Here is a 144179-nt window from a genome sequence, read left to right as displayed (position 1 = left end):
CCAGGGCTCAGGATGACGGCCCCACGAGCAGCTCCTTAACCCCAATCCCAGCCCTTCTCCGAGAAGCATTTACCGCGTGCACGGGCTGCTCGTCCATTCCCCAGACGAAAGCGATGTGCTCGTCTCAGAGCTTAATTTTATTGTCAGTATACCCTTAAAATCATACAGGATCCATGTCCCAGAATTTCGTATCAGTTCTTAACATCTCCAAGAGGAAGGCTGGCTTGTAATGATGGAGTCTGGACTCTGAACTCACTTCCAGGAAACTCTGCGCTGAGTGGATCTGGTCACATAAATCCCCAGCCTGCCAGGTTTTATTTATACAAACCCTGAAGCAAGAACCACACGGTCAAGTACCCTACAGATTTGCTTGTTCCTCTTAGGACCCATTGCCTGTCACTGAGCGGGGACTTTGAATTGGATTTCTTAAGAGGCATAGGCCAGGTCTATGCAGCAGGGTGTGTCGATCAAGTAATTTAGGGCCGACCGTGTAGTAGGTGATGCGACTGGAGGTTGGTGAGAGGCTGTCTTGCCCAGGGGCACCTCTGTCACCTGGTCTGATGCATCATTTCTGGTCTCGAGTAGGTAGTGGGGCACCCTTGGGAAGAGGTTATGTGTCCAGGAAGGCTGGAATATCACAGATGTACCCTTCAGAGCCCCAAGGAAAGATTTGTTGTGATGTTGGCAGAGAACACAGAAGATCACGAACACGGGCTACTGTTGCTAGTGTCACGGCATGCAAAACCACTGGCTCCCTGACCCCAGCCCCCCTCTTCTCTGTCTTGTCCGGAGTGATGGTCTGGCCACTCACCAAGTCAAGGTTTTGTGGTTTATCCAACTTCCTGGTGCTCTCAGTCTTACAAAGTGCTGGTGTATCTGCTCCTAAAATGTACCTTCAGTTTGTATTCTTCCCTGTGTCACCACTGCCTTAACCCAGATCCCTCTCATTTTGGGGGGACCGTTGCCCCCCCTACTAACTGGTCTCCCTGCTTCTAGTTTAGCCCCATTCCATCCAATCCTCCCCTGACTCCTTGTAAAGCACAGATCTCTTTCCAACCATCACCACCAGCAGTGGTCCTTGACCATTTGTTACTCTGCAGCCTGGGGAGGGTCCCAGTCAGGGGGAGCACCTTCCCGTGGGTGCTCCTGGACCCTGGACCCCTCCTTCTCCTCTCTCTCCTCCCTCCCTTCAGAAAACACAACAGCCTGCACGCGAGGGACAGAGTCATTGCAGGGATCACCTTGACCGAGTCCTAATTAGTAACATATTATTTGTGCCACGCTGCCTAGCTGTGCCCACAGTAAGATTGAGCCCAGAGGTAGAGGTCAGCATCCTTTGCAGGGAACAGGAGGCCTTTCCCGAACTCTCCAGACCTACCTTTCTTTTGTGTGTGTGTGCGTCTGGTTTCTTTCTTTCTTCATTATTTTTTAAATTAAAGTATAGTTGATTTACAATGTTGTGTTAGTTTTTGGTGTACACAAAGTGATTCAGTTATATACACATACACATATATATATACACATTCTTTTTCATGTTCTTTTCCATTATGGTTTATTACAGGACATTGACTATAGTTCCCTGTGCTGTACAGTAGGACCTTGTTGTTAATCTATTCTTTATATGGTAGTATGCATCTACTAATCCCAAACTCCTGATTTATCCCTCCCCCACCTTCCCCTTGGTAACCATACGTTTGTTTTCAATGTCTGTGAGTCTGTTTCTGTTTCGTGAATAAGTTCGTTTTTCAGAACTAACTTTCAATTCTCACTTTTCTTATGGTGACCTCCACCCGCCCCTCTTCTCGCGCCCTGGCTGTAGCCCACCATCCGTCGCTTCCCGCGCATCTTGACACATGGTGGTCTCTGCCGAAGGTCCACCTCTTCCTTTCTTCCATCGGGTGCAGTTCCTTCTGACTTTTCAGCCCTAACCCAGCAGTAAAGGCTCCCTTATCCCCTCGGCCCTTTGTGTGCAAGTTTGTTACGGTGCTTATCGTATTATATTTTCTTGTTCTGATTTTTAAACATCAACTTCTTTGGGTGTAATTTACAAACGAGAAAATGCACCCATTTTAAGTGTGCAGTTTGATGAGCTTTGACAAATACATCAAACCATGCAACAACCAAACAACCACCGCAGGCAAGATACAGGATATTTCCTACATCTCCAAAAGGTCCCGTGCGCCCCTGCCTGGCCACCCCCCTCACCCCGGCCTATGAAACCCCTGATCTGATTTCTATCGTAATAGATCAGCTTTGTCTTTCCCGGCGTTTCATATAAACGGTGCACAGAATGTGTGCTTTTGTGTCCAGCTTCTCTCACTCAGCATAAGGTTTCGGGGATTCATCTATGTGTGTGCACAAGGTCGTTCCTTTTTCCAGTGAGCGCTATTCCCTTGTATACATATGCCATGATTTATTTACCAGTTTCCCTGCATCTGGGCTTTTCCCAATTTTTGGCTGTTATGACTAAGGCTGCTATGAAGTACAGGTCTTTAGTGGACATATGTTTTTATTTCTCTTGAGAAAATATTTAGAATTGGAATTGCTGGGTCAAAGGGTAGGTGTCTATTTAAGTTTCATAAGAAAATATCAGCATTTCCCCCAATGTGAGTGCACCATTTTACATTCCCACCAGCTGTGTCTGAGAGTTTCAGTTGCTCCAATTGTTAACATTGTTATTTTCAGTCTTTTAGATTTTAGCCATTCTGGTAGATGTGCATTGCTATCTTGTTGCATTAATTTACCTTTCCCCGTATCACACTGTATTTTAAAAAAATTTTATTGGCGTATAGTTGATTTACAATGTTGTGTTAGTTTCAGGTGTACAGCAAAGTGATTCAGTTATACATACATTAATACATACAGTCATTCTTTCTCAGATTCTTTTCCCATATAGTTTATTACAGAATGTTGAGTTGAGTTCCCTGTGCTGTACAGTAGGTCACTGTTGGTTATCTGTTTTATATATTGTAGTGTTTGTATGTTAATCCCAAGTTCCTAATTTATCCCTCCCCCCAACGTTTCCCCTTTGGTAACCCTAAGTCTGTTTTTGAAATCTGTGAGTCTGTTTCTGTTTCGTAAATAAGTTCATTTATATCATTTTAGAAAATTAGATTCCACATGAGTGATATCATGTGATATTTGTCTTTTTCTCTGTCTGACTTACTTCACTTAGTATTTTAATTATTCCTTTAAGAGTAGTTCTCCCCCATCAGACTTCAGTGCAAAGACAGCTATATTCACCTTTGCTGGGTGAATGAACACAGTCTGAATAGAATCAGAGTCTCTGCCCTCACTCACTTTAAGTCAAACCGGCCCATCCTGGGAAGGTGCTGCTTAGTACCAGGCAGGGCCACCAACTGTCCCGGTTTGTCCAGGAATGAGGAAGTCCTTGGGCCAAGGGACTTTAGGAGTTACACCCAGGACAGTCCTGGACAAACGGGGATGGTTGGTCACCCAGGGGATGTGGGTAGCTGACAGAGAGCAGGTGTGACATTTAGTCACAATTACACCCAAATGGGACTTTCTTTCTGTATAACTGATCTTTTCTTTTTTCTGCAAAGTGTTTGGTTTATTAGCAACATTTGCTAAGAACTAGAGCATAGGATATTAGAAACTAGGAATTATCCTTACATTTAGTGGAGAGCTATGTTTGCTCTCCATGTTTTCCCTTTTCCTGTAGCTCCACTGGGACACTGGGACCCAAGCCAGGAAGAGCAGCTACCTCTTGCTCCCCAGTGCCCTTCTCAGTTACCAGGACCCTCGGATGACCAGGAAGGAAGGAGAAGGTTAGGCCCCCAAAGGCTGTGAGTTGTCCTGTGTCACACAGCTAATCATCGTCAAACCCAGGGTTAGAATCTACACGTGCTAACTCTGGTGCTGTTTCCATTTTATCATGCTGCCCTCCTTTGTACCAGGGCTTTTCAAACTCTGTATAACTGATCTTAACTTCGTTCATGAATCCTTACTTCTGCTGATGGTGGAAAACATCAGTCTTTCCAGTTCAAGGTAAGTCAGGTCCTTTCAGTATGACGTGTGTTTACTCAAGGGTTTAAACTAGTTCAGGATTCTCCATCTGCCCCTCCTCCCCTCTTCTCTGCCGGTGCCGGGAGCTGCCTGGGGATACCTGTTGACCTGGTCACTGGGCTGCTGATTTGCGAGTGTCCTGCCTTGCCCTTGGTCTCATGTTCTTTGCGGAGGTAGCCCAGGAACTTTCCAGGGCCATTCTGTAGCTCGCTGGGGCTACTGGAACTCTGAGGCTTCCCCCCCCCCACTTCATCCCAGTTTCCTTGCTGCCCATTTACAGGCGCCATGTTGGAGGTGGGACTTCGATATAAGGTTTGCCTGGAAATCGAGACACTGATGGCCCCTGGTCTCGGCTCCCTCCCACCTCCACCTTCACTGCAGGCCCAAACCCAATCATATTCCCTCAGTACTTCTTGTATTATGTGCTGGTTCGAATAGGTACTTTTCTTGAGCAGTTGCTCTCTGGTTTATGGCATAAACTCTATGCCCCAGGCTTCTAAGCTTTTGGCTCTTGGTATATAAGGATGTATTTCTTGAATTCCACCAAAGGAAAACAAACATAAAAACAAAACCTTCTTCTGGCTCAAGGGCCAGACTTAAAAATCAAGGCTTTTAAGAAGAGCCTTTTGAAAATCAACTGGCTTCTTGATTCAATCCCTCACCTGCCCTCTCTGTTAGGGGACATCCAGTGGGAGCTGCCTGCTGCCTTAGAGGGAGGACGGTGGGCTTGGTGGGGAGGGGGGTGACAGGAGAGAGAGGCAGCTCTGGAGGGTGGTTTGAAGGCTTCTTGGAGACATGAGCCTAGAGATTGGACTTTACAAAGAGGGTAAGGGGTGGAGGGCCTGGACACTTGTTCCACAGGGGTCTGGCATCAACCAAAGTGCAGAGCTGGCTGAGCCTGGGGTGTGGAAACGCTGATAAGGCAGCCTGATTGAAGGGGAGGATGTGGGTTCCCGGGGAGATAAGAGCGGAGGGTGATTGTGCAGTTCCCTGGAACGTTTGCCTCAGGTCACCCGTTGGTTTCTGAGAGGCCCAGATGGATGCCAAGGGTATATGCCTCCATCCCTAGCGTCTCACCTTCACAGCATGCCTCTCCTGGACAAAGCATATCGCCTCAGCCTTCACCCCAGCTGCGGAGTAGGGGTGATTATCTCCATTTGCAGAGAGGAAACCCCGGGCCCAACAAAGGCAAGTCACTAGTGTCAGGTCCCAAAGCAAAGTCCTTCGACCATCCCACAATTACTTGTTGAGCACCCCCTGTGGGTCACATGGGAGGTCCATGAATCCCTGTCTCTTTTGTACTTTATGACATTTTCAAATAACACCATAGGACATGGCCTCCTTCAGTGAAAATCTGCAAGGAAGTTTGATATCTTTCCTAAGTCTCTGTTGCACACACAATACGCATAAGAATCTTTCGCAGATTACAGGTACATACACAGATACACATACACCGGGGCGGGGTAGCTTCAAAGCCCAGCCCTGTTCAACATTTTAGTTACAAGAATTGCTAGCCTGATAACTGACAACAATAATTGACAACAATTTAAAACTTTATTGAAGGCTCTTAAAAAACATCATAGTGTGTGGTGCGTGTGTGTGTGTGTAATATTCCTCATTGCAGAGCTGGGGGCTGGGATGGCAGGAGGCCCCAAAGCAGGGCTCAGAGCCCTGAGCTGCAGGCATGGGGGAGACTGCAGCCCTGGCTGGCCCTGTTTCTCTCTCCCCCCCAAAGAAAGGAACTTAGCCCAGAGCTTCCCGGGGAATGTGGCCCAAGACCTCACTCACTGGCAACTCTTAACTTGAATCTTTTCATGTTGAAGATGGGAGGTGACGTCCAGTTTAAGGAAAATTCCAAGAGATTTGTCTTCACTAATCATCTGAAAAATGAGTAGGGCAGCCGGATTGTTTTTCCAAGGCTTCTTATCAGCTGTCTGGGTAATGAGGCCCTTAAAGGGCCTTCCTGGTTTCCTTGGGGCGTTCACGGCCATGTCATTTCCAGGACCAGGAGGCCCAGCATGGCCCCTGAGCTGGACTCAGGGAATGGCTGTTGCTTACAGGGTGTTTGAAGAAACGTAATGTCAGAAGAGGGTTCACTGACCTCTAAGCAAAAATAGATTTCAGGAAGGGCTCCCTTCCTTCTGAGAAAATTAAATAACAGTAAGAACTACCATTGATCAGTCATTTCGTGCCAGACCCTGTGAGATGGTTTTTATTTTTATTACTTTTAGCGATCAAGACACACATTCTGTTTCAAGACAGACAAGAAACTGGAGGAAGTGATCAAAGGCTAAATAAGCATCAGGTTATGCAAATTGATCTTATGTAGAAAACAGAGATATTTGGAGACTATGCCATTAAAATCTGCTTTTTAAATATCTGTTTAAAGATCTGTTTTTAGTATCGTAATTTAAAAATGATGTTACCTAGAGCACTTCAGAGTTCCAAAACTGAAATATATATTTATGCGTATACATATATATTAAAAGTAACACATACTTATTGCTAAACCTTAAAAACTCAGAAGTGTACACAGGTAGAAATAAAAGCTTCCTCTTCCTCTATGATTCTAATTTCTATCTCTATCTAGAACTCAATTTACTTTTTTAACTGAACGGTTGATACCATGTATATGAGTCCCCACCATTTTCCTGATTAACAATACCTAATGGAAATCTGTGCCTGACACTGCTTATGCAGCAACTTTTACTTTTTATCGCATTCACAGTATTTTACTATATGGCTGTGTCATAATTTATTTAACCAGTTCTCTACTGATGGCTATATCACGAGGCATTTGGCTGCAAGTATCCAAAAGTGACTCAGCTGGGCTTCATAAAGAAAATTATTGGCCTTTGTGGGATTTCCCTGGTGGTCCAGTGGTTAAGACTCTGTGCTTCCAATGCAGGGGGCACGGGTTTGATCCCTGGTCAGGGAACTAGGATCCCACATGCTGCGTGGTGCAGCCAAAAACTTTAAAAAAAAAAAAAAGAAAATAAAGAGTAAAAAATAAAGTATTGGCCTTTGTAACTGAAGTCGTAGAAATGGCGGCTTCAGGGTGGGCTTAATCCAGTGGTTCTAGCTCCATTGGTTGTTATTTTATCATTGGTTTTTCCCTCTGCTGTGCCCTCCTCTGCATGTTGGCTTTTTTTTTTAGAAGGTTCTTCCCTTGTTGGTGGCAAAATAGTTATTACAGCAACACCAGGCTTTACAATTTCATATCAGTGTTACAGAGGAGGAGAGGAAAACGCTACCCCTTACATGGTGAGCAAGAGTTGTGCAATTCACCCTGGTTGGACCCCTTGGTGCACATGTCCCCTTCTTTTTCTGTTTTTAGTTTTTTAAATATTTATTTATTGATTTGGTTGCGCCGGGTCTTAGTTGTGGCAGGCGGGCAGGCGGGCCCCTTAGTTGCAGCTTGTGGGCTCCTTAGTTGTGGCTCACCAGCTCCTTTGTTGCGGCATGTGGGCAAGTTGTGGCATGCAATATCTTAGTTACAGTATGCATGTGGGATCCAGTTCCCTGCCCAGGGATCACACCCGGGCCCCCTGCGTTGGGAGCGTGGAGTCTTATCCACTGCACCACCAGGGAAGTCTCCCATGTCCCCTTCTTGACCCATGACTGGTCAAGGGTCATCTTCCATGGAAGCGTCTGGGCCATACATCCTCCACAATGGGCCCCTAGACTCAGTCCAAATCCTTCAAAATTGCAGATGCTGTTTAAAAAACCAGCCTTATACTGTACACATAGAGCTGTTTATTTGTGCAATGACCAGTTTGGGATAAACTCCTAGATATAAAATTGCTGGGACAAATGGAGGGCAAGTTTTAAATTTTGCTTGATGCTGACACTTTGTCCTCCAAAAAAGATGTCAGCAATGTACTCTTATAATAGCTATGCCTGATTCCTTCTACCTCACTTACTTGGATATTAGGAATCTTTTAGTCTCTGCCAAAACACATTATTTTCCTATTATGCTGAGTTATATTTCTTTGGTTATTAGTAATCTTGAACATATTTTTCATGTTCATTGGCTGTCTTTCTTCCTCTTCTGTGGACTGTTTATTCATATCCTTTGCCCAGTTTTGGGTTGGATTTGTGGTACTTGTTAATTTAGTATGAGCATTAACCCTTTGTTGGTAGTATATGTTGCAAATCTTTTCCCTAAGTTTTCATTTGTTTGTTAAACTTTATTTTTTTCCCTACGTCCCCAGGTTTTGACTTTCATGTAGCTGACATTTTAAGTTATTTTCCTTTACAGCCTCTGAGTTTTATATCACGCCGAGAAGTTCTTCCATTGAGGGTTATGAAAATGTCCTTCTAGATTTTCTCTTTTTTTTTTTTTTTTCATTTCAATCTCTGATTTATCTAAAATGCGTTTGTTGTTAAGGGTGAGATTAGAAGTTGGGTTTGCATCCTGGTCTGTATGACTCTCCAGCTACACTCTCCTCCCTGTCCTGGCTCCTCAGACGTATGGTTCTCCTGTTTCCTGCCTTTGCAGGCCTGGCCTTCACACAGGAGTATAACCCCAGGCACACACACACACAAACACACACACACACACTCCCTCACCCCAGGGCTTCACATGTCAGGACAAGACCAGGGCTTGTCCTCCAGCCCCCGACGTGCCCAGAAACAGTGTCAAAGAGCTGCTGGGAGGCTGTTTTCCCAGCCCAGGGGCTGGGCAGCTCCCTTCCTGGCCAGACCCCAGCTTGAGCCAAAAGGGCTGATTGGTCTGTTTGGAAACAGCTCCTGGGACGGTGGGTCTAAAACTCCCTTTCTCCTTGGGTCTGGAATATCATGATACCTTTTCCCTCTTGTTGTTTATTCTAAATGTTCCTGTTTGATCCAGGCAAGCTCTGATGGGTCTCAATCTTAAGAGTGCATGAAAATCAAGCACTTGGAAAACTTAGTAAGAGGCAGATTCCCAAGGCCCCTTTCCTGGCGCAGTGGGTCTGGGTCCAAAGTGTAGAGACTCTGCATTCATTCAGTGCTGTGGTTCCCTGCCCCCCCTCCCCCCCCCACGCCCCATCCCCACCAATTCACCAATTCACATGCTGAAATCCTAACTCCCAGAGATGCTGGTATTGGTAGGTGGGGACATAGGGAAACAATTAGGTCATGAGGTGCAGCCTTCATGAATAGGATTAGTGCTCATATAAAAGAGGCTTCACAGAGCCCCCTAGCCTCTTCCGCAGAACCTTGGGGAAATGGCTTAAAATACTGCGCACACGAAACAACCTTTGGGGCCCTTTCTTGGATGTCAGGTGGATAAAATATTACCTCTTCAACAACCAAGGTCTGGAATCCTCTTGTCTTTCCAAGATAGGAGACAGCAGTGTTCTCTTTTAAAAGCCACTGTTTGTGATCAGCAAATCTCTAAGCTCAAAGAAAAGAGGCAAAAAGCAACCCTACTTACCAGTAAAAAACATCTTCCCGTACAGGGTTTCATCTGCCCTTTCTCAGAAGCCCCGGAAATTGACATCAGCGGTGCCCCTATTTTACGATGAGAGGATGGAGAAGCAAACAGGTCGAGTGACTTATTCTTGAGGTTACACAGCTCCTAAGTAGCTCAGTCAGTTCTTGTACCTGGTTGTACCACTTCAAACCCACATTCTTTTCACTTCATCAGTGATGACCAGCATGTGGTCTGCAGCTTTGCAGCTTAACTTCAGATTTAATTCTTGGATTTAGTTTTGATGCTTCCCGAAGAAGTTCACATCTGAAGACTTTTGCTAGCTGTCTTAGTTATCTATTGCTTTGTCGTCACACCTACCCACTCGCCCCTTGGCCCTGAAATCCATAAAACAAAAACCGTGTTCTCTTCTGTCGTGATTTTGTGGGTTGGCTGGGATCAGGTGGGCATTTCTCTTGCTCCACGTGACATCAGCTGGGGCCATGGTCATGTGAGGGCTTCACTGGGCTGGCTGGGTTCGATATGGTCCCCTCCCACGGCTGGCATCTCGGCGAGGGCAGCTTGAAGGCGAGGGCTCACGTGGCACACTGTGATGACAAAGTCTACCTCTGTCACCATCATCTCAGAGTCTCTCCATGTGGTCTTTTCTCGCACATTCTCTCCAGCGGGGTGGCCTATTTCTTACACAGTAATGCAGAACTCTCCTAAGTACAGAAGTGGAAGCTGCTGGATGTTTGTGAGGCACTGGCCCAGAGCTGGCACGGCATCACTTCCTGCCTCCTGGGAGTAAAGCACTCCTGCCAGATGCAAGGGGAAGGAAAACAGACCACCTTCTCGAAGGGGACAGTGGCAGAGAATTTGCAGCCTTGTTTAATCCATGGCAGTGTCTAACAAGGAGGGACCAATTTTTCCTAGCCATTCTGCCAAGTGAAAAGGTGGGACTGGTTTTCACCATGGCTCTCGATCAAGTAAAGCCACAAAGGAAGAGATTTGTCATGTAAAACATGGCCTGCTCCAGATGGTGGAATGTTTGATGGTTTTTATTTTCTTCTTTCTAAACATTTCTGCATCTCATGAATTTTTTCAATGCGTCATTTTTATAATCAGAAAAAAATGCCATTTGCTATTGTATGTATGTATCTATGAATATATTACACGATGTGTATATCCTTCATACATTTCTTTTACTTCTTTTCTGATTTGGACCTTGGCAAAGTCGGTAGTCAACATGGATTACCTTGCATAGTCCTTAACCATGTCATGTGACCTTGCACAAGCCCCCAGCCTCCCCAAGACTTGCAAATAAAACACGGCGGTGATGGTGGGAGTTGGACTAGATGACCTCTAACGACCCTTCCAGCTGACATAGCTTCAACTCTTTGACTTCATCCAATCCAGACAGAAACTTCTTCACTAAATCTTCTCTGTTAATCAGTTACACAAGCAAATATGTGTTCATTCAAGAAAGATGTATGATGACCATGTCATGACACCGGCTTTGTCCTAGACATGGTCGGTGCTGAGAGGGTCTTGGTACAGGGATCCTACACTTAGGAGCCTGTGAGTTGGTAAGGGAGAGGCAGTGACACACAAAATTGTAACAGATTTTGAAAAGCACACTGATAAAGAGAGATGCAGGTTTAAACGCTGCCAAAAAGCAGAGGTGAGCACCATCTACTTGAAAAGAAAAGATAAATTTTACCTCATTCCAAGGAGACTAGATTTCTTTTTTTTGAATTTATTTTATTGAAACACAACATTGTAAATCAACTATACTCCAATAGAATTTAAAAATTGTATTTTATTGATGTAGAGTTGATTTACAATGTTGTGTTAATTTCTGCTGCACAGCAAAGTGATTCAGTTATACATATATATACATTCTTGTTCATATTCTTTTCCATTATGGTTTATCACAGGATATTGAATATTGTTCCCTGTGCTCTACAGTAGGACCTTGTTGTTTATCCATTCTATATATAATAGTTTGCATCTGTTAATCCCAAATTCCCACTCCATCCCTCTCCCACCTCCCCTCCCCCTTGGCAACCACAAGTCTGTCAAGGAGACTAGATTTCTACCTGTAGGTAGCTTGTCATCTAATATATTTATGTGTGTGTATGTGTGTGTGTATATTTATATATATACGATCTCTGAGCCCTTGATTTCAGGACACCACTAAAACACAAACATACAAATATTACATGCCACTGGTTTGCGGAAATCACAGAACTATAGGGTCAGAGCTGTCTGTAAAAAGAAAGATTTAATACGTACATCAGCAAAGGATTACTCACTGTTGAACAGTTTAACTTGGATCCCTTTCCTTCTTAGCAACGTTTTCAGGGAACGCACTGACAGCGTATTCCCTGAAGAGGTCGCTAGGAAGGAAAAGGCAGTTTGTTGTCATTGTTTTTAAACTTGGTTCTTGTCACCTCTCCCACTTTCATATCTCCTCTGGTTTTCCCCTCGCCCTGAGGCTGTGCTGCCGCTCGCTTCTGTGAGGTCGGTAGCTCAGCGTGATTCGAGCACCTGCTGCCCCGCTGTGCCTCCGGACCCACAGGCACCCCGAACTTTGCAGTCCCCCGGCGTCTGCCTGGGCGCTGCTGACGGCCAGTGTGACGGGGGGCTCTGGCGGTGCTTTGGGCCGGTCACTGTCACCAACCTTGTACCCTCAGTGTGCTCCTTCCAGGCATTCGATTCCAGTCTCATCCTCAGCTTCCCTTTTTGGCTGGACTTCGGTTCAGGTTGTGGGAAGCCTTAGGTCTCTCTTCTGCTTTGGCTACAGCCTGTAGGAACAGCCAGGGAACTGTCATTTAGCTATTTGGGTTTGTAGCTTCTTTTCCAAGCAGTGTGCCCAACTGCATTCTCTAGTGAAGCAGTTCTTTCCCTGTTACAAACCTTTGTGTTTCTATACCAAGGCGGGCTCAGCTGTCATCCAGACATTTGGGCATAAACCCCCATTACCTGCAGCTTTCCTCTGTCTTTCCCAAATGAACGTAGCCAATAGGGCCTGGGGCTTTTGACTGAATCCCTCTTAGGACTCAGTACGTGTGGTTGTCATAACTGTAGAAAAGATACCAATAGACTCTATTCATTCTATGAAGCCAATATTACCCTGACACTAAAACTAGACAAAGGCATGATAAGAAAAGTAAAATAAAAATCAATATCCCTTATATGTATAGTTACAAAAATCCTCAGCAAAATACCAGAAAACCAATAGAGCAACATATAAAAGGATTATATACCATGACCAAGTGGGATTTATCCTAAGAATGCAAGATTGTGTCAGCATCCAAAAATCAGTCAATGTAATATAACATATTAATGGAATAAAGGACAAAACCACATGGTCATCTCTATAGATGCAGACAAAGCATTTGACAAAATCCAACACCCTTTCATGATAAAATGAAAATCAACAGACTAGGAATAGAAGGGAATATCTTTAACGTGAAAATGTGCATCCATGAAAAAAATCACAGCTAATATTATACTTGATGGTAAACGATGAATAGTTTTCCCCTAAGATAAGGAACGAGAGAAGGATATCTGTTCTTACCACTTCTATTCAACATTGTACTGGAGGTGATAGCCAGAGCAATAAGATCAGAAAAAGAAATAAAAGCCATCCATATTGGAAAGGAAAAGTAAAGCTATCTATTAACAGATAACATGATTTTGTATATAAAAATTTTTAGAGAATCCATAAAAATATTAAAACTAATAAGCAAGTTCAGCAAGGTTGCAAGAAACAGGATCATTATACAAAATTAATTGTATTTTTATACATTAGCCATGAGAAATCTGAAGATGAAATTAAGAAACAATTCCATTTACAATAGTATCAGAAAAGAATACAATACTTAGTAACATTTAAAAGAAGTGCAAGATTGTACACTAAAATATAAAACATTGTTAAAAGAAATGTATGAAAACCTCAATAAATTGAAAGACATTTCATATTCATGGATCAGAAGAGTTAATATTTTTAAGAAGGCAATAGTTGCCAAAGCAATCTACAGATTTATCACAATCCCTATGAAAATCCAAGTTGCCTTTGGTGCAGAAATTGAGAAGTTGATCATAAAATCCATATGGAAATGCAAGATATCCAGAGTATCCAAAACAATCTTGGAACAAAAATACAAAGTTTAATGACTTACACTTCCCAATTTCAAAGGTTAGTACAAAGCTACAGTATTTGAGACAGTGTGGTGGTATCATAAGTCTAAACATAAAAATCAATGAAATAGAATTGAATCCAGAAATAAGCACTTAAATTCATGGTCAATCAATTTCTACAAGAGTGCCAAGACAATCCAACAGGAAAAGAACAGTCTTCTCAACAGATGGTGCTGGGACATCTGGATATCCACAAGCAAAGAAAAAATTTGCACATCTACCTCACACCATATCCAAAAATCAACTCAAAAGGGATCATAGACCTAAATGTACGGGCTAGAACTATCAAACTCCTGGAAAAAAGCATAGGTGTAAATATTTGTGGTCTTGGATTGGGCAATAGTTTCTTAGATATGGCACCTAAAGCACAAGCAACAAGAGGAAAATTGCACTTCATCAGTTGTTTTGATGCATACTCTTTTTTTTTTTTTCCAGTGCCTGTGGACTTTTTCTAAAAATTTAATTAATTTATTTTTTATATAGTAGGTTCTTATTAGTTATCTATTTTATACATATTAGTGTATATATGTCAATCCTAATCTCCCAATTCATCACACCACCACCACACCACTCCCCGATGCACACTCTTAATAAAGTGAAAATATAACTTATGGAATGGGATAAAATATTTGCAAATTATATATCTGATAAGAAACTTGTATTCATAATATATTTTTAAATTCTTATAAGTTACCATTATAACCCAGTTAAACAATGAGCACAGGATTTGAACAGCCATTTCTCCAAAGAAGATCTACAAATGGCCAATAAGCACAGGAAAAGATGCTCAACATTATTAGTCATTAGGGAATGTAAATCAAAATATAATAAGATACCACCTCACATCCTCTGGGATAGACAAAATAAAAAAGACAGGTAATAACAAATGTTAATGAGGATGTGGAGAAATTGGAACAGTCATTCATTGCTGGCAGAAATATAAAATGGTGCAGCCACTTTGCAAAATAGTTTGGCAGTTCTTCAAAATGTTCCACATACGGTTACCATATGACTCAGCAGCTCTACTCCCAGGTACATACTGAACAAAATTAACAACACAAAAACCTGTACACCAATATTCATAGCAATGGTATTCATGATAGCTAAGAAGTGGAAACAACCCAAATATCCATGAACTGATGAATGGACAAACAAAATATGGTATATCCACACAGTGGAATACTATTGGGCCACTAAAAGAAATGTACTGTCAACACATATTACAGCATGGATGAACTTTGAAATCATTATGCTAAGTACAAGAAGTTGGCCACAAAAGGCTGTGTATTGCATGGAATTTATATGGGATGTCTACAAAAACAAATCCACAGAAACAGAAAGTAGTTTAGTGGTTGCCAGTGTCTGGGGAAAAGAGGGATGGAGCGTGACAGTTAATGCACATGAGGTTTCTTTCTGGGGTGATGAAAATGATATGAAACTAGACAGCAGTGATGGACGCCCACCTCTATGCATATACTAAAACCCACTGAGTTGTACACTTTTAAAAGGAAGAATTTTATGGTGCATGAATTATATCTCACTAAAGCTTTCTTAAAAATAAGACTGTATGAGAGTACCTGTTTCTAAATGCAGAGGCTTAAAAAACTCCTATAGAAATATGCTGAATTAGTTGAAACTGGCTGAGGTTGGGAGAGTTGGAACCACACCCAGTGGCCTACCTGGCAATCTCCCAAGAACCAAAGATAAAGTCTTCAAACCTGCAACACACCAGAGCATCTATCCATCTGGCTCCACAATGGTTTCAGCCATTTCCCTAGAGATGATCAAGTGTTCATAATAGGATAAGGTTGAGGACTGAGTTAGACTCATTGTACCCAAGGACAGGAAATAACAGCTCCTGCCCATTCTCGGGTCAGGGGTGTGGGAAGCACCTCAGCTCCCAGTGTGTAACCCAGCTTCCTGCCAAGGAAGAAGCCAGAGATCCTGCCACCCCTGATTAGAAGCTCAGGGCTAATTAGACGTGGGTGGCAGCTCGGTGCTTGTGGGAAAATCACGGTGAGCATGCAGGGGACTGCTACCCCGATGTTGCAATGGCCTCAGGTGCTCGTGGAACTGGGCTCACTGGCCGGGGTGGCCCAGGGGCTCCTCTCTTGGTTATCTCAGTGGCTGTAACACGACTGCCCTGCCAGTCACTCATCATTATTAACGGCCAATTTGCCTGCAACACTGGGAGTCTTCAAAACAGAGAAAGTGTAGTACCATCTTTTTTTCTTTCTTTCTTTCTTTCTTTTTGGCCGTGCTTCGCAGCACGCGGGAGCTTATTTCCCCGACCAGGGATAGAACCTAAGCCCCCTGCATAGGGAGCGCGGAGTCTTAACCACTGGACCACCATCTTTAAAGAAGCTGAGATGTGGGTCACAGATTGCTCCAATCAGTGATTCTAAACGCGAACCTGCCTCAGAGTCACCGGCGGGCACAGAATGCTGGGGCCCGCCTCCGGGGTTTCTGCATCAGTGGATGTGGGACACACACCCCACCACTTTGCCAGCCACTCACACACTTTTTTCTTTCCCTTCCTCCTTCTTTTTCTTTTTTTTTTTTAATTAATTTAATTTATTTATTTATGGCTGTGTTGGGTCTTCGTTTCTGTGCGAGGGCTTTCTCTAGTTGTGGCAAGTGGGGGCCACTCTTCATCGCGGTGCACGGGCCTCTCACCACCGCGGCTTCACTTGTTGTGGACCACAGGCTCCAGACACGCAGGCTCAGCAATTGTGGCTCATGGGCCCAGCTGCTCCACGGCATGGGGGATCCTCCCAGACCAGGGCTCGAACCCGTGTCCCCTGCATTGGCAGGCAGACTCTCAACCACTGCGCCACCAGGGAAGCCCCTCCTTCTTTTTCTTCTTTAAATTTCCTTCCATTTCTTTTTGGCTTTATAACTGGTCTTTGTCTCCGTTTCCCCATCGTGCACGTTGCCTTCACGACATTTTAAATCTAATCCTTTCATTTAAATGTCACTTCTGGAAGATGTCTTTTTATGTGGCCCATTTTGCACACAGAGAGGAAAATGTTAATCGTATCTTCTCAAAAATGATCGTCTTGTTTGTCCTGAAGCCAAGGACATGTAGTGCATCTCGGGGTGCTCGCGATCAAAGGATGCTCTTTTCCCGGACATCGTTTATTTACCTGATATAAAAACTTTGGAATCAGAGTAAAGTAAAAGCAGTTTCTTGGAAATGATGCCACGATTATTCCGCACACTCAGCTAAACTTAAGTGATAACAGGGGTGTTGGTTTTCCTGCTTTTTCCTGTTCAGACTGCTAGGACAAAAAGGACCTCTGGGAGATTGGGGGGAGAATGGATACATGCGTATGTACAGCTGAGTCGCTTTGCCTTGCACCTGAAACGGTCACAACATTGTTAGTCGGCTATACTCCAATATAAAATAAAAAGTGTTTTTTAAAAAAAGATGTATATTACGATAGGAAACATGAGGGCTAAGGGCCCTATCGCAGTAACCCTTTGGCCTGAATGAAATAGAGTTTGCTAATAATACCTGTACTGTGGGAATCCTGAGAAAAATCTTTTCATAAATTCAATGATCTCCCCCGATATATCTTTTTTTTAAACAAACTTTTCATACACTAAATTAGTAAATGTACATGTATGTTAAGATCCACTTAAAAAACATTCAAAAGTAATTTGACTTTTCCCACCCAACTTAGAAATTTTTATCTTAAGAACTTGTAAAACGTCAGCTTTTTATGAAATCAACACTTTAGCTATTCTACATGTGTATCTCTAGTACACTATAGGGGAAAAATAATTATCTGACAATATTGTTGAAATCTATGAACACTTGTGCTTTGTTATAATACAGGTAATGGAGTCAAGTAGCATTTAAAGAGATTAAATATTGCTGTTTCTCTAAAAAAAAAAAAAAAAAAGAGCCTCTGGGGACAGAGTCCTAGACTTCCTTGTAAAGTTGTGGCATGGTTTTTCTCTTTCTTTCTCTTTAAGTGCTTCAAGTGACCGTGCCATCAATGCGGCCTACTTCAGAGAAAGATTTAGTGCTGGGAGCTGTTGCATATAGCTGCCCGGTCAGTGCAAGTGAGAGCTAAGAGTCTGGGCTGTACGATTGACTGGGTACCTTCAGAGATGGTTAGAGTTTCTCAGTGTTTTCTAACAACTCACCACGTGATAAAAGTGGGGCTTTGCTCGTGAAGAGCCACTTCCTCCCAGGAACTGCAGTTGAGGTTGGGGTTTGGACCTGTGCCAGTTTTGTGAGAGCACAGGAATGATGTCAGAGCACAGGAGCCCTGGGGGGGCCCTCCCCTGGGACTATCAACTTCTGCAAGGGCCGGCACATGTCGGCTCAGGGTGGCAATTGCTGACTGTGTCTGAGGACATCTCGTCCTGCTCTGGACTCCACGACTTGTGGCTACTGCATCAGGGGAGTAAGCTTCATACACTGACTCATTTCCACACTTTTGAGAACACTTTCTTTGAGTGGGTGTTTGGAAAGAAAATGCAAATAGATGTAAGTTTCCTACCCGTCAGCTGCTGACTTGGACTGACAGTACCTAGAATAGAATCTTTTCTTTTCTTTTGGGGAGTCACCTTCTCCCCAAATGCATGCTTTGTTCCCCAAAGTGCTGGGTGTATGCATACCTGGACGGAGTGACATCACCTTGTGTATAATCCTACTAGTTCCTTTTTTATAAAATAGCTGGAAGGTCTGAGTGGTCAAGGGTAACCCCTGAGTGAATCTTGACACCAGTAGGTATGGACTCTTCCATCCCAGGCTGCTGTGGTTCAGTGTCTGAGGCAAGTATCAGAACAGTTCAAAAGATCTGAGCACTGCTGGTGATTCATTTAAGGCCTTTCCTCAAGCACCTAAAGCTATAGTTACCAGTTATCTAAAAAATCTGCAATATAGGCTAGTGCTTTGTAGAAATGGAAATATGAATAGGTACTTTAGCCAAATATGAATATATTAAATTAATATAATGTTAATTACATATAATTATATATATAATATATATGTTATATATAATATATATAATTATATAAATTATATATATATGTATATATATATAAATATTTTGTTTTGACCTTACTACTTAGCTCTGTGGCCTTGGCCAAAGCCTCCTTGAGACTCTAAATCTCAGTTTCCTTGTTGGCAAAACTAAGATTTAGTAGCTGTAACGTGAGGCTCAAATGAGAAGGGCCATGTAAAAACCTGAGCTGCAAAGCCCATTTAAATGAAGCCCAATTAAATTAAACACAGTCTATCGATGTTACAGAAAAGTGAACTTATCACAGACAACTCAATGAGTTTTTACAAAATCTGGTTTTGGGAATATGCTGAGATTTATTTGTCCAGTGTACTGCTGATGGGCACAGGTAATTTCTAGTTTTGGGCTACTATGTATAGAGCTGCTATGCATATCTTGTCTTGTAATGAACATTTCTACACTCTTCCATTGGTCATAAGCCCAGGAGTGAAATTCCTGGGTCAGAGGATATGCATGTGTTTCTGGGTGGCAACTAGTAGTAGATACTGCCTCACTGTTTCTCAAAGTGGTTTTACTCCTTTGTACTCCCAGCAGGAATGTTGGAGAGCTCCATTGCTTGAGATCTTTACAGTATTTGGTATTTTCTCTCTTTTTCAGTATTCCGGTAGGTGTGTCCTTGTATCTCATTCTGGCTTAAATTGCATTTCCCTGATGGCTAAGGAAGTCGAACATTTAAAAAACATATTTATGGCCATTTAAATATTCTCTTTGGTTGAGTATCTGTTCAATCTTTTGTTTGTATTTCTATTGTCATTTGTATTTTTCTTATTGACTTGCAGGAGTTTTTGATATGTTCCAGATAAGAATGCTTTGTCAGATATGTTGATTGCAAATCCATTCTTCAGCTCTGTGGATTGGCTTTTCACTCTCCTAATGGAATAGATGAACTGATCTTGATTTATGAATATCGTTTATCAATATTGTTTCTTTTTTGGTTCAAGTATTTTCTGTCTTGTTTAATGAATCTTTGTCTACTCCTAAGTCATGAAGATTTTCTTCTATGTTTTCCTTAAAAGGCTTTCTTGTTTTACCTTTCACATTTAGATCAGCAGTCCATCTATAAATGATTTTTGCTACGGTGTTAGGTGGTGGTTTGAGGTCTGATTTTAATTTTTCCATTTGATTTGTTGAAATGATTCATTTGTGGAAAAGAACGCCCTTTTCCCACTTGATTCAGTGTCATGTTTGGCATAATTTAGTAACTGTGTGTGAAGGAGTCTCTTTCTGGACTATTCATTCTGTTACCTTGGTCAGCTTATCTATCCTTGCACTGATACGATACTGTCTAATTACTCTAGCATTAAAATAAGATGATACCTGGTAGGGTAAGTCCTCCAGATTTATTCTTCTTTAAGATTGTCATGGTGACCCTTTATACTTCATATTTTCATATGAATTTTAGAATAACCTATCAATTCTTACAAAAACCCTACAGACAGTTTGACTGGGATTGCATTGAATTTATAAATACATTTGGGAAGAACTGACATATTTACAATACTGGCATACCTCATTTTATTGTACTTTGCTTTACCATGCTTCACAGATTCTGTGTTTTTTTTTTTTTTTTTTTAATTGATTGTTTGTGGCAATTCTGCAATGAGCTAGTCTATTGGCACCATTTTTCTAACAGCGTTTGCTCACTTTGCATCTCTGGGTCACATTTTGGTAATTATGACATTTCGAAATTTGTCCTTATTATTATATTTGTCCTGGTGATTTGTGATCAGCGATCTTTGATGTTACTATTGTACTTGTTTTCGGGTGCCAGTAACCGTGACCAGTTAAGCCAGTGAGCTTAATTGATAAATGTTGTGTGTGTTCTGATTGCTCCACCGACTGGCTATTCCCCCATCTCTCTCCCTCTACTCAGGCCTCCCTGTCCCCTGAGACACAGCAATATTGAAATTAGGCCAATTAATAACCCTGTGTTGGCCTCTAAGTGTTCAAGAGAAAGGAAGACTTGCACATTTCTCACTTTAAATCATAAGCTAAAAATGATTAAGCTTAACAAGGAAGGCATGTCTGAAATCTAGGCTTCTTGCACCAAACAGCCAAGCTGTGAATGCAAAGGAAAAGTTCTTGAAGGAAATTAGAAGTGCTACTTCAGTGAACACACAAATGATAAGAAAGTGACACAACCTTATTGCTGATATGGAGAAAGTTTTAGTGGTCTGGATAGAAGCCAGCCACAACGTTGCCTTATGCCAAAGCCTAATCCAGAGCAAAGTCCTACCTCTCTTTGATTCTATGAAGGCTGAGAGAGATGAGAAAGCTGCAGAAGAAAAGTCTGAAGCTAGCAGGTATGAATTCATGAGATTTAAGGAAAGAAGCTGTAGTCACAACATCAAAGTGCAAAGTGAAGCAGCAAGTGCTGATGTAGAAGCTGCGGCAAGTTATCGAGAAGATCTAGCTAAGATAATTAATGAAGGTGGCTGCATTAAACAACAGATTTTCAGTGTAGATGAAACAGCTTTATTTTGGAAGAAGATGCCATCTAGAACTTTCTTAGCTAGAGAGAAAGCTGACTTCAAAGCTTCAGAGGACAGGCTGTCTCTCTTGTTAGGGGCTAATATAGCTGGTAAATTTAAATTGAAGCCAGTGGTCATTTGCCATTCTGAAAATCCTAGGACCCTTAAGAATTATGTTAAATTTACTTTGCCCGTGCTCTGTGCTCTGTATATGAAACAACTAAACCTGGATGACAGCACATCTGTTTACAACAAGGCTTACTGAATATTTTAAGCCCACTGTTGAGGCCTACGGCTCAGGAAAAAAGATTTCTTTCAAAATATTACTGCTCATTGATAATGCACCTGGTCACCTAAGAGCTCTGATGGAGATGTACAAAGAGATTAATGTTATTTTCATGCCTGTTAACGCAAAATCCATTCTCTAGCCCATGGATCAAGGAGTAATTTTGACTTTAAATCTTACTATTGAAGAAATACATTTCATAAGGCTATAGCTGCCACAGACAGTGATTTCCCTGATGGATGTGGGCAAAGTCAAATGAAAACTTTCTGGAAAGGATTCACCATTCTAGATGCCACTCAAAACATTCATGATTCATGGGAAGAGGTCAAAATATCAACATTCACAGGAGTTTGGAAGAAGTTGATTCCAACCCTCATGGATGACTTTGAGGGGTTCAAGACTTCATGTCGGAAGTAACTGCAGATGTGGTGGGAATAGCAAGAGAGCTAGAATTAGTAGTAGAGCCTGAAGATGTGACTGAATTGCTGCCACCTCATGATAAAACTTGAATTGGATGAGGAGTAGCTTTTTACGGGTGAGCAAAGTAGGTGGCTTCTTGAGATGGAATTTACTCCTGGTGAAGATGTGGAGAAGATTGTTGACATGACAAAAAGGGATGAGAATAAACTTAGTTAATAAGTAGGCAGGGTTTGAGAGGATTCACTTTAATTTTAAAAGAAGTTCTACAGTGGGTAAAATGCTATCACACAGCATTGCAGGCTACGGAGAAGTCATTTGTGAAAGGAAGTCAAGCTTCAGTGTCGTCTTATTTTAAGAGATTGCCGTGGCCACCTCAACCTTCAGCAACACCCCCCCTGAGCAGTCAGCAGCTACCAACCTCCAGGCCAGACCCTCCACCAGCAAAAAGATTACTGCTCATTGAAGGCTCAGATGACGGTTAGCATTTTTTAGCAATAAAGTTAAGGTATGTATATTGATTTTTAGACATAGTGCTATTGCATAATCACACTTAATAGACTAAAGTATAGTGTAAACATAACTTTAATATGCACTGGGAAACAAAAAAATTCGTGTGACTTGCTTTATTGTAATATTTGTTTTACTGCAATGGTCTGGAACCAAACCAGCGATATCTCTGAGGTATGCCTATCCTGAGTCTATCAAGTTTTGAAGATGAAGAATACATTCTTTAATTTCTCTTGGCAATTTTTGTGATTTTCTTCGCTGTAGAGAACTTACATATTTATTAGATTTGTTTTTAGGTGATTCCTATTTTTAGTGAGATTATGCATGATGTCATTAAAAAATTTCATTTACTACTTATCTGTTGATTGATAATATGTAGATTTTTGAGTATGTCTCACAGGTTTCATATGCTCTTTTTTAAAAATCTTGCATTAGTTTAGATATTTCCTGTTAAAATTGTCTGCCATTTCACTAACCCTTTGCTCTGCTGTGTTTAATCAGTTGTTAACTCATCAATTAGATTTTTTATTTCAACTATTATAGTTTTTAGTTTTACACTGTCTTTTGGATTGCCTTTTATAGATTCCCCTTCTTTGTTGATATGCTTTATCCTTTTACCTACTTAGCCCATATTTTTCTCCATCTTTTGATATTAATCATAGTTATTTTATAGTCCTCATCTGCTAACCATAATTTCTTGACCATCCGTGAGTTGATTCTACTGTCTGGTTTCTTTTCTTGACTCCTGGTCCTCTTGCCTCTTTCGTAACTTTTTATTTTTGCCAGACAATTGTGCATAAGAGGCTCAGATAATGTTATTATTTATCAAGAGTGTTCCCTCTTTTTTTCTGTTAGGCAGATGAAATGTGTAAGCGCAATCCAGTCAGATTCGCAGCTTTAGAGACAGGTTGGACCCTGGTCTAACCCTGTGTCACGGTTGAGGCTTTTCTGGGCTTTTTGTAGAGAGCCTTATGAGTCTCTGTTTCCCTAGTCCTGAAAAATTGTGAGACATCCACATATGTTCCCCAGAGACTCACAGCCCTGCTTGCCAGTGTTCAGTCCCCAGAGGTGAAAGATCTGACAAATGTCTTGAGGGGGAAATGGGTCATGAGCATGAGACAGGCCCTGTCTGTCTGGGAGGTTTTGATTTGTAATTACTTCAAGACTTCAGGAGATTTCTCTCTGCATTTGAAAAGCTTTCAGCCTTCTTTCCCAGCTACCCACCCTACCCAGGCCTCAGCAGATGTTTTATTTTGCAAACTGTCATGTGTTTGAGAGCCCTCGAATTTCTAATCTGGCAGAGTTGTCCCAGGTAACGATGAAAATCTTTGCTGGTTTCTCTTTCCCCAGCAGCATTCTCTGTCTGAGCCAAGCTCAGTTCTCAGCTTGCGGTCAGAATTGGTAGATGTCAGAGAAAAACTGGCTGGCAGTTATAAGTTCATATTGTAAGTGTTCTCTCTTCTCCGAAAAATTTTTTCCTACTCTTTATTGCTTTCACAGCTCTCTGATCCTTTGAAAAATACAGCTTCTTAAATTTATTCATATTTATCCAGTGATTACAGCAAGATCTAGTGTACCTTTTATCTAGTATATCTTCCCCAGAAGTAGAAGGTCTTGAAAATCTTGATATTCATTTCCCAACTGGTTATATAAACCCATGTTTCTCAGGGTTCCTTAAACCAAGTGTTTTTTTTTTTGGTCTTCCTTATTCATTTCTTCATTAATAAGATAAATAACAATTTGGCCTGTGCTAAAAATAACACTGAAAATTCTACTTTGCACACCACATACGAAGTCAGATAACAGAGCATGAGGAAACATGTTTGCATGTTTCTAGTTCCTCTGCAAGTGGAGCTCTTGTTCATTAGATGTGGGGCTTCTCTGCATATCAGGGTGGTTGAGAGGGAAGAATGGGAAGTCCAAGTGAAGGCCTGGGAGAGTAGGGTGGAGAGAGTCGGGGTCCAAGGCTAGATGGTTTTCCACTCAATCATCCCCAGTCCCAGGACTATGATATTTTGCCGACAAAGAGTATCTTGTCCATAGGCTAGTATTTATTTACGATCAGGTGAAATTTTGCTAAGATGCTCTTAGAAAAGGAAACTGAGCCCAGAAAGGGAGATAACTTTATACTTAAAGCAAAGCTCCATAGAGACGTTGCCTAGAATGAGCGCATTTTGGAATGAGAGCAGTTTTGAAATAAGAGACTGAGAGACTGAGTTTTAATTGGTTTCCACCTTTTGTTTACTAAGAGGTTGATGGGGAAATAATATTTGGTGTGATGGACTTATTTGCGATTCAAGTAACTTGAGGTAGAAACTTTGTCTGGATGTAGGGTCCTGTGGTTCAAACTGCCCAGCGTGGGTGGTGGTTAAAGGTGGTGGTGGCGGGTAGTGAGGGGAAGGTCAAGTGAAAAAGAAAAAAGAGCCATCATTTTACGAGACAGAACAGAAAACAGCACCAGTCTAACTTATCTTATTGATGAAGTGAGCACACCCTGTGAAACCCTTGTGCAACAAAACAAAATGAACAAACAACACACATAAAGCCTTGCGCAAGGTAATGCATGCTCTATGTAGGGCAGTGGATCAACTCCAGTTTTGCCACCCGGTTACCTAGAAAAAGGTATTAAGTGATCACTACCAAAATTTTAGAAAGTTCTGATGACCAACAAGGATCTACTGTATGGCACAGAAAACTGTTCTCAATATTTTGTAATAACCTATAATAGAAAAGAATCTGAAAAATAATATATATATATTATATATATATATAACTGAGTAACTTTGCTGTACACTTGAAACCAACACAACATTGTAAATCAACTATCCTTTAGCTGATTTCAAAAAAATATTTTTCAATATTTCAAAAAAATAATTTTTGAAAAAGTTAAAAAAAGAAAGTTCTGTGTTGCTGGATATTGAATTTAGGAAATGACAGTATGCATAAATACATCAGAGATAAGAATATATGAGTTGGCCCCATAAATGTGGATCACTGTGTCTGTGTGTGAGGAGACGCTACATTTATACTGAAGATGATTAAGGTGACACAATTTTTACACTTGATTGATTTCCAAAGAAATCAATCTACAAGCCCAGCAGGGGAGCTATATAGAAGCATATTTCTTAGGATAAATATTTTATTTCATGAAGTGATAGCAGACAGTTCTCTGATACACACACACTCACACACAGATACAAATAGATCAATGGAATAGAATAGAGAGTCAAAAACAGAGGTACACACATATGGACAACTGATATCTGACAAAGTTTAAAAAGGCAATGGAGACAGGATAGTTTTTTCAACAAATTGTGCTGAAACAATTGCACATCCATATGCAAAATAAAAGCACACCCCCCCAAAAAACTTTTGATCCATATTTCACACCATCCACAAAAAGTGTCTCAAAATGGATAATAGAACTAAATGTAAAAGCTAAAATGATAAAATTGTTAGAAGAAAATGTAAGAGAAAACGTTGGTGATCTTGGGTTAGGCAAATATATATGTGACTAAAGCACAATCCATTAAAAAAAAAGTTGATAAATTGGGCTTCATCAAAATTTTAAAAATCTGCTCTTCTGAAGACACTCAAGAGAATGAAAAGACAAGCCACAGGAAACATTTACCAATCTTATACCTGACAAAGGACTAGAATATACAAAGAACCCTCAGGATACAGTAAGAAAACAAACAATCCAATTTAAAAATGGGCAAACGATTTAAACAGATGCTTCATCCAAGAAGATGTATGAACGGAAAATAAGCACATGACAAGATGCTTAACATCATTAGTCCTCAGGGAAAAATCTGTTATAATGGCCAAAATGAAAAAGACTAACCACACCAAGTGTTGGTGAGAATGTGGAGGACAAGGAACTCTCAAACAGTGCTGGTGGGCATGTGAAATGGTACCAACACTTTGGGAAACAATTTGGTAGTTTCCCCCAAAGTTCAAAATATACCTACTATCTGATGCAGACATTTTACTCCAAAGTATTTACCCAAGAGAAATGGAAGCCCACGAAGATTGTATACAAATGTCCAGAGCAGTTTTACTTGTAATAGTCCTAAAATGGAAACTCTCCAAATGTCCAGCAACAAGTGAATGTGTGAACAAACAGTGGTACATCCGTACAATGAAATACCACTCAGCACTAAAAAGGAACCAACTAATCATACATACTACAATATAGATGAATCTTAAAATAATTATGCAGAGTGAAAAAAGACAGACAAAAAGAGCATACATTGTATGATTCCATTCATATAAAATTCTAGAAAATGCAAACTAATCAATACTAACAGAAAGGCAGATCAGTGGTGGTCCGGGAGGGGGAGAAGGGATGAGTTACAAAATGGTATGAGAAAATTTTAGAGGTGATGGGTATATTCATTCTTTTGATTGTGGTGATGATCTCACAGGCTTACACATATGTCAAAACTTATCGAATTTTCCGCTTCACAGCTGTTTCCCAAGAGTTTAACCTTTCACCTTTATCCTCTCCCTCCACCACAGCGTCCTTTCTTATTGCCACCTCATGAATCAGGTATTTCCTCTGAAAGTCACATATGTACAGTTCTTGCACAGTAGTAGTGATGATGCCATTTTTTATAGTAATAATGGGGGAAAAACGCCCAACCCAACTTCTGTTGCGGTAGAAAGAGTTTGCAGTGATGATAAAGAATGAAGGAAAGGAAGCCAACTTCTCCACTAGGGAGAAAAATTCCACTTGTTTATATTGCTAACCCTAACCCAATAAATTCTGTTTTATCTGATGATATTTCACTACAACATAGTTTTCTTTTTTCTTTAAAAACAAGAAGACAAGAGAGAAGCAATGATTATGTTTTCATTTTTAAATTACGAAATATTTGAAGTTTTTAATGGAATAAAAGTAACATATAAAGGAGTTAAGCTAAAAAACCTGCACCCTTAACAGGTCAATTCTGCTCACAGCCACTTGTCCAGAACTAGTTGGCCCCAAGCATACCACAAGGGAGGTGGGGAAATTTGGGGGACACGTACACATTTAATAAGCGTGCATTGCCTCTGCCTTGTCATCTCAGTGTGGGCCTCTTTCTGGGCCCTTTATTCTGTTCCTGGTCTGTTTGTATATCCTCACACCAATTCTTTAATTGCTATAGCTTTATAATAAGTTTTGATATTTGCTTTATGCAAGTGCCCTGATCTGATTTCCTTTCCCAATATTTAAAAAAAGCTATTTTTGGTCCTGTCTCTTCCATTTATTTAAAACCAGCCTATAAATTTCCATAAAAACTCCTGTAGGATTAAATCATTAACTGTATTAATCAGTTTGGAGAGGATTGAAATCTTTGCGATTACTGTTTCTCTATCAATTTACTTCAGTTTTCTTTGAGGTTTTCCATTAAAGTTGTATAATATTTTTCTACAAAGGTATTGCTTGTATTTTTGCCAGATTTATTCCTAGGTCCTTATAATTTTTGTTGCTAATAAAGATTTTACATGTACAGAAATACAACTCAGTTTTGGATAGCAGTCTTATAACCAAGAGAGTAATCTTATTTATTGCTTGAAAAATTGGAGAACTCACCCAGACTATCATTTAGGCAAAGTGTTTTCTTTGTAGAAATAGTTTATTATGTGGATTAATATTGCATGGAACTATTCAGATTTTCTATTTTTTTCTTTAGTCGGTTTTGATAAATCATATTTTTCTTGGAATTTATTCCTTTCATCTAAATTTTCAGGTTTATTGGCTTGAAATGGTTCTTGGTATTCTCTTATTTTTAGTTCTTGCCATATATATGTATCCCTGTTCATTCCTTCATTCCTAATAGTTTATGAAGTTTCTTTTCTTTCAGCAGTATTGCTACAGGCCTGTCAATTTTATTAGTCTTTTTTTTTTTTTGCCTGTGTGAGAGCCTTGCTGATCTGCTGTACTTTATTTTGCTTTCCATGTCATTAATGTCTGTTCTCATATTTAATATTTTCTTCTCTTCCTTTCTTTAAATTTTTCTGTGTTCTTTTCCTAATTTCTTAAGTAGGGTGCTGAGCTCATTAATTTTAACCTTTTTTCTAATATCTGATCTTAAAGCTAAAAATGCTCCCTTATATACTGTTAGCTTTTTTATATACTGTTAGTTTTGATATGTAGTTTTTAAAAAGTATAATTTAATTTTAAGTATATTCTAATTTCTGTTATTACCTTGAGTTAGGTAGAAGTGTATGTTTACATTTCCGAATATGTGCGTGTCTTTGTTATTCTCTCTAATTTAATTGCACTGTAGTAAGAGAATAGGGTCTGTGTCTGATACCAATAATTTGAAATTTGTTCTAAACTTATGGCCTAATTTCAGAGTCAATTTTAATAAATAGTACATGTGTCTTTTTTTAGTCAGCCTGAATATTTTTAATATTCTTTTACTCCTTACTATGTTTTGATTTCCTTTCAATTGTTTAAAACATGTATATATTTGCTTTATAGTCTATATTTGATCATTCAATATTTGAAGGTTTTTTTCTTTTGTCAGCCTGGTTCTCTTGTTTTTTTGGGTTTTTTTTCTGTGAATGCTTAATACCTTATGTACTTGTATGTTTTTAAATTTTTGATTGTGAAGTCATGTTTGTTTGACATCAATCAGTGGAAATTTTTTGAGGTCCATTTCTAGTGTCTTCCTCCAGGGAGTATTTACATTTCCCTCAGCCAGGAGACTTAGGACTACTTTAAATTGCCTTATGGCTTTTCAGAACATATAAAAGTGTGTAAAATCAGGCTCTAACCCCTCACAAAGGTGTGCCAGGAGGCATGTATTTTCATGGGAGATGATAATTCTTTGTTAACCTTCACCTAGAGACAAGACTGAGACAACCAGTTTTCTCTGCTCTTTGTCTCTGGGGTTGTCTTTTATGAGTTCATACTTCTAGAAAGTTTTTATCCTTTCTGTGTTCTATCTTTAAGTGTGAGATGCTTTTAATCTTACTCTTCATCCCATGTGGGATGTGGTTTAAATCCCATGTGGTTTAAATCTTTTTCCTGTCTATTAGCAGAGAGGTTCCTGAGTCCATTTGGTGGAAATCCCTGGTCACTGGCTTTTGATATAAGCCACTAAATACATCAATATTTGCATATAGGCATATAATTTATATTATATATGATTATATATATAATTTCAACCTTCTAGCATATAAAATGTTAATGACTGAACAAATAGTTTCTTTTCTTCCCACCTCTCTAGAAGAAAGATTTTTAAGGCAAAATCAAGCCAATATTCATTGGCTATTTAAAGAATCAAATGTGAAGAAACAATGAGAGTAGAAGAGTTATGATGCCTGTACGGACAGGGCAAGGGGGAGTTAATAATTGTGCCTGGCGATGAGAGTTAGGGGGACATGTGAGTGTGGAGTGAGTCTGTGGGGGGAGCTGGAAGGGGTGCTCAGGTAGCCGAGTTGATTTTGTGCTGATCACCCATACCCTGCTAACATTGGACATACATCTCCCACGTCCTCAGGACAGGATTCTGGCCCACATCCTGCTGTCTTTGACTGCAGGGTTCCTGAAAGCAGGGTTTTCAGAGCTGTATTTTCAGGCCAGTGCAGCACTTGACACCAGTTTGCAATAGAGGAATGTTGAACAACCACAGGGGGAAGTGCCCAGGGGACAGGTAAACTTGTCCTGAGCTGGGACAGGAGCCCGGGCTGGAGATGCAATAGCACCCATCTTCCCGGAGGGGGAGGGTTGAGGCAAAGAGGTGGGAGAAGAGCCTCACTTGACTTGGCAGGTGTGATTCCTGGGGAGTCGTGGTAGCTAGAAGTTAGGAGGAAGATGAGGATTCAGAACACAGAAGAAATGTTCAGAGAGGGAGACATAAAACCAGGGTAGAAGGAGATTGTTCACTGAGTCAAATGTTCCCAAAGGCAAATTTTGTTTTAGTTGTATTTATGCGGCACATTGTTTTTTTAAATAAAAGAACAAAGAAAGTTATAGATAACTAAATAATTGTATACGCCAGGCACTATTCTAAGTGCTTTACATGTATTATCTCACTTAAAATTCTCCATAACACAATGAAGAACATATAAATATTGTTGCTATTTTATAGATGAAAAACCAAGGCACAGAGAGGTTGAGAAACTTGGTCAGAGCCACACAGAGCTGGGCTGTTTGCCTAGAGACAGGCCTCAGAACAGTGACCTCACATCCTAAACATAGGCCTGAGAAGCAAATGAATCACAGTCTCTGAATTTCGCAGAACCTCTTTCGGGTCATTTCACCCCATGCTTGCCTTACAGAACAGGGTGGTGGGCATGGGGAGAGGAGCCCTGTGGATAGCTCATGACCGCTGGTGTCCGGACTGCAGTTAGATCCTGGATTTTTCATTCCAGATAAGGGCCTTTCTTCTCCTGGCGATAGGAAGGGGAGAATATCATGAGAATAGCTTGTACAGAACCATCCCTTTAGACAAGAAGCACTCAGATTTCTTAGGGAGGCAGATGGAGGCATCAGAAAGAATAACTTGAAAAGAAGCATCACTTAGATCAACTTTGGGGAACATGATTAGTGAGGATTTCTCGACAGTGAGGGGTTTGGGGATGAAGTAAGGAGACTGAACTGACTTTGAAGGAGAAATATTTCTTACAAAAGAACAGGGTTTGACATGGAGTAAAAAACTGAGTACAGCCTCACGAGCCCTTTGTTAACCCATAACTACGTTTAGACCTTTTTATTTTTATGATTTCTATAATTGAAACAATATTTGCCGTAAGCTGGAAAATTAATGTGTCTTTTGCTCATGAAATCTTCATCTAGGAGGATATAGGTCTAATAAACATGGGAAATGATGCTTTCTGGCTACGCACACACACACACACACGCACACCTCCCAACGCATTTGATGACAAAGGCTGTTAAATTTAAGTGAATCAACGTGCTCTGTTGATTTCCTTGCACTGGACGCAGTGGTGTTTGTGGGCCATTTGAGCGTCAGCTACAGAAGGGGCAGGAACACCTGCGTGTTCCGTTTGTAGTCACTGAGTCTGTAATGTCATATTCTATAGATTTTTAGAGTTTCTATTAGAAAGAATGCATACCTTTGGTAAAATATCTATAGCATGCAGAAAAATATAACAAAGAAATCAACCCTGTATTATCAACAGTTCCTTCCTTTCCAAACAACCACTGTGAGTGCCATGGATGTGTTGCCCATTCAGACTTTTATGTTTTATTTTTAAATTTTTTCTTTATTTTTTATTTAGTTATAGTTAATTTACAATGTTGTGTTAGTTTCAAAGGTACAGCAAAGTGATTCAGTTATATGTGTGTGTGTGTGTGTATATATATATATATATATATATATATATATATATATATATACACATATATATTATTTTTCAGATTCTTTTCCATTATAGTTTATTATAAAATATTGAGTAGAGTTCCCTGTGCTATACAGTAGGTCCTTTTTGGTTATCTATTTTATATATAGTAGTGTGTATATGTTAATCCCAAACTCATAATTTATCCCTCCCCCCATTTCCTCTCATCCAGACTTTGAAAATATAGTGTGTGGATACAGTCTTTTTTCTTTTTAAATGTAAAATGAAAGCAATAGAGTCAAGACTGTGAAAAAGGGGTAATGTGTCAGAATAGGAGGTGCTATGCAGTACCTGGCTAAAAATGATAGTTATAAAAGCCATGGAATAGCATAAAAAACCACTTGTGATGTAATGTTAAATCAGAAGAGATTACAAAGACATATGTGCCTAGGAAAAAAAGAGTAGATGGAAATATTCCAAAATGCCAACGGTGATGGGAATTCGGCTGCAAGATCATGAAGAATGTTTAAGTCTTTTCTTTTTTCCTTCGTATCTTCTGTATCGTGGTTATATTTTCCGTAACAAAATATTTAAAAAATCTGTACTCATTGGAATGTTTTGAACCTTCCTACAAACTTAGTGACACTAGTTAACTTGTGTCAAAAAACAACCAAAGACAGTGTTTTCATGTAAAATTTAATGGCACAGTAAGTTGGGAACATTTATTGGGCTGTTACTCATATTTAGAACTTGACACATAGTAAATATATCATCTTACCTTATTAAAAAACAGTGACTTCCACATTCACTGAAAGAGCTGAAAACCGCACTCAAAGTTCACAGATATATACAGTGAGGCACTGTGAATAGGGTAACCAAGAAAAGTGTTGAAGTTTGCAGATCTGAATTCTAGTTTTGGATTTGTCCCTACTGGCCCTGGTTTCCTGTTTCAGCATCTCTGGGGTAGAGTCTACGGTAGGGTCCCTCGGCCTGATGGCTTCCAGGTGTACCGATATCAATCCCCTCGACCTATGGGCAGGGTGGAGGGCTTGGCTGGTCTTCTCTGGCCAAGAGCAGCCCTTGTTCTCACTTTCTCTGAGTGCCATGGTGGGAGAACATTTGGAAAACATTGCTCTGGAGGACAATCTCGAGAGTGACCGCCCTCCTTGTATGAGAAGTTATGCTTCCACCAGGGCAGCTGAATTCGCAGTCTACCATCACACTTAGGGTTCACAGAGGACATCTTAGTCAATTGAGACCCTGACATTTGTTTGGTTTTGTCCTCCACCCATGCTTTTGCTTTTTGTGTGCCTTGTCCTGTACTTACAAAATGAGGTTTGGGAAGTAAGAATAGGACTTTAGATTTGTCTCTTGTTACATTTCCTATTGTTAGATTTGGCCATGGCTCCATCCTCATGGGATCTTTTGGGATCCTGATTTGTTCACTCCGTGAATTCAAAGTCCATTTTAAGTGCTGGTCTCCCATCACGTGGTGAGCTGGGCCCTTATGTTGTAGAACTCACTCTGCAGATCCCAATTCCCTTCCCAATCTCCGGCTTGGGTTTGTGGCCCTCTGTTGTCCTGCACTCGTGACCCCTGGGAATATTACCACTTCCACACTCTCTGGGGTTTTTTTGCCCATGCTCACTTGGTAATATTTTTTGGCTTCAGATTTCAGTTTTGCTTTTTAGTCCTGAATTTGCTCTTTTTGGCAGGGGGGAATATATCCCTTCCAACCACCCTTACCTCCTCTACTCTTGACTTGCTGCAGCTGGAGGGTGACCGTGAACTTGTCCACACCCATCCTAGCTGCCTCTTTTCTGGGAGGGACCAAGTATGGCACCCGAGGTTGTCCACTGGTGACCACTCTTCACATTACCCCATTTGTCATGGAGTATGGGCGTTTAGGAGAGTGTCCAACTCTACTAAGTGTATTCTTCATCTTGCTTACAAGAAAGAGGTTTGAAATGCTTTCATGAAATCCTGATTCATTAAATTCACAGTATTCTGCCTAATCTCCACCTCTCTAGCCCCATCGAATACAAGATTAAATGAGCTTCACCAGACTTGGTTCATTCTTAGTCACTTCATGCTTTCTCTTAGTGATCATGGCTTCATTGAGTGCTAAAGACGATCGCTGTAATAATTCATCTAGAATCTTTCCTGTTCACTAATCTGTGCTTGCACAACCCCTCAGACCCAGTGATGGATGTGGGAGCTGTCTGGAGGTAGGCAGTATTAAGGGTTAAGTATTAAGTATTCTCCTAAGAGGCTTGGTAGGAAGCTGGAAGACAGAGTGTGACTTAGTGGTCTGGGAGAGTCATGGAGATGATCTGTTTATGTGTCATTGCCTGGAACAGGAGTGAAATCAGCCAGGTCCTCCCGGGGCATAACCAAAAGGTCACAAGGCAGCCATTGTGTATAGCATGTTAACTCTAGCTGAAAGGGACAAGGGTTAAACTAACAAAATGTGCCCCTGGAAGGCACTTCAGAGAACATTTAGATCAGTGCTCCTCAGACTTTACTGCTCACACGAGTCACGTGGGGAATCTTATTAAAATGCCGATTCTGAGTCAGTCGTTCTGGGGTGGGGCCTGAGAGTCTACATTTCTAGTGCATTCCTTGATGATGTCTCAGGCCTGTGGGCACGCTTTGTGTAGCAAGGATTTAGATTATACTGTATTTTTCTCCAGATGTAGAAACTGAAGTGCAGAGAGGCAAAGTGGTTTCCCCAAAGCCACATCCATGGAGTTAGAGCAGGCTCTTTCATCCAGGTCTCCTGGGGCCCAGGTCTAACTACAGAATTAATTACCAGATTGCTGGACCTAGTAAAGCAGGGTTTACCACCCTTTCTTAAGGACCCGTAGTACGTGGCAGGACAGGCAAGGTCAGATTCCAGGTATGGACATTCTTGCCTGAAGGCACACACGCAAGCACACGCACGCACACACACGTTGTATGTGCTTTGCATTCTCCTTTCTCATCGATTATGATGTGTAGGAAACACATGGATTAAGGAAACACATGGAGCAATGGGTTACAGTCACATTAAAGATATTCTTAAATGCAGATCCATTCTGAATGTGTAAACTTTTCCATAAAAATATTACGGGAAAATATATGAGTTATTTCTGACCTATTAAGTATAAATACAGATCTCTGACCTATTAAGCATAAATACAGATGGAGTTCTGCAAAGACCATGTCGCTGATAAAATCGCATCATAATGACGTCTTCTGAGAGTTTCCATGGTAAAAGCTGCGGGCTTGGCTCAGTGAGTGCTGTGCTCCGGACTTTGTAAAGGACATTGGAGTTTGGAGATTTTCCATGAACTTCTGGTACTGAATTTTTATTGCCAACTGTGACAATTTGTTTTCCCTGAACTCTGCTGGGGAGGACTAAGCAACTGACAAAACCCAGGCAGGAGTGTGTGTGTGTGCATGTGTGTGCGTGTGTGTCTCCTTGTTGAGAAGCGGGAAAGAGGAAGGGAGACGTTGTCTGGAGTGGAAAAGAGGGTCAGAAAAATCCTGGAAACAAAATCTTTCCTCTCCACTAAATGTTCAGTAAAGATAAACTGATTAGGGGAAGCTTGGGAAAACAAACTCCTATTTTGGGGCAAATACCTAGGGTGGGTTAAGCCTGCTAGTGTCTTGCCCATGGCCTCCCTATCAACTGGGTAGTAAGTTTCTTGGGGACAAAAGCTGGGTCTTCCTGATCTTTTGTTCTTCTTCTTCTTCTTCCAAAGAGCATTGAGAGGGTCTTGCCTTCAGTGGAAGCCAGAAGCATCTTCAGTGAAATATCATTCACCTTCCAGCCTTAGTAGCACCTGGCCAGCAACGTGGGAGGTGCTAGTGTGTTTCTAAGGACCTAACGGCTCAGACCAGCAAGGCTGCCCCTGGAGCTGGGGGTGGATTAGGCCCCCGAAAGCCTCTGCTACTCCACATTGGAGGAAGGGTGGAAAGTTCCCCCAGCCCCCGACATTTGAGGGTATCTCAGCTTTTTCAGTGAGGTTATGTCTTTAGCAGTCTGTTGACGCACCAGATGGCCTAGGCCTGAATAGTCACGTGATAGGTAGGCTAAAAATGTCAGCAAAACCTCTACAGGAATGTTACCTTAACCTCAAGACCATTCTGCTTATTCTTAATGTTGAAAGTCCTGTCTACCGCTCAGGTGGAAACATTTATCTCTCAATTAAAGCTCATTAGTCTACCAATTAGTCACAGCTACTTGTAATCATTTAACATGGGAAAACATTCTGGGAGGCCCTCTGGAAAGGATACCGAGAAGGGTGAGGAAATTGCACTCTCCCTGAGTACATACTCTCTGTTCACAAATATTGATAAATAGCACAGGTCCTGGAAAGACTCAAAGAGCAAGGCCAGGTTGGGCTCCACCCTGCCGGCTGAGGGAATCTTGGGGAAAGTACTTACCTTTTCCATGCCTCAGTTGCCTTATCTGTAAAATGGGCTTAAAGAATTTACAGTTCCTAGAAAAACGCCTGATACATAAGAAGTGCCCACCCTGCGTCTCTCTGTTATTATCATGGAGAGAGATTGGATTCAGAGCAGGCAGCGTCGCCCCAGGGTGCAGTAGGGGGCATGCGTGAGTGAACCGTGGTGAAGACCGGAAGTGCGGGGAGGGGGACGAAGAGGAGGGGGAGCGTTGTGCGTGTTGTGACATCACGTTCAAGAGGAGAAGGGGACACGGGGCAGGCTGGTGGCTGCAGAGCACGTGCAAACACAGGTTTGAACGTTGTCTTCTGGAGAGAGTCGTGGCCCATCCAGGTTGGCGCGGGGGGTTCTTTTAAAGGGCGGTGGGGAAAGGCGGACAGGTATGCGGAGGTAGCTGCGGGAGGGCCTTGGATGCCAAGAGAGGAGCTTTGGCCATTTTGGTCCTTGCGCTGCAGACTCTGAGTACGGCTCTGATAGGCGCGGCCCGTGCTGTGTTGAGAACATGAACCTGGATGCCGGGCGCAGGAGGGGCCGTGAGAGAAAACAGAACAGGGATTCGGCTGCCCAGTCCTCTCGGGGATGGGCCAGGCTGCCGCGAATGGAAGCCAGAGGCTCTGGCTACATTTCCCCGAATCCTCCCTGCCCTGATGGATTTTGAGCCCAGGGGTGACCCTTGGGTCTCCTCGCCTCCAGCATGCTGAGAAGAGATCCCTGCAGTGTCCCCAGGGCACATGGCAGGGGCGGTGGGCACGGTAGGAAGAGGCCCTGCGTCTGCAACATGCAAAGGCCTGAATGAAAGGTCCTGCAGCATCGCCAGGAACTCCCATCTGTGGATGTCATTACAAGAGGCTTGGGAGGTTGGCAGAAGAGGGAGGGCATAGGAGAACCCAGGCCTGGCCTGGCCTGGACTGGTCCAGATTCTGATGACAGAACACTGTGACAGATGGGACGTCTGTGGGCCAGCCTTGCCCAGGTTTATGGCTCAGTCATTTGAGAAGAGAGACGCAGCCTGTGGACTGTTAGGAGTGAGTTCTCCGTGGAGAGTGTGGTATTTCGACAGGGCTTGGCACGTTTTCTGAATGCTTCTGACTGCCTGCCGGCCTCAGAGTTTCCTGTTTCTAGTTCCCCACATGTGTCACAGCTGAGGATTAAAGCCCTAAGAGGCATCACCGGAGCCCACTTTCTCCTTTCTCTCAGCCTCTGCGCAGCTGGGTCTCCTGACAAAGCTGTGAGACATCCCTCTCCTACGTACAGACCAGACCCAAAGCTCTTTGAGAAAGAAAAAACGCAATTAGCAACTCCATCCCGGGCTGACTTCTAAATGCACTTTTGTTTTTAATAACCACCGTCAAACTCAGCGGGCTCCAACCAGGGAAAGAAATCCTGCGGGCTGACCCTGAGTTACCACCTCCCTTGGGGCCAGCCGTTCCCAAAGCCTCCAACCATAAGGAAAGGGGACGGTAAGATGATTGATTTGCACTTTGGTTTTCGTTTCTGTATTTTTTTCCCCTCCTTTTCCCTCTGTTTAGTTATACACTGATGAAGTATTTAAGAGGGGCAAATGGAATCTGATAAAACTGACAACGTCATGCTGTTTGTTGAGACAAGATTTGAAGGATTTCTTGGAGTTATGTGGCTCTGTAGGCATAGTTAACCCTAAGTGTGTCTGTGAGCCCTATTAAAAGATCACCTATGATTACATATGTTTTATTCCATGGAAGATTTACTATGAAATATGTGGGAGATATATTTTATGAGTATATACTACCTATAAGTCATCAATAGTTATGTGTCTTTTGGTAAATCACGAGGTTTAACTGAAGGATATTGTAAAGTCCTTTTAAAATGCTGTAGTAGATGTTAGAATTAAGACATTTTATGACTTTCCTTCATGCTTCTAGAGTTCTAGAGGGGCATAACCTGGGCCTGTGTTTGGATGAAGGCATTGCATTGCTATAAACAGACATCACCGATTGCATTTAAAATTATAATATATTGTATTAGCAAGATTTGTGCATGCTTCCTTCCATAAGAGCTTACAATGGAATCTTTTTTTTTTTTTTAACATCTTTATTGGAGTATAATTGCTTTACAGTGGTGTGTTAGTTTCTGCTTTATAACAAAGTGAATCAGCTATAAATATAACATATATCCCCATATCTCCTCCCTCTTGCGTCTCCCTCCCATCCTCCCTATCTCACCCCTCTAGGGTTCACAAAGCACAGAGCTGATCTCCCTGTGCTATGCGGCTGCTTCCCACTAGCTATCTATTTTACATTTGGTAGTGTATATATGTCCATGCCACTTTCTCACTTCGTCCCAGCTTACCCTTCCCCCTCCCTGTGTCCTCAAGCCCATTCTCTATGTCTGTATCTTTATTCCTGTCCTGCCCCTAGGTTCTTCAGAAACTTTTTTTTTTTTAGATTCCATATATATGTGTTAGCATACGGTATTTGTTTTTCTCTTTCTGACTTACTTCACTCTGTATGACAGACTCTAACTCAATCCACCTCACTACAAATAACTCCATTTCGTTTCTTTTTATGGCTGAGTAATATTCCATTGTATATGTGTGCCACATCTTCTTTATCCATTCATGTGTCAATGGACACTTAGGTTGCTTCCATGTCCTGGCTATTGTAAATAGAGCTGCAATGAACATTGTGGTACATGACTCTTTCTGAATTATGGTTTTCCCAGGGTATATGCCCAATATCAGGATTGCTGGGTCATATGGTAGTTCTATTTTTAGTTTTTTAAGGCCCCTCCATGCTGTTCTCCATAGTGGCTGTATCAATTTACATTCCCACCAACAGTGCAAGAGGGTTCCCTTTTCTCCACACCCTCTCCAGCATTTATTGTCTGTAGATTTTTTGATGATGGCCATTCTGACTAGTGTGAGGTGATACCTCATTGTATTTTTGATTTGCATTTCTCTAATGATTAGTGATGTTGAGCATCCTTTCATGTTTTTGTTGGCAATCTGTATATCTTCTTTGGAGAAATGTCTATTTAGGTCTTCTGCCCATTTTTGGATTGGGTTGTTTGTTTTTTTGATATTGAAGCTGCATGAGCTGCTTGTATATTTTGGAGATTAATCCTTTGCCCATTGCTTCATTTGCAAATATTTTCTCCCATTCTGAGGGTTTTCTTTTCATCTTGTTTATGTTTTCCTTTGCTGTGCAAAAGCTTTTAAGTTTCATTAGGTCCCATTTATTTTTGTTTTTATTCCCATTTCTCTAGGAGGTGGATCAAAAAGGATCTTGCTGTGATTTATGTCACAGAGTGTTCTGCCTATGTTTTCCTCTAAGAGTTTTATAGTGCCTGGCCTTACATTTAGGTCTTTAATCTATTTTGAGTTTATTTTTGTGTATGGTGTTAGGGAGTGTTCTAATTTCATTCTTTTACATGTAGCTGTCCAGTTTTCCCAGCACCACTTACTGAAGAGGCTGTCTTTTCTCCATTGTATATTCTTGCCTCCTTTATCAAAAATAAGGTGACCATATGGGCATGGGTTTATCTCTGGGCTTTCGAACCTGTTCCATTGATCTCTATTTCTGTTTTTGTGCCAGTACCATTACTGTCTTGATTACTGTAGCTTTGTAGTATAGTCTGAAGTCCGGGAGCCTGATTCCTCCAGCTCCATTTTTCTTTCTGAAGATTGCTTTGGCTATTTGGGGTCTTTTGTATTTCCATACAAATTGTAAATTTTTTGTTCTAGTTCTGTGAAAAATGCCTTTGGTAGTTTGATGGGTATTGCATTGAATCTGTAGATTGCTTTGGGTAGTAGAGTCATTTTCACAATGTTGATTCTTCCAATCCAAGAACATGGTATATCTCTCCATCTGTTTGTAACGTCTTTAATTTCTTTCATCAGTGTCTTATAGTTTTCTGCATACAGGTCTTTTGTCTCCTTGGGTAGGTTTATTCCTAGGTATTTTATTCTTTTTGTTGCAATGATAAATGGGAGTGTTTCCATAATTTCTCTTTCAGATTTTTCATCATTAGTGTATAGGAATGCAGGAGATTTCTGTGCATTAATTTTGTATCCTGCAACTTTACCAAATTCATTGATTAGCTCTAGTAGTTTTCTGGTAGCATCTTTAGCATTCTCTATGTATAGTATCATGTCATCTGCAAACAGTGACAGCTTTCATTCTTCTTTTCTGATTTGAATTCCTTTTATTTCTTTTTCTTCTCTGATTGCTGTGGCTAAAACTTCCAAAATTATGTTGAATAATAGTGGTGAGAGCGGACAACCTTGTCTTGTTCCTGATCTTAGAGGAAATGGTTTCAGTTTTTCACCACTGAGAACGATGTTGGCTGTGGGTTTGTCATATATGGCCTTTATTATGTTGAGGTAAGTTCCCTGTATGCCTACTTTCTGGAGGGTTTTTATCATAAATGGGTGTTGAATTTTGTCAAAAGCTTAAACCATTAACCAGACTCATCAAGAGAAAAAGGGAGTAGACTCAAATCAATAGAATTAGAAATGAAAAAGGAGAAGTAACAACTGACACTGCAGAAATACAAAGGATCATGAGAGATTACTACAAGCAACTATATGCCAGTAAAATGGACAACCTGGAAGAAATGAACAAATTCTTAGAAAAGCACAACCTTCCAAGACTGAACCAGGAAGAAATAGAAAATATAAAGAGACCAATGACAAGCACTGAAATTGAGACTGTGATTAAAAATCTTCCAACAAACAAAAGCCCAGGACCAGATGGCTTCAGAGGCGAATTCTATCAAACATTTAGACAAGAACTAACACCTATCCTTCTCAAACTCTTCCAAAATATAGCAGAGGGAGGAACACTCCCAAACTCATTCTACGAGGCCACCATCACCCTGATGCCAAAACCGGACAGAGATGTCACAAAGAAAGAAAACTACAGGCCAATATCACTGATGAACATAGATGCAAAAATCCTCAACAAAATATTAGCAAACAGAATCCAACAACATTAAAAGGATCATACACCATGATCAAGTGGCGTTTACCCCAGGAATGCAAGGATTCTTCAATATATGCAAATCAATCAATGTGATAAACCATATTAACAAATTGAAGGAGAAAAACCATATGATCATCTCAATAGATACAATGGAATCTTAAAAGCTTGAGCATGGTTGTTGTTGTTGCTGTTTGTTTTTATTTTTATTGGGCTCTGAAAACTTGGTCCCTTTGCTGGGCCTAGGGAATCACTCAGACACTAGGACTGGCCATCACCCCCAGAGCAGAGGCCTGTATAGCTCAGGGATCCCTGGTCAGCCAGCACTGTTTTGAGCATGCTTTTTCAGAGGCTTTGAAAATGTTACATCTGGAGTTGCATGGAAGACTGTTGGCTCTCAGGGTTTGGTCAACATTGCCTTGTATTTCTTATTGGACACCCTTGACCACCCTGACCTTGTCCTCTTATTGGACGCCCTTGACCTCATTATGTCCTATAATAATGTTGTTGTGTGAAAGAATAAGAAAATGGGACAGAATCTGAGATATTAAAGCAAGGAAGGAAGAAAACAAAAATGAGGTTAAGCATTCAATTCAATTCAACTTAAAACTTCCTCTTGCTCTTATGCCAAATGTGACTTTGCACTGTGGGTGTGAGGGTGTGAAGGGCTGGATGGTGGGAAAGACATTTCAAAAGGTGCAGCGAGTGACTAACTGGTTTGGTGAATCACCATGTCCACCCACAGGCGACTGGAGGCCACCATGTGTGTGCTGGAAGCTGGGGGGAAATCTGTGCTCACGGGAAACGTGTGGATAGTTGGGGAAAGGGAGGAGACATACCATCTGGAAGGAGTAGGGATGCTTCTCGAGATGAATTTGATCTTCCTAATAGTGGTGATGAATTTTCTTTTATTTTTATTTATTTAAAAATGTATTTTTTAGAGTTTCTTCAACATTTATTCCAATTTGCTTTATATTATTATACTTCTAATAGTTTTTCACAGTTATTTAAATTTAAAAGTTAACTTATAAATTAGTGCATTTTATTTTTTTTAAAATTTTTATTGGAGTATAGTTGATTTAATGTTGTGTTAGTTTCAGGTGTATAGCAGAGTGAATCAGTTATACATATATCCACTCTTTTTTAGATTCTTTTCCCATATAGGTCATTACAGAGTGTTGAGTAGAGTTCCCTGTGCTATACGGTAGGTTCTTATTATCTATTTTATATATAGTAGTGTGTATATGTCAATCCCAATCTCCCAACTTATCACTCTCCCCTCCTTCCCCCCAGTAACTATAAGTTTGTTTTCTACATCTGTGGCTCTATTTCTGCTTTGTAAATAAGTTCATTTGTAACTTTTTTTTAGATTACACATATAAGTGATATCATATGATAAAAAGGTAATTTTTATTGAAGTATTGTTGATTTAGAATGTTTCAGGTGCACAGCAAAGTGGTTCAGTTATACACATATATCTATTCTTTTTAAGATTCTTTTCCATTATTGGTTATTACAAGATATCCAGTATAGTTCTCTGTGCTATACAGTAGGACATTGTTGATTATCTATTTTATATATAGTAGTGTATATCTGTTAATCCCAAATTCCCAGTTTATCTCTCCCCCCCGCTTTCCCCTTTGATAACCATAAGTTTTTTTTTCTATGTAAGTCTATTACTGTTTTGTAAAGAAGTTCATTTGTATCATTTTTTTTTAAGATTCCACATATAAGTGATATAATATGATATTTGTCTTTCTCTGTCTGACTTCACATAGTATGATAATCTCTAGGTCCATCCATGTTGCTGCAAATGGCATTATTTCATTCTTTTCTTATGGCTAAGTAATATTCCATTGTATAAATATACCACATCTTCTTTATCCATTCATCTGTCGACGAGTAGTGATGAATTCTAAAAGATGCTTATGGCCTGTCTCTACTCAACATTCAGTTTTTTAAAAAAATTTATTTTATTTATTTATTATTTTTGGCTGCATTGGGTCTTCGTTGCTGTGCACAGGCTTTCTCTAGTTGCGGCGAGCTGGGGCTACTCTTTGGTGCGCTGAGCAGGCTTCTCATTGCGGTGGCTTCTCTTGTTGTGGAGCATGGGCTCTAGGCGCATGGGCTTCAGTAGTTGTGGCGCGTGGGCTTCAGTTGTTGTGGCTTGAGGACTCTAGAGCGCAGGCTCAGTAGTTGTGGCGCACAGGCTTAGTTGCTCCGCGGCATGTGGGATGTTCCCGGACCAGGGCTTGAACCCGTGTCCCCTGCATTGGCAGGCGGACTCCCAACCACTGCGCCACCAGGGAAGTCCCAACATTCAGTTTTTAATCTTTAACCTACAAACCCTTTTGGGCACTGTTAACATGCTGAGGAGAGAAATTCCACAGGCGAGGTCATGGAGTGGCTATGATCCACTTCTAAAATATAACCTTTAAAAACGTACACAGACAGCACATGCTCATGGTCAAAAATAAAATTTAAAAACAATACATAGAGATAAATGAAAAAGGTGAAACGTAAAAACCTAACATTGTGAGATAAATACTGTTAGTATTTTGGTGGGTATGGTTTTCTCTGAACACATTTACATTTTTGAAAAAACATGCTTGTACTGTACGTGATGTTTTATCACCTGCTTTTCCCTTTCAGCAATGTGCTGTGAGCGTTTGGCCATGCTAATGAATTTCTTCCTACAAAAGCTTTTTAATCACATTACACAGATGATTTGTTAAATCATGTTGGTATAGTTGATTTTTTTCTTTTCTATTATTAACATTCCCCAAACTAACGTTCCTATAGGGAAACCTATGCATCTCTTCCTGACTATTTCCTTGGAATAAATTCCCAGAGGTCAAAGGGCACGAGCATATTTGAAGCTCTTGCTTCTGTTACTAAATTTTTCTAGGAAAGCACTAGTCATGCATACTCCCTCCAGCAGTGTATGGACACCCTTTTCTCACACTTTCACCAGCACTGGGTTTTTCACCTTTTTTTTTTTTTCTAAAGTGTACTAATCTGATAACTGGCCAAGAGTGTTTTGTTGTCTTAATTTGCTTCAAGAACACTTTTTGTGAAACCTTCTGGCTTCCCATTCTGCTCCTTTGGGTTCCGCTTCTTGTCTTTTTTTTGGTTACATTATCAAAACAATCCTCTCTCACAGTAACTTTTGCCAACCTAATTTCTGAGGCCTTTGACCTCATTTGATGTGTCTCAGCAAGTCCGCCCAGAGTGTGTGGGAGTCGAATGCTTTTGCTCTGACTTTTTAATTTACCATTTGAGCAACTGAGGGCAAACCTCAGTCTTTATGATTTTATCTCCTTTTATCTCTACAATTTAGAGGTAAGGACTGACTTTCCGCTCCACCACATGATCCGACTGGGAAGATAAAGAGAAAAGCTAGAGGAATGTTCTTTAAATAGAAAGAAAGTAAAAATACCAAATGGTACTATTACTAGTGTTAATATGAAGTTTATTTATAGCCTCACCTTATAGAGTATCTAGTTTTGGGAGAGCTGGGTGCTGGCATTTTGACAATGTCTTCTAATTCTAAACTTGGAAAGTTGTGCGTGTTACAACATGTTTCTTGGTTCCCAGGTTCAGTAGCACATGGACATACTTTAGATTAAAAACAGGTTTTATTTTGTTGCCTATCTATCTCATCTGCACATGGGATAATATGCCATTCTTCTCATATTGCGTTTTCACCATCCACTTGCTTTACTCTGATCCCCAGTGAGAGCTTCTGAAAGGTAGGGACTGATTTTATGTGTTTCTCTCTCTCCTGGGCCTGGTTTGGGGTCTGACACCCTGTGAGGGCTTGATGAACGTTTCTCACATGAGTCAGCGGAAGGGAGCTAGGAACCTTTTTACCCAACTCTGCAGGGAAATGAATATCCCCAAAAGGAATTACAGAGGATTTAAAAATGGAGCTTTATCTGGGGCATATTGATTGTTTCCTTGGTTTAGTTTAGTGTGGGTTGGTTTCTGTTTCTACTGAGTAAGACTTTAACGCTCTTAATGGATGTTAAGCAAATGAATACAAACCCAGGGTAGAATCAGGAAAACGGAGATCGCAGCTTTTGTAAGTGCAAGTCCCATGGACTTGGCATGTATGGAAAGCTTTGCAGGAGGTACAGGGTTTCACTCTGACCCTCAGCTCAGTGGTCGGTTGTTAAAATTGGGATCAAATGAACATTTAGCAATGGTTTGAACCTGGTATTGAATAAGTAACGATGATGGCAAATGACCAATAGAGCGCTTTCTACGTGTGAGACCTGGTTCTAAGTGCCCTGTGTACAAGGTAGTCTTTATTATTATCTTACTTTGCAGACTAAGAAATGTAAGTGCAGGGACGTGATTTGCCTAAAGTCACATCAGTACTTAGTGCACAACTGGGATTCATGACACGGTCTCATTCTAGGGAGAATAAATGAATAAAAACACATAGTTTGTGTGCTTTTGAATAGATAACGCACAGTTTAAAAGGCTTTAAAAAGGTTATTCAGCAAAGTCTTTCCCTCTTTCTCACCAGTAGGTTGATAGTTAATAGTTTCTTCCACCTCTTTGACCCTGTATTAGTCAGGGTTCTCTCTCTGGAGAACCAATAGGAGATTGATATATATGTAGATATGTAGGTATCGATATAGCTATATCAATCTCCTCTTGGTTATATATGTGTCTATCTGTCTCTATGTATCTGTCTAGGAATAGACTTATTATAAGGTGTGGATTGGCTTATGCCATCATGGAGACTTGAGAAGTCCCAGGATCTGCCGTCTACAAGCTGTAGACCAAGGAAAGCAGATGGTGTAGTTAGAAGGTTGAGAGTTAGAGAGCAATGGTGTAGACACCTGTCTAGTCTGAAGGCCTAAGAACCAGGAGTGCCAAGGGCAGGAGAAGATCGACATCCTCACTCAAGTTGTCAGGCAGAGTTAATTCAAACTTCCTCTGCCTTTTTGCTCTATTTAGGCCCCCAAAGGATTGGATGGGGCCCATCCACACTGCGGAGGGCCATTTGCTTTACTCAGTTCACCAATTCAGGTGCTAATCTCTTCCAGAAACACCCTCACAGACACACCAGCTATCTGGGCATCCCATGGTCCAGTCCAGTTGACACATAAAATTAATCATCACACATGCCAATGATGTACACTCATCTGTACCTGGTTCCAAATCTGTATCTAACGAGCTGCTTTTTAACCTTTTGCTGACTAATAAGTTGTTTGCAGTCTTTTGCTATTACAACCAATGTTGCAATGAATAACAAACAGCCGTGCCTGTGTCATTTTGCAGAAGTGCTAGCAAGCGTATTTGTTGGCTAAATTCCTAGAAGTGGCACTGCTGGGTCAGAGGCTTGTGTGCATTTGTGATTTGCCCACCCACCTCCCATCAGGTTATAACAGTTAACACCTCTGCCAGGAATGTTTGAGAAAATGTTTCTCCACACGTCTGCCGACACAGTATGCTAGCAAACTGTGTTTTTTGTTTTTTTGTTTTTTTTAGCTTTGGTGATCTTATAGGGGGAAGAGGTTAACTCAGTGTGTTTTCGAATTTTTCATATCTCATATCATAGCTGAGGGGTTTTTTTAGACTATTTTTTTACTTTTTAAAATTTTTATTGGAATGTAGTTGATTTATGATGTTGTGTTAGTTTCAGGTGTACAGCAAAGTGAATCAGTTATACATATACATATATCCACTCTTTTTTAGATTCTTTGCCCATATAGGTCATTGCAGAGTATTGAGACGAGTTCCCTGTGCTATAAAGTAGGTCCTTATTAGTTATCTATTTTATATATAGTACTATGTATATGTCAAGCCCAATCTCCTAATTTATCCACTCCTCCTTATCTCCTGGTAACCATAAGTTTGTTTTCTACATCCGTGACACTACTTCTGTTCTGTAAATAAGTTCATTTGTACCCTTTTTTTAAGATTCCACATATAAACGATATCATATGTTTGTCTTTCTGTGTCTGACTTACTTCACTCAGTATGACAATCTTTAGGTCCATCCATGTTACTTGCAAATGGCAATATTCCATCTTTTTTACGGCTGAGTAATATTCCATTGTATACATGTATCACATCTTCTTTATCCATTCCTCTGCTGATGGACATTTAGGTTGCTTCCATGTCCTGGCTATTGTAAATAGTGCTTCAATGAACACTGGGGTGCATGTATCTTTTTGAATTATGGTTTTCTCCTGGTATATGCCCAGGAGTGGGATTGCTGGGTCATATGGTAGTTCTATTTAGACTTTATTTTTTAAGAGCAGTTTTAAGTTTACAGCAAAATTGAGAGGAAGGTACGGAGATTTCCCATATACCCCCTGCCCCACACGTGTATAACCTGCTCCATTATCAGTATGCCCCCTCCCCAGAGGGATACATTCGGTACAACTGATGAACCTACACTGACACATCATTATCACCCAAAGTCCATAGTTTACCTTAGGGTTCAGTCTTGGTGTGGTACATTCTGTGTTTAGACAAATATAGAATGACGTGTATGCATCATTATAGTATCATACAGAGTATTTTCACTGCCCTAAAAGTCCTCTGTGCTCTGCCTGTTCATCCCTCCTCCCACCCGCCCCCTGGCAACTACCGATCTTTTTATTGTCACTATAATTTCACCTCTTCAGAATGTCATATAATTGGAATCATACATTATGCAGCCTTTTCAGATTGGCTTCTTTTGCTTAGTATTATGCATTGAAGGTTTCATCATGTCTTATCATGGCTTGATAGCTCATTTCTCTTTAGCACTGAATAATATTCCATTGTCTGGATGGACCACTGGTGATTTATCCATTTCCCCTACTGAATGATATCTTGGTTGCTTCCAAGTTTTGGCAGTTATTAATAAAGCTTCTATAAACATCCATGTGCAGGTTTTTGTGTGGATATAAGTTTTCGACTCCTTTGGGCAAATACCAAGGAGAGTGATTGCAGGATCGTACTGTAAGAGTATGTTTAGTTTGGTGAGAAACTGTCAGACTGTCTTCCAAAGTGGCTGCACTGTTTTGCACCCCGTCCAGCAGTGAATGAGGGTCCCTGGCGCTCCACGTCCTTGACAGCATCTGCCATCAGTGCTGTGGATTTTGGCCGTTCTAATGGGTGTGTAGTGGCATTGAGATTGTTTTAAAACCGGCTGTGATCATAACGATTGTTTTTTGAGCCTCGTGGGTGTCCAGCCATGGGACGCTGCAGTAGGGCAGGGCACACAGAGGGGCCGGGCAGTAGCCCGAGTCGAGTGTGTGACGAGCGTCGTGAAAGACACAGACAGCTGCTGAGACAGTGGCTAAGGGGCTGGGTCTATGTTACCTGGTGATGGGGGGGTCCTTGTGAGGAGGCGTGAGGTCTGAGGCAGAGGGAACAGCGGCATTTGAGCCCTGCAGGGGGGGCAGGAGAAGGTCTGTATGTGGGGGGGCTGAGTGAGTGAGAGGGAGCTTGGAGATGGAGATGGGGCCAGATCACGGTGGTGTAGACAGAGATGGGGCCAGATCACAGTGGTGTAGACAGAGATGGGGCCAGATCACGGTGGTGTAGACAGAGATGGGGCCAGATCACGGTGGTGTAGACAGAGATGGGGCCATGGTAAGGAGCTTGGGTTTTATTCTGAACTTCCCAGTCACAGGCTGGGGAGATGGTGCCAGAGTGTGTACAGTCTTACCTCCCAGACCACGAGTGCTCACCTATGTGATATTAGGGAAGCCCAATCCCTGTGCCCAAGCACTGTGGGACGTCGTTGTATTTACCATGAGAGATGGTGGCAGGGCGGACATTTCCACAGGGCTGGCACGCAGGACACTGTGCTGTCTCGCCCAGCCCTGAATTCCTGGGTGTGTGACAAGCGACAGGTGCTTTGCCTGAACGTGGTTGTGGAGACATTCCACAGGCACGCACTCTGCCTCTCCCAGGCATGAAACTAGGTGTACAAAGGGCATTCTCGCTCATCCCCTCAAGCTTTGCTAAATTAACTGAGGGTTTTGAGAAATGATTCATGAGTGTCCAGTCCGGGCTGAGCTCTGTGCTCGGTGCTTCCAGTATTGAGAGGAGGAGGAGGTGGACGAGGACGGGAAAACACAGAGGAAGAAAGTGAGCAGCGGCTTCTTACTTTCTTACTTACAGTTTCGAGACAGAATTAATGTCAGTGATCAAAAGGTAGGTGGAGGGGGCAGCAAAGAGGCCCAGTCGCTTCTGGTTCCAGATGAGAACTCGGGCCTTGCAGACCACTGCAGGGACCTGTTTGGTGCTGGGGAGTCCCTGGGGCTGGAGCTTCTCTTATATCCTTCTCTGGAGGTGCAGGTAGGGGGTTCCTTCTATCTTTAGAGGTGAAGAATCAAGAGCTTTCCTCAAGGCCACGGGGTGGGCCAAGGATGGAGCTGGGACTAGCCCCTGATTCTGAGCTCTTTGAGGACGCTCTCCAAGCATCCCCAAAAGAGCAAAATTCCTCAGCCTCATCGTTGGGGAAGGCCTGGAGGAGAAGCTCTCTCTCTGCCCCACATCCTCTTTCACTTTGGCCCCTCTGGTTCCATTATTATGGGGCTGCTTGGCTTCCGAGCCTGTAGCATTGGCAGGGCCCTGCAGAAGGGCTGGACCACACCCTCACGTGCCTGATGGTTAAGGCTCTAAACCCAGAGGTGCTTCTATCTTGTGAAGAAACATAGGGGACCGAGGTCAAGTATTGTTGGTTGGGCTCTCAGGCCCCTATCTAGGGCACAACTGGTCATTTGTGGCCAGAGCAGAGTGGGGACTAGCGCGCGTGCGCGTGTGTGTGCAGGTGGTGTGTCTGGATGAAGGCTTCAGGACCTGCCGGCCCAGAAGACGTGTTCAGGGATGCAGGTTTCCATGGAGATAGGACCACCTGGGCAGGAAGTGGGACAGCTGTGAGATCAGTTAACACCTCAGCTAGCTTTGCTTCCTGGTCCAGGGAGAAGAGGGCAGGGTTTGCTCCGGAGGAGAAGGGACTCCACGGATGAGTTCCAGATGCTCAACTCAGACAGAGTGGCCCAATCCAACACAACATGGGGTGGGGTTGGGACTTGTCCAGTGATAGTGATAAGGAGGTAAAAGAGGCAGCCAAAGGAATACTTACAAGGCAGCCAAAGGAATACTTACAAAGGAGAAGTCCAGAAACATATTTATAAAACTTGAACGGCATCTATGCTAATTGCAATTAAAATAAATATTTTAGGATTCATAGATTTTCAGGCTCTTGGTTTTGCAATATCTGTGTTCAATCTGTTCATGACAATGACTAACATTTCAGTGAGAATATTAGCAAGTTGGATGTCTGAAGGCTTCAGACATTCTCCAAATCAATGAACAAATGAACGGTGATGTTGCTATAGAACTAGGCGATGGCGTGATTTTGTCTTTTGTGGAGGTTTGCCTTTTTTATCATTTGAGGGGAAATTATTGGAAGTGGACACACTTATACGTGATCCTCTTTTTTCTGAAGATACTGAACTTCTTGGCTGAGGTAAGCAGTGTTGGTTTTTTTGACTGTATCCACTCAGCCACTTATGCCAACAATATATTCCAACATGGCTGAAAACCCAACACATTCCACAGCCATGACTAAGACCCCAGAGGTTGATGTGGTCTCCCTCATTCAATTCCTGGACTTAGTGAGAGGGCAGAACTTGACTGGAAATCATGGGACAACTTTTCTCAGACCACTTATTACCTGGATTTCAACTGCTGGCTCTTCGACCTCTTCGCTCTGGGCAAATCTGCCGCCGTCCTGAATGAACCAGGCTGAGCTGTCATCTGGCTCCTCCTGGCGACGTCTGGGTGCTTTACAGACATTACCTGTGCTCTGTACACAGGTTTTACTGTTTTCAATTTGTCCCAAAGGAGGATGGGGGGCAGAGCTAGCAGATTTAGGCAGGTACCATCTCCAGATGGTGGCAGATGAATGACAGAGTCAGTATTTGAACCTGGGTCAGTTGGGCTCCCAAACCTCTTCACGTTTCATTGTGCTGATATGATAACGGGACCCAAAGAAGGGAAATGCTAGTCGATGAATAATTCTTCTTGAGATGTATTTGAACTCATATTTGTATGAGTGCTGAAGCTTTCAGAGTTCGTTCACGTGAGGAACATGATTAAGGGTCCCTTCTACCATTTCTTATGGGAACTTATCGTCCAAGCTGGCACATGTTACCTGTAAGCTAGTTTTTAAAGAAGGCATATGTACAAGGGTTATTTTCTAGCCTCTGAAATGGTCTGTAGATAATATTTAAGCTACAACCAATACAATACATATTATAAAGTAAAAATTCAACTATAATAGGAACTCAACAGATATTTCTCTGGAAGGATTAAACATACCCTGCCTGAAATAGGTGGGAGAAACCTAGTTTCACAGATTGTATCATCTATCTGTTAATGAATAATCTGTACATCAATAAAAGAACAGATAACAAATGTTAATGAGTATGTGGAGAAAAGGGAACATTTGTGCACTGTTGGTGGGAAAGTAAATTGGTGTAGCCACTTTGGAAAACAGTATGGAGGTTCCTCAAAAAATTAAAAATAGAACTACCATATGATCCAGCAAAATTCCACTACTAGATATATATCCAAAGGAAATGAAATCAGTATCTTAAAGAGATACCTACACTTCCATGTTCATTGCAGCATTATTCATAACAGCCAAGATATGGAAATAATCTAAGTGTCAACAGATGAGTGGATAAAGAAGATGTGGTACATACTGGACATACAATAGAATACTATTCAGCCATGAGAAAGGAAACCCTGCCTTTTGCAAGAACATGGAAGAAGCTTCAGGGTATTAAGCTAAGTGAGATAAGACAGACAGAGGAAGACAAATACTGTACGATATCACTTATATGTGGAATCAAAAAAAGCTGAACTCAGAGAAACAGAGAGTAGAGTGGCATTTGCAGGGGCTGGGGAGTGAGGGAAATGGGGAGATGTTGGTCAAAAGGTACAAACTTCCAATTATAAGAATAACAAGTTTGGGGATCTAATGTTCAGCATGGTGATTGTAGCTAATATATTGTATTACATACTTGAAAGTCACTAAGAGAGTAGATCTTAAATGTTCTCACCACAAAAAAAGAAGTGGTAATTATGCGATGGGATGGAGGTGTTAGCTAACACTATGGTGGTCATATCTGACAGTATAAAAATGTATCAAATCAACACATTGTACACCTTAAACTTGCACAATGTTATATGTCAATTATATTTCAATTAAGCTGGGAAACAAACAAACAAAATAATAACCTGTTAAACAATATGCAAAAAATCACAGCATTTCTTTCCTGGGGAGAAAATATATGATTCTAGTCAGAGGTGTTAGAATGGGTACTTTGACTTGTTGATTTAAAAAATCTCATGTGATACTTGCCATGACAACCTCTTTTGAACAAATTTCCCTCAAGGTTTAAGCACTTCTCTAGATTGTCGCAGTGGGTTACTGAGCTGACTCATAAGGAGAAGGAGAGGTTACATTTTTGCTATTGTAATAATGTGGGAAATTACACCCCACATCACTCAGCACACTTGAATATTTCTCATCAACCTCGAATTCTGAGATTTATTTAACTGCAAGATCAGAGTTCTAGATTTTCTTTCCCAGTTGAAATGTTTAAGAAATTTAGGTAATGTGACATAGTATATAAAAACTAGGTTCATAGGAAAGTGAAAAATGCTGGGAGGGTGGCGGAGGAGGGGTGGTGGAGACAGACACTTCCTTTAGTCTGGAACTGATGTCTGGGTCATGAATTATGGTTCCAGGGAAACCTGCTGTGTGTGAATAAACCCCTGAAGTTGGACTCTCTTCCTCTGCCTGGCCCCTGTCGGCCCAGTCGGTGTAGAAAATGGTGTTGCTGCATTAGGGGACCCACTCAGCTATGTACAAATAGAACAAACGTCTACTGACTATGATCGCCCTCTGTGATCTAGGCCAGCCTTTGTCCATCTTGATTGCATGTTGGAATCACCTGGGGAGCCGTAAGCACTACCGGTACCTGGGCCCCACCCCCCAGACGTTCTGATGGCATAGGTCTGAGATGCAGCAGACCTGGGCAGAGGGATTTTTAAAAAACTCTCCGGGTGCAGGTGGTGTAATGTGGCTTGAGAATCACTGACCCGGGAAATAGACAGCCGTAGTTTCCGTAATTTACCCAAGTCAACAAGAAGCCAGCTAGAACAAGGCTGTCCTGAGTGATTGCCAAATCCCTCTGCTGGGGGAATTTAGGTACATTTCCCAGAAAACTTTGTTCTTGAACATGATCACAGGTTCTCTGTCCCGTCCGTGTGGTCTGAATTTTCTAAGGGACAGTGAGTGTAAGTAGTGTAAATGGAGCCGCTTTCATTTATTCGGCAAAGATTTAAACATCTGCTCTGCTCAAGCTGTGGTCAGTCAGGGAAAGAGCTTACCTTTCAGCATGTGATGAGTATCAAGGAGAGAAGAGCTCAGCCGTACGGAGTCCGGGGTGCTGGTGCCACCAGGGACGGGGAGGTGAAGCCAAGGGCTCAGAGGAGGTGGAGATAGTCACCCGTCTCCCCTGGTTGGAAGGGTGGGAAAACCCTAGAATGCCCTCTGAAAGGAGCATACAGTATTGAGGATGGGCCTGGAAGGAGGAGGAAGAAGGATAACAGTCTGGGCAGAGGGAATGAGGGAACAATGGAGAAACTGGCAAGGAGACTGGTATGTGATTTGACCTCAGCCGAGAAGCATCAAGGAAAGGAGGGGAACTTGTCAGAAAGATGGGGTCAGGGATGCAAGGCGGGTCTGGAATGAGAGCCAGTGGTCTGGGCTTCATCCAGAGGAGTGGGAGCCCTGCGGGGGTGGGTTCTGACTGCCAAAGCCCAAGCAAAGGGCAAGTGGGGGTTCGCCTAGCACTATTTATCCAGCTAATCTGGATGCTTTAGAAGAAAAGCCTGTGTTGGTCTAACCATCTCATTTGACAAAGTGGGAAAAACACCCACGTAGGTTCCACACGTCAGTTTTGTGTCCACAGGGTGGGTGGGTTGTTGCATTAGGGTGGTTCAGACTTTTCCTGATTGCTGCCTTATTCATCTCTCCTTTTCTCTAGCTTTGAGCACAACTTCCTTTATTCTTCCCCAGGCCCCCTTCTGAGGGGGAAATTGAAGAGCCTCCCACACATATAATCTTGTTGTCTCAAGTAGTGACAGTGAAACTCTGAGTATAAAAAGGGTCTCTGGTCATTAAGAGGCCTGATGGTTCACACGGTATTTACTTCATTCTTGGCCACATTGACTCTTAAGTAAATATGGTAACTGCTTGTTTAAAAATTCTTTTCACAATACAATAATAACATTGAAAGGTCAGCCAGGTTTTGGCACAAATGGCCAACATGCTTCTGCCAATGATGTTTCTGGATTAATTTTATTGCTTCTAAATGTTCTTCAATGCATTTTGAGAATTTTATTTATAAGAAAGTGCTGTTAGTGGTTCTGTCTAAAAGGGGAGAGGAGAGAGAGCGATTTCCCTATAATTGAGATCACTTTGTCTAAGTCTGATTTTGAATTATCTCAGAGATAGAACAGATTGGTGGTTACCAGAGGCAGGGAGTGGGGAGGGGTGAAATGGGTGAAGGGGTCAAAATGTGCAAAGTTCCAGTTATAAAATAAATAAGTCCTAGGAGGTAATATACAGCATGATAACCATAGTTAAGAATATTGCCTTGTATATATGAAAGTTGCTAAGAGGTTAGATCTTGTAAGTTCTTATCACAGGAAAAGACATTTGTAACTGTGGGTGGTGATGGTTGTTCACTAGACTTATTGTGATCATTTCAAAGTATATACAAATGTCCAATCATTATGTTGTACACCTGAAACTAACATGTCAATCATATTTCAGTTTAAGAGGTATTTATTTGCATTGTGTTGGACACATTAGAGGATTCCTCCCCTCCCCTCCAACACACACACACACACACACACACACACACACACACACACACACACACACACACACACAGAAGGAGGATGTTTATGGTCCTGAAAACTCTCGGGTTCACTTTTTCTCCCATTGGCAGAAAAGGGTGAAATCACGTTAGCCGACTTTCTATGCTGGGTCCTAGTGTTTTCTGTATGACAAGGCTAACATTTTTCTAGATAAACTTTGCATGTCTATAGTTTCTCACTTCTGCTTCTTACTGTTCTCACATTAATTCATAACCCCATTGCAATAAGTGTTTGACCTAGTTTGAAAGAATCTGGTCGTAAAGGAAGAAGGAAAAAGCCACTTCTTAAAGGTAAGGCTTATTTATGTGTGAATCTTAGATGTGTGACATAGTCGGGAGATAAAATATTGAAAGGTCTTAGTTTTCAATGTTGGGCAGTGTTGTTTCATATCTGCACCTTTTCTCATCAAACCACAGGTCCAGTTTTGGACTGGGAAGGCATCCTTACTCCAGGCTTGAAACTGTAACACGTCCCCTACCTATCTTGGGGGACCAAAAATAGCAGCACAAAGCACCTACTATGTGCCAACTACAGCAATAAGCACTTTACCTGTATGTTCACCATCCTGGCCAGGTGGGCTCTGGTTTCCCCATGTGACAGATGGGGAACTGAGGCTGACGAAGCACAGTTGGAATGGGTAGAGCTGGAGGCACCTTGAGCCTCTCCTGTCTATGAGTTAATGCTGCTCGTGGCATCCCTGGCACATGCTTTAGTGGCATCCCCGGCACATGCATTAGTGGCATCCCCGGCACATGCATTAGTGGCATCCCCGGCACATGCTTTAGTGGCATCCCCGGCACATGCATTAGTGGCATCCCCGGCACATGCTTTAGTGGCATCCCCGGCACATGCATTAGTGGCATCCCCGGCACATGCTTTAGTGGCATCCCCGGCACATGCTTTAGTGGCATCCCCGGCACATGCTTTAGTGGCATCCCCGGCACATGCTTTAGTGGCATCCCCGGCACATGCTTTAGTGGCATCCCTGGCACATGCATTAGTGGCATCCCCGGCACATGCTTTAGTGGCATCCCTGGAACACACATTTTTTTTTTCACACACACACACTCTATTTTACTTTTACAAGAGATAAATAGACTGACACCAAGCATTGTAAATGGATGACCACAACAAAACAACAATGATTGCAATTACCAAACACGAAACACACTCCTACTATGTCATAATATTGACATTCAGTCCAGTAATCCTCCACTGTAACAGCTCCTTTACTTTGCAGTGAAAATTGATTTGTATATTCTTTGCCTCTGAGTCCTTGTGGGATTTTCTTTTTTTTAATTCAAACAGAAAGTCACAAAAATTATAATCATCCTCATCAGTTCACTCAGTCCCATGTAATTAATTTTTTTTTCATCTTGATCTTTTGTTAGCACTTTTATGAGTTCATCAGTTTTCCATTAGAGTTCTGAAAATGCTTATTCATTCAGTTCAGCAGTATAGTCAGTTACCAGAAACCTGTACTTGTCAGAGACTTTTCCATGAATTCCTTGAAGATAAAACCCTTTTATAGGAAGATTTTTGCAAAAGCATCAGAGTACACCCAGAACTGTCTGTAAATGACAAAAGACTTAAAAATGACCACAGTTAAAGATTTGATGAAAGTTCATAATAGTGCATTGACAAGGAAATTTAGTTATTTCTGAGATATACATTTTAAAGTAATAACTAGAATTATGACTTATAATGTTATACCAGAACATATAAGATTTTTAGAAATTTCATGTAATGTCTGAAACATTTATATTAACATATTTGCATACAAATAACCCAATGAAAGTTTAGTATTAGTTGTTTTGTTTGTTCGTTTTTTTATACTGCAGGTTCTTATTAGTCATCAATTTTATACACATCAGTGTATACATGTCAATCCCAATCGCCCAATTCAGAACACCACCATCCCCACCCCACCGCAGTTTTTCCCCCTTGGTGTCCATATGTCTGTTCTCTACATCTGTGTCTCAACTTCTGCCCTGCAAACCGGCTCATCTGTACCATTTTTCTAGTTTCCACATACATGCATTAATATATGATATTTGTTTTTCTCTTTCTGACTTACCTCACTCTATATGGCAGCCTCTAGATCCATCCAAGTCTCAACAAATGACTCAATTTCGTTCCTTTTTATGGCTGAGTAATATTCCATTGTATATATGTACCACAACTTCTTTATCCATTCATCTGTCGACGGGCATTTAGGTTGCTTCCATGACCTGGCTATTGTAAATAGTGCTGCAATGAACGTTGGGGTGCACGTGTCTTTTTGAATTATGGTTTTCTCTGGGTATACGCCCAGTAGTGGGATGGCTGGATCATATGGGAAATCTATTTTTAGTTTTTTAAGGAACCTCCATACTGTTCTCCATAGTGGCTGTATCAATTTACATTCCCACCAACAGTGCAAGAGGGTTCCCTTTTCTCCACACCCTCTCCAGCATTTGTTGTTGGTAGATTTTCTGATGATGCCCATTCTAACTGGTGTGAGGTGATACCTCATTGTAGTTTTGATTTGCATTTCTCTAATAATTAGTGATGTTGAGCATCTTTTCATGTGCTTCTTGGCCATCTGTATGTCTTCTTTGGAGAAATGTCTATTTAGGTCTTCTGCCCATTTTTGGATTGGGTTGTTTGTTTCTTTAATATTGAGCTGAATGAGCTGTTTATATATTTTGGATATTAGTCCTTTGTCTGTTGATTTGTTTGCAAATATTTTCTCCCATTCCAAGGGTTGTCTTTTCATCTTGTTTATGGTTTCCTTTGCTGTGCAAAAGCTTTGAAGTTTCATTAGGTCCCATTTGTTTATTTTTGTTTTTATTTCCATTACTCTAGGAGGTGGATCAAAAAAGATCTTGCTGTGATTTATGTCAAAGAGTGTTCTTCCTATGTTTTCCTCTAAGAGCTTTATAGTGTCCAGTCTTACATTTAGGTCTCGAATCCATTTTGAGTTTATTTTTGTGTATGGTGTTAGGGAGTGTTCTAATTTCATTCTTTTACATGTAGCTGTCCAGTTTTCCCAGCACCACTTATTGAAGAGACTGTCTTTTCTCCACTGTATATCTTTGCCTCCTTTGTCATAGATTAGTTGACCATAGGTGCGTGGGTTTATCTCTGGGCTTTCTATGTTGTTCCATTGATCTATGTTTCTGTTTTTGTGCCAGTTTATATTGTCTTGATTACTGTAGCTTTGTAGTATAGTCTGAAGTCAGGGAGTCTGATTCCTCCAGCTCTGTTTTTTTCCCTCAAGACTGTTTTGGCTATTCGGGGTCTTTTGTGTCTCCATACAAATTTTAAGATGATTTGTTCTAGTTCCATAAAAAATGCCATTGGTAATTTGATAGGGATTGCATTGAATCTGTAGATTGCTTTGGGTAGTATACTCATTTTCACAATGTTGATTCTTCCAATCCAAAAACATGGTATATCTCTCCACCTGTTGGTATCATCTTTAATTTCTTTCATCAGTGTCTTATAGTTTTCTGCATACAGGTCTTTTGTCTCCCTAGGTAGGTTTATTCCTAGGTATTTTATTCTTTTTGTTGCAATGGTAAATGGGAGTGTTTCCATAATTTCTCTTTCAGATTTTTCATCATTAGTGTATAGGAATGCAAGAGATTTCTGTGCATTAATTTTGTATCCTGCAACTTTACCAAATTCATTGATTAGCTCTAGTGGTTTTCTGGTGGCATCTTTAGGATTCCCTATGTATAATATCATGTCATCTGCAAACAGTGACAGTTTTACTTCTTCTTTTCCAATTTGTATTCCTTTTATTTCTTTTTCTTCTCTGATTGCCATGGCTAGGACTTCCAAAACTATGTTGAATAATAGTGGTGAGAGTGGACATCCTTGTCTTGTTCCTGATCTTAGAGGAAATGATTTCAGTTTTTCACCATTGAGAATGAGGTTTGCTGTGGGTTTGTCATATATGGCCTTTATTATGTTGAGGTAGGTTCCCTCTATGCCCACTTTCTGGAGAGTTTTTTATCATAAATGGGTGTTGAATTTTGTCAAAAGCTTTTTCTGCATCTATTGAGATGATCATATGGTTTTTATTCTTCAATTTGTTAATATGGTGTATCACATTGATTGATTTGCGTATATGGAAGAATCCTTGCATCCCTGGGATAAATCCCACTTAATCATGGTGTATGACCCTTTTAATGTATTGTTGGATTCTGTTTGCTAGTATTTTGTTGAGAATTTTTGCATCTATATTCATCAGTGATATTGGTCTGTAATTTTCTTTTTTTGTAGTATCCTTGTCTGGTTTTGGTATCAGGGTGATGGTGGCCTCATAGAATGAGTTTGGGAGTGTTCCTTCCTCTGCAATTTTTTGGAAGAGTTTGAGAAGGATTGGTGTTAGCTCTTCTCTAAATGTTTGATAGAATTCACCTGTGAAGCCATCTGGTCCTGGACTTTTGTTTGTTGGGAGATTTTTAATCACAGTTTCAATTTCATTACTTGTGATTGGTCTGTTCATATTTTCTGTTTCTTCCTGGTTCAGTCTTGGAAGGTTATACCTTTCTAAGAATTTGTCCATTTCTTCCAGGTTGTCCATTTTATTGGCATAAAGTTGCTTGTAGTAGTCTCTTAGGATGCTTTGTATTTCTGCGGTGTCTGTTGTAACTTCTCCTTTTTCATTTCTGATTTTATTGATTTGAGTCCTCTCCCTCTTTTTCTTGATGAGTCTGGCTAATGGTTTATCAATTTTGTTTATCTTCGCAGAGAACCAGCTTTTAGTTTTATTGATCTTTGCTATTGTTTTCTTTGTTTCTATTTCATTTATTTCCGCTCTGATCTTTATGATTTCTTTCCTTCTCCTAACTTTGGGTTTTTTTGTTCTTCTTTCTCTAGTTCCTTTAGGTGTAAGGTTAGATTGTTTACTTGAGATTTTTCTTGTTTCTTTAGGTAGGCTTGTATAGCTATAAACTTCCCTCTTAGAACTGCTTTTGCTGCATCCCATAGCTTTTGGATCGTCGTGTTTTCATTGTCATTTGTCTCTAGGTATTTTTTGATTTCCTCTTTGATTTTTTCAGTGATCTCTTGGTTATTTAGTAACGTGTTGTTTAGCCTCCATGTGTTTGTGTTTTTCACGTTTTTTTCCCTGTAATTCATTTCTAATCTCATAGCGTTATGGTCAGAAAAGATGCTTGATATGATTTCAATTTTCTTAAATTTACTGAGGCTTGATTTGTGACCCAAGATGTGATCTATCCTGGAGAATGTTCCGTGTGCACTTGAGAAGAAAGTGTAATCTGCTGTTTTTGGATGGAATGTCCTATAAATATCAATTAAATCTATCTGGTCTATTGTGTCATTTAAAGCTTCTGTTTCCTTATTTATTTTCATTTTGGATGATCTGTCCATTGGTGTAAGTGAGGTGTTAAAGTCCCCCACTATTATTGTGTTACTGTCGATTTCCTCTTTTATAGCTGTTAGCAGTTGCCTTATGTATTGAGGTGCTCCTATGTTGGGTGCAGATATATTTATAATTGTTATATCTTCTTCTTGGATTGATCCCTTGATCATTATGTAGTGTCCTTCCTTGTCTCTTGTAACATTCTTTATTTTAAAGTCTATTTTATCAGATATGAATATAGCCTACTCCAGCTTTCTTTTGATTTCCATTTGCATGGAATATCTTTTTCCATCCCCTCACTTTCAGTCTGTATGTGTCCCTAGGTCTGGAGTGGGTCTCTTGTAGACAGCATATATATGGGTCTTGTTTTTGTATCCATTCCGCAAGCCTGTGTCTTTTGGTTGGAGCATTTAATCCATTCACGTTTATGGTAATTATTGATATGTATGTTCCTATGACCATTTTCTTAATTGTTTTGGGTTTGTTTTTGTAGGTCCTTTTCTTCTCTTGTGTTTCCCACTTAGAGAAGTTCCTTTAGCATTTGGTGTAGAGCTGGTTTGGTGGTGCTGAATTCTCTTAGCTTTTGTTTGTCTGTAAAGCTTTTGATTTCTCCATCAAATCTGAATGAGATCCTTGCCAGGTAGAGTAATCTTGGTAGTAGGTTCTTTCCTTTCATCACTTTAAGTATATCATGCCACTCCCTTCTGGCTTGTAGAGTTTCAGCTGAGAAATCAGCTGTTAACATTATGGGAGTTCCCTTGTATGTTACTTGTCATTTTTCCCTTGCTGCTTTCAATAATTTTTCTTTGTCTTTAATTTTTGCCAATTTGATTACTATGTGTCTCAGCGTGTTTCTCCTTGGGTTTATCCTGTATGGGACTCGCTGTGCTTCCTGGACTTGGGTGGCTCTTTCCTTTCCCATGTTAGGGGAGTTTTTGAGTATAATCTCTTCAAATATTTTCTCTGGTCCTTTCTCTCTCTCTTCTCCTTCTGGGACCCCTATAATGCGAATGTTGTTGCGTTTAATGTTGCCCTAAAGGTCTCTTAGGCTGTCTTCATTTCTTTTCATTCTTTTTTCTTTATTCTGTTCTGCATCAGTGAATTCCACCATTCTGTCTTCCAGGTCACTTATCCGTTCTTCTGCCTCAGTTATTCTGCTATTGATTCCTTCTAGTGTAGTTTTCATTTCAGTTATTGTATTGGTCATCTCTGTGTGTTTGTTCTTTAATTCTTCTAGGTCTTTGTTAAACTTTTCTTGCATCTTCTCGAGCTTTGCCTCCATTCTTATTCCGAAGTCCTGTATCATCTTCACCATCATTATTCTGAATTCTTTTTCTGGAAGGTTGCCTATCTCCACTTCATTTAGTTGTTTTTCTGGGGTTTTATCTAGTTCCTTCATCTGGTATATAGCCCTCTGCCTTTTCATCTTGTCTGTCTTTCTGTGATGTGGTTTTTGTTCCACAGGCTGCAGGATTATAGTTTTTCTTGCTTCTGCTGTCTGCCCTCTGGTGGTTGAGGCTATCTAAGAGGTTTGATGGGAGGCTCTGGTGGTGGGTAGAGCTGACTGTTGCTGTGGTGGTCAAAGCTCAGTAAAACTTTAATCCACTTGGCTGTTGATGGGTGGGGCTGGGTTCCCTCCCTTTTGGTTGTTTTGCCTGAGGCAACCCAACACTGGAGCCGACCTGAGCTCTTTGGTGGGGTTAATGGCAGACTCTGGGAGGGCTCATGCCAAGGAGTACTTCCCAGAACTTCTGCTGCCAGTGTCCTTGTCCCCATGGTGAAACAGAGCCACCCCTGCCTCTGCAGGAGACCTTCCAACACTAGCAGGTAGGTCTGGTTCAGTCTCCCCCGGGGTCACTGCTCCTTCCCCTGGGTCCCGATGCACACAATATTTTGTGTGCGCCCTCCAAGAGTGGGGTCTCTGTTTCCTCCAGTCCTGTCGAAGTCCTGCAATCAATTCCCACTAGGCTTCAAAGTCTGATTTTCTAGGAATTCCTCCTCTCGTTGCCAAACCCCCAGGTTTGGAAGCCTGACGTGGGGCTCAGAACCTTCACTCCAGTGGGTGGACTTCTGTGGTATAATTGTTCACCAGTCTGTGAGTCACCCACCCACCAGTTATGGGATTTGATTTTACTCTGATTGCGCCCGTCCTACCGTCTCATTGTGGCTTCTCCTTTGTCTTTGGATGTGGGGTATCTTCTTTGGTGCGTTCCAGTGTCTTCCTGTCGATGATTGTCCAGCAGCTAGTTGTGATTCTGGTGTTCTCGCAAGAGGGAGTGAGAGCATGTCCTTTTACTCCGCCATCTTGGTTCCTCTCCCCGGCACACACATTTGTGGCTTAGCTTTCCTGTTGACATCGCAAAGTAAAGTGCCTGCATATGTTACTGTTAGTTACCTCCAACTCTCAGATCTTTGAACAGCTGTCAACGTTTCCCTTGAGTCACTTCTGCACTCACAGAGCTGCCTTCGATTCTCCATCCTAACTTTCACCTGGCATGTTCCCTGCTTCTTTCTTTCTTTAGGTGAATCTCAGCTTGTTCTAAAAAGGACTTGAGGCAGCTTGTTGCTTGTTTAAATGTTTGTCCAAGTCTGTATGGCCCCTTGGGGATGTGTGATATGGGTTTCTAGGAAATAACGCTTGTGTGCGGGGGACACTACTGGGCAGAAAACATTTACTCTGAGCACTTGAGTTTCAAGAGTTAATTTCATTTTTTCAGACCTTGAAAAAGTGTTAAAACTGCTACCTCCTGGGAGTTTTTCATTACAATCATGGTAAAGAATATGTTTGGAAAGTATCAAGAAAAGAAACATATATATATATATATATATATATATATATATATATATATATATATATATATATTCTTTTAAAACTATGCAATATATACTATATATGTGTGTATACACACACACACACGCACACATACATATATACTTTTAAAATTGCTCAAAATAAGTATACGGCTCAGCTGGGACCAAAGAAACGTTTATCAGAGGGTAATGGTAAAAGCTGTAACTTCGTGCCATAGTGAGATTGGAACTTTCTTTCAATAATTCAAGAATATCAGTTAAAACATAAGCTCCTTACTGCACTTCAAAGATATGCCTTTGACCACAGAGGGTTTTTCCTCTCAAAACACTTTGTGCTGTCATGCAAAGCTGGGATATTCACTATGGAAGCCAAATTGCACTTCCTTTGATCCGCTGAAAGTTAGAAAATAAATTTCATGCTGTCGGCAGGTTATTGTTTTAAACTTCACTGCATCAGGCTAACTTCTGGAAAGGAAACCCCGATGACACAGTTACACAATGTGATTATAACCTTTACTGAAGCGCCAGGTGTTGAGAGAGACACAGGTACACCTGGTGCCAGGTGGCCCTCTCGGCCCTGCAGGAACAGAGTCTAGAGCATCTTAAAGAAATTACATCATGAGAGCAGACCCCGAGCTCTTGATTGTAAACAACTCTCATGGTCATAAATCCCTCCTCAGAGCCTGCGGGGGGCGCCTGTGGGAACTTGGGACCCCCCAAGTGTTGTCCTGAAGTGTCTCAACTGGGACACCCCCCCTACCCCACCCAGGTCTTAAGGCTTTCGTTCCATTCACCACCTCCATGTGGTCATATTTTGTCTGGTAGGCTGGCTCCATCAGCCTGCATCTCTGTCCTGGGGGCTCTAATGTGAAAACATTTCAGCACGGAGACTTGGATGCGTGTGTTGGGTCAGCGTGTGTGTTGTGTGGCAGGTGTTGTGTTTGCTGTGTGTATGTTTTGTGAGTGTGTGGTTTTGTGTGTTTTGTGTATGTGGTATGTTGTGTGACTTTTCTGTGTGTGTTGTGTGAGGGGGTATTGTTTGAGCGTGTGTTGTTTGTTGTATGTGTATATTTTCTGTCTGTGCTGTGTAGGTCGTGTGTGCTTTGTGAATGTCTTGTGTGTTGTGTGAGTGCCCAGTGCCAGGCATGCATTTCCCTGGGTGCTCGGTAAACATTTATTAAATGAAGGAAAGGACACAGTTCCTGCCCCGTGAAGCCCATAGTGCAAACTCACAGGCTGGGCTGTCAGGTCCTCAAGGACACAGCCTACCTTGTGTTCATCTTTGTGTCCTCAGGGTCCTTCAGAGGGAGGCGAAGCTGGCATACACAAGTGTAGGAGTGCCGGTGGGGATGGATATTGTGTAACTGGACACGGTTTTGCTCTCAGGACCAGACTCCTTGAGGCAGACACTTATTTTCCAGGTTCGCGTCTCACATCCCATGTAAGTCCCTTCTTTGTTATGGTCACAGTTTACTGTCGGTTCACCCCCTGCAGAACGTAGGCTCCACGGTAGGGCTTTTGTCTGATTCGATCTCGGATCCATCCCAATACCTAGAACATCGCCCGGAAGGTAGTATGTGCTCCGTAAATATTTACTGAATGAATACATGTCAGGATTAATGAGTTCCAGCATGCTTGGTCCAGGTCAAGGTTTTTAGCCCAGTGCAGGCATGACTATGTCCGCCATTGTGTTTATCTTAAATCTCAGTAACTCTTGGGAAATGGCCTTTCAGGGCATACCCCTCCGGCTCCGTCTGGTCCTCCCCCTTAGGTTGGTGTGGCATCTGCAGGGGTGTGGAGAGGTCCCAGCCTGCCCCCCTCAAGGGGAGATGCCTCATCCTGCCGGGTCAGGTGGTAGCCCCTGTCCTTGGGTCCTTGTGGCCTCCTGTGCCCTGTGTGTCAGCTGTGGTGTGACAGGTCTCACTGGGTGTGGGCCGTGAAGCTGCTCGGTGCCAACAGCCATGGGCCTTGCCATTGCCCCAGATGTGAGGTTCCTGGACTCCAGCTTCCTGGTCCCAGGAGCTCTTGGTGGCTTCTCCCACTCTGCTGCTGCCCCCGGGCTCTGGGATCCTTCTGTGCCTGGCTGGAAGATGGGTCTCACTCTGCGCCCACCTTTCTGGGGCAATTGCCACCTCCCGGGCTCCCCCTGGGGAGGAAGCCACGAGCCCAGTGACCATAGGTTTCTACCCCCGCTTCCAGACTTGACCGTCAGAGCTGAGCTCTTGCTTCCTCCTTTTTCTCTTTCTGCGGGCTCTTCCCATCAGCCACAGGCCATGCCCTCCTGGGCTGGGTGGAAGGCCTCCTTGACCTAGTGCAGCCCAGGTCACTCTCTGGTGTGTGGGTCCACTCTTCCTCCCTGACTCTTGAGAAGTAAAGCCCAGTTTGAGGAGTTCCAAATAAATCCCTCTTGTCTCTTGGCAAAGCCTGGCACATTTTCCACCACATTTTAAGATACATCTTGCAATAGATGATAGGTCATAGTTACTTGTCAGCATTTTTTTTTTTCCTTTCCTACTGCACCTGTTACAATTAAGGACACTTGGCTTAGGCTATTGTCTGGCCATGGCCTTAAACTCTACTCTGGAGTTTTAAGACAAGCGATACCTTCTTTGTTCTAGCCTCCGTCATCTTCTCCCCAAGGTAATGGATACCTCTCCTTCAAAGGTAGGAAGCTACCAGGCAACCAGAGACAATTAAAGGGTGACCCAGAAAGAATATACATTGTTTAATACTTTCAAGAAATATAATTCCCAGTACATAAGATCACCCTTTTAATCAGTGTAAATGGCATTAGACCACCTTCATGCAATAGGCTGGCTTCCATGCTATATCCTGGAATACAGCTAAAGAGAAAAAAGAGCCTGGGGCTGCCATGAAGCAAGACATACGGACTCCTGGACAAATGCGACAGTGCCCACCCCAGCTATGTACCAGTCACAGCTGCTGAGAGGTGCTGATGCAGAGTGGGGACGAAGGTCCCCGAGACGGATGCCATTAAACACTGGACCCATCCTTCTGTCTGATTCCTTGATCATTAAGAACACTTCTGATGCTATTGTGGTTTCCCAATGTGTCCTTCCTGGAAGAAGAAAATGTGCTGTCAGTAAATAATAATAGCTTGTCCCTTTGGAAGTTATAGCTTTTATTTTAAGCTAAATAGTCAGACTTCCTTTCTGGACTGACACATCTGCCTCACAAGAACAGTATGCGTGTGAAACACCACAAAACCTGAATTCCTGAGTCTGTACAGTGAGAGCCAGGCCCTAGGGCCCAGTGGATCCAGAGGTGAAGACCATCTTTCAGGACACTTTGGGGTTAGCTGGACGTCCGTTTTAGGAACAGGTTAACCTCAAACAGTGCCTTTCTTTGAAAACTTCTATACTTAGGTCAGAGCTTTCTATGTCAGTTCTCTCTCTGTCTCTGTCTCTCACACACACACACAAACACACACACACACAATAACGAATCAGTGGACATGAAGTAGAGAGGGACCATATTGTGTAATAACAACCAAATCTGAGAAAAAATTCACTAAGAAGAGTGAGATGCACTCAGGTAGATGTTGGTGATTACAAGCAATAGGATTTGGCAATGGCAAGAACCATAAGCTTGTTGACATGAGCTGCCTTTGCTCAAGCAAAAAAAAAAAAAAAGAAGAGAAATTGTAGGCAACCTTCAGGGGTGCCACCTAGCTTCCGCAACAGCCTGGAAGGTTGCCTGGCAGAGCCTGAGGGGTCTTTCTCTCTTCTTATCTCCACTTCTTGCTTCTCTCTTTCTATGAAAACTGCCTTTCTTTGCATCTCTGGTTCATATAGAGGAAAACATAGCCGCACCACATGTCCCAGATGAGTTTCTAAGCAGAATAGCACCTCCTTTGTTTTGACTCCAACCATGAGTCATAGGATGTGTGTTTCAGGTTGGATGCAAAATTCTGGGGAGAGAGAAGGTGAATGCTCTAGCTTTGGGCCTAGCAAACGCTCTTGGCCCAGCCAGCCATGGCCCAGGGTATCACCCCTAGGCCCACATCTATAGACGGGAAGTGGGGGAGCAGGGAAGTTGGTTCCCTTTCATGAGAAATAGGGGTACACTGTACACTGAGTAGACACCAACCCAAAGACATTATATAAATGGAGCAAGGCTGAATGCGGCCTTGAGTTAAGTATTCAAGTACATTCAGTCTTTTTCCTTAAGGTGACATTGCATTCCAAGCCAAGGCGTGTTGATTCAGAGGATTACCTAGTAAAACGCCAAATTCCATCAATCAAAGACATTTAACCTCAGACGTTCCAGTGCCATGCTATTCTTATTATACGTAAAATTGTATTTATATCTTATTGGGAAAAGCATCATCAGCCCCACTTTGAGAAGCAAGCTGAGTTTTCTCATAAATGCATTTAGCTTTTTCGGAATGAAGTATTCCCAGAATTCTAGGCTTAAAACAAATTTGAGTAAATCAGAGCAGAAGATACCATAAATATTAATGGTAAATGAAAAGGCTGGGGGGAATAGTTATGAATTATATCAATACTTTACATATATACAATGATAAAATGTTACAGTTTAAAATAAGGTATGTTGATACAATTCCAAGAAAATATAAAAATACAGGTAGTATCTCATATGGGTCTTTCTTGGTGGATGTAGAGCAAGGAATGAGACTTGGAAGAGACTGTAGAGGGAGATGAAGAATAAGAAGGAGAGGAAAAGGGGGCAAAGGATGGAAAGAGGAAGGGGGAGAGGAAAGTCCATCTAAGTAAAGCACTCAGATGCAATGCCCACAGCTGAGGCAGGAGAGGTTTAGCTGAGGATGGAGAGGAAGATGGCGGAATGGCCACCCTTACAGCTTTGGAGGATGATGGCTGGGACGATCTCCTGGAGGCTCCTTCTCGGCTACTCCCCCCCCAGCCATCTAGAACCCACTGATCATTTAGCAGGTGCCATCTTTTCTCTGCAGAACAACTTGGTAGGAAAACCACACTAGAGGATTTTCTCTTGCAACTTCCCTCATTACCTCTGCATGAAGAATAATTCTCAGCTGGGATCTAGTCTGGTACAAACAATATCTCCTTTCCCCCTTGGTCACAGGTCTTGGTAACCTTATTATTGTTTCTTGGACCGAGGGCTTCCCCAGGAATTGAAGGGAAGAGTTTCTGAGGTGTGTTGCGAGCAGTCACATTTAGCAGCCAGAGTGTACACTGTGGCACACAGGTGAGGGGTAGGAGGAAGGGAGATGCTTAAAAAGGAGAAGCACTAAACGTTAAGAGCTTCTAGCCCCACTGTGGCACTTACTGCCCAGCAGGGTCAGCCAGTGTGGTTATGTCAAGCCCTCCCTGTGGTCTTGACTGTAAACTGTCAAAGTAGAGTTCACATTAATAAAACCAAGTTCTAAAAAGAAAGCTCACACTATCTGTGCTTCAAAAGGAAAGCTGAGCAAAGCTGAGAGGGTCTCCTGGGGGCCCGTCCATGAAAAAAGACCTCTTTTGTGATGCTTGAGACGCTACAAGCATCTGGTTTGTACTGGAAGACTGGTTTGAATTTGAACTGGTTCTACTGGAAGACTTATTACTGAATAGGTCAGAAACCTGGATGACGAATGGGATCAAGTCAAGGGTAAACAAGCCAACAACAAGGGTGAGCCAAAGAAAATAGTGTTTTCTCCTCCAACTAGTAGCTTTGTTCTGAGGGATGAGTTAAGAGGTTTATGACCATTTTTTAAAATTGAAGTATCATTAATTTACAATGTTGTGTTAGTTTCAGGTATACAGCAAAGTGATTCATTTATACATATATATCTCTTCTTTTCCAGATTCTTTTCCATTATGTGTTATTACAAGGTATTGAATATAGTTCCCTGGGCTATACAGTAGGACCTTGTTGTTTATCTATTTTATATATAGAAGTGTGTATTTGTTAATCCCAACCTCCTAATTTATCCCCCCACCCCTTCCCACTATGCCCTTTGGAAACCATGAGTTTGTTTTCTATGTCTGAGTCTATTTCTATTTTGTAAATAAGTTTATTTGTATCAATTTTTTTAGATTCCACATATAAATGATATCACATGATTTTTGTCTTTGTCTTACTTCACTTAGTACGGTAATCTCTAGGTCCGTCCATATTGCTGGAAGTGGCATTATTTCATTCTTTTCTTATGGCTGAGTGGTGGCTTTGTTTTGAGGGATGAGTTAAGAGGTTTGGATCAGTGGTTCTTGGCTTCAGCAGACTTAATGCTCTTTTTCTTAATGCATATTTTATAACATTCTCTTTACTAACTTATAATGAAATTCACTGATAACATATTCTACCTATACATGACATTAAACATGTAACTATATTACACTAAGCATAATGTGAAGGAGAAATGAAAGCTATTCCATGTTCAGTTCAACATGGACATTTGTGAGCACCACTGAACAGGGAGACAGAAGCCGTCAGGTGTGCAGATACGCACAGACAAGTCTGTAACGTGGCAGCTGCAAAGGCAGACGGAAATAGTCTGTCCCTCTCTGGAGCTTCAGATATCATGCGTGGCGGAGCCATCAGTGAATTTTCCCATGGTGAAAAATATTTTTTTAAATTTCAGGAAGAAAAGTTCTACTTCCCCTCAATTTTCATGGTATCTGCATTTCTGCAAAATTCAATATGTAGTAAAACTGCACAAAAATACTTCCTGTTTCTATGAAAAACAGAGTTAGGTTCCAGGCTCGGATTTTACCTACATTCAGGTTGTGTGGGGTGTTTGAAAATTTGGTAGGATGGGGGGCAATTTGTTGTGTAGTGCTGTCCTGGGTGTTGCGGAACCTCTAGAAGCCCCAGCTTCTGTCCACTAAACAAGGCACCCTCCCCAACACAGGCGAACCAAAGTACCTCCACCTCCACTTAAAACTCCCCTGGGCCATGTCCTACCTCTCTGGAGGTCTCAGAGTCTCGTAGTCATGGGTCGGAAGGGTCCTTAGTGGTCTTCTCGGCTTGTTGGTTACCAAGGGTTGGTCTGAGGAGCAGTTGGTAGCTCTTAAGACATACAGATTCCCAGGTACCACCATTCCCAGGAGGCAGGACTCTAGAATGTCCAGGAGACTCTGGTGCCCAGCCAGGTATGGGGCCTCCTGACCCAGGTATCCCTCGCTCTTATTCACGGGGTCCACTTCCCATATCTGGGGCCAGTGGCTGTCCAGCGTGGGTTTGAAGGTGCCATGCTTCAGTAAATAGCATCAACAGAGTCAGTTCTCTTCCTAGCCCACTTGTCAGCCCAGGAGGCAAGCCAGGATTGGGAGCAGGATTGGATGACTGGTGATTCAGACTTCAGCTTTCTCTGCTCTGCTCATTCCCCCACTGAGTCAAGGGTGAGAAACACTTTGCTCCAGGTCTCCATCCTTTGAAGTCCCATTCGCTGAGTCAGCTCCCCGCCTGCCTTTAGAAGGATCCGATACAGAAAAGTTGTCCTAACACTCAAGACCTGTACATTCATGGACAGTGCCCGGTGAGACAAAACAAAGACAGCTGAAGAGTCCTATCAGGGCTGTGAAAAAGAGCTGGGCAAGGAAGACAAAGTATTGTTAAATGGAAGGGATGAAAAACACTGAAATCAAGCACAAGAGCTTTCAGAGTGCAGAGTTAAATGATTGGTTCATTTATTCATCTTACATAATGTAAAGTGCATCTACTACATATCAGGCTTTCTTCTAGATAATGATAATATGACAGTGAATAAAACAGACCAAAATCCTATCCTCCGGGTGCCCACGTACTAGTAGAAATAGATGGTTAATAAACAAGATCATGATGGAATATGTACAGTAAGTTAGATGGTGACATGCTGTGAAGCACCAGTAGGGACTTCAGTAGGGTAGGAATGTGTGTGCCTGTGTGTGTGTGTGTGCGTGCACGTGACATCTTATGGCTTGGGATATCTATTTGGCAATGAGGAGGGGAATTTCTTTGACAGCGGTGATTGGGAGTTTAGTTGGGTAGGAAGAACGGGAAAGAGAGATTGCAGTTGTTAAGACAGGAAATGATTCAGGTTTGGGTAAAGCTTTTTAACAATGAGAAATGAAGAGAAGCAGAACCACTTTAGCATGGCAATAATTACATTTCTGGGTTTGCGTAAGGAATGTTGAGAAACTTCTGGTTGCAAACCAACATTTTGTTTCCCTGAAGCCCTTCGCGGTCTTTGAGTACTGTTTAGATTTCGGTTCCTTAGAATTCTTCATGATATTGACTAAATTCACTGTCCTATCACATGGAGACCAAGCTATTTGTACATCTCACACCTGATTACTTTAGCCTGGAGTATTTGTGCAGAAAAACCCTGCTTCTTAGATGTGGTTTTGATTGGTGTTTTTGGAATGAGGACCTTATCAGCTGTGGTGTATATACTAGTGTATGTAGTCTTTTTGCCAGAAATATTGACCCACTCTTTACCAGAAATATCCCTATTCCAAAATGATATCACATTAAGAGTTTATGGCTAATAATGATTCAGTAATATTTGCTTATTTGTATAATATATTATTCAGTTAAAAACACTCTCAGGCATATTCATTATCTGTAAGTCTCTCAGTAACTCTGTGGTTATCAGGGCAGGAATGTTATACCCTTTCCATAAATTCAAAGAGGCTGAGCGAGTTACCCAAGTATAGGTAATGTATGGCAAATAATGATCCTCTCTACTGTTGACTCTGTATGTGTCTGACAGTGTTTAAATGCTTTTTACATATTAACTTATTCAGTCCTCACAACAGCTCAGTAAAGTGGAGACTATTTATAACATCATTTTACCATCAAGGAAACAGACATAGAGAAGCTATGACTTGCTCAGCCCCACACAGCTCGGATATGGTGAACCACCAGGCTATACTACTCTTGTTCTGGAAAGCAGATCTCCCAGCTCCTAGCTATTCTTGGGAGTTTTTAACTTCACAAACAATATCACCACAACGGTGACAAATGTTGGAGCAGTAAAGGGCAGCAGTGTGGATGGGAATGACCATCAATTTTGGAGAGTGACCTGAGTTCCAGTTCCTTTGGTTATTTCGCAGTTGGGTGAGTTCCTTAAGCTCCCTAGAATGTCTGATTCTGTCTATAAAATAAGGGGATAGTGATACCGCTCACAGCGTGGTGAGCATTAAATGGATGTCCTATTAAAGCATCTAACTTACTGTCAGGCATGTAATAGGCGCTTGTGGCTTGTACATTTCCTCCCTACATAGAGGACCATCACTAGGCTTGGGTCAGAGGAACAGTTAGGGACACGGTAGTGAAGTAAACTGTAAATGGCACTGGCTGTTTTGCATACCCTTTGAGAAACTCAGAGTGGGACTTGTGTAACCTAAGAGAGCAGCTCAGATTGCGGTGGTGAGCAAGGGCACGGTTCCTCATGGGTGAGGCTTAGAGGGGCTTCTGTTCAGTGAAATATCATTTCAAAGTCTGGGTAACAGGTGAAGCAGCTGGTGCGGGGGTGATTCTCCCTTCTGACCTCTTGATCTGCCCTTGGTCCTTGCTTCTGGGAAGATGCTTCCCTGAACTACATAGTGGTCTCCATAGGGCTGCCCAAGCTTTAGGTAGAACAGAAGTTCTCAACTTTTGATTTAAGGACCCCTTTCACTCTTCAAAATTATTGCGAACTCTAAAGAGATTTATTTACATGGGTTAACTATTGATATTGACAGTTTTAGAAGTGAACACAAATTTTAAAATGAATTTTTATTGATCATTCAAAAATAATAACTTCATTACTTGTTAACATAAGTAACATCTCTTTCATAAAATGATTAGATTTTTAAAACAAATAGAAAAAATAGACTTTTTTCTGGCATTATTTTACATTGTTTATATTGTTCTGGAAATCTCTTTAATATCTGGCTCAACAGGAGACAGGTGAATTCTCATGTCTGCATCTGCATTCAATCTTTGAGATATTATACATCACATAGGTTTTTGCCAGAGAATGTGTGTGGAAAAGGCACAGACCATCTTTGAATTAGTATCCAAGTAGTTTTGACCTTACGGACCCCCTGGAAGGGTCTCAGGGACCGTTGAGAACCACTAATGTAGAATATCTTTTTCTCTTTAAACATCTTTTTTCAACATTCTTACAATTTCTTCTCAATGCCTCCCTCCTGATGCCTGTATTCAAGTGATCATGATTGATAATAATTTTTCCTTCAGCATTCTTGGGTTTGGCAAGCCTGGAGATAGTGGATTCAGAGGTCTCCCTCCTTCCCTCTCTCCTTTCCTCTTCTCTTCCCTTCCTACCCTCCTTCCTTCCTTCACAACCTGGGGAGTTTTTCTGGTGCCTCCCGACTGGTCTCTGTGCCTCTAGGACCTGACAGTTGCCAGGCTGTGTTTTGCTTGACATCATTCACAATCTGCTTCCTTCCTCAAAATTCTTGGTCTTGGCTGACATTTATTAATTCTGGCTTATGTTTTATAAATATTTCAAAAATGTTTCCAACCAAAAATTTTTTTGAGATGTGTAAAGAATTTGTGGCATGTTCATGGCTGAGGGTAATATCTGCGAACTTCAGAAACTATGCAGCAGAATTCTGCTGCCAGCCAAGACTGAGTCACTGGGCCTGGATTTACTTTCTCACCGGAGACAACAACGAAAAGCACTATATAAAATACATGAAACCAGAGGTTTTAAAATACTGGACATCAGCCAGTGAAGGACAGTGATCCCTGAGAGGAAAACAAATGAGGTGGACCTTACGAATGCTCTTGGTCACCAACTGAGAGAATTTTGGGGCCATGGGAGGGTGTCCAGCCAATTCCCTGGGGAAGGGGGATCCAGGCAGAGTTCAGCCAACTTCCTGAATGGGTAAGATGAAGCTGAGCGCCAAGGGAGACCAAGGCGGCTACAGTTCACAGAAAGGATGCCAGAGGAGAGGGAGCTGGAACAAGAGAGAACTTCAGATCTGTAGAGGGCCCCCTTTAAGAATCGGCAGAGTACCAATCTGCACATGTATGTGAGGAAATTACCTGAGGCCAGAAAAAGTACCACCCTGAAAGGATTAGATGGTGCAGAAGGCCAGGAGTAATTTCTATTCCTACCAGCCAGGCTGGAAAACCTAATTTGCAGGCACTTGGTAGAGGACTAAGAAGGATCATGCTTCAGCAGTGGGGCAAAATGAACCCTAGACCCAATGCTGCTGTGCCCCTGCCTAACAAGGCACAAAGCAGCACCCAAAATCATCAAACATTTCCAAGAACTTAAATGCATCCCAGAACACAAAAATACCCAGCATCCAACAAGTCAAAATCCAGAATGTTTGGCATCCAATAAAAAAAAAAATCACCTATACAAAGAAGTAGGAAAATAATGAGGAGAGAGGTCAATCAGTCAAAACCAGCTAAGAACTAACACAGGTGTTAGAATTAGCAGACGAGGACCTTAAAGCAGTTTTTTTATAACTGTATTCCATATGTTTGAAGAAGTAAGTAGTGGAATGGAAGATATGAGAAAGAAAGACCCACCTCTAACTTCTAGAGATGAAAGCTACCATGTCTGAGATGAAAATATACTGGATGAGATTAACTGCAGGTTAGACACTGAAGAGAATAGATGAATACATTTAAAGACACAGCAATAGAAATTATCAAAATGAAACAGAGGGGAAACAAACAAACAATAGAACAGAGCATCAGTGTGCTTGGGACAATTTCAAGCAGCCAAATACACATGTAACTGAAGTCCCCCCAAAGGAAGGGAGTGACAGACGAAATATTTGAAATTAGTGACCAGAATGTTCCCAAATTAGATGAAAATGATAAACCCATAGATCCAAGAACACCAACAAACACAAATACCAATTTTCATTGTAACCAAATTGCTTAAAGCCAGTGATAAAGAATAAAATCTTAAAACAGCCAGAGAATAAACACACCTGCCGAGGAATGAGGATGACACAATGGCAGATTTCTTACAGAAACAATGCAGACTAGCAGACTTTGGAGCCTTATTTATAAAGTACTGAAAGGAAAAAAGAACAAAAACCCTGTCAACGTAGAATTCTATACACAGTGAAAATATCTTTCAAAAACAAAGTTAAACTGTTTCAAACATAAAAGGCTGAATTCATCACCAGAAGATCTGAACTACAGAAACATTAAAGGAAATCCTTTAAGCAGAAGGAAAATGATGATAGATAGAGACATGGATCTATTCAGAGGAATAAAGACCATGAGAAATGGCAATGGAATTATTACTTAAACTTCTTTAAAAGAAAACTGGAGATTAACCAAGATGGAGGAGTAGAAGGACGTGCTCTCACTCCCTCTTGCGAGAGCACCAGAATCACAACTGGCTGCTGGACAATCATGGACAGGAAGACCCTGGACTTCACCAAGGAGGATACCCCACGTCCAAGGACAGAGGAGAAGCCACAGTGAGACGGTAGGAGGGGCGCAATCAGAGTAAAATCAAATCCCATAACTGCTGGGCGGGTGACTCACAGACTGGCGAACACTTATACCACAGAAGTCCACCCACTGGAGTGAAGGTTCTGAGCCCCACGTCAGGCTTCCCAACCTGGGGGTCCGGCAACGGGAGGAGGAATTCCTAGAGAATCAGACTTTGAAGCCTAGTGGGAATTGATTGCAGGACTTTGACAGGACTGGGGGAAACAGAGACCCCACTCTTGGAGGGCACACACAAAGTAATGTGTGCATCGGGACCCAGGGGAAGGAGCAGTGACCCTGGGGGAGACTGAACCAGACCTACCTGCTGGTGTTGGGGGGTCTCCTGCAGAGGCGAGTGGTGGCGCTGTTCCACTGTGGGGATAAGGACACTCGCAGCAGAGGTTCTGGGAAGTTCTCCTTGGCGTGAGCCCTCCCAGAGTCTGCCATTAACCCCACCAAAGAGCACGGGTCGGCTCCAGTGTTGGGTTGCCTCAGGCAAAACAACCAACAGGGAGGGAACCCAGCCCCACCCATCAACAGTCAAGTGGATTAAGGTTTTACTGAGCTCTGACCCCCACAGCAACAGTCAGCTCTACCCACCACCAGAGCCTCCCATCAAGCCTCTTAGATAGCCTCAACCACCAGAGGGCAGACAACAGAAGCAAGAAAAACTATAATCCTGCAGCCTGTGGACCAAAAACCACAGTTACAGAAAGATAGAGAAGATGAAAAGGCAGAGGGCTATGTACCAGATGAAGGAACAAGAAAAAACCCCAGAAAAACAACTAAATGAAGTGGAGATAGGCAACCTTCCAGAAAAAGAATTCAGAATAATGATAGTGAAGATGATCCAGGACCTCGGAATAAGAATGGAGGCAAAGATTGAGAAGATGCAAGAAATGATTAACAAAGACCTAGAAGAATTAAAGAACAAACAAAGAGAGATGACCAATACAATAACTGAAATGAAAACTACACTAGAAGGAATCAATAGCAGAATAACTGAGGCAGAAGAACGGATAAGTGACCTGGAAGACAGCATGGTGGAATTCACTGCTGTGGAACAGACTAAAGAAAAAAGAATGAAAAGAACTGAAGACAGCCTAAGAGACCTCTGGGACAACATTAAACGCAACAACATTCGCATTATAGGGGTCCCAGAAGGAGAAGAGAGAGAGAAAGGACCAGAGAAAATATTTGAAGAGATTATAGTCGAAAAATTCCGTAACATGGGAAAGGAAATAGCCACCCAAGTCCAGGAAGCGCAGAGAGTCCCATACAGAATAAACCCAAGGAGAAACACGCCGAGACACATAGTAATCAAAGTGGCAAAAATTAAAGACAAAGAAAAATTATTGAAAGCAGCAAGGGAAAAACGACAAATAACATACAAGGGAACTCCCATAAGGTTAACAGCTGATTTCTCAGCAGAAACTCTGCAAGCCAGAAGGGAGTGGCATGATATACTTAAAGTGATGAAAGGGAAGAACCTACAACCAAGATTACTCTACCCGGCAAGGATCTCATTTAGATTTGATGGAGAAATCAAAAGCTTTACAGACAAGCAAAAGCTAAGAGAATTCAGCACCACCAAACCAGCTCTACAACAAATGCTAAAGGAACTTCTCTAAGTGGGAAACACAAGAGAAGAAAAGGACCTACAAAAACAAACCCAAAACAATTAAGAAAATGGTCATAGGAACATACATATCGATAATTACCTTAAACGTGAATGGATTAAATGCCCCAACCAAAAGACATAGACTGGCTGAATGGATACAAAAACAAGACCCATATATATGCTGTCTACAAGAGACCCACTTTAGACCTAGGGACACATACAGACTGAAAGTGAGGGGATGGAAAAAGATATTCCATGCAAATGGAAATCAAAAGAAAGCTGGAGTAGCTATACTCATATCAGATAAAATAGACTTTAAAATAAAGAATGTTACAAGAGACAAGGAAGGACACTACATAATGATACAGGGATCAATCCAAGAAGAAGATATAACAATTATAAATATATATGCACCCAACACAGGAGCACCTCAATACATAAGGCAACTGCTAACAGCTATAAAAGAGGAAATCGACAGTAACACAGTAATAGTGGGGGACTTTAGCACTTCACTTACACCAATGGACAGATCATCCAAAATGAAAATAAATAAGGAAACAGAAGCTTTAAATGACACAATAGACCAGATAGATTTAATTGATATTTATAGGACATTCCATCCAAAAACAGCAGATTACACTTTCTTCTCAAGTGCACACGGAACATTCTCCAGGATAGATCACATCTTGGGTCACAAACCAAGCCTCAGTAAATTTAAGAAAATTGAAATCATATCAAGCATCTTTTCTGACCATAACGCTATGAGATTAGAAATGAATTACAGGGAAAAAAACGTGAAAAACACAAACACATGGAGGCTAAACAATACGTTACTAAATAACCAAGAGATCACTGAAGAAATCAAAGAGGAAATCAAAAAATACCTAGAGACAAATGACAATGAAAACACGACGACCCAAAACCTATGGGATGCAGCAAAAGCGGTTCTAAGAGGGAAGTTTATAGCTATACAAGCCTACCTAAAGAAACAAGAAAAATCTCAAGTAAACAATCTAACCTTACACCTAAAGAAACTAGAGAAAGAAGAACAAACAAAACCCAAAGTTAGCAGAAGGAAAGAAATCATAAAGATCAGAGCAGAAATAAATGAAATAGAAACAAAGAAAACAATAGCAAAGATCAATAAAACTAAAAGTTGGTTCTTTGAGAAGATAAACAAAATTGATAAGCCATTAGCCAGACTCATCAAGAAAAAGAGGGAGAGGACTCAAATCAATAAATCAGAAATGAAAAAGGAGAAGTTACAACAGACACCGCAGAAATACAAAGCATCCTAAGAGACTACTACAAGCAACTTTATGCCAATAAAATGGACAACCTGGAAGAAATGGACAAATTCTTAGAAAGGTATAACCTTCCAAGACTGAATCAGGAAGAAACAGAAAATATGAACAGACCAATCACAAGTAATGAAATTGAAACTGTGATTAAAAATCTTCCAACAAACAAAAGTCCAGGACCAGATGGCTTCACAGGTGAATTCTATCAAACATTTAGAAAAGAGCTAACACCCATCCTTCTCAAACTCTTCCAAAAAATTGCAGAGGAAGGAACACTCCCAAACTCATTCTATGAGGCCACCACTACCCTGATCCCAAAACCAGACAAAGACACTACAAAAAAAGAAAATTACAGACCAATATCACTGATGAATATAGATGCAAAAATCCTCTACAAAATACTAGCAAACAGAATTCAACAACACATTAAAAGGATCATACACCACGATCAAGTGGGATTTATCCCAGGGATGCAAGGATTCTTCAATATACGCAAATCAATCAATGTGATACACCATATTAACAAATTGAAGAATAAAAACCATATGATCATCTCAATAGATGCAGAAAAAGCTTTTGACAAAATTCAACACCCATTTATGATAAAAACTCTCCAGAAAGTGGGCATAGAGGGAATCTACCTCAACATAATAAAGGCCATATATGACAAACCCACAGCAAACATCATTCTCAATGGTGAAAAACTGAAAGCATTTCCTCTAAGATCAGGAACGAGACAAGGATGTCCACTCTCACCACTATTATTCAACATAGTTCTGGAAGTCCTAGCCACGGCAATCAGAGAAGAAAAAGAAATAAAAGGAATACAAATTGGAAAAGAAGAAGTAAAACTGTCACTGTTTGCGGATGACATGACACTATACGTAGAGAATCCTAAAACTGCCACCAGAAAACTGCTAGAGCTAATTAATGAATATGGTAAAGTTGCAGGATACAAAATTAATGCACAGAAATCTCTTGCATTCCTATACACTAATGATGAAAAATCTGAAAGAGAAATTATGGAAACACTCCCATTTACCATTGCAACAAAAAGAATAAAATACCTAGGAATAAACCTACCTAGGGAGACAAAAGACCTGTATGCAGAAAACTATAAGACACTGATGAAAGAAATTAAAGATGATACCAACAGATGGAGAGATATACCATGTTCTTGGACTGGAAGAATCAACATTGTGAAAATGAGTATACTACCCAAAGCAATCTACAGATTCAATGCAATCCCTATCAAATTACCAATGGCATTTTTTACGGAGCTAGAACAAATCATCTTAAAATTTGTATGGAGACACAAAAGACCCCGAATAGCCAAAGCAGTCTTGAGGCAAAAAAATGGAGCTGGAGGAATCAGACTCCCTGACTTCAGACTATACTACAAAGCTACAGTAATCATGACAATATGGTACTGGCACAAAAACAGAAACATAGATCAATGGAATAAGATAGAAAGCCCAGAGATAAACCCACGCACCTATGGTCAACTAATCTATGACAAAGGAGGCAAAGATATACAATGGAGAAAAGACAGTCTCTTCAATAAGTGGTGCTGGGAAAACTGGACAGCTACATGTAAAAGAATGAAATTAGAATACTCCCTAACACCATACACAAAAATAAACTCAAAATGGATTCGAGACCTAAATGTAAGACTGGACACTATAAAGCTCTTAGAGGAAAACATAGGAAGAACACTCTTTGACATAAATCACAGCAAGATCTTTTTTGATCCACCTCCTAGAGTAATGGAAATAAAAACAAAAATAAACAAGTGGGACCTAATGAAACTTCAAAGCTTTTGCACAGCAAAGGAAACCATAAACAAGACGAAAAGACAACCCTCAGAATGGGAGAAAATATTTGCAAATGAATCAACGGACAAAGGATTAATCTCCAAAATATATAAACAGCTCATTCAGCTCAATATCAAAGAAACAAATACCCCAATCCAAAAATGGGCAGAAGACCTAAATAGACATTTCTCCAAAGAAGACATACAGATGGCCATGAAGCACATGAAAAGATGCTCAACATCACTAATTATTAGAGAAATGCAAATCAAAACTACAATGAGGTATCACCTCACAGCAGTTAGAATGGGCATCATCAGAAAATCTACAAACAACAAATGCTGGAGAGGGTGTGGAGAAAAGGGAAACCTCTTGCACTGTTGGTGGGAATGTAAATTGATACAGCCACTATGGAGAACAGTATGGAGGTTCCTTAAAAAACTAAAAATAGAATTACCATATGACCCAGCAATCCCACTACTGGGCATATACCCAGAGAAAACCGTAATTCAAAAAGACACATGCACCCGAATGTTCATTGCAGCACTATTTACAATAGCCAGGTCATGGAAGCAACCTAAATGCCCATCAACAGACGAATGGATAAAGAAGTTGTGGTACATATATACAATGGAAAATTACTCAGCCATAAAAAGGAACGAAATTGAGTCATTGGTTGAGACGTGGATGGATCTAGAGACTGTCATACAGAGTGAAGTAAGTCAGAAAGAGAAAAACAAATATCGTATATTAATGCATGTATGCGGAACCTAGAAAAATGGTACAGATGAGCCAGTTTGCAGGGCAGAAGTTGAGACACAGATGTAGAGAATGGACATATGGACACCAAGGGGGGGAAAACTGCGGTGAGGTGGGGATGGTGGTGTGCTGAATTGGGCGATTGGGATTGACATGTATACACTGATGTGTATAAAACTGATGCCTAATAAGAACCTGCCGTATAAAAAAACAAACAAAACAACTAATACAAAACTTTCATTGGGTTATTTGTATGGAAATATGTTAATATAAATGTTTCAGACATTACATGAAATTTCTAAAAATCGTATATTTGTATCTGTATGGAAATATGTATGGAAATATGTTAATATAAATGTTTCAGACATTAAAAAAAAAAAGAAAACTGACTGTTTAAACAAAATAATAATGGTACAGTGCAAGGTTTATAACATAGGTAAAAGTAAAATGAGTGACAAAAATAGCACAAAGGCCAGGCAGGGAGAAATGGAAATGTAGTATTGTAAAGAGAAATTTTTATCACAAAATGTCTATTTAGAAAAGCAGAGAAGTGTCAAATCAATAACTTCAGCCTCCACTTTCAGGAACTAGAAGAAGAAACATTACACCCAAAGCAAGCAGAAGATAAGAAATAATAAAGATCAAAGCAGAAAGCAATTAAGTAGAAAACAGAAATACAATAGAGAAAATCAATGACACTAAAAGCTAATTCTTTGAGGTCAGTAAAACTGATAAACCTCTAGCCAGAGTGATTAAGAATAAAAGGTAAAAGACAGAAATATCAATAGCAGGAATTAGGTGATATCACTGCACTACAGTACAAATATTAAAATGATAATAACAAAATATTAGGAACAAAATTATGCAAAAAATATTGACACTTAGATGAAATGGACAAATTCTTTGAATGACACAAACTACCAACCTCACTCAAGAAGCAAGAGATAACTTGAATAGCCCTCTATCTATTAAAGAAATTGAATTTGCAGTTAGAAATCTTTCCACGTAGAAAACTTGAGGTTTAAATAATTTCCCTGGTAAATTCTACCAAATACGTTAGGAAGAAATAATATCAGTTCTGCACAAACTTTTCCAAAAAATTGAAGGGGAGTAAATATTTCCCAACTCACAAGTTCGTCCCAACTCTAAGAAGCTAGTATTACTTTGGAATCAAAACCGAAGTGAGAGAGTAGCATTGACATATATACACTACCAAATGTAAAATAGATAGCTAGTGGGAAGCAGCCGCATAGCACAGGGAGATCAGCTCGGTGAGATCACCTAGAGGGGTGGGATAGGGAGGGTGGGAGGGAGACTCAAGAGGGAGGGGATATGGGGATATATGTATATGTATAGCTGATTCACTTTGTTATACAGCAGAAACTAACACAACATTGTAAAGCAATTATACGTCAATAAAGATGTTAAAAAATAAAAATAAAAACATCTTAAAAAAAAAACCAGCACAAGAAAAGAGAGCTATAGGTCAGTATTCCTCATGACCACAGATATAAAAGTTTTAAACAAAATAAAATTGAATCCAACAATGTATAAAAAGGCTAATACGTCATGGCCAAACAGGCTTTATCCCAGGAATGCAAGGTTGGCTTAGTATTGGAAAATCAAGAAATGTAATTCACCATATTAATAAAACTAAAAAAGAAAAACCATATATCATCTCAACAGATGCATAAAAAGCATTTAACAAAATCCAATGTCTATTCCTGATAAAAATTATCCGAAAATTAGGAATACAAGTATACTTCCTCAACCTGATAAAGAGTATCTATGAAAGATCTATAGTTAACATCATACCTGATGGTAGAATACTGAAAGCTTTCCCCTAAGATCAGGAAGAAGGCAAGAATATCCGCTTTTCTCATTTCTATTCAGCATTGTACTAAAGGATCTAAAAAGTCAAGTAAAAGAAATAAAAGGCATCCAGATTGGAAAAGAAGAAGTAAAACTGTATTTGCAGATACGATGGTGGTCTATATAGAGAAGTCTAGGGAATCTATTTTAAAAAGCTACTAGAACTAATAAGTGAGTTTTGTGGGCCACAAGATCAATGTACAAATATCAGTTGTATTTCCATACACTAGCGATGAAGATCCAGGATTGGAATTTAAAAGCAATACCCTTTACAGTAGGATCAACAGTATGAAAACTTAGGGATAAATTAGACAAAAGACTTACAAGATCAGCATGTGAGGTGGTAACCATGGGAGACTGTCCTTCCCTTGAGCCCATGGTGGGCGAGGCACTGCTCTTGTCTGCTGTCTCTGCTTCCTGCCCTCCCTGGTCTATGCCGCTCTCTCTGCAGAGACTTTTTCAAGATCTTTCCCAAATTACTGGCTCTTACCGGGTCTTTCAGGTACCTAGCTCACTTCTTCTATACATGGAGCAGGGAAAGCAGAGAAAAGCACTTAATCCTTTTTCAGCCATCACCAATTCATTCCTGAGATGCTTTCCTTTTCATGAAACAGCATAGGGAAAGAAAACTCTCATCCCAGGAAACTTAGGGCTTTCCTCTGCATTCAAAACAGTATGCACTGGGACCCCTTCTTCCTGCTCTTAGGAAAGCCTGGGTTCTAGGTGGGCACCTTCTCTCTGAGACCGTTTCTCTGTGTCATTATTCCCATGGCCAGGTTGAGTTGGGCAACACCAAGTTACTTGATAAACACATGGTTAATATGTCAAAGCAACAGGAAAGCACTGTAAGTGATTATTATTTCTTAGAGAATAACAGAAAGGAATGACAAAAACATAGAGTGTGGTAAGATTTTTCAATTTCATTTACTAGCATACTTGTATTTAAAATCTTTGGTCTTTTTTTTTTTTTTAAATTGAAAGGTAATAAATGTTCTGCTGCTGATTTTATGATCCTGTGACTAGGGACTACAGGGTTGTCTCTGCTAGAATTCATTGCGGGGCAGTCCAAGTATGGGGTGATACTTGCTATAAAAACTCCTCTACACCCTCCTCCTTAGCTGGTCTGTTGACTACTTCTGACATTCAGGGTATTGCTATGGTTGATATGAGTGTTTTGGGACAGGGTGTGGAGGGATTCCCCTTCCTCCCCCACAAAATACATGGTTTTGTATTTTTTTATTTCTCTAGTAAATATAAAATCTTATATTTACTAGAGAAATAAAAAAATACTTATATTTACTAGAGAAATAAAAAAATACAGACGTGAAATGATTATGGGCAAAGCATTATATTGATTAATGTCAAGTAGTTATAACAGTATACAAACTGAGAACATAAAATGTAAAGGGAAGGTGTAGAGAGGTATGGTTGAGCTGAGCCATGAAAGGCAGTCTAAATGATGACCTGGTTGATTGAGAGGAAACAGGGAGGTATGAAGAGGTTTCTTGCTCAGGTATAGTTTGAAAATGAGCAGATTGTCTATTTTGGATGAAAACCAGCTGGCCAGAGAAGGACCCCCTATTCCAGAGGCCCTGAATCGTCTAGGCTTTAGAGCAGCAATGTCCAATGGAATATTTTGCAGAGATGGGAACATTCTATGACTGTGCTGTTCGATATGGCAGCCACTAATGATGTGTGACTACTGAGCTCCTGAAATGTGGCTAGTACAACTGGACAACTGGAGTTTTAATATTATTCAATTTTTAACTATTAAAACAGCTTCATGTTTCTAGAGGCTACACGTATTGGATAGCATGGATCTAGAGGAATACGAGAGGGACTCTTTAGTCCTGAGAGCCCATGCAGAAGTCACACTCAAGGGATCTTCTGTGTCTCCTGCCCAAAACTGGTACCAAGTCTGGATCCTGAATCTTTTATGCCGTTATTGGGAAATTGGGATCATAGGCTTCTACTACTGTCACTCTCAGGAGGACTCAAGGCCCAGTGGCGCCGGCCTCCTCTGAGGACAGTACCAGCTACGTTCTTGACCACAGGCTGAGCTCATCAGTGGGTCTAACCGTCCCAGAGTTGGGATAGCTTAGCATCCACCATCAAGGCTCTCAATTCAGTGACTTAACTAGTAAGGATGCAAGAGGCAAAGAAGGAATCAGCGGTACCAGGGCCTCTTCTCCCACCCCTTGGACACAGCTCTCCTCCTGCGTCAGGAGAACAGTGATTATTATTGGAGTAGTTCACCAGCCGCCGAGTTATTGCCAAATTGTTTGTTCTGAGGAAAGACAAGAGAAACGAATAGGTGAGTGTTAATATAATCTTTGGACATTAGAGAAGCGATTCAACAGCTCTGGCACTCCTGAGTCTGCCCAGATTTTCTTTCTGCTTCTACTGTCAGAAGTCGTGGCCTGCTCTTACTCTTCCAAGTACCTTTGCTGGCAGAGGCTTACTTCCCACGGGTCACACTATTTCTTGGAAAACCATTAAAGAACAACACTAGAAGCTAAATCATTCTTGCAGTTAGCATTTGCAAAGTACAAGGTTACTTCCTTTACTCAAAATAGTATATGTAAAGCTAAACCTATTTGACTATCTCATAACTCTCATTTCTCCTTTATTTGCTGGTGAGACAGTCATAATCTTAAGGAACTCTGTAACTGGGTAGTGTTCAGAGGTGATGCTGGAGAAGGGAGATAGGCGTCATTTTAATTCATAGAGACTTTGCATGCTGGGCTGATTCTACATGGTGCAGGAAGGGCCATGGGGAATCAGACCACATTCCTCAGTGTGGTCATTGCTTTGCCTGTCTGTTATTGTGCTACAAACTCAGTGACTTAAACAACAGTGTGTTATTATCTCTCATGGTGCTGTGGGTTGATGGGACTCAGCTGGGTGGTTCTCCTTTGGGGCCTTTCCTGTGGGAGTAGTCAGAAAGCAGCTGACTAGGGTTACTGGCTTAACATCCAAGATGGCGCTCCCATGGCTGGGGTAGGTTCTGGCTGTCAGCTGGGGCTCTGGACTGGGGTGCATCCATGTGGCCTTTATGAGGCTTAGTGTTTCTAATAGTGTGGCAGTCTCAGGAGAGTAGTACTTCTTACCAGGTAGCTTTGGGCACCAGGAGTGAGTGTTCCAAGAGACCCAGAAAGAAGCTGAAAGGTTTTTGATGATCTTGCCTCAGAAGTTCCAGAAATTTCAATTCCACCTTATCCTATTGGTGGGTGTTGGTTAAGTCACTGCTTCGGGGGGGGGCCAGATTCAAGGGGAGGGAATCTAACTTCGCCCCTTAATTAGAGGAGGAATGAAGAATTTGCAGCCATCTTTAATGTACTAGAGTGATCATATTAAAAGGAAACCACTTAGAGAAATTAAATTGGCAGTTATATTCAGGAAGTATCAAAGAGTTGAGAGGCTGCAACATGATAATCTGGATTTTTGGAAGGTGCTTGGGGAAAAGGGAAAGTGACAAAATTTAGGGATGAATTACAGAAACTTGCAGAGAACCAGTGGTGGTGGGACCATGTAGAATTACCAGGAAAGACTGTTAGATTTAAAACTGTGTTTAAGGAAAGCAGTACTTTTGTTACATAGCTTGCATATGACTAAGCACAAAGGTTTCAATTGGCCCTGCTTGGATGACGTGGGAAAGCTGGTAATGGCTGCCTTTTGGATGGTGATGGATGATTTGGTCATTGGTGCTTTTATTATGTGTTGAAGCAATCATCAAATCAAAGACAGCTGGTATAAAAGAGAAGGGCTGCCAGTCTGGTTCTGTTAGGTTACTAACAGTTCTTGGAAGTTACTAAGTCTCTCGGCCTCTGGAACTTGCTGCGCACTTTCTGTGTTAACATGGGAAAAACCAGGTACAAGGAGCCTCTGTGGTCATTTGCCTTCATTGAACAAGATGAAAGCTACAATTAGAACTAAGAGTTGGCAGGGCAATGTCTATCTTTTCTTCTTCATAAAGGAGGTTAAGAAATAGTTTATTGTCCGTGGAAGTCTTCTGATATTTTATACTTTCTCCCCAGCTCTCCTCTCTAGTTCACACTTGGCTGTCTGATTGGTAAAGGTCTTACAAAATCAGAGGAACTTGAGCAGAAAGGTGGTCACAGAAGCCCACACACGACTGCATAGAGGACGGGAGCCCTCAGCCGATTAAAACTGCGAAGTATTACATGGAAAGAGACATAGGTTTAAAAAGTGATTATTTGGAGCTCAGTGGATGGAAAATGTGTGAAAGGAGCAAAAAACTAGGCCATAGAAGGAAGTCCATCTAGGACAGTGGTTTTTAAATCTATCTCAGGGAACGCTGTGGTTCTGTGAGCAGTTACTGGCAGTTCCATAAATAACAAAAAATAGGCGTAGCTAGAGTCACAGAGGCGCAAGTGTAATTAAAAAAAAAAAAAAATTTCCACAACTGAAGTCAACTTAGCTCATGAATCCTCATTTCCATCTGAGGCCAGAAGAAAATCTTGCCAAGTTGCAGAGTTGTTTAGTCTCTGCTGGGTCAAGGCTCCGTCTCTTTGGGGAGACAGCACAATCTATTCAGAATTTTCCCTCTTCAAGTGGCTTTTTTTCCCTGGACGGTAACTGGGGTTCTTCAGGGGTGGTGGGGGTGGAGGTATGGACTGCTTGGGGCTTGTCCTGGCACCTGGATAGGGCTTCTGCCTGCTGGTCAGCCCTCTGGACTTACAGCCCTCAGCTGAGCTCCTGCTTGCCCCCTACTGGTCCCCAACTGCAATGGCTCATCTCAGTCCCTCTGAAGCCCCCTTGGAGGGTCTGGGACGCTGAACACTCGAGGATACACCGGACGTAGTGAGGCAGCCTGGCCCCAGGTCCAGGCAGTTCTGCTGTCGGGCTGCCCCTCGGAACAGGCCATGCTGGACCCCAGACTTTGCCATGACATGGGTGGTGTCCAGGGCCACACCAATGGGAGCCCAGGGGTGCCTCTCTCTTCCAGGGTCCCCTCAGTCTCTTCTCCTGGGAGGAGGCTAGGGTGTCTCTTGTTTGGCGGTGGCGGAGAATGGGGGTGCTGGGCCCCCTCTCAGCGACCTTCCAGGGTCAGTAAACACCAGGCGTCTCCCCTCTGCTTTCCTTCTCACATGCTGTTTAACTCTGCTCCTTTGGGTGGGAAAAATACCTTTCATTCTTTACATGACTGTACATCCTTCTGAACTCGATGGTTTATGATATAAAGTCAAGGCTCAGAGTTCTCCAACACTTTGGCTTTGGGGATTCAAGGAAACAAGCATACAAAGGCTCCCTCTTTAAAGCCGTCAAGGCTAGTGTGAATGTTTATAATGGACAATCCTTCAAAGTGTCATGCCTCACAGGCCATGGGGAATGTCTTGTGTTTCAGATCACCAGAGCATGCTGTACTGGTCAGTGGGGTGCTATTTCGTGTGCATTATTAGATATTCCTCCTAAGAGGATCATGTGATCTGAGCAGCTTGACAGGTCGGGGAGGGGCTGAAAATCCTCAGGGATATGGTCTCTCTTAAGGAAGGTGGCCCGGGGTGGCAGACAGTCAGGTCTCCCAAAGGATAAGTTTCAGAGGTGGGAGGGTAGTGAGGGACACACACTCCAGGAGGGGTCCCGAGGCTCTGGATGTTATTTCTGTTCCTCGTACGGTTTTGTCAAGTACACCTGTCATCATTTTCATGACGTGGTCTCTGAACTGAAGCACACGCCCGCATCCAGAGCATCTGTGCGGTGCTGAGACCAGAGCAGAGGGTGATGTAGGGTGACAGTCTCCACCTCGGGAAGCCTCCAACCCAGGGTGGAGTGAGGCAGGTGGACACACCTGTTACCCAGGAGAGGAAACAGAGGGAGGAGAATCCAGGGAAGGTGGTCAGCATGGCTTTGTGAGGGAGGAGATGAATTCATGGTCCCAGTAGAGCAGTGGCTATAGGTGAGAAGGTCAGGTCTTCAGATCCCATCCCTATAATGGGGGGTATTTGAGGGTCCCACCTGGGTTTAGGGGCCCCGGTGTCTAGTGGAACAGCTGGGGTAGGGGTAGATGGGAAGCATCGAGAACATAAAAGAAAAATAAAAGGAAAGTATAATTTTTTACTTCTACATTATTGCACAAATCAATTTTTCTTTCTACTTGTGCACTGTTCAAAAATCTTCATTGTATAAGTAGTAAGACAGTTTATCGCTCGTGGGATAGTTCTGTGGTGTCGAAATGTGTTAGTTTCATTCACTGCCACTCGGACACACTCACTGAAGTATTTTCAGGTGGAGGATACAGAGGGAGGGCATCAGTGTAGGAGCTTGGATGCACACTTGTTCACAATCCTGCGTGCACGTTGGAATCATCTGGGAGGTTTAAAAACCCTGAGGTTTGGGCCTCAGCTGCAGAGTTTCTGATAGGACTGATCTGAGCGTTGGGTGGTCCAGATGCCCTCGGTGATTCTAATATGTGGGCCAGGTTTAGAGAACGGCCACCTAAGCAGGAATAAACTAAGAGATGGGACATGTGATGAGTTCTTATAATACTATGTCACCAGCCCCAGATGTGAGCCAGTTCCTCTGAGAAAGAGGAACCATACATGTTCTAGAACCAGCTAAAATAAAAAGTGAGAAAATGTCATCATTCGAGGTCACAAGGCAGCATTAGGGCAGAGGTGCTGCTGCTGCTGTATCGTTTATGCTTTTTTCCATCGCAGAATGATCTGGAGCAGCTGAGGCCCAGGTTATCTCAATTCTTGAGTTTCTGATGTGGATATCAAGGGATGGGTTAGGGAAAGGAGTGCCTGCACAGCCTGGAAGGGATACAGGAAGGGGTGGTGTGTTCTATGAGGAAGGAAACAATCATCATTTACTCAGTGTCTCCTGGAAGGATGGCCTGGGTGGCTCTCAAAACAAGCTGGGGTCCAGTCACTTGCTGGAGGCACGGATTGGACGGGGAAGGGCCGCTTGGAGCCGAGCGCGCGCTGCCAGGACCCCAGCATCCTCCCCTCCCCCCAGCAGAGGTCTAGGTGTGACCCATTCATTGCATTCCTCTGAGTTCAAAACGAACTACCAAACGTAAAATAGATAGCTAGTGGGAAGCAACCGCATAGCGCAGAGAGATCAGCTCTGTGCTTTGTGACCCCCTGGGCGGGGGTGGGATGGGGAGGGTGGGAGGGAGGGAGATGCAGGAGGGAGGAGATGTGGGAACATATGTATATGTATGACTGATTCACTTTGTTATAGAGCAGAAACTAACACACCATTGTAAAGCAATTATACTCCAATAAAGATGTTTAAAAAAACAAAAACAAAAACGAACCGGTTGGGTAAGTAGGTTTTAAGCTTAAAAGCACACGAGGTCTGGCCAAGAAGTCTGGTATCAAGACTGTACCACTTGCACTGCTGCTTTTCCATTCAGGCGCTTAACTGTAACAATAAAAGTAGCAGGTGATTCGTGTAGTATCAACTCCGCGCCTGGCCCAGGTTTACAGCATTAAATCCTTTAATCGCCCCAACCGCTCCACGAGGTGGGTGCTGTTACGATCCCTTTTCGCAGAAGAGGAAACGGAGGTTCGCAGAAGTTCCGACTCGTCCAAGTTCACAAAGCTCCGGAGGCCGGCCGCCGGTCAGGCTCGGGGACAGAAGGGTGAGTGTCGCTGGAGGTGGGAGCCGGGAGCTCTGTTAGAAATCGAGCCCAGGGACCCCGCCGTGGAGGGGGGTAACCGACTGGCGAGGTCTCGGTGAGTCGCTCCATCTCAGTCCGGGGGGAGCGCGCGGCAGCCGTCCGGGGTCCCCCGCGGGGATGCGCGGGGATGCGCGGGGATGCGCGGGGATGCGCGGGGATGCCCCGGGAGGGCGGCACCGGAAAGGGCTGGCCGTCTCCCAGTCTCCCGAGTTGGGCGGGGTGGGAGCCGTCCCCGCCCCGCGGAGCCCGAGCCGGAGCCGGAGCCGCGCCCGCGCTTCCCGGGCGCGAGGGCGGAGCCGGCTGGGAGCGCACAGCCCGGGCCCGAGCGCGGGGATGTGATTCTCCCCCGGCTCCCAGGGCGCCCCCGCCCGGCCGGCCTCCCCGCTCGCCGCCCGCGGGGCGCCCAGGTAGGAGGACGCTGGGGCGCGGGGCCGGAGTTCAGGCGGGTAGGGTTTGGCAGGGGGGGGGGGGGGGGGGGGGGCGACTGTGGCTTTGGCACCTTCGCAGAGTCCCCTTTCCCTGTGCAGCGCGCAGAAAGCGTCCTTTCTGTTACCCTTGGTTGTCAGTTTGTTGTGAAAGAAGGTGATGGTAGTTTGATTTGTGGGTTTATTTTTTTTTTTGGCGGGGGAGTTTTTATTCCTGTGTGAAGCGGGAGTAAAAGTTGTTCAAATCTGTCTTTGGGGAACTTGGCAATCTTTCTGGAGGGTTGTTCTAGGGTGTGTCTGTAAATTGCTTCCAGGCGGTTTAATCCGGCCAAATTCAACTGATTTGGGAGTGGCCGTCTTTGGGGTTTAGGGTCAAAAGTGTTGTCTTCTCGAGAAGATAAGGTGTGAATTCCCTAAACACAGTGGGGAAGGGTAGCTTGTGGCCCCTTCAGATGAAGGATGATGCTGGGTGGTGAAGCTACGGACACGGAAGACACTCATTCACATCAGGCATGTCCAGCACTTTACAGTTTATAAGGCCCTTTACACTTTTTTTTTGACTTCAAATCTTTTTATTTGAAAGTATTTTGTATTTGATTTGTGTTACCAACACCCTAAGTAATTTTCTAATGTAAAGACAAGTTTGAAAAGGTACATTATTACATAGGAACGGAGCTTTAAAAAGATATGGACCAATCCTGAAAGCAGCATGGCATGGAATAGTTATTTGACACTACATAGATTAGCACTTTGTCCATTTTATCCATATATATTATTTATAAGGTGCCCAAAATAGAAGGTTTAAAATTAGGTTAGTGATTATTTGTTTTAATATTTTGAATTTAATTAAAAAGTAGCTACGTTAGATGTCTTTGTATGTGTTTAGGTACATTTGCACATCTGCATGTGTCTGGAACTATTATATGTATATATACGTATATACAACTCCTGACACAAACCTGAATTCTAGGTGTCAACGCTCCACTTTTTAAACAGGAAGAACCCGGGGCTTGGAGAGAATATGGTGCCACAGAATAACGATTCCAGTCGAGGTCTGTGGGAATCCAGAATCCACTAAACCGCACCACTTTCTTCTGCCATGCGTGGGGGCCACATCCATTCAATGTGGTCAAACACTGTACAGTTCTTTTAGATTTACTTAAAAGACAGATGTGGACATAGGTAGAACTGGGGTCTAACTGGTGAATAGGGAGATCCCATTTCTGAGCTCACATCTAGCCAGTGGTTGGGAATCCAGTGTGGCCTCGCCTGACCTAGAGGATAGAATTGGGGGGACACCCGGCTGCAGCCCCCAGGGGACTTGGCTGCTCTGCCTGAAGCAGAAACCAGCACATCTGGGGCCTGCAGGTCCGCCCTCTGCTAGAAGCCTCTGGGTTTGTGCTTTTGACACGAGCCTCGAAGGCCCTTTACACTTACTGCTCTCTTATCCTCCCAGCAGTCTTGTGAGAGACATGAAACTATCACCCTCCTGCTCCAGCGGAGGAAGCAGAAGCTTAAACAGGGTGGTTAACTTGTTGGAGGGCTGGCACCCAGAAGGAGACAGAGACCTCTGGACTCCACACCCTATGGCTTCTACTTTATGGCATGATAGTTCCCAGTGGTCCTGCCTTCCAGAGCTTCTGGAAGGTGAATGTGCAAAATGGGACTCTGGGACCGTTAAGAAAATGAGAACTACGGGTGGTGCTGGGGAAGGTGGCTACCATTTCCCCACCCAATCTGCTATGCAGCTACAGGCATCGTTTTCTCTCTGGACTCCTTTTAGTTTCTTATCTAGTATATCCTATATAGTATTTCATTTAATATTCTGTATTCGTATCCTACCTTAAGTTTTGTGCTAGACAAAAACGTGGGGCCTTTGGGATGGGATTTGATGGAGAAGGGGTGTGGCAGTTGTGTGGGAGCCCTGATTTGTTGTGTCTTGTTTGGCTGGGTGCCATTCTGCTGTGTGTGGAGCATCTCCCGCACCTGAATGTCCTCAGGGGGCCTCCCTGCGGTTCCAGAAAGGATACTTGACCTGAATTCTCACATGAATTTGGCAGAGGCAGGAAAAACCCTCCTCGTTTCTAATAGGCTCTGCGGGGCCCTTTGTGGGCTTTCTTTTATGGCTCTGAAACACGTAGCATCTTGAATAATTCCTTCACTGTTGGTGAAACACTATTTAATTTTAGATTCACTTAACAAATGTTTATTGGATGTCTACTGTGTGCCGGGGACTGTTCCATGTACTGAGGATAGAGCAGTGAACAAGATAGATGCAAACTCCTGTCCTCTAATGGATGGGAGTCCTCTGGATGAAGTCACAGGACATTGGAGGTCTCTCTGCATAATGCGGTTCTTGGAAATTTGCCCCCTTGGACAAGGTGTGGGGAAACGGACTGCCCTCAGGCAGGACATCACTTGATATACTCTGGCTCAGCCATGGCTTTGGACCAGGACAGATGGAGAGCCTGTGACAGGGATGCATCGGTGGGAGGTGTGTCCACCTGGAAGTAGGTAGAGAGGTTGTGGAGAGAACATGTCATTGATCAAAGTGGCAACGCTGGACAATCGCAGTGAAGCTACCATAGCATAGCGGGTAGGGGAACGCAGAGGTTGTTATTATGATGGTACATGATAGACTCAATGTGAACTTGCCGCTTTGAAGGACAGAAGTCATCAGGGGCTCTGCCCCACGATGCTCCCCATCTGCTGCTGTCAAGCAGGCACTTGCTTGCGTCTTCCTGTCGGCCCACCTTTGGATTCGGCGCTGTCCCCTCTTTTACGCATGCGGCAGAGTAACAGAGACAATTTTTTCATTCCTACCTGTTCTGGAAAGGATTTGTAAGATGCTATGAATTAACAATGGGAAGAAAGTAAAACAAGAATGGAGACAAAGAGGAGTCTAGAAATGTATAAAAGGTAAAGCTTGATGAACTATGTACTTGTTTTTATTGAAGTAGAGTTGACTTACAATAATTCAGGTGTATAGCAAAGTGGTTCCATTATTCATCTATATAGATATTCTTTTTCATATTAGTTCCCATTATGGGTTATTACAAGATATTGAATATTGTCCCCTGTCCTTGTTGTTTAACTATCTTATACGTAGTAGTGTGTATCTTGTAAGGTGACCCAAGCGGGGCTGCAGGGGCAGAGGAAAGCACAGTGCCCGGCCGTGCTGGCTCCTCTGCACCGCCCCGGGGCCCTCCCAGCGCTGCTGGACCGGACGGCAGAGCAACCTAACGAGCATCTCGGGGTGCGCCCGGGCCCTGGTGTTTCTAAAGCCCCCAGGGTGGTTCTAATGAGTAGTCAAGGCCGACAGCAACAACACACTTTCCTGCAGGCAGTGGGAGAGGGGACACCTGGCAGAGCACAGCTGCCGGTGTCTTCGAGATGAAAAGGAAGTCCTCAGGAGATGCAAAAGCATTCTTGGTAGAGAGAAGCGGGAACTCTCTCCTGAAGGTCCCCATTTAAGAGGTACAAAGAGCGAGTTTCAGGGCATCTCTTAAGGGACCCCCGCTAAAAGTGCCGTTTGGTGCATTTCAGCGGGACTCAGGGTGCTGTTGATGGGGGTGGAGGAGCATCTTGGCACGCCGGGCTCTGCACCTCTGGCTTCCCAAACCAGAGAACTCATGGATCCCTGAAAATACAGCCGATGGCTCCTGACCAAGAGTCAAATTAAGAGTTAGATGCTGTCACTTCAGACCAGTGCTTCTCGCCTCATTCGAAACCCAATACCCCCTTTGAATGCGAATATGGTAAACACCCTTTTACAATTCCAAAATGATATAATAAAACTTACCTACAACATAATTTCCAAATAATCAATATAATAGTAGACGTAAAGAACAAGTAAAGTAATTTGGGTTAAAGTGGTGTATTCTGGTGTGTGAATGCTTGGGCAGAGCCACACCAGGACCTGTGAGGTCAGCGGTGCTTTATGCAGACCGAGTGTGAGGACATGGGGCGGCTGCCCGTGATGAGGACTGACTCCTGATCAAGGTCTAAGTGGTGGTCCAGGGCCAGTCCTCCCTCTGTTATCACAGTGGTTGCATCCCCCGGAAAATTCAGGGGGATGAAACTGTGCCAACAAAATATATTTTATCTAAGTGGAGCGTGGAGTGGGGTGCTAGGCTCCCAAAGTGGTAAACGATGCTTCTGTCACCATGAATGTCTGCAGTACCCTGGAAGTCAAGGAGGATGAGGGACAGGTCTTCGCTGGGTAGGGCCGTTCCCGATGTGTAGCGTCCATTGTCTCCGCCACTAAATGGCTACCCAAAGGGTCCCCTTCCCCACAGTTTCCAAAATGTGCTCCCTCAGGGGAAATGCTGGCCCCGTGGAGAACCACTGCTTTCACTGCATCACTAGGTGATAAGCGATGAAAGCGCCAACGCGGGTGTGTGCCCTGAAATAGCAGGGCACTCATAGTAGCAGGTGTGAGCTGGCCGGCGGGATGCGTGCGCGTGAACTGTCAGAGGGTCGCAGAGGAGGTGATAGAAATCAGACCGGTGAGGGCCGCATGCAGCAGGGTTGGGGGCGGGGGTGAGTGCTCAGAGGTACCCGGGAACTTTAGGGGGGATGGAAACAGTCTATATCCCAATGGAGGTGTTCCTGGTATATACAGTTGGCACAGTTTATGGAATTGTACACTTAAGATTTGTTGTGTGTTTCATCATATGCATATTTTACTTCAATTAAAAAAACCCACAGTTGCACAGAAACGAAGACACAACACAGCCATAAATAAATAAATTAATTAATTAAAAAAAAAAACCCCACAGGAGTGAAGACACTGGAAGATTCTTGTAGAGACTGTCTGGTCCTCTGAGACTCACCTGTAGTCGCCACTCTGTTCTCAGCTGACCAGAAGGCAGTGCTCGGGGCATTCTGTCTCTCACAGTTGACTTTTTGCAAGTCCTGTGTGGCCGGACTCAGCTCAGAGCCTTTGGCAAGTGTCTGGGTTGGGGCTATGCTTCAGGATGAGATTCTGGAAGGGGCAAGGCGGTGCCCTTAAAAGGTCACCAGGGATGGAGACCACAGTCACTCCCATCACCGGGTCTGGTTTCTCTTGTCCAGGAGCCCAAGGAAGGCAAAGTGGAGACCTTGCCAAACTCCAGCCTAGCGGTCAAGCCCACTCCTGTCTGTAGCCCTCTTGTGACGGTAATTACTCCCTCTGTGCCTCATTTTCCCCTTTGCCCTTAAAACCCACATGACACCACCAATCTGGTGGCTTTGAGCCGTGTGAGAGCTGAATAACTTAGATTTCCTAGCAACACCGGAAATCTCTGTGGCTATTTTTATTTTATCTTCATGTCCTGTACATGATACCCTTATGATAAAAGAAAAAAAAGCAACTTTCCTTGTCCTGTTTGGGTAGATAAGTCAAATAGTTCTGTGAGCTAGCCTTTTGGATCTGTCCCCTGAGAGGAAGATCACCAACATTTCAGGGTTTTTTGGATTTTCTGAGAGGATAAGTGTTCCTTTTACCTCTGTGGTGGGAGTGGTTTTGTTTGCTCAGAGCTGTGGAAAGCTTTTTCTTGGGGGGAGATCTGTGACAGCCATGCCGACCACATAGTCGGGGTTCAGGATGTCTGTGTGTTGTTCATCTCTGCAGAATGGGAACAGTCATCATGTCACGTCGGGGGCACACCGTGGCGACCCCCAGGCGGTCACGTTCATGTTCTCCTTCCCCGTATGGAGCCGTCCTGGGGCCCCCTCCATCCTTGGGGCTGGGCTGCTCTGTGCGCCTGGCCTGGTGGGTGTGAGTCTGTGGGACCCCAGTGCATCCGTTTCTCATGGTTGGGACGGAATAGAGACGACCGCGGTCCTTACGCAGGATAGTGTCTCTCCGATCTTACCTCCAAAATGCTCCTCTTGGGGAGTGAAGAGTAGGTGCTCAACCCAGCACTCCACGGTATCACCTTAACGGATAGTTCTTTGCCTCATGTTTTTTTTTTTTTTTTTTTTGACTGACACCAAGCATTGTACATGGATGACCACAACAAAAGCAACAATGATTGCAATTACCAAACACGAAACACACTCATGCTATGTCATAATATTGGCATTCAGTCCAGTAATCCTCCACTGTAACAGCGCCTTTACTTTGCACTGAAAATTGATTTGTATATTTTTTGTCTCTCAGTCCTTGTGGGATTTTTTTTTTTTTATTCAAACAGAAAGTCACAAAAATTATAATCATCCTCAGCGGTTCACTCAGTCCCATGTAATTAATTATTTTTTTCATCTTGATCTTTTGTTAGTACTTTTATGAGTTCATCAGTTTTTCATTAGAGTTCTGAAAATGCTTATTCATTCAGTTCAGCAGTACAGTCAGTTACCAGAAACCTGTACTTGTCAGAGTCTTTTCCATGAATTCCTTGAAGATGAAACCCTTTTATAGGAACATTTTTGCAAAAGCATCAGAGTACACCCAGAACTGTCTGTAAATGACAAAAGACTTAAAAATGACCACAGTTAAAGATTTGATGAAAGTTCATAATAATGCAGTTGACAAGAAAATTAGTTATTTCTGAGATATACATTTTAAGGTAATAACTAGGATTATGACTTATAACATTATACCAGAACATATAAGATTTTTAGAAATTTCATGTAATGTCTGAAACATTTATATTAACATATTTGCATACAAATAACCCAATGAAAGTTTAGTATTAGTTGTTTTGTTTGTTTTTTTATACTGTAGGTTCTTATTAGTCATCAGTTTTATACACATCACTGTATACATGTCAATCCCAATCGCCCAATTCAGCACACCACCATCCCCACCCCACCGCGGTTTTCCCCCCTTGGTGTCCATATGTCTGTTCTCTACATCTGTGTCTCAACTTCTTCCCTGCAAACCGGTTCATCTGTACCATTTTTCTAGGTTCCACATACATGCGTTAATATACGATATTTGTTTTTCTCTTTCTGACTTACTTCACTCTGTATGACAGTCTCTAGATCCATCCATGTCTCAACAAATGACTCAATTTCGTTCCTTTTTATGGCTGAGTAATATTCCATTGTCTATATGTAGCACATCTTCTTTATCCATTCGTCTGTTGATGGGCATTTAGGTTGCTTCCATGACTTGGCTATTGTAAATAGTGCTGCAATGAACATTGGGGTGCATGTGTCTTTTTGAATTATGGTTTTCTCTGGGTGTATGCCCAGTAGTGGGATTGCTGGATCATATGGTAAATCTATTTTTAGTTTTTTAAGGAACCTCCATACTGTTCTCCATAGTGGCTGTATCAATTTACATTCCCACCAACAGTCTTTGCCTCATGTTTTATCTCTTGGAGACTTTTCTTTCCTCTTCATGACATAGCCCTGTATCCTCTAATATAAAAATGATAACTCCCCCTAGAAAAGCTTCAGGGATAATCCTTACCCCTGGAAGACGGGCTCTGAGTTCCCTGGCCGTCTGCAGCTTCTCTGGGGGGGATTTGTGGCTCTAGTTTAAAAAAACAAGGACTTGTGTAAACACAGAATTCTAAAGTAGTTCCCACCATCGTGTAGTTCCCTGGCTTTATAAGTTCCCAAAACTGACATTTTTGGTCTGAACAATATCGACTGTTTAATAGCTGGTTGAATGCCGGTAACAGGTGAACATCATAATTATGAGCTTCATTTTAATACCGTCATCCATTCCCCGTGCATGTTTCCACTGATTTTCAATAGAACATGTGGGTGGTGACATTTCATGAGCTGAAGAACCTGCCTTATAGTCCTTGCTTTCCCCAGGGGCTCATCCACTGTACCTGCTTAGTTATAGGTGAATTAGTTGGAGCGTCATTCTCTGAATATTTTCCCATGATGTCCGATATACGTGGAGGCCATGTTGATTAATGTTTGGGATGAGAAGTTGTAGTAAATAATGCCGTCCGTGTCTTTACGCGGCGCTCAGTGTGGAGAGTGAGTAGGCATGAGGTGGAAATGTGGAAAGTACCGTTAGGATTTCCTTTTATATTTAGGAGGCGGGGCTCTGCTACTTAAGGTCCCTGGAAGAGGATGGGGCCCCCTAGTGTTGTCATGTCCCTCCTTGGGTTTCTCCAGAAACTTCCCTTAGACCTGGCAGGAGAGATCCCACCCAGGCCCTGTACTTTGGAGGGTTCTCTTCTGTTTCTCAGAGCCGGCTGCTGGCCTCGGCATGGCTAGGAGTCTGTAGGGCCAAGATGGTCCAGGGTCCAGGGATGGTCCAGGGGCCCAAGAGCCGTGGAATTCCCTGCCCAGATAACCTGGACTTGGATTCTAGGCCGTGTGCAACCCTCTTTCCTGGGTTGTCCACTGGGGACTCCACTGCCTGAGGGCCTCCCTGGTCTGCAGAGTGGCCAGGGCCAGTCAGGAGGATGTGTGCCTGTATGCACACTCAGGGCCCTCACAACATGGGATGGAGCTGGGGGCAGGCCGGGGAGTCAGGCTTGGAGTTTACTGTAGATAGAAACTGCTCAAGCCCCACTGGGCACTGCCCCCTGTAGACCCTGTGTGGGACGGTGCAGCCCGGACCCTGGGCCCACGCAACAGTGTGTCTTCATGCATCTGGGGCGCATCTGCTGTGCGCCACCTCAGTCCTCTGCCTGGCTTTTGTCCTGGAAGGCAAGAGTCACAGAGAGGGGGAATTCCTCAGAAACAAGAAGGAAATTCCTTAGAAACAAGAAGGAAATTCCTCAAGAATAAGAAGGCCTTAATAGATGCTCTGTGGCCACAAAGTAGGAGCAAATGCCCTGCCCCGCCCTTCACTGTGGCTCTGGGACTTGAGGAAACCCCTTGGGTTCTCATGACAGCACCCCACCCCCATGTCTCTTTTCCTTTGTCTGCACTGGGTGTGGAACTTCTTGCAGTGACAGCAAGGCACTATGGATAAAGTCAGTCCTTCCCGGAAGGGGGTGCTTTGGTTGGGGCCAGTACGCTCACTGTAAATTCTCATGCTTAATCTCTGTTCTTATAAATTAGCTCACGTTGAAGTTTCTCATTCTGGGTCTAGGAGGAAATTGCTCTGTGCCTCACATTTGTACTTTCACTTTGTCTTTAAAAGGCCACTAGCCTTCTGTGTATGTTCCATGTGCCACATAGGCATGCTGTGATTACTAGTTTCCAAACGGTATCACCAAAGAGCAATGGGAGCTGTGCTTGGGGAGCTCAGCAGGGCTGGCTTTTGCAGCGAGCGTCGTAGAAAGTCACGCCTTGTGTTTCCACTCCACGGTGCAGTGTCGTGAGCGGGCCAGGCTGCTGGAGGTGGGGCGGGTAGCCGAGGCCTGTGGACCCAGGTCCCCCCACGACGGCCCTGGGTCGGGCAGTGGGGTGCCTCAGTGCACTGCTGCACCCCTGCACGTCAGCTGGAAGCTGCTATGGAGAGGATGTTAGCAGGTCTGGGAAACTTCGTATGTGGTATAGGCATTCTGCATCGAGGCAGGAAAGGAGGCCGGGCGGTGTCTCAGGGCCTGTTCATTGATTGGGGGAATTAATCGTTTTATGTGGACAGTTCACCTGAAAAATAACACAGTGGAATAACTTGGTGACTCTTTGTTGTCGATATTTTCTAAAGGGATAGTTTGAATTTTATTACAAATCGATTTCAAAACTCACCGTGGACATTGCTAGGTTGTCGCCTCTGGACACGGGCGGGGGGTGAGGCTCACCCAGTGTCCCTTCTGGCATTGAAGTGCTCCTCCCGCAGTCCTGCTTCTGCTGCCCTTTGCCGCAGAGCCACCCTGCCTTCCAGCTGTGAGCCTTTGTCCCACGCCTTAAGAAGTGGTCCACCGTCTCCAGCATGAGTCTCGGCCGGCTCCAGCCCCCAGTGACGGTTCCCCTCGAATTTCTCTTCTCTGACTCACACGTGTACCCGTATCCCATCCGCCCCCTCGATTCCAGGCGGGTTTTGGTCTCTCTTTTGTCTAGTGCAAAGATGGTAGGCGGGTTCCTTCCTTCGCTCCCTCCCTTTCTCTTTCCTTCCGCCCTTTCTCCCACAAGTATTTCTTGAGCTCTTCCCTCGTGCAGGATGTGTAGGAGTGGGCCCTGCTCCCAGGAGTTCGGGAGAGGAGTGGGTGCGCCCTGTACCCTTCTCTCCTGGCCGGGTAGGACAGTCCAGCGACCAGGGGAGCCGTCCGGCGCGGCCAGAGCCCTGCGTCCCTGCGCCCACGTCTGAGACAGCCGGTGCAGAGTGCCAGGGAGAACCTGTGTGACTTGGTGCTCTTGGCTGTGGAGGAAGGGGGGCGTGCGGGGGCCCCTGGGAGAGGCTCTTGATCAGAATCCGCTCAGAGCTGGTCAGAAGTCACAGGAGAAGCCGGCCAACTAGGAAGGGTCGCATCGAATGGCAGTCCTGGGGGGCGTTGTGCAGGCACTGAGGACGCAGAAGGGCACAGGCCTTACAGATGCACCAGAGAGGAGACTGCCAGGAAGGTGATGGAGGAGGGGGGGGTGGACCCTCATCCCCGGGAGTCTGGAAGGAGGGGCGGTGGGTGCAGCTACGTGCTGCAGAGCCTTCCAGTAAGATGGGGACCGGGGGGCCCTTTGCATGGAGCAACCAGGAGCGTGTGGTGGCCTGGGCTGTTCATTTCACAGGGGCCGTGAGACTGGCGGGGCAGAGGGCAGGCCATTCCGCAGTGGATATGAAAATCCTCTTAAGAAGTTTCTTTTTTTTTTTTTTTTTTTTAAGATTTATTTATTTTATTGATTGATTGCTATGTTGGGTCTTCGTTTCTGTGCTAGGGCTTTCTCTAGTTGCGGCAAGCGGGGGCCACTCTTCATCGCGGTGCGCGGGCCTCTCACTATCGTGGCCTCTCTTGTTGCGGAGCACAGGCTCCAGACGCGCAGGCTCAGTAATTGTGGCTCACGGGCCCAGTTGCTCCGCGGCATGTGGGATCTTCCCAGACCAGGGCTCGAACCCGTGTCCCCTGCATTGGCAGGCAGATTCTCAACCACTGCGCCACCAGGGAAGCCCAAGAAGTTTCTTAAGGAGGAGGGAAAGCGAAGTGGTTAGAGGGCTGTGGGGTGTCCTTCCCTGCAGAAGGTTTCCTGGGCCTTCCAAACAAATCCGGTCCGCTTGCCCGTCCACCCCTCCCCCAGTCTGTTAATTTCTCCCAGACGTCATCCACGGGACCGCCATCAGCTGCGGTCATTCTGGGCCACACGACTGGAGGTGGGGAGGGCCCTTTGCTGGGCCTGCAGACGGGACTATCTGGGAGGCTTGTCTTTGATCTCGTGTCCTGTTATGATTCACGATGACGAGCTCTGACACCTTGATGGGTGGGATGCCCTGTACTTTCTCTTAAGTCCAAAGTGAGTAACAAGGGTGGCATTTAGCACATTTAGTCTAAGCAGAATGTTTGGCGTTGAATTAGACTGTTTTATCCACTGGGCATTAAAAGGCCTTATGCTGAGGCCTTACAAGCTTCTCAGAGGCCTAAGGAAATGATTCAGACCTGAGAAAAAAATATTACACTCCAAAACACTAAAAGGAAACTTCAAAACCAGGGAATGAATGGTGAAGCATCTAGAGGACGCCACAGTAGGGCATTCCCAGCTCAGCTTTTTAGAAGTTATCTAAAGTTATGTAATTTGGAATGCCAGTGTGTTAATATGCTTGGTGCAAAGGAAGAGTGAAGATTCTGAGGGTGTGACTGTTATTAAACAGGGCCTGGAAGGTTTTCCTGGCATCTGGTGTGTTTCCCTGAGCATTATTCTCCAGGTGCGTTAAGTGGCCAGGTGCGTTAAGTGGCCAGGTGCGTTAAGTGTCCAGGTGCGTTAAAAGTGGCCAGGTGCGTTAAGTGGTGGGCTCCCCGAGGTGGTTTGACTCATCCCTGTGTGCAGCAAAGTGCCAGGTGTGTGTGTTTAATCAAAACAAACTAGACATTGTCATATATACACTATAGATACTATGTATAAAATAGATAACTAATGAGAACCTACTGGATAGCACAGGGAACTCTACTCAGTGCTCTGTGGTGGCCTACATGGAAAGGAAATCCAAAAGAGGGGATCTCTGTATACGTAGAGCTGATGCACTTTGCTGTACAGCAGAAACTAACACAACATTGTAAAGCAAGTTTACGCCAATAAAAATTAATAAAAAACTAGGGGTTGTCAGCCTCTGAATTCTTCACCCCTGACTTGATTTTCTGAAACTGTTTTCTCAAAGGACTGTGGAACACGTGCCCTTTAAACAGGTGACTCATCTTTGTAAGCTTGTTTTGTTTTTTTGGACCCCTTGAGATCTGTGTGGTGGTCGGGGACTTGATGTTCTTTGTTCCAGCTCATGCTTGTGTGTGCATTTCCTTCCCCAGGTAGATGCGCCCCCGAAAGATGGTGACTCCTTCGTAAGGAGCAGGTCACTTCCTACGAGACAAGGCCTTCTCCACAGTTACTGGGCTGATTCACCCCAGGGGCCCGCCGGCCTTTTCTCGTCAACAGCTGAAGTCCTCCACCCTGTTTCAGGTAGTTCTGGACTATTTCCCATTGTATACAAAATATTTTGGTTTTGGCGGTACATTTTTCTTTGGGACATCTCCGTGGTTTTACCTGATTTCTGAAGGGGTCTGTGAACCCATTAAGAAGCACTGCTCACCCGCTTTCTCAGGGTCGCCTCCCCTTCAGCTTCAGCTGTGACCACGTGACGGTGGCTCCCAGGGCAGGTCTGAGCTGCCTCAATTCCAGATCATCCCGGGTTCCATGTCCATTTCACTGAATTTCCACCTCACAATCGAATTCTTGATTTCTGTTACATGGTCTCAGGAGACCCAGGCCGGTGGTGCAGTGAGGGACACCCCCAGGCATCTCCTCGGCTGTGTGGGTGCCGGAACCTGCCCTCCTCACCTGCCCTGCCCTTGCTGGTCCCACCTGAGGGAATCAGGGCCGGTGGGTCCTAGACCCCTTCTCTGGCTTGCCTCTGAGTGGGTCTCAGATTTGCCCCCTTCCGTCTGTCTGTCACTGCTGCCCGCTCATGCCTGCATCCCTGCTCATCTACAGCCCTTCCCCAGACACCTGCTCTCCCGTTTATATTCCACATGGCTGCCAAAATTTCCTTAAAAAATGAAAATCTGATCGTATACCACTCTGTGGCTTAAAACCATTAAGTGATTGTTTTGCCACCTACAAATGGCAGTCCCAGTTGCTCAGCAAGGCTCTTCGTGTCCTGGGCACTTTCCATCTCTCCAGCTTTGCCTCTTGGCACCTCACCTTTTTTTTTTGGCCGCACCCAGCACGGCACGTGGGATCTTGGTTCCCCGACCAGGGATTGAACCTGCGCTCCCTGCAGTGGAAGCGCGGAGTCTTAACCACTGGACCGCCAGGGAAGTCCCAGCGCCTCACCTTTGACTTATGCTCCGGAACATGATGAATCTCTCCCATGCTCTCCCCACCGTGAGGCTCACCTGGTCCAGAAGCCCTCCTTCAGGGCGCGTTAGGCCCTGTCTCCCCTCCTACCCGGGGCATCTCTCTCCCCATGGACAGTCAGTCCCGCATTGTGGTGTAACTCCGCAGACATGTCCACTCTCCCTGCTGGCTGGTGAGCTCCTCGAGCCCCTGGGTCATTATTCCTAGTTTTGTTCCCAGGACCAAGTGTACACACAGGCATGTAGTAGCTCTTCCATATACAGTTGTTGATTTGGCAGCAAATGAATAAAGAAATGAATGGATATCTGAGAACATTTTACCAAAACTTACATCTGTCATCAGAGCATGGGGTGACGTATAATAACTAATTCAGAGTGTGACCATTTGCCAGACAATGTTCTAAACCCTTCATGTGTGACAACTCACTGAGTCCCCACAACAGCCTTCAAGGACAAACACTGTTATCGTCATCCCCATTTTGTCCAAAGGGGGAACTGCGACACAGAGGCTGAACTTTTATCCAGTGTGCCAGTGGTGGGTATGTGGGATGTATTGCGTGATCACACGTGGCTGACGGCTAAATTGTGACCATCTTGAAGAGCAGGTTCTTGTTTTATATTTCACTTTATTTATTTTGAATTTTTAAAATTATTTTTGTCCCTGGCACTAGCATATACAGCCTGGTATACAGGCTGTGTATGCTGGTATACAGCAGAACGCAAATGTTGTTGAGGGATTTTCTGATTTGGCCAGCCTTTCAAGGACTAGCAGGGTGAAGGCTAGTCAGATTTGGCTTCACCCTTGGAATTTTGTATTGTTTGGGGACATACGGGGGTTTTTGTTCATTTTTTTGTTTAGTTTGGCCTTAGATGGTACGTCTTTACCTGCTTCCTCTACACTGTCTGCAGTCATGGAACTCTTAACCCCCATCCCGTGGCCTGGAGCCGACCCCCTTGCCCTAGGATCCTGGAGACTGACAGGGATTCAGAAGGTCCCCTACTGAGGGGCAGGGGCTTCTCTCACCGCCCTGCTTTTTCCCAGAGCAGTTCCAGGGCAGGCGAAGTAAAACCTGGACCCCTGGGGCCAGGCTCCTGCATTTTATGGACTATTAGATAGGAAGGGGTCTGAAGTCATCCAGCTCATTGCCAACTGTGCAGACGAGGAAACTGAGGCTCAGGAGGAGTGTGTCCAAGATCACACTGTCCTTGGACTTGCAATTATTAAACGTTGTTTGCCCACAATTAATTTGGAATTATGTCTCCAGACACACTCTGTATGAATTTAGCCTGGCACCTTCCTTGTCTTCTCCCCTGCCCACTCATCGAACAAGCCAGAGCTTGTGACTAAATGAACTAACACCTGGCAGAGTTCAGTTGATTTTGTGGTGTCTTTAATAAATTAATGTGAGTAATGGATTGGCCTGGAACAGGTAATTGGGAAATGTTTTAACCCTTTATTTACTTCCTTCTATCCTGGAAATTTAGAACACAGTTCCTCAGGGTTACAGAAATAGTTAATAAGCCAGACTGCAAGACGTCAAAGCCTCCTATCTTATTTAATAATCTGAATACAGGTTCAAGGTAAATATGATAATAATACTCTTAATCTAGACTAATTTGGGAGCAAGGCTAATTTATGTGAGTAAAATGTCAGAATTACAGGATACTAACGGAATGTGGTCTCATGGCTCTGAGACAGGTTTCAAGGCTTGAATCAGGTACAGGGATTACTGTCCTCATGCTGGGGGTAAACTGAGGAGAATGCGAATGGGGGTGTCTCTCACGCTTAGATTGCCTTCTTTTTCCCTGCATTTGCAGGCACACCTTGGAGATATTGTGGTTTTGGTTCCAGATCACCACAATAAAGCTTATATCGCAATAAAGTGAGTCACACGAAATTTTTGTTTCCCAGTGCATATAAAAGTTATGTTTACACTATACTGCGGTGTATTAAATGAACAATAACGTTATGTCCAAGAAAGCAAGGTACATACCTTCACTAAAAAAATATTTTATTGCTAAAACATGCTCACCGTCATCTGAGCCTTCAGTGAAGTCATCATCTTTGTGCTGGTGGAGGGTCTGGCCTGGAGGTTGGTGGTTGCTGACCGCTCGGGGGGGGTGTTGCTGAAGGTCAAGGTGGCCACGGCAATCTCAAAATAAGACCACACTGAAATTTGCCACATTGATTGACTCTTCCTTTTGCTTGGACACTTAGAGGCCATTGTAGGGTTATTAGTTGGCCTGATTTCAATATTGTTGTGTCTCAGGGACTAGGGAGGCCCAAGGAGAGAGTTGAGGGGGACAGCCAGATGGTAGAGCAGTCAGAACACACACAGTATTTATCAATTATGTTTGCTGTCTCATATGGTTGTGGTTCGTGGTGCCCCCAAAACAAATTACAGCCGTAACATCAAAGACCCCTCATCACAGATGAACGCAAACATAATAGTAAGGAAAAAGTTTGAAATACTGTGAGAATTACCAAAATGTGACACAGAGACATGAAGCGAGCGGGCGCTGTTGGAAAAATGGTGCCGATAGACCTGCTCGATGCAGGGCTGCCACAAGTCTTCCATTTGTTAGAAAACACAGTATTTGCAAAGTGCAGTTAAGCGAAGCGCAGTAAAACGAGGTATGCCTGCATTTAAAAAGCACATTGTCCCTTTTTTTATACCTTTTAATACCACTTCCTAAGTAGAACATTGTCCAGCTAATATTCAAATGATTGCATGTTATTAGAATCTGGGTTCGTGATGTCTTAGTTAAAATATTTTGTGTTTGCAGTTAACTTACGGCTACAGAAAAGAATACAGGCAAATTTCATCTTCTGTAAAATGAAAAGGACAGCTTTTTTTGAAGCATGAAGTTATGCGGTCTGCCCTGGACATTGCCCCCGAGGTCGGGTAGAGGGGATAGCTATTTCTTTAGTTCATTTTTTCGCTCATTCTATGAGCACTCATCAAGGGCTTCTGAGTTCCCAGCACAGCGCTGGAAGCTGTGGGTGCAGTGATAAGCGGGTCGTGGTTCCTGCCCCCATGAGGCTCCCTTTCCTGGGGTAACTGCAGTGAAAAGTGCTAAGGCATTCACACAGGTTGCTGCAGGGGCCCAGAGAAAGACGGTCTGGCCAGGCAAGGGTTCTGGGGGCTCCCTGGAGCTGGTGGGAGGAGGGTGACCCCGGCTGAGACCTGATGGGTGGGGAGGTACCTTCACCACCAGGTGAAGGGTGGAGGGAATAGCAAAGGCAAGGGCTCTGAGGTTGGAGAACCGGGCAAGGTGAAGGCTGACGTATGGACTGGGCAGGGGGAGAGAAGGGCGGAGGGTTGAGTCTGGAGGGAGTCAGAGCCTCAGCACAGAGGACCTGTGTGCTTTGCTGAAGGGTGCGGACTGTTTGGGGTGCACTGGGGAGCCGGTGAAGGCGCTTTGAACCGATCACTTGGTAACTATGAGTTTGTAAGATCCCTGGATTGAATAGAAGCAGTAAGTCCATAGGCAGAGAGACTGATAAGGAGCTAGTTGGCATAATTAATCCAGGAAGGAGCCGGTGATTGTTGAGCTAAAGAGGCATCAGCAGTGGGTATGAGTGAACCGGGCTGGTTTGGTGATCTCCGGAGCCGGACTGTTTAGGGCTGGTGAGAACAGCTCTGGAGATGGCGGGTGTCGGGGTCACTGAGCCCGGGTCTCTCGTTGGGTGGGTGGGAGTGTGGCAGTGCTGTGCCTGTCACTAAGGTGGGGAGCATGGCTGGTGGGGAGAATGAGTTTGGTTTGAGGCCTGTGGAATATTAGGAATTCATAGATTGTTGAATAGACTTGTGCATAAGTTCATTGGAAGCACGAGATTGGAATTTATTGCATGTAGTTGTAAGGTCCCCCTTCAGGAGCACTGAACAGGAACGTTCAAAAAGGTAAAGGGGGCCGTACTGAACATTAACTTAATTTGGGCTTGAGAAGTTTAGAAAGGTAGGCAAAATGGAGTGTTTTTTTCCTTTTTCAATTGATATTATTTTAGGGATGTTTTATGGATAAGGCCATGGGCGTGCTTTCCTTCCAGCATCAGTCAAGTGCCTAATCTGATTACGCCCCCTGCCTAGTAGACGGACAGAGTGTTAGGAAATTGAAATGCTAGGTTACCAGGACCTCAGCTTAATATGTAGCCCTGTGGCTGATCAATACCTGTTGTAGCTGCTGCTACATTAGTGTCACTTCTAAACCACTCAGGGGAGCTGTGGAGGTTTTGTTTATATTTTTGTTTTTCTTTGTGATAAGATTAATATATGCTTATTATAGAAATTTTAGATAAAAAGCCCCAGCAAGCCCCAGAGAAGGGGCAAACCAACCAACCAGAAGAAGCAACCCAATTTTGATATATTGTTATTATTTCTTTTAGTCTTTCTGGTGCATTTCTATGCAGCTACATACCATTTCGTACAAACGGTTTAGTGTCTTACCTTATAAAGTGAAGGTGTGAGCTTTAGCGGGATCTGGAAGTGTGGGGAGACTTTGCAAGTGGGTCCTGGCAGTGGGTACATTCCAGGTGGGGAACACATCCATGTAAGTAGAGGCAAGATGGTTTAGGGTCTAGTGGGTAGTCTATTTTGGGTGTAGCATAGATTAGATTTGGGGGAAATTTAAATGGAAATGAACGTTGGAACAGATGATGGAAGTTTTGTTAATCTTAAGTTGTGTGAGTTTGTCCCCAGTTCTGTTAAAAATCTTCATTCCCCTTTTCCCCAGTTTGCATCCAGAAGCATGATCACATAAATGATGTAGGGAGACTAACCCATCAGTGTGACTTGCGGGTAAGGGTGGGACCGGGGGGAGGGGAGTCCATGTATGTAGTTTTAGACATGTTTTTGGGAATAGTAACTGTGTAGGTTCCCTGTTTAAAATTTTTCTTTCATTCCTCTGTTTCTCCAGGAGAATATGAAAGTATTATTCAGGCTTGTTTGTTTCATAGCTCTACTGACTTCTTCTCTGGAGGCTGGTGAGTTAAGCATTTCCTTGTGTCCCTGTCTGCTAAGAAAATCTGTTATTTAGAATACATGAAGTACCTTGCTTAACGGAGTCATTTTTCTTACATGTGTCTGTGGACGCCCAAGTCACAGAACTGTATTGCTGGATGTCCTTTCAAGATCTTTACTTTTCATTCTCTCATTTATACATTGGGAAACTGAAGCCCAGTGAGGTTAAGAGCCCAAGGTCATGCAGCTAGTTTCAGAGCAAAAGCTATAATCCACATCACCAATGTCTAGTCTAGGCCTCTTCCCACTTTGTTGCTGCTTGAAGAGTGTACTATGGGAAATCCTGGCTTTCATTCAGAAGAGGTGTTAAATGTAGTCTTTATGAACCACAGCTGGCAGTTCTTTGTTTTCTCCATTTATTCATTCTTTCTCTTCCCCTCTCCTCTCTTGCTGCAAACGCATTTAGCTCCGGCCGTGTGCCAGGCACTAGCTGCTGGGGCTACAGTGGTGAATAATCCAGACAGAAATATCTGCCTGGGGTTTACATTCCAGTAGGGGAGAGAGACAATACATTACATAAGTAAATATATATTATGTCATATGGCAGTAAGTGTGGAGAGGAAAAGAAGCAGAAAAGGAAGGTATACACTTTGAGGATTGGGGTAGGCAGAAGGTTAAATTTTTTTGATAGTGTGGCCAGAAAAGGCCTCACTGAGAAGTTGACTCTTGAGTTGAACCTGAAGGAGCGGGAGGAGGGAGCTATATAGAGATCAGGTTGGGGGTGGGGGAATATTCTAGGCAGCATGTGCCAAGGCCCTGAGGCCAGGAGTACTGGCATGTTCCAGGGGCTGAAATCTGCTGTGGCTGGAGCAGAGGGAGTGCTGAGGGATGTGATATGGGGTGAGGTCATTCAGGTAATGGGGGGCAGTGGAGGGTTGACTGTGTAGAGAACCTTGTAGACCTTTCTAAGGATCTTGGCTTGTACTCTGAGGTGGGAAGACTGTGTAGGTTCCCTGTTTAAAACCAGAGAGGTGATCTAACTTTTCTTTCTTTTTTTTTGGCCACGCCATGCGGCTTGTGGGATCTTAGTTCCCCAACCAGGGATCGAACCAGGGCCCTCAGCAGTGAAAGTGCACAGTCCTAACCACTGGACTGCCAGGGAATTTCCATATTTTAAAGGCTCATTCTGGTTCTTATACTGTGAACAGATCATAGGGAGGCAAAGGGAGAAACAGAGAGGCCCAGTTAGGAGGCCATTACGGCAATCCAGGCAAGCTATGATGGTAACTTATTCAAGGGTGACAAGGAGAAGTGAGTCGTCAGAGTTTGGATATACTTTGAGGACAGAGCCAGCAGGATTTGCAGACAGATTGGATGTGGGTGTGAGAAACAGAGAAGAATCAAGGATGACTAAGGGTTTCAGCCCAAGCACATGCAAAGTGGAGTTGCCGTTGATGGGAGGGGGGAAGGTCACGTGTTCAGACTGGACATGTTAAAGTTAGCTGTCCATTAGATGGCTAAATAGAGATGTTGACTAAGCAGTCTGGAGCCAGGGGTTGGAAGTACAAAATTGGAGACCTTGGCAAGCAGCTGCTATTAGAACCGAGACTAGATGGGTCTACCTGGGGAGCGAGTGTGGTTAGAAAACAACAGAACTTCAAGGAGTGAACCCTGCAGCCCTCCAGGGATGGGTGGTTAGGCTTCCATTCATCCAAGAACCAGTGAAAGACTGGCCTGAAATGTAGGAGGAGAACCAGACAAATGTCCTGAAAGCCAAGTGAAGAACGTGTTTCAAGGATGAGAATAACACGTGTCCAATGCGGATGTGCTAAGTAAGATGACGTCCGAGAGTTGTCGATTTGATTTAGCAACTTAAAAGTCATAGGTGACTTTGATCAGAACAGTTTTGATGGAGTGGAGTTTCTCTGGAGTTTTTATCTCCCAGATAAATAGGAGAGTGTGTTGAGCTGAGACCTTAAGGTTTACTCTTTTATCACTGTTATTGTTACTACTGTTACTCCTAGGAGCTAAATACTTACCAGTCCTCCATCTGTGCAGGTACCTTGCTGAGTGCCTAGCCACTTTTATTTCCATTCTGTTTTAAAATAGCTTTATTGAGGTTATAATAGACATACAATAAACCACACATGTTTAAGGTATACAATTTGATGTGTTGACATACATATCCACCCCTGAAACCATCATCACAATCAAGATAATATTGAATTGACTATTAATTGGTTTGGAGAGAACTGGGCAGCTCAACAATGTCAAGCCTTCTGATCAATGAACAAAGTATAGACGTCTTCATTTTTTTAGATCTCTTAAAATTTATTTAAATAAATTTATTTTGTAATTTTCATTGGATCAGTCTGATGCATCTTTTGTCACATTTATCCTAAATTATTCATATCTTGATGCTATTGTAAAAGGCATTTAAAAAAATCCAGTTTCTAATTGTTCTTTGGTAATATATAAACACATTCAAATTTGCATATTCATATTGTATCCTACAACTTACAAACCCTCTAGGTCTTCGGTAGATTTCATAGCATATTCTGTATAGATAATCATGTTGTCTGCAAATAAAGACATTTTACTTTTCTCTTCAATCCGTATGCCATTTCTTTTTCTTGCCTTAATGCACTAATTAGATCTTCCAATACAATGTTGAATAGAAGTGGTTAGAGTGGACATTCTTACCTTGTTTCTAATCTTGTATATGATAGCTGTAAGGTTTTTATAGCTGTCCTTTATTAGCTTTAGGAAGTTCCCTTCTATTCCTAGTTTTGTTTTGTTGTTTTTTTTTTGGATGTTGTGTACATCATAATGCATTGTCCTTTTTTGATATATTGTAGCATTCAATTTGCTAAGATATTTTAAAGAAATTTTGCATCTGTGTTCATGATGAAGACTGTTTTGTGGTTTTCTTTCCTTGGAATGTCTTTGTTTGGTTTTGGAATTAGAATGATACTGACCTCATAGAGTGAATTGGGAAGTGTTACTGACTTCAATTTTCTGGAAGAGTGTGTGTAAAATTGGTGTTGGTCCTTCTATGAATACACCAGTGAAGCCATCTAGGCCTGAAATTTTTTTTGTTGTTGGGAGGTTTTTAACTACACTTTCCGTTTCTTTAATATCTGTAGGGCTATTCAGGTTATCTATTTCTTCTTCAGGCAGATTTTATAGTCTGTACTTTCAAGGAATTTGCCCATTTCATTTAAGTTGTTGAATTTATTGGCATTAGGCTGTTCATAATATTTCCTCATTACTCTTTTAAAATCATTTTAATGAGAGATGTCACCTCTCTTTTTTTCCTGATCAGTCTGGCAGGAGACTTATCCATTTTATTGATTTTTCTGAAAGAACTAGCTTTTGGTATCTTTGATTTTTTTTCTCTGTTGTTTTTGTTTTCCATTTCATTGATTTTTCTCCTGGATCTCTTACTATCCTCTGCTTACTTAGGGTGTAATTTTGTTTCTAATTTCTTAAATGGAATCCGAAGTCATAATTTGAGATCTTTTTTTCTTATACAGACATTTAGTGCTATCAGTTTCCCTCTAAGTATTGTTTCCTTTTCATGCCATACGTTTTGATATGTTGTGTTTTCTTTATCATTCAGGTCAAAAGACTTATCTCCTAATCTCCTCCTTTATTTCTTCTTCATTTTTCTTTAAATTGATTAATTTATTTATTTTTGGCTGCGTTGGGTCTTCGTTGCTGTGCTTGGGCTTTCTCTAGTTGTGGCGAGCGAGGACTACTCTTCACTGTGGTGCGCGGGCTTCTCATTGCAGTGGCTTCTCGTGTTGCGGAGCACAGGATTTAGGCATGCGGGCTTCAGTAGTTGTGGTACGTGGGCTCAGTAGTTGTGGCTCACAGGCTCTAGAGCACAGGTTCAGTAGTTGTGGCGCATGGGCTTAGCTGCCCCGAGGCATGTGGTATCTTCCCAGACCAGGGCTCGAACCTGTGTCCCCTGCATTGGCAGGCAGATTCTCAACTGCTGTGCCATCAGGGAAGTCCCCTTTATTTCTTCTTTGATGCATGGGTGATTTTTTTGTTTGTTGGTTGGTTGGTTGTTTTTCTTTTTTTTTCAGCTTTTAAATACATGGGTGAATTACTAGATATTTTTCTGTTACTGATTTCTAATTTAATTTCATTGTCACCAGAGAACATACTTTGAATTCTTTTAAATTTGTTGACTATTGGGTTATGAGCAAGAATATGGTATATCTTGGTAAGTTCTTTTGTGTGCAGTTAAAAAGAATGTGTATTCTGCTGTTGTTGGGTGGGATTTTTTGTAAATATTGATTATGCCAAATTGGTTGATAGTGTTGTTCAAATCTTCTATATCATTACTGATTTTCTGTCTAATTGTTGTACTTGTTCTACCAATTATTATGAGGAGATTGTTGAAATCTCAGACTATAATTGTGGGTTTCTCTATTTCTTTTTGCAATTCTATCAGTTTTTGCTTCATGTATTGTCATGTATTTTGAAGCCCTGTCAGTAGGTGAGTAAATGTCTAGGATTACTATGTACCTCTTGACAAATTACTCCTTTATCATAATTACATGACTCTTTTTAATCCCTGTTAATATTTTTCACTGTAAAATCTACTTTGACTGATAATAATAAACATTCAAACTTTCTTTTGATTAGTGTTAAAATATTTCTCTCCCCTCCCCCTGTTTTTACTTTTAACATATTTGTGTCTTTACACTTAAAGTGTGTTTATGTGTGAGTTCGTGTGTATGTTAGCATATAGTTGGATCCTTCTTTCTTTATCCAGTCTGACTATCTCTGCCTTTCAACTGGGTTGTTTAGACCATGAAAAAAATATAATATGATTGTTAATATGTTTGGGTTTTATTTTAGGATCTTGTTTTATTTTCACCTTGTACCATTAATTCTTTGTTACGTGTTTTCTCTTTTTTGCTGCCTTTTGGATTAATTGAGAATTTTCATGATTTATTTTGTCTTCTGGGTTGGCTTATATTAATAACTTAAAAAATAACTACTCTAGTGCTTATGGTATCCATCTATGACTTATCACTGTTTACCTTCAGGTGATACTATACCAATTCACAAATAGTATAAAAAACTTAAAACAGTATATATCCGCTTCTCCCTTCCTGAACTTTGCCTTATTGTTTCCATACATTTTACTTCTTTATGTGTTATAAATCTCAAAATACATTATTTTTGCTTTAAACATTCGATTGTATTTAAAGAGATTTAAATAATAAGAAAAATTATGATTACCCATGTAGTAAACATTTCTGGTGCTATTTATTCCTTTATGTAGATTCATTTTTCATCTGATACTATTTTCTTTCTTTCTATTAGGACTTCCTTACGTTTTTTGGCAGTACAGGTGTATTGGTGATAATTTTTATAGCTTTTATAAATATGAAAAGGTCTTTATTTTGCCTCTATTTCTGAAAGGTACTTTCCCTGGATATAGAATTCTAGGTAGATGATTTTTTTCTTTTAGTACTTATCTTTATTCTGCCCTCTTCTGGCTTGTATTGTTTCTGGCAAGAAAGCTACATCATTTTTGTCTTTGTTTGGTGTGCTTTTCTTCGTGCTTCTTATGCTTGGGGTTTATTGTGATTTTGGGGTCTGTGACTACATCATTTTCATAAAACCGTGAAAAATTTCAACTTGTATTTCTTCAAATATTTTTCCTGTTCAACCCATCTCTCCTGTTCTTCAGGGATTCTTATTACATGTATTGAAGTTGTCCTGCAGCTAACTAGAATCCTGTTTATTTCATTCTGTTATTTTTCTCTCTGTGTTTAGTTTTGAAGAGTTTCTAATGCTATATCTTGGAGTTCACTAAGCTTTTCTTCCTGCAGTGTCAAATCTGCCATTAATCACATCCATTTTTTTCTTAAAGTCAACATTGTAGTTTTCATCTCTAGGGGTTTGATTTAGGTTTTTAAAAATAATCTCTTTCATTTCTCTACTCAACATGCTTGATCTGGCCCCTTGAACAAGTGGAACACAGTGATAATAACTTTTAATTTTTTCCATCTATTCTATTATCTGTGTCATTTATGGGTCAGTTTTGATATGACTGATTTTTTTTCTCTTTATATTGGTTTTATTATGCTGTCTCTTTGCATGCCTAGTAATCTTTGATTGGATGCTAGATATTGTAGATTTTACCATGTTGGGCATTGGATATTTTTTTATTACTAAAAATGTTCTTGAGCTTTGTTCTTTTACAAGGGTGTTACTTGGAAATAGTTGATCCTTTTAGGTCTTGCTTTTAAGCTTTGTAAGTCAGGAGCAGAACAAGGTTTATTCTAGGCCTAACTTGCTCCATCTACTGAGACAAAACCCTTCTGGATTCTCTACCTGATGCCCCATGACTGATAAGATTGTCCATTCTGGCTGTTGAGAACAGCCACTATTCCCAGCATGTGTGTGCTCCGGGTATTATCCACTCTAATTCTTTTGGCAATTTTCACTCTGGCCTTGGGTAGCTTTCTTTCATGCTTCTGCTAATCGATACTCAGCTGAAAACTTGAGGGAGATTCTGCAGACCTCCAAAGCTTGCTTACTCTCTGTGTAGAGCTGTAATCTCTTTGGTACTCTGCCCTCCACTCTCTTGGTTTACCTGGATTCCCTGTTCCATCTCCTCAACTCAAGAGAGAACACTGGGTTTTGCCTGCATTTCCTCCCAGCAATGTCATGGCCTAGAATCACTCTCTACACAGTAATTTGGGAAAACCCTAGGGCTTGCCTCCTTTGTGTCCTTCATTCCCTGATGTTCGATGTCTTGAACATTGTTATTTCATATACTTTGTGCATTTTTTAGTTGTTCAGGTGGGAGGGTAAATGACGGTTATTCCATCTTTTTACTGAAGCAGCCATCTTTTCCTGCTACCTTATCCCCAATTTTTAGCTGAGTAAAGAGGGGAGGAGAGAAGTTAAATAACTTGCTCAAGGATACAAGTAGTAAGTGACATCCTGGATTTGGCTAGAAATCTTTTAGACTTCCAAGATGATTCCCTTAATCATAAGGCTACTAACACTGTCATGTATAACACAAATTAATGTATTTAATAATTGGTGTGTTTATACTTAGATATTACATTAAGAAACGTTGACAAATTTCTTATAGAAATGACTTTCCCTTTCTCCCTTTTAAAGATAAATGTGAGGAACGTGAAGAGGAAGTTATTTTAGTTTCGTCTGCACATGAAATTGATGCTCGTTCATGTCCTCTCATCCTAAGTGAGCACAAAGGCCCTATAATTTGGTATAAAAATGACGGCAAGACACCTGTATCTACGGAAAGAGACTCCAGGATTCATCAGCACAAAGATAAACTTTGGTTTGTTCCTGCTGAAGTAGAGGATTCAGGATATTACTACTGTGCAGTGAGGTAAGAAAGGAATTAATATGTTACAAACATGTGTTGTATGTACCTGCAATAGTTAAGGACAGAAAAATATTTTAATAAACCTATTTTGATTTATTTTAGCAATTCAACTTACTGCCTCAAAACTAAAATAGCTGCAGAGTTTGTACAGCATGAGCCTAACTTGTGTTACAATTCACAAGCCGTATTTACACAGAGACTACTGATTCCAGGAGATGGACAACTTGTATGTCCTTATTTGGATTTTTTCAAAGATGAAAACAATGAGTTACCCCAAATACAGTGGTATAAGGTAATTTTATATTACATATGGCATTCTACTCACCTAGCAAATAAAATAGTTTTCTATCACAGACAATAGGATGAATCTGCAAAGCACTTTTTCATTTGGCATATTATTTTGCTTTTGAGTGGTGAAATTTAATAGGATGTTTTTAAAAGGTTTTAAGACTGTACACATTTAATTTGCAGCTTAACTAAAAATATGTCATTTTTGTTTAATAAGGTAGAGTTGAGAAAAGTATAGTAGGCATAAAAGATGTTTAAAGATAAGGATGATTATAAATTTAGGGTTTTTAAGAAATAACTATTTGTTACAAAGTATATTATTTTGTGTTTTATTACAAACATTAAGTGGTCCTTGGATTACCTAGTGGTTTCTCTAACTGTCTGAAAGGCGATTGGCCAGCACTCCATGGAATACATCATATTCTGGTATCTTTGATCTACCCGGCTTCTTGAAGCTTACATGGAGAATCATCTTGTAGAGGTTAAAAAATACAAAATAAATAATATCAGTGAAGAATGGAAGTATAGCATTACTAAGCAACTATAGTGTTAGCATTCTTTCCTCAAATGTGTTTCTCTTGCAAAGTAAGTTTGTCTTCACTTGTCTTCAAAGTGCAAGCCTCATAGGCATAAAAATGTAAGTCCTGGGAATGTAATTATGACTTTGCAAAAAAATGCAATATTAAAACTTGTATGCAAGGAACCTTTCTATTCCTATACGTACAAATATAAATATGAATAATTGGTTTTCAATACTTCTTCCTCTCCCTCTGTCTAGGATTGCAAACCTCTACTTCTTGACAATATAAACTTTGTTGGAATAGCAAATAAACTCATCATCACGAATGTGACTACGGTGCATAATGGGCACTATACGTGTCATGCATCCTACACACACTTGGGAAAGCAGTATCGTGTCAGCCGGGTGATAGAACTCATTACTCTAGGTGAGTCAGAGCTCCAATCCTAGGATTTTAAATCCAGGAAGGCCCAGAGACCATAACTCTAATATCACCTTCATTGTCTATGGAGGGACTAAATCCAAGAGAAGCTTGATGACTTGCCAGAGGTCACCTGGCTTTAGTTAAGATTTTGTTGTTACGTGCTATGTATGTGTTTCTCATTCCTACTTCAGAGGCAGTGCTGATCAAACAGACAAGGATGAGCTATGTGTTCCAGCTGAACTAGGAGGCACGTTCTTTGGCCTGGCTAGAGCTGCTTCTCTAGAGGGTTCTCTGGAGAAGCATTGGAGGAATGACAGTTCTGAGATCCCTCACTTGGGCAGTCTGAGTGTCTAGCAGTCATTGGCGTGATGGATGGATGCTAATGAACTTTGGAACAAGTTACACTCTTGTTAGATCTCTGTTAGTCCAGTCACTTAACTTCTCTAAGGCTGTTTCCTCCTCTGTAAGAAAAGTCAAGCTTCCAAGCTTCTTGCAAAAGTGAGAGATCAAGTGTGCTCAGCTTGTGGTCCTGTGCCTGGGGCCAAACAGATGAGAAATGAGTAGGTGCATGATGATTATTCTTGTTAGTTTTCCTGAGGCTTCTATTAACCATATTTCATATTAAAAACTACAACAAAATAAAACCAAGGCACTCCTACAAGTTACCCGGGGATGGGCAGAATGCTCAACCTTTCTGTAAATACCAGGGTTTTCTAAGCTTTCAGTAAGATAAGAATAGAGTTAGTTTAACCAGGACTTTGAAAGTCAAAGCAGTCTCTATCAGTAATTACTCTGGAACAACAGGCATAAACAGGGACTATCCCAGGTAAACCCAGATTATGATCACTTTTCAGAGAGCTATGTTTTCTCAATTCTACAATAATTCATTTTTTTTCCAAAGGTTAATTTTATTGTCTCAGAATCAATTCCTCCCCTACATCCCACAAGCATCAGTGACTCGTACATTTCAGGAGTCCTTGGATCACAAGCATCCTGAGTTCCTGAGCAGGCCCTCTCTGGTCATTGTGTAGCTCTGATTTGTTTTTCTTGGGATACTGCAACCAGACCAGCAGACCACATTTTAGGGAAAACAGGGCACTACAGAATTTCAAAAATAGGTCAAATGGGCTTTAAATACTTTCTGCCATCCTTTCTGATCCCTTACGTAGAAATAATATACTTAATCAGATGTGAGGTTGTATTTTGTTTTGTTTTCTTCTAAAGGTGGATTTATAAATATTTATTGGGCATCTACTATGTTTCAGGCACTGTTCTAGGTATACATTAGGGAACAAAGGAGACAGTATCCTGCCCTGATGGAGCTAACTTTTTTTTTTTTTTTTTTGACTGTGGCAGAATGAATACTGGGCATTCAAATTCATAGTTTCTCAGGCTTGGCCCCCAGATCAACTCTTGAAGCCAATCATCTTGTAAATAAAAGTCAGATTAATTTCTGGAGCTCCTTAGTATTTTTCTGCTTATTTTAATGAATTATGCCAAAATGTTTGGCGTTCTTCAATAATTGTGGCTTTCACTCTTGGGTCATTGTGAAAATTACTAATACAAGCAGGTCTAGCAATAGATGGCCTTCTGGTTAATTAATAATGCTCCATCCAGGGAAGTCCCTTTCCACAACGACTCGTTTTTCCTGAGTTGCATGAAGAGGGGCACTTGTCTGGAGACCCAGGGCCGGGTGATGTGTGTTTTTTTTTTGCAGCACCAAACTCTGGGTTCAGAAGGGCCAACTCTGTGAGTTTTGCTGTGGTCTCTGTGTCAGCCTCCTACCTTCACCTCTGGCCTTCTGTCTCCTGCTATATATGCTTTGGCCAGTAGAGGGAATATCAGGCAGATGCCTTGTAGTATATTGTTGGTATATTTTGCCAAGTGTGGTCATCACTTGAGATTCTGGTCTATAAGAGACCTTATGGATGTTTTTCTTTCAGTGAAATCCAGGAACAAGAGACCTGAGATCGTGAGTCCAGCTAATGAGACGATAGAAGTGGTCTTGGGTAAGTGGGCTACAATCAGGATATGCTGAAATCAGTATTTTTTGAACTCGAGATTAAGATAAACTGTACCTTTACTGCACACAACCTAAGCTGTTTAGTGGATATATCTAAAGTTAGAGGGAAAGTGGCACAGATTATGTCTTAAATGTTTTTCTTTGGATTTCTTGCCTCTTATGGCAAACAAACATCTAGCCATGTGTGATTGGCCTACCCTTACTTTCCTATGGACACTTATTACTCATGAAGGCATCAGCCGAAGACCAAGTTCAGGGACTTCCCTGGCAGTCCAGTGGTTAAGACTTCGCCTTCTAATGCAGGGGGTGCGGGTTCGATCCCGGGTTGGGGAACTAAGATCCTACATGCCTCGCAGCCAGAAAACCAAAACATAAAACAGAAGCAACTTCAATAGACTTTAAAAGTGGTCCACATCAAAAAAAAATCTTAAAAAAAAAAAAAAGAAAAACAAAGACCAAGTTCAATAGGCCTAGGAATAAGAAATGTAATTTATTTGGTGCAGGATGGATTTCTTATGATCAGAGTTAAGCTTTTAGGTAGAAGAGTAGGACTACAGGCCAAAAAGACAGTTATTCTAGAAAATTATTTTTCCAAGTTAGTGATAATGTTCATTTCAAGAATAAAGATGTAACATGATAAGCATTCAGATCTAAGCTATGCAATACGATAGCCACGAGGCATGTGTGGCTACCTACATGTAAATTTAAATTAATTAATTTAGTTTAATTAAAAATTAGTCCCTGAGTCAAGGGCTGAAGAGCGACATGTGATTAGTGACTACGTATGAGACAGCACAACCATAGAACATTTTTGCCAAGGCTGAAAGTTCTGTTGGAAACCACTGGTCCAAACATAAAAACAGATTTTTTTGTATCAGAGGATCAAAAATCAGGCTGGCATATAGAATTCTGTAATAGTAACTGCGTGAAGACAAAGAACAATTGTACAGAGATTAGAAGGTCAAATTTGTGACCTCTGAATTCTGTACTTGGCCAAGTTGTTCTTCATGGTGGAAAGTAATATAAAGACATTCATAGATGTAAACAAAGATGGGAAAACTTTAAATATTGTCCCATAGAATCCAGAGCAGTGTTTCAACCCTTTTTTCCCCCATTATTGCTCCCCTGTAGCACCTAACAAGCCATTTGTTCCCTAATCCTCTTTACTTTCTCAGATATTTAATACCCAGATATGCACTATGGCACTTTGAAAGGCCACAAACCATTGCAATAGCTAAGCTTTTCTTGCTGTCCTCGCCAAGAAACACGTTTTGCCCTGTTGAGAAGGCATGCTCGAGGAATGTATACTTCAGAGCTCTAAAGCCTAGATTTGATCTACAGATCTAAAAATAAGTTTACATTAGGAAACAATAATTTTAATATATCACATTGATCAGAGGCCTGATCACCGTGGCATATGTTTATCCTATAATCAGGCATTTATTTGATAAGATTTCGTATTAATTACCAGTAAAATGACTTAGAAAAATAGGAATTGAGGGATACTTTCTGCACTTAATAACATCAATTCAAACCAATCGTCACCAACATTTTTAATGGTGAAACACTATATAGTGTTAAACCTTCTACAGGTCTAGGCCTTCTCATTGAAGTCAAGAACAAGACAAAGATGCCCATATAACCAGTTTACTTAACATGTTCCAGAAGTGCCCACTAATGCAAAGATAAAAGAACCAAGGCATGCTGACTGTAGGGGAGAAAAGAACTGTAATATTTTCAGATCATGTAATTATGTACTTACAAATATTGTATTGGCCAGATATAAAATTAATATTCTAAAATATTAGACTTATTTAGCAAAAACCAAGAAAACAATGGGAAAAGAGATCCTATTTGCAACAGTAAATGCTATAGAGATGTCTATAAGATAGCTTAGCAAAACCTTTAAAAATTATATTGGATTTATAAGGAAGAAAAAACCAACCAAACAAAAACTCCACAAACTCTGACCTATAAGTCTCAAAAAACTGGGACATTTAAAGCATACATTCTTAAAGGGATGGGGGGATGTTGTCTGCAATGGGGAGAAAATTGGTTCTTAGGAGGTGAAAAAATCTAAATCAATAGATATAGTGTATATCTGTGGTATTAAAAATTCATGGAGAGTTAGGCAACTGGGATTAAAAAAATGCAAAAAAGCTCCAAAGGGAGCAATAATAAAAACAATCTCGAGAAACACAAATTTAAGAAAAACTGTAATAAGGATGTGTGTTTTTCCTATATGAAAAACTGGAAATTGTAAAGGTATGGACTTTCAACAGTAAGTTACAGATTTAATGGAATTCCAATAAAAATATGAATGGGTTTAAAAATTGGCAAGTGATACTGAAATTCACCTGGGAGAATAAAATGCTGAGATTACTAAGATAATACAGGGAAGAAAAGCTAAATGATATGAATATTTACCCTAAAACTGCAATAATTAAGAGTGTGGTACCCCTGGCGTCAGTATACACATTCAGATCAACCTAGAAAGTCCCAAATAATTATTTTATAATTCTTACATTACATAACAGATTAGTGAGGAAGAGATTTATTATTCAATAAGAGATTCTGGAATTATCAGTCAACTATTTGGATAAAAACATTAGGTTAAAGCTTTCTCTCATACCATACCCAAGTTATATTCTAGACAGATTAAAGAACTAAAACAGTCAAAACAACACAACAATGCAAACATCATATATACCTGAAAGAAAAAAGTACATGGAATATTTTCCTGATTTGATGGTAGAGAGAGCTTTTCAACAAAAAAAAAAATAGTGAAAACAGATAGTATAAAACAATTGTAAATTTGGCCAAATAATAAAAATATATACACTAAAGAATTTCCATAAACAATAACAAAATGAAAACAAACTCTGAAAGATATTTGCAGTAGTTTTCATGTATGATAAAGAGTTACTATCCTTGATAAATAATGAGCTTCCATGCATCGTAAGGTTAATAATATGAGAATGCAGTTTAGTAATGGCCATTAGGAACAACAAGCAATTCTTTTTTAATTTATTTGTTCTATTTGTTTATTTTTGGCTGTGTTGGGTCTCCGTTGCTTCGCGTGGGCTTTTCTCTAGTTGCAGAGAGCAGGGGCTACTCTTCCTTGCAGTGCACAGGCTTCTCACTGCGTTGGCTTCTCTTGTTGCGGAGCACCAGCTCTAGGCACGTGGGCTTCAGTACTTGTGGCTTGCAGGCTCTAGAGCGTAGGCTCAGTAGTTGTGGCGCACAGGCTTAGTTGCTCCGCAGCATGTGGGATCTTCCCGGACCAGGGCTCGAACCCACATCCCCTGCATTGGCAGGCGGATTCTTAACTACTGTGCCACCAGGGAAGCCCATAACAAGCAATTCTTAAAAGAAAGGCAAATGAATACTAAGCTTATGAAAAACATGTTAATTCACCATGAGCTCAAGAAATGCAGATGAAAATTTAACTAGAATTTTTTTCTTCTCTCAGTTGGCAATGACTAACCAAAAACACTTGGTATCTGGGGCTTTTTGGGATAAATGACTCTTGCATACACTACTGGACAGAGTGCAGACTGGTATAGTCTCCCTTGGGACAGGGCGTTTGGCTTTTAAAAATACGTATCTCTTTTAACTCAATTTTTCCAGATTTTTATTCAGAGTAATACTTCAGGATATGTACAATGTTGATGTACAGGAACATTCATTGGAATGTTAATTACAATAATGGAAAATTAGAAACAAATTATGTTTAGCAATAGGAAAGGAATTCATCATAGTATGTCAGTATGATGGAATAGTAAACTGCCATGAAATAGCCTATTTTGGAAGGCTAATCACGTGAGCCGAAATTCTCAATGTACAATAATTACAAATAGTAGACAATGACACCCCATTTTAAAAATTGCATACGTGCACAGACAGGTAAGGAATGAGATACGTAAAGTTACTAATAGTGCTTATCTCTCGGTGGTGGATATAAGGGCAATTTCTTCTTCTTTTTGCTTTCCTATAATTTAAAATTTTTGTTCAACAGTCATTTATTAATCTAGATAGATCAGGTAAAAGTCCATTAATGTTATGATTAAAAATACATTCTTTTGCAGGATCCTGGCTCCAGTTGATCTGCAATGTTACCGGCCAGTTGAGTAACTTTGTCTACTGGAGGTGGAATGGGTCAGCAATTAAGGAATATGAACCTATGATGATGGAAGAGTTTACATAGTAAGTATGCTAAGAGCCAGACATGCCATAGAGACATTTTGGTATTAAATTCCATGTCATACGTTATATAACCATTATGGTTGAATCTAGTGGCAGTGATCAAGTTGGTCATTGATTGGTCCTTAACCCTTTGCTGCCCATATTGAGTTTTGCTAAGCTCAGCAGGATTCATAAGATCTTGTCCAATGAAGGTGACAATACATGTCATCATGGTACAAATTCCAGACCACTTGGAAGGCTTTCTCTTAAATTCAGTTAAAAATGTTGCAGCATTCCCATGAAGTAATTGTCCTGAATTATATCCTTCATGGCATTCCATTTTTAAAGTAGTTTAGAAAAGACTCATTAATTGTGGCCGAAAATCAGGCACTCCCCTGCTCAGGTCTCTGATGGCGCCCTATTACTTCTTAGCATGACTTGCAAACCCTTTCCCATCTGTCCCAATCTACTCTTGTTTCATATATTCTTTGTGCCCCATGGAGACCAGAATGCCTATGTCCCCATTTTCCTTCTTGGAAGCTGGTAATTTTAATTTTATTTCTCTGTGCTACTGAGTCTTTTACTAACAGTGGTCTTAGGGCTATGAAATATCAGATTAGCCTTGCTAACAGCCTGATTCTTATACCTGTGCTTAGGGCTGGTGATTATTTCTGCTGTAACGATAAACCAGGGATGCTTATCGTATATATAATTGATGCCATTTATACAATTTTATTACTCTTTTGAACAGCGTGCAGAATCCTTTAAACAAAAGAAGGAGTACAGTCATCGCACGGCTTAATATTACAGCAGTGGAAAGTAAATTTTTTCTACATCCATTTATCTGTTTAGCCAAGAATACAGAAGGAAGGAGTACAGCATATATCCAATTAATACATCCAGGTAAACAACACAGCTGTTTATTTGAAGTGCAATTTTGTTTTCCTGTAGTAAGATTTCATGACCTTGAGGTTTACAATGCTATTTTCTCTGCCCAGAATGCTCTTAGATTCCTCTTAACCTGGGGACTGCCGTTCCTTTTTTACTTCTCAGCTGAACTATATCTTCTTCTAGGAGGTTTTTCTGTCCTGCTGCCTACTCTTAACCCATCTCTCTGCCCAAACAGATGAGGTGTTAGGGCCTCTGCTATGCATGTCCATATCTATCTTAGTTTTCTTTACTTGAATATAAATTCTGTGATGTTGCAGATAATTACTAATCATTCTATTTCCAGAGCTAATAGCAACTTAAGTCTTGTCATCCTCAGTACCTAATGAATATTTTTAGGTAAACTACTACATGATGAATGCACAGGGGAAGCCTAAATATCCACTTTCCAGACAGGATGTTAGAAGTTACTGGTTTTCATGAATTCTGTAATCAAACACAATATTGGCAGTATTTGTTTTCCTGCTCACTGATTCACTTTTCTGCCTCATTTATTCTGCCATTGATCCCTTCTAGTGTAGTTTTCATTTAAGTTATGGTATTCTTCAACTCTGGTTGCCTCTATATTTTCTAACTTTGTGTTAAAAACTTCTTATAGCTTTTTCCTCTGTGCATCCATTCTTTTCCCAAGTTCTTGGATCATCTTTACGATCATCATATTGAACTCTTTCTTGGGTAGATTGCCTATCTCCACTTCATTTAGTTGTTTTTCTGGGGTTTTATCTTGTTCCTTCGTCTGGAATGTATTCCTTTGCTGTCTCATTTTGTTAACTTTCTATTTGTATTTTTATGTATATGGAAGATTAGTTACGTTTCTTGGTCTTGGAGAAGTGGCCCTCTGTAGGGGATGTCCGATGTCAGTACACTCCCCTCTTGCTACCCAATGGCCTGGGACCAGCTGGTCCCAGGGTAGCTTCTGACCTGTTTGTGTACTCAGTTCCACAGGCTGTGGGATGATAGTTTTCTTGCTTCTGGTGGGTGAGGCTGGTTTAGGGGCTCATGCAGGCTTCCTGGTAGGAGGGGCCAGTGCCTGACCACTGGTGGGTGCCACTGGGGCTTGGCCCTGTGGGGGGCAGGGCCGTGTCAAGGGGAACATCTAGAGCTGGCTGTGGGCTCAGGAAGTCTTTAGGCAGCCTGTCTGATGATGGGTGGGGCTGTGTTCCTGCCCTGGGTGGTCTTTTGGCCTGATGCAGCCCAGCACTGGAGCCTACAGGCTGTTGCAAGAGGCCAGGTCTTGGTGCCAAAGACCCAAGCAAGATATCTGCCTCTATCAAGAGTTCACGTAGATGAACACTCCCAGATATGTCTGCCACCGGCTTTTATGATCCCAGAGAGAGCCACAGTTGCTGCCTGCCCAGCAGACCCTCCAAACCAGCAGGTAATGACTCCTATGTAGTCACTGCTTTTGCCCTGGGTTTTGGTGTGCACAAGACCTTGCGTGCCCTCCAAGAGTGGAATCTCTTTCCCCCAGTCCTGTGGAGCTCCTGCAGTGAAGCCCCATGGGCCTTCAAAGCCAAATGATCTGAGGGCTCTTCCTCCTGATGCCAGACTCCTAGGTGAGGGAGCCTGATGTAGGGCTCAGAGCTCTCATGCCTGTGGGAGAACTTCTTCTGCAATATAATTATTTTCCAGTTTGTGGGTTGCCCACCTGGGTGGTATGGGATTTGATTATGTTGCGAGTGTGCCCCTCATACCATCTCATCATGATTTCTTCTTTAACTCCTTGGATGTAGAATGTCATTTTTGGTAGGTTCCAGTCTTTTATCGATGGTGGTTCAGCAGTTAGTTGTGATTTTGGTGTGCTCGTGAGAGGAGGTGAACTCAAGGTCCTTCTACTCTGCCATCTTGTGTTTCTTATTCTTAAAAGGCTTCAGTGATTCCTCATGGCCTACTGGATATTTCAAGCCTCTTACAGACTCTTTCAAGTGTTACTCAGCTTCCTCTCCCTCCTCATTTCACTGATACTCTGCAGCATTTGCCAACTCTCCTTAAAATTCTACTCTTTTCTTCTTGTACTTTCTCTTACTTCATTGTACCCTTATTTCCTTTGCTGCCTCCTTTTCTTTTTCATTGCACTAAAATTATTTTCCTCAAAATTTCACCATTAGTATTCCTTATTTGTTCCATTAATAGTTTGGTCTTGAGACCACTTATTTTCAGAATCATATAGGTTGCTTTTAAAAGTTCAGACCCATAGACCTACCATGGGGCTGCAAAATTAGATTAGGAAGACACAGTGGTGGAAGCCACTGCTACAGAACAGAAAAAAGAATGAAAAATATGAGGACAGTTTACAAGACCTTGGGGACAATGTCAAATGCACCAATATTTGCATTATAGGGGTTCCCAGAAGGAGAAGAGAGAGAGAAAGGACCTGAGAAAATAATTGAAGGGATAATAGCTGAAATTTTCCCTAACATGGGAAAGGAAACAGTCACCCAATTCCAGGAAGCACAGAGAGTCCCATACAGGATTAAACCAAGGAGGAACATGCCGAGACATGTAGTAATCAAACTGACAAAAATTAATGATAAAGAGAAAATATTAAAAGCAACAAGGGAAAAGCAGAAAATAACATACAAGGGAAACCACATAAGCTTATCAGTTGGTTTTTCAGCAGAAACTCTGTAGGCCAGAAGGGAGTGGCACTGTATATTTACAATGATGTAATGGAAAAACCTACAACCAAGAATAATCTACACAGCAAGGTTATTCTTCAGATTTGATGGAGAAATCAAAAGCTTTACGGATAAGCAAAAGCTAAACGAATTCAGTACCACCAAGCCAGCTTTACAAAACATGCTAAAGGAACTTCTATAAGCAGAAAAGGAAAGGCCACAACTAGAAACAAGAAAATTATGTAACAGGAAAGCTCACCAGTAAAGGAAAACATACAGTAAAGGCAGGAAATCATAGACACACAAAGATATGAAAACCAGTAATCATGAGAAGAAGAGAGTACAAATGCAGGATATTTAAAATGCATTTGAAATTAAGAGATCAGCAACTTAATACAATAATGTATATATATAGCCTGCTATACCAAGACCTCATGTTAACAACAAACCAAAAATCTACAATAGATATACACACAAAAAAGGAAACTAACACTATAGGTAGTCATCAAATCACAAGAGAAGAGAACAAAAGAGGAAAAGGAAAAAAAAAAAGTCCTACCAAAACAAATCCAGAACAATTAACAAAATGGCAATAAGAACATACAGACTGGCTGAATGGATACAAAAACAAGACCCATATATATGTATATCGTCTACCAGAGACCCACTTCAGATCTAGAGATATATACAGACTGAAACTGAGGGGATGGAAAAAGATATACCATGCAAATGGAAATCAAAAGAAAGCTGGTGTAGAAATTCTCATATCAGACAAAATAGACTTTAAAATAAAGACTGTTACAAGAGACAAAGAAGGACACTACATAATGATCAAGGGATCAATCCAAGAAGAAGATTTAACAATTGTAAATATATATGCACCTAGCATATAAGGAGCACCTCAATATATAAGGAGAATGTTATCAGATATAAAAGGAGAAATTGACAGTAAGGCAATAATAGTGGGGGACTTTAACACCCCACTTAGATCAATGGACAGATCATCCAGACTGAGCATCAAGCAGGAAACTCAGGCCTTAAATGGCACAGTAGACCAGATGGACTTAATTGATAATTATAAGAGCACTCCATCTGAAAGCAGGGAATACACATTCTTTTCAAGTGCACATGGAACATTCTCCAGGATAGATCACATGTTGGGCCACAAAGCAAGCCTTGGTAAATTTAAGAAAATGGAAATCATATCAAGCATTGTTTCCAACCACAACACTGTGAGATTAGAAATCAACTACAAGAAAAAAACTGCAAAAAAACACAAACATGTGGAGGCTATATAATGTGCTACTAAAGAACCAATGGATCACCTGAAGAAATCAAAGAGGAAATAAGAAAAAAAACCCCTAGAGACAAATGAAAAAAACATGTCCATCCAAAACCTCTGGGATGCAGCAAAGGCAGTTCTAAGAGGGAAGTTTATAGTGATACAATCTTAGGAAACAGGAAAAATCTCAAATAACCTAATCTAATACCTAAAGTAACTAGAGGAAGAAGAACAAACAAAACCCAAAGTTAGTAGAAGGAAAGAAATCATAAAGATCAGAGTAGAAATAAAGAAAATTGATAAACCTTTAGCCAGACTCATCAAGAAAAAAGGGAGATGGCCCAAAGTAATAAAATTAGAAACAAAAAAGAAGTTACAAGTGACACTGCAGAAATACAGTGTCATAAGAGGATCATAAGAGACTACAACAACTAACTATATGCCAATAAAATGGACAACCTAAAAAGAAATGGACAAATTCGTAGAAAGGTACAGTCTCCCAAGACTGAAACAGGATGAAATAGAAAATATGAACAGACCAATTACAAGTACTGAAATTGAATCTGTGATTTTAAAACTCCCAACAAACAAAAGTTCAGGACCAGATGACTTCACAGGCAAATCCTACCAAATATTTAGAGAAGAGTTAATGCCTATCCTTCTGAAACTATTCCAAAGAATTGCAGAGGAAGGAACACTTCCAAATGCATTCTATGAGGCCCCCATCACCCTGATACCAAAACCAGACAAAGATGCCACAAAAAAAGAAAATTACAGGCCAATATCAGTGATGAATATAAATGCAAACATCCTCAACAAATACTAGCAAACCAAATCCAACAATACATTAAAAGGATCATACACCATGATCAAATGGGATTTATCCCAGGGATGCAAGGGTTTTTCAGTATGCACAAATCAATGAGTGTGATACACCAGATTAACAAATTGAAGAATAAAAACCATATGATCATCTCAATAGATGCAGAAGAAGCTATTGACAAAATTCAACACCCATTTATGATAAAAACTCTCCAGAAAGTGGGCATAGAGGGAACATAACATAATAAAAGTCATATATGACAAACCCACAGCTAACATTATAATCAACACTGAAAAGCTGAAAGCATTTCCTCTAAGATTTCCTCAGGAACAGTACAAGGATGCCAGCTCTTGCCACTTTTATTCAACATAATTTTAGGATTCCTAGCCAGAGCAACCAGAGAAGAAAAAGAAATAAAAGGAAACCAAATTGGAAAAGAAGTAAAACTGTCACTGTTTGCAGATGACATGACACTATACATAGAAAATGCTAAAAATGCTACCAGAAAACTACTAGAGCTCATCAATGAATTTGGTAAAGTTGCAGGTTAGAAAATTAATACATAGAAATTTGTTGCATTTCTATACACTAACAATAGATCAGAAACAGAAATTAAGGAAACAATGCCATCTATCATCACATCAAAAAGAATAAAATACCTAGGAATAAACGTACCTAAGGAGGCAAAAGACCTGTACCCCGAAAACTATCAGACACTGATGAAAGAATTTGAAAATGACACAAACAGATGGAAAGATATACCATGTTCTTAGATTGGAAGAATCAATATTTTCAAACTGACCATACTACCCCAGGTAATCTACAGATTCAATGCAATCCCTATCAAACTACCAATGGCATTTTTCACAGAACTAGAACAAAAAAATTTTAAATCTCTATGGAAACACAAAAGAACCTGAATAGCCAGAGCAATCTTGAGAAAGAAAAACAGCTGGAGGAATCAGGCTCTCTGGCTTCAGACTACACTGAAAAGCTACAATCATCAAAATAGTATGGTACTGTCACAAAAACAGAAATATAGATCAATGGAACAGGATAGAAAGCCCAGAAATAAACCCACACACCTGTGGTCAATTAAACAAAGGAAGCAATAATATACAGTGGAGAAAAGACAATCTCTTCAATAAGTGGTGCTGGGAAAACTGGACAGCTACATGTAAAAGAATGAAATTAGAACATTCTTTAGGGCTTCCCTGGTGGCGCAGTGGTTGAGAATCCGCCTGCCAGTGCAGGGGACACGGGTTCAAGCCCTGGTCTGGGAAGATCCCACATGCCGCGGAGCAACTAGGCCCGTGAGCCACAATTACTGAGCCTGCGCATCTGGAGCCTGTGCTCCGCAACAAGAGAAGCCACGATAATGAGAGGCCCGCGCACCACGATGAAGAGTGGCCCCCACTTGCCACAACTAGAAAAAGCCCTCGCACAGAAACGAAGACCCAACACAGCCATAAATAAATAAATAATTTTTTTAAAAAAGAACATTCTTTAACACCCTATACAAAAATAAACTCAAAATGGATTAAAAACCTAAATGTAAGACCAGATACTATAAAACTCCTAGAGGAAAATATAGGCAGAACATTCTTTGACATAAATCACAGCAATATTTTTTCCAATCCATCTTCTAGGTAATGCCAATAAAAACAAAACCAAATGGGACCTAAGTAAACTTTAAAAGCTTTTGCACAGCAAATGAAACCATAAACAAAGTGAGAAGACGACCTATAGAATTGGAGGAATTATTTGCAAATGATGCATCCGACAAGGGATTAATCTCCAAAATACACAAATAGTCATACAACTCAATAATAATAATAAAAAAAAACCCAAGCAAAAAATGTGCAGAAGCCTAAATAGACATTTTTCCAAAGAAGACATACAGATAGCCAACAGGCACATGAAAAAATGCTCAACATCACTAATTATTAGAGAAATGCAAATCAAAACTACAATGAGGTGTCACCTCATTCTTGTCAAAATGGCCATCATCAAAACATCTACAAATAATAAATGCTGGAGAGGAAATGGAGAAAAGGAAACCCTCATATGCTGTTGGTGAGAATGTAAATTGGTACAGCCACTATAGAGAACAGTATGGCAGTTCCTTAGAAAACTAAAAATAGAGTTACCGTATGATCCTGCAATCCCACTGCTGGGCATATATCCAGAGAAAACTATAATTCAAAAAGATACATGCACCCCAATGTTCCTAACAGCACTATTTAACAATGGAAGGAACCTAAATGTCTATCAACAGATGAATGGATAAAGAAAATGTGGTATATATTAGCGATAAAATGTTACTCTGCCATAAGTAGAATAATTCCATTTGTAGCAACATGGATAGACCTAGAGATTATCATACTAAGTGAAGTAGACCAAACAGAGAAAGACAAATATATGATATCGCTTATATATGGAATCTAAAAAAAAAAAAGATACAAATAAACTTGTTTACAAAACAGAAATAGACTCACAAACATAGCAAACAAACTTACGGTTACCAAAGGGGAAGGGGAGGGGGGGGATAAATTAGGAGTTTGGGATTAACATATACATACTAATATATATAAAATAGATAACCAACAAGAACATACTGTATAGCACAGGGAACTATACTCAATATTTTGTAATAACCTATAAGGGGAAAAAATCTGAAAAAGAATATATATATATGCACAATATATATACATATCTAACTGAATTATATACATATTTGTATATATAACTAAATCACTTTGCTGTACACCTGAAACTAACATGACATTATAAATCAGCTATACTTAAATAAAAAAATCCTAAAGTGTTTGTGAAATATTTTAAGATAATTTGTAGTTGAATTAAAATACGGTATTTATGAATGTGTACATGGAAGAAAATCTAAAAGAACCTATGGACAAACTATTCGAATTAGTAAATGAATTTAGCACGATCACTAGTGTATATGTTTATATATAGTATTTCTATGTATTACTGCAAATACCAACAACAAATAGAAATTAAGTTTAAAAAATAACATTTACGGTAGCATCAAAAACTATCAAATATTCAGTATGTAGGAATAAATCCAGCAGCAGCTGTTCAAAATCTGTGATACAAACTAAAAATACATTATTGAGATAAAGACCTAATAGATGGAGGGATATACAATATCCATGGATTGAAAGACTGAAATACTCAGTATTATAAATATGTTAGCTCCCTTCAGATTAATCTATAGATTCAAAACAATTCCAATCAAAATCTCAGCAATATTTGTGCAGGTGTCGGTGTGCATTTGTGTGGGCATGTTGTTGTGGGCACGTTTATCCTAAAGGTCATATTGGAAATGTAAAGGGGCAAGACTAGTCAAGGTGGTCTTGAATAAAAACGACAAATCGGGAAGATTTACACTTCAGATATCATGATCTTGTTCAAAGCGACAGTAATTAAGACTGTAAATGTGAACTATCAATTGGGCCAATCGGATATCTTGAGTTCCACTTGATAGCCAGTTCAACTGCAGATGGATCAATGACTGAAATTGGAAAAGCAAAATAACAGAGCTTTCTGGTTGCCTCCTCGGCCCCTGACATTTAGAAGGCTCATTCTTTCTCTACTCTCCTCCCCCTTACCTCTCCACATGACTCCTCTGCAGTCATCACATGAATAACTAGCATGTGAAGCTGGGAGGATGTGGAAGTGTGAAACACTGTCTGGCATCCCTAAACCCTTTTCTCCTTTCCCCCTGTCTTCAGCTTTCTCCACCTGACTCTTCTACTTTTGTAGAACTTTTGTAGGCTTTTGAGTGACTCTGACTTTACTCATAGTCCTATGGAATGCTGTATCCTATGGTCTTTGGTATTTTTTCTATGTTATTACATACGACTTAGGTGAAAATTTAATACAGTGCACCTTAGTTTTATACAGTATCCATTCTCAATGACTTTGTACATTAGTATTCATTAATAAAAGATGATAATGAATGGGTTAATATTGTCTGGGATTTGGGATTACAGGCCAATCCCAAATATGGTTTCTCTGGGATGATAATATTTAATTTGCTATGCTCAATTTTTAAATTCTTTGGGTTCTAATATTTTTTTCCCTCTTTTCTGCTGTAGCCCCTGATTTCCAGACGCCCACAATTGGTGTATTTGTCATGTTAACATTGGTAATTACATGCTCTGTTTTCATCTATAAAGTCTTCAAGGTTGACATTGTGCTTTGGTACAGAGATTCTTTCTATGATTTTCTCCCAAAAAAAGGTACAATTTTGTATTCTATGCAGTATTTTCTTGTTGGGATAGTTAAGAGATGTAAAAGCTAACTAGGAGGGGTCTTATTTAAATTTTAAAATGAAATGTGGCATATACAAAATAACATAATTATACATAATTATAGTTTCTTAACCAAATAGACTGAATAGTATTATTTTCTAAGTTACTGCTCTGGTGTTCATAATGGTGGGATACACAGGCATTTAGAGCATCTGCTTATAAATCCAGTTATTCAGAAGCTGTGGCTGAGGACTTGCTCTGTGCTGGGTAGAACACAGATCACCCCATGATCTGCCATCAAATGGAAGAAATGATGTAATTTTCATGCATCAGGGAAGCACTCTCTCTTTTGTTTAAGCCTCACAAAAAACTAACACTACACTAATATATAAAAGGAAGAATGGATAGAATTCAGGGCTTAGACATTTGGGGAAGATGAGAACAGTGAGATAAGGATAGTTCCATACTGAGGGGTAAAGAATGTTTGCATATGAGGGGACCATCAAATAATATAAGAACTTTGTAGTAAAACAGAATAAATGTAAACTTGTAAGAGATGAACACTTTAAAAAGGCATTATACTTTTGGTGTTGTTGCTTCATACCATTGTACACAAAATTAATAATTCACTATGAAATGCATGTTTGCGATATTGACTTTACCAAATCTCGTTTTTTTTCTTTTGGTTCCAAATATATTGCATTTTCTCTTTAGCTTCAGATGGAAAGACGTATGATGCATACATACTATATCCAAAGACCCCTGGGGAAGGGTCCACCTCTAACTCAGATATTTTTGTGTTTAACGTCTTACCTGAGGTCTTGGAAAAACAGTGTGGATATAAGCTGTTCATCAGTGGCCGAGACGACTACGTTGGGGAAAGTATGTATGCAATGGAAAAAGTAATAGTCTTGTAAAACTAATTTAATTACTAAACTTGGGTTCCCTCTTTCTGGAAGACTGTGACCTGGGTGTACATATTTGACAATTTTGAGAGCCTCTTAAGTGGTGCATGATGACGATTTTCATATTAAATGCAAAGTGTTTACTTTTCTTATATTCTGTTGGGGCAACAATTAACTAAGTTTTTTTCGTTTTGGAAAACTTAACTAGTTAGATCCAGTAGTTACTTTACAACTGATGGTAAAATAGGAGTGATACAGATCCAGTGGTTTAACAAGAAAGTTTATAAATTTCTACTTAAAGTACTCTGACCCCTGCATGAAATACTCACCTTTTGTGGGTCAGTTTTTGATCTATTCTATAAAATGAGAAACTCCTTCAATCTTAGGTAAGGCAAGAAAAAAGAGCATTAGGAGACATAGGCCATGGGGTGGGAAGAACCTTGAGGGGTTTTGGTTCTGGAGGGAATGATTGTAAGTTGAAAGTTTACTTGCTGTGCTTCGTGTTTTTCAGGCATTGTTGAGGTTGCTAATGAAACCATAAAGAAAAGCAGAAGACTGATCATCATTTTGGCCCGAGAAATATCAGGATTCTGCTGGCTGGGGAATTCATCTGAAGAGCAGATAGCCATGTACAACGCTCTCATTCAGGAAGGAATTAAAGTTGTCCTGCTGGAGCTAGAGAAAATCCCAGACTATGAGAAAATGCCAGAATCCATTAAATTCATTAAGCAGAAACAAGGGGCCATACGCTGGTCAGGGGACATTAGAGAAGGGTCGCAGTCTACGAACTCGAGGTTCTGGAAGAAGGTCAGGTACCACATGCCAGTCCAGCGGCAGCCGCCTTCAGCCAACCACAAGCTGCTGTCCCCGGCCACTCAGCTGGACTCTAAGGAGAAACGGCCACTGGAGGTCCACGTGCCCCTCGGGTAGCAGAGAAGCTTAGCCAAGAGTTCCTTGGTGACTCCTGTCTTCAGGCATTGCAGGCGGGGCTGGGCCTCACTGACTTGTACAGTCATACCACACACCTGTGTAGTCCCTTATCCCTGAGGTCACCTAGAATTGGATTGTTAAGGGAGCAGGATGTAGTGACAATTGCCCTGTGGCCAGGGCAACTCAGAGCAGAGGGCTTGGGAAGTCCTTTAACAAGGCAGCAGATGCCCTGTCTGAATGTTTGAACTGCTGAGAAAAGGCACTGAGGCAGCAAACAAGAGGAATGAACATGCAGGAAATACCTTCTATAGACAGCTTTAGGAAGTCACCCACAGTCTGAGGGCAGGGCTGTGGCCCAGTCTGGGGACAGCAGGGTCACTGGTCCTCAAGCGGTTCTCTTGGACATTGCTGCAGGCACAGTGAGACCCGTACTTCCCAGGGAAATTAGACGCATTCTTGGAGAACTTTCCATTTGCCTTGCATTTCCCATACCCCTTGACAGCTGGCAGTCACTTTCCAAAGATGGAATTTCACTTCACAGACCTTTAAAACTGTCATTTCAATGAACAAAGGAATTCTCCAGTATTAGAAGGGTTTGCAATAACCTTAGCTTTCTGCAGGAGAGAGAGAATTTCAAGAGAAAGAGTTGCAAAGAATTGATCCACCTCTTAATGCCTTCCCCCTGGAATGACCATTCGGTTCTACCTTATTCTTCTGCATTTTACTTGACTCGTCCCTTCTTTGGAAGGACAACTTCCAAGTCACCTCCTCCTTATACTCTGTCATACACACATGGCCCCAGATGAACCAGCCTTCCCACGATGCTGCTCTGATCTCATCCTGCCTTGACTAGAATACTTCCACCGGCTCCTTCCTGGTTCATGAGCTAAAGCCCACATTCTCCCACTAGCATCTCACCACCCCAACACAGCTGGACCCCTGTTGGTCCTGCTCTGTGAATCCCAAGTTGTGCACCTTCATACCTGCCCCCAGTGCCCCTCCATCTCTGCCTCTCCTTCCTGTCTCCTCTGACTGGAAATTCTCCTCACATTTTCTCCAGCTGACCAGAATTTTACTGAAACTCAAAATTTACTCCAAGTCACTTCCTCCAAGAGATTTCCCCCAAGAAACTGCCCTAAGGCACTTGCTCTCTTTTTCTCAGTCTGATTGTACTTATTGTTGGCTGTCACTTTATGGGAAGTTTTTTCTGTCTCCAGCTAGGAGCCCTGCTCTCTGCAGGAGAGGTGTGGGTGTGTCTCTTTGTTGGAGGTGCCTTCAGAAGTAATTTGCACATATAACATAGATTTGTGTAGTGCTTTATTGTTTAAAAATGTCTGCAGATTATCTTATTTAATTTTTGAAAATCTCTTTTAGGGTTTCCTCTAACCTCTTCCTTTCAGGCCTTCCCCATTAATTAGATTTTACTGTATTATCTGATGGTAATTTTTTTGTTTGTTCTGGTCAGCCTGTTTAAGTTTGCAAATGCAATGAAGTGTTCATTTCCAGTCGTTAAAACTGGCTTAGCAGAATTTTTATTTTCCCCCTTCTGCCTCTATTTTATTTGCAATAAAAGAAAGGGTATTGAGCCATTTTTTCAAGGATTTTTTGATAAATTATATTTGCACTGGTTAATGATGAAGGGTTATTTTTAAACTTGTTTGTATAATTCTGCAGCAGATACCAAATATTTTTATACAGTAAGATGCCAGATTCATGTACAGCACATATCATTGATCAATGGACTGTACTTATTTTCCAATAAAATTGTCAAAACCTGGTATTGACCGTTCTCCTTCAAATCTGTTTCTTTGCCGGCCCTCTCCTGAGTTTACCTGCACACTCCCAGGTCCCATAGAGAGTGAGGACACCTTCTGCCTGGGGAGGTCAGAGACCATTAGCTAACCAATGAGGGCTGATTCCCCTTTGTAGCCTCAGCTGTACTCCATCTGTTTGCTTGCTCCTAAAATGGATTAAAATGTGAGTCTTCTTATGAACCCTTTACCAGTCCAAAAACTGATAAGGGCAACCACTGTATAGACTGTTACATTTTCACAAGAAGGCCAAGACCCAGCTCTGCCCACCAGTGGGCAGACACTGGCCCCTCCCACCCAGAGGCATGAACAAGCCTCTAGATGAGCCTCACCCACCAGGGGGCAGACACCAGATGCAAGAAAACTACAGTCCTGCAGCCTGTGGATATGAGTCCCCAAGCACAGGTCAGAACCTACCCTGGGACCACCTGGTCCCTGGCCCTTGGGTGAAGAAAGGGAGTGCACTGAAGGGACACACAGGACAATCCCTACAGAGGTCCACTTCTCCAAGTTTGAGAAACATAACTAACCTCCCACATACATAAAAATGCAAACAAATTTAGATGAAATGAGAAGGCAGAGAAATATGTTCCAGATGAAGGAATAAGATAAAACCCCAGAAGAACAACTAAGTGAAGTGGACATATGCAATGTACCCAAGAAATAGTTCAGAGTACTGATCATAAAGATGATCCAAGAACACGGGAAAAGAACAGACGCACAGAGTGAGAAGCTACAAGAAGTTTTTAACGAAGAGTTAGAATGTATAGAGACAACCAGAGCTGAAGAATACAAAAACTGAAATGCACTAGAAGAAATCTAGAGCAGAATAAATGAGGCAGAAAAACAGTAAGTGAGCTGGAAGACGGGTGGAAATCACTGCCACAGAACAGAAAAAAGAATGAAAAGAAATGAGGACAGTCTAAGAGACTTCTGGAACGAGGTCAAACGCACCAACATTTGCATTATAGGGGTCCCAGAAGAAGAGAGAGAGAAAGGGCCTGAGAAAATATTTGAAGAGATAATAGCTATAAACCTTCCTAACCTGGGAAAGGAAACAGTCATCCAAGCCCAGGAAGCACAGAGTCCCATACAGGATTAACCAAAGGAGGAACACTCCAAGACACATAGTAATCAATTTAACAAAAATTGAAGATAAAGGGGAAATATTAACAGCAACAAAGAAAAAGCAACAAACATATAAAGGAATCCCCATAAGGTTTCAGATAATTTTTAAGCAGAAATTCTATGCCAGAAAGGAATGGCATGATATACTGAAAGTGATGGAAGGGAAAAACCTACAACAAAAATACTCTACCCAGCAAGGTTCTCATTCAGATTTGACAGAGAAATCAAAAGATTTACAAACAAGCAAAAGCTAAAAGAATTTAGCATCACCAAAGCAGCTTTACAACAAAATGCTAAAGGAACTTTTGTAAGCAGAAAAGGCCACAACTAGAAACAAGACAATTAACGAAATGGGAAAGGCAAACATACAGTAAAGGTAGAGAATCATCCACACACAAATATGATATGAAAAACAGTAATTGTGAGAGCAGGAGAGTACAAATGCTGGCTATTTAAAATACATTTGATACACACTACTATGTATAAAATAGATAACTAATGAGGACCTACTGTATAGCACAAGGAATTCTACTCAGTACTCTGTAATGACCTATATGGGAAAAGAATCTAAAAAAGAGTGGATATATGTATATGTATAACTGATTCACTTTGCTGTACAGCAGAAACTAACACAACACTGTAAATCAACTATACTCCAATAAAAATTAAAGAAAATAAAATGCATTAAAAATTAAGAGGTGAGCAACTTAAAACAATCATGTATATACAGAGACTGCTATAGTGAAAACTCATGGTAACCACAAACCCAAAATCTATAATAGATATACACACAAAAAAGAAAAAAGAATCCAAACACAACACTAAAGATTATCAACAAATCACAAGAGAAGAGGACAAAAGAGGAAAGGAAAAATAAGATTACAAAAACAAATCCAAAACAATTAACAAAATGGCAATAAAAAATACAAATTGAGGAGCCTCCCATCAAGCCGCTTAGATAGTCTCAGCCACCAGAGGGCAGAGAGCAGAAGCAAGAAAAACTACAATCCTTCAGCCTGTGGAACAAAACCACATTCACAGAAAGATAGGCAAGATGAAAAGGCAGAGGGCTATATACCAGATGAATGAACTAGATAAAACCCGAGAAAAACAACTAAATGAAGTGGAGACAGGCAACCTTCCAGAAAAAGAATTCAGAATAATGATAGTGAAGATGATCCAGGACCTCGGAAAAAGAAAGGAGGAAAAGATCGAGAAGATGCAAGAAATGTTTAACAAAGACCTAGAAGAATTAAAGAACAAACAAACAGATGAACAATACAATAACTGAAATGAAAACTACACTAGAAGGAATCAATAGCAAAATAACTGAGGCAGAAGAATGGATAAGTGACCTGGAAGACAGAATGGTGGAATACACTGCTGCAGAACAGAATAAAGAAAAAAGAATGAAAAGAAATGAAGACAGCCTAAGAGACCTCTGGGACAACATTAAACACAACAACATTCGCGTTATAGGGGTCCCAGAAGGAGAAGAGAGAGAGAAAGGACCAGAGAAAATATTTGAAGAGATTATACTCAAAAACTCCCCTAACATGGGAAAGGAAATAGCCACCCAAGTCCAGGAAGCGCAGCAAGTCCCACACAGGATAAACCCAAGGAGAAACACGCTGAGACACATAGTAATCAAATTGAAAAAAATTAAAGACAAAGAAAAATTATTGAAACCCGCAAGGGAAAAACGAAAAATAACATACGATGGACTGCCATAAAGTTAACAGCTGATTTCTCAGCAGAAATTCTACAAGCCAGAAGGGAGGGGCACGATATACTTAAAGTGATGAAAGGAAAGAACCGACAACCAAGATTACTCTACCCGGCAAGGATCTCATTCAGATTTGATGGAGAAATCAAAAGCTTTACAGACAAGCAAAAGCGAAGAGAATTCAGCACCACCAAACCAGCTCTACAACAAATGCTAAAGGAACTTCTCTAAGTGGGAAACACAAGAGTAGAAAAGGTCCTACAAAAACAAACCCAAAACAATTAAGAAAATGGTCATAGGAACATACATATCAATAATTACCTAAAACGTGAATGGATTAAATGCTCCAACCAAAAGACACAGGCTTGCTGAATGGATACAAAAACAAGACCCATATATATGCTGTCTACAAGAGACTCACTTCAGACCTAGGGACACATACAGACTGAAAGTGAGGGGATGGAAAAAGATATTCCATGCAAATGGAAATCAAAAGAAAGCTGGAGTAGCTATACTCATATCAGATAAAATAGACTTTAAAATAAAGAATGTCACAGGAGACAAGGAGGGACACTACATAATGATCAAGGGATCAATCCAAGAAGAAGATATAACAATTATAAATATATATGCACCCAACATAGGAGCACCTCAATACATAAGGCAACTGCTAACAGCTATAAAAGAGGAAATCGACAGTAACACAATAATAGTGGGGGACTTTAACACCTCACTTACACCAATGGACAGATCATCCAAAAGGAAAATAAATAAGGAAACAGAAGCTTTAAATGACACAATAGACCAGATAGATTTAATTGATATTTATAGGACATTCCATCCAAAAACAGCAGATTACACGTTCTTCTCAAGTGCACACGGAACATTCTCGAGGATAGATCACATCTTGGGTCACAAATCAAGCCTCAGTAAATTTAAGAAAATTGAAATCATATCAAGCATCTTTTCTGACCACAACGCCATGAGATTAGAAATGAATTACAGGGAAAAAAACACAAACACATGGAGACTAAACAATATGTTACTAAATAACCAAGAGATCACTGAAGAAATCAAAGAGGAAATCAAAAAATACCTAGAGACAAATGACAATGAAAACACGACGACCCAAAACCTATGGGATGCAGCAAAAGCAGTTCTAAGACGGAAGATTATAGCTATACAAGCCTACCTCAAGAAACAAGAAAAATCTCAAGTAAACAATCTAACTTTACACCTAAAGAAACTAGAGAAAGAAGAACAAACAAAAACGAAAGTTAGCAGAAGGAAAGAAATCATAAAGATCAGAGCAGAAATAAATGAAATAGAAACAAAGCAAACAATAGCAAAGATCAATAAAACTAAAAGCTGGTTCTTTGAGAAGATAAACAAAATTGATAAGCCATTAGCCAGACTCATCAAGAAAAAGAGGGAGAGAACTCAAATCAATAAAATTAGAAATGAAAAAGGAGAAGTTACAACAGACACCGCAGAAATACAAAGCATCCTAAGAGACTACTACAAGCAACTTTATGCCAATAAAATGGACAACCTGGAAGAAATGGACAAATTCTTAGAAAGATATAACCTTCCAAGACTGAACCAGGAAGAAACAAAATATGAACAGACCAATCACAAGTAATGAAATTGAAACTGTGATTAAAAATCTTCCAACAAACAAAAGGTCCAGGAGCAGATGGCTTCACAGGTGAATTTTACCAAACATATAGAGAAGAGCTAACACCCATCCTTCTCAAACTCTTCCAAAAAATTGCAGAGGAAGGAACATTTCCAAGCTCATTCTATGAGGCCACCACTACCCTGATCCCAAAACCAGACAAAGAAACTACAAAAAAAGAAAATTACAGACCAATATCACTGATGAATATAGATGCAGAAATCCTCAACAAAATACTAGCAAACAGAATCCAACAACACATTAAAAGGATCATACACCACGATCAAGTGGGATTTATCCCAGGGATGCAAGGATTCTTCAATATTTATGCAAATCAATCAATGTGATACACCATATTAACAAATTGAAGAAAAACCATATGATCATCTCAATAGATGCAGAAAAAGCTTTTGACAAAATTCAACACCCATTTATGATAAAAAGTCTCCAGAAAGTGGGCATAGAGGGAATCTACCTCAACATAATAAAGGCCATATATGACAAACCCACAGCAAACATCATTCTCAATGGTGAAACACTGAAAGCATTTCCTCTAAGATCAGGAACGAGACAAGGATGTCCACTCTCACCACTATTATTCAACATAGTTCTGGAAGTCCTAGCCACGGCAATCAGAGAAGAAAAAGAAATAAAAGGAATACAAATTGGAAAAGAAGAAGTAAAACTGTCACTGTTTGCAGATGACATGACACTATACATAGAGAATCCTAAAAATGCCACCAGAAAACTACTAGAGCTAATCAATGAATTTGGTAAAGTTGCAGGATACAAAATTAATGCACAGAAATCTCTTGCATTCCTATACACTAATGATGAAAAATCTGAAAGAGAAATTATGGAAACACTCCCACTTACCATTGCAACAAAAAGAATAAAATACCTAGGAATCAACCTACCTGGGGAGACAAAAAACCTGTATGCAGAAAACTATAAGACACTGATGAAAGAAATTAAAGATGATACCAACAGATGGAGAGATATACCATGTTCTTGGATTGGAAGAATCAATATTGTGAAAATGACTATACTACGCAAAGCAATCTACAGATTCAATGCAATCCCTATCAAATTACCAATGGCATTTTTTTTACGGAGCTAGAACAAATAATCTTAAAATTTGTATGGAGACACAAAAGACCCCGAATAGCCAAAGCAGTCTTGAGGGAAAAAAACGGAGCTGGAGCAATCAGACTCCCTGTCTTCAGAGTATACTACAAAGCTACAGTAATCAAGACAATATGGTACTGGCACAAAAACAGAAACATAGATCAATGGAACAATATACAAAGCCCAGAGATAAACCTACTCACCTATGGTCAACTAATCTATGACAAAGGAGGCAAAGATATACAATGGAGAAAAGACAGTCTCTTCAATAAGTGGTGCTGGGAAAACTGGACAGCTACATGTAAAAGAATGAAATTAGAATACTCCCTAACACCATATGCAAAAATAAACTCAAAAATGGATTCAAGACCTTAATGTAAGACCGGACACTATCAAACTCTTAGAGGAAAACATAGGAAGAACACTCTTTGACATAAATCACAGCAAGATCTTTTTTGATCCACGTCCTAGAGTAATGGAAATAAAAACAAAAATAAACAAATGGGACCTAATGATTCTTAAAAGCTTATGCACAGCAAAGGAAACCATAAACAAGACGAAAAGACAACCCTCAGAATGGGAGAAAATATTTGCAAACGAATCAACGGACAAAGGATTAATCTCCAAAATATATAAACAGCTCATGCAGCTCAATACTAAAGAAACAAACAACCCAGTCCAAAAATGGGCAGAAGACCTAAACAGACATTTC

The 144179-nt window shown here is 41.6% G+C and overlaps 1 protein-coding gene and 1 non-coding gene across 15 annotated transcripts; one reads left to right on the top strand and one right to left on the bottom strand.

Annotated features, from left to right (window-relative positions):
* Positions 1-37129: 37129 nt before the first annotated feature.
* IL1R1 (interleukin 1 receptor type 1) lies at positions 37130-137776 on the top strand. 14 transcript variants are annotated; one of them, XM_036873117.1, is made up of 14 exons: positions 37130-37565; positions 103370-103520; positions 107204-107317; positions 109151-109215; positions 109334-109400; positions 116539-116773; positions 116873-117062; positions 117837-118005; positions 119946-120011; positions 124114-124231; positions 124962-125113; positions 134006-134149; positions 134876-135043; positions 135578-137776. In XM_036873117.1, exons 5-14 carry the CDS (start codon positions 109340-109342, stop codon positions 135994-135996), a joined length of 1722 nt encoding a protein of 573 aa, XP_036729012.1. In that variant the 5' UTR covers positions 37130-37565; positions 103370-103520; positions 107204-107317; positions 109151-109215; positions 109334-109339; the 3' UTR covers positions 135997-137776. The 14 variants fall into 14 exon arrangements, with proteins under 14 accessions (XP_036729012.1, XP_036729006.1, XP_036729005.1 ...); XM_036873111.1 differs by lacking the exon at positions 109151-109215 and adding an exon at positions 90523-90612; XM_036873110.1 differs by lacking the exon at positions 109151-109215.
* On the bottom strand, positions 41312-41394 carry LOC118906519. The gene has a single exon (XR_005022501.1). It is a non-coding gene; the product is annotated as a small nucleolar RNA SNORD86 (small nucleolar RNA).
* Positions 137777-144179: the final 6403 nt, after the last annotated feature.

Source organism: Balaenoptera musculus, chromosome 13 (genome assembly GCF_009873245.2).
Source record: "Balaenoptera musculus isolate JJ_BM4_2016_0621 chromosome 13, mBalMus1.pri.v3, whole genome shotgun sequence".
Classification (NCBI taxonomy): domain Eukaryota; kingdom Metazoa; phylum Chordata; class Mammalia; order Artiodactyla; family Balaenopteridae; genus Balaenoptera; species Balaenoptera musculus.
This window is presented reverse-complemented; position numbering and strand designations above follow the sequence as displayed.

Coding starts and splice junctions, on each gene's coding strand:
- IL1R1 (XM_036873107.1), top strand. CDS start 90,789: ATGCGCGGGGATGCGCGGGGATGCCCCGGGAGGGCGGCACCGGAAAGG. Junction 91,059..103,369: donor GCCGCCCGCGGGGCGCCCAG/GTAGGAGGACGC, acceptor TTCCTTCCCCAG/GTAGATGCGCCCCCGAAAGA. Junction 134,150..134,875: donor TGATTTTCTCCCAAAAAAAG/GTACAATTTTGT, acceptor TTTTCTCTTTAG/CTTCAGATGGAAAGACGTAT.